This window comes from Tamandua tetradactyla, chromosome 4, assembly GCF_023851605.1.
Source record: "Tamandua tetradactyla isolate mTamTet1 chromosome 4, mTamTet1.pri, whole genome shotgun sequence".
In the NCBI taxonomy this organism is placed as follows: Eukaryota; Metazoa; Chordata; class Mammalia; order Pilosa; family Myrmecophagidae; genus Tamandua; species Tamandua tetradactyla.
The window spans coordinates 145,648,793-145,792,971 of NC_135330.1; the positions used below are offsets into that span (position 1 = coordinate 145,648,793).

The window sequence follows — 144,179 nt, forward strand, 5'->3', positions numbered from 1 at the left end:
CTTGCTTTTTTCCCTAATCCCCTGCATTTCCAGTCTTAATTGCTTGCAAATTACTGAATAAATGGACACCAATTTTAGAGGTGTTTTATGCCAGTTTTGTTCACTGCTGGTATCACCAGCTCCAAGGACGGTGCCTGACACCGAGTATCTTCAAAGAGGCTTTTGTTTAATGAATGTATATATACGTACACAGGAAAAAATACGCAGCTGCTTTATCATGACAAACATCGGTAGTAATAAAACAGTATAAATTTGACTATTTTAGAGTAAACTAAAACGAAAACTTTGCTCTTTGCTCTTTTTCTTTCTCTTATTGTCTTTGATTGCTTCCTCTTTCTCCTCACCGTCCTCTCTCCCACCATTTTGTTTCTATTTTACCAATTAGGGGATTAGCGTCGTTTCAAAGTCTGTTTCACGTGTCTACTTTTCGATTGTTAGGATAACGTTCCCCACACCTCTGGCTTCCGGTAGGTTTCATTAGCTCGCAGCTGGTAACGATGTTGTTGGAAGGGAGCAAACCAGCCCGCGGAAAGTGAACTGCAGTTGAGCAGTGACCTGCGAAGGCTTCTTCCGAACCCCGCCCCTGGCTTTGAGACCCTCGCTCTCTCGGCCGGGGTAGGAAGTACCTGTGGAAGGTTCAGCCCAGGTCTCAGCAGACCTCGGGGATTGGGAAGCCCCGGCGGCTGCCAAGGACCTTAGGACCCCAATCTGCACTTCTTCCCCCCGGGAGGGGTCTCTCTCCCACGCGGGTCCTCCATTTCCTGGCCCCGCCCACCTGGCGCCCGCGCCCCGCCCGGGGGCGGAGGCTAAAACCCGGAGTTGCGGATAAACCCAGGGGACTGGAGGAACGCACTGAGCATGTGCAGAGCAGCTTGGCGGTGGCTGCCTCGGCCGGAGGCTGGGGCTCGGTGCTGATGTGGACAGCCGGCTCTGTCTCAGCCTCAACACAGTCGGTCCCGCGGACCCGGGCGGCAGGAACGGAGCCGTAGCCTTCCGGTGGTCCGAGGAGCCCGCGCAGCAGCGCTCACCCGCCGGCGGCGGCGGCGGCGCCCTCGGGGCCCACGATGATGGCGGAGCAGGTGAAATGCGCCTCAGCGGGGGGCGGTTCCGGAGCAGGCTCCGGGCCGGTGGTGAACGCGGAGCTGGAGGTGAAGAAGCTGCAGGAGCTGGTGCGCAAGCTGGAGAAGCAGAACGAGCAGCTGCGGAGCCGGGCGGCCAGCGCGGTCGCCGCCCCGCACCTGCTGCTGCTACCGCCACCGCCGCCGCCCGCCGCGCCGCCCCCCGCCGGGGCCTGCAGCCCGCTGGGTCCGCGGAGTCCCCCGGCTGCTACGCCCACCGCCGCTGCCTCGGGGGGCCTGGGGCTAGGGCTGGCGCTGGGCGCTGGCAGCGGCGGCAGCGGCGGCGGCAGTTCCAGCCCCGCGTTCTCGGGGACCTACTGCCTGCCTAGCCCGGCGCCCTCTCTGCTGTGCAGCCTGGCGCAGCCCCCCGAGGCGCCCTTCGTCTACTTCAAGCCCGCGGCGGGTTTCTTCAGCGCTGGTGGCGGCGGGCCGGAGCCCGGGGGCGCGGGGACACCACCGGGGGGAGCCGCTGCGCCGCCCTCGCCGACCCCGACGGTCTTGGAAGAGGTGGAGCCGCTGGACCTGGAGAGCGTAGCAGCCTGGCGGGAAGAGGACGACTACACCTGGTATTGCTGAGCTCTGCTCCCTCCTCTAAGACCCTCCCCGCCCAGGCCCCCGGGGACGGCGGTGTTTCGAATAGGGAGGGGGGAAGACCTCGGCGGCCACCGAGTGACTCCCGGAGGCCCCCCAGACAGGGTGGCCTGGCAGGTGCCGAGCGGGGCGCTGAGCTGAGGCTTTTCACGGGGGGCGGAAACCGGTTTTATAATAGGTCAGGCCAACCGGTCCGGAGCCGAGCCTTCTGCCTCGCGTACTGCTCTTTGCTGACTTTGTTGGATCTCAAACTCATTACCGTTAACTGCAAAATAGATGCCATCTTGTTTTGTTGGTTAATCCTGCTTTTTATCCGGTCTTTTTTAGGGGCTGGCGGGAGATGGATAGGGGTTGGCTTCTGCCTGCGACTCTTGGTTTTCTTTCCTTCCAGGCGGACGCAGGGCAGGTTTGCATGCTGTCCCTGCTCGCGCGCGTCCCGAACCGCTTACCTTAGATCTAGGCTCATTCTTGCAGCTTGACTTGTGTCGTCGTATGTTTTCATCCGCTGCATTTTTACTGATCGTTTCTTATTTCGGAGACTAACTTGCTTTTTAAAGTGTGCTAACCTCTCTGGTTTTCCCATCGAGCAATGATGTCTTTAAAAAAAAGTGCCTTTAAGGACATAACGTGAACAGGTTGAATGGCGGAAAGATCAGCGGTGTTGCTTTAAGATTAAACAGATTGGAAACAGGTAAGATTAGAAGAACTTTTAAAATGGATTGTCAGAAAACTCGAGGCTGGCATTTATTTGGTTGAAATCTGGCTAGCCTAGTCAGCTTCCTGTGAAAGTATTTGGGGGGGGGGGCATTGAATTGCTTTATTTTTTTCCCCCTACTATTTTGCTAATGGAACAGTCGTCATTTAGCGACGGATCTCTCCTGACTGGTTGCCTTGTTTTCCTCAGCCACTAGATGTAGTGGAGTAAGGTCAGGTAGAAGTTTCAGATTAGATGGAAACAGAGTTTAAATTCGTGCAGAGAAAATGAACAGCAGTCACCTGGACATAGCAGTGAGGCGGAGAATAGTTGTAGTCTTTCTTTTTTACTTTAGGTCTTTTTTATTTAAGACCCTTTATTTTTCTAAGGTGAATTTCCCTCACATGTTCTGTTGCATGGTTGGAAAGGAGGGAATGGAATGGGAGATAGCGAATCTTACTGGTTTATTGGGAACTAGGCTGTTTTTCTCCTTACCTTTTATGTGAGAATTCTTAACTGTGAAGTATTTTAATTGGTTTCAGTTTGAGATTCAAAACATAGGGAACCACAGTAAGCCTTTTAAAGGCGTGTTCACCGTCCTCCTTAGGACTTCACTTTTTAGCAGGTTTGCACGTGGCTCAAATCGTGTTCCAAAAGAAAACAACAAACTCCTCTCTGGAACTTGAAGCCATTCGTTAGATGCTACACCTTATCTCTCATCTTTTTTTTTTTTTTTTTTCCTTTTCTACCTTTGCTTTTGTAAAGCCCAAGGAATACTGTAATCTCAGGTTCAGCCTGAATATGTACATTATGTAGTCTTATAATGGCTCTTACTTGATCATTAATGTCTGTAAGCTCTGTGCCACTTTCAGATTTTATTGAATTCCTACTTGATCTTCTGTGAAGCTATGTGTTTGAAATTGAGAAGAAACTTGTTTTTATTTTTCATGAGGCGATCCTAGGGATCAATCCCAGGCTTTAAACATATTGGCATGTTTTTTTGTTGTTTTTTTTGCTTAATGTGATACAGTTATTACTATCTTGAGTGTATTAGACTGGTGATAGCGCACACATAGCTAATATAATTTCAGTACTTCCTTTTGAATGGACTTCCACTATATTTAGTTAGCTAACTCTTGCTAGTATTTTAATGTCTAGACTTTCCTTTTGTAGTTTTGTCTCTCTCTCGGTGTGTGTGTGTGAGTGTCCGCACACACACGCACATGTTGCAGGGGTGGTAAATGGCATTGCCCCCAACTTAAATCACCTACGTGGATTAGCATGCTAGTCCTTCATGTGGTTTGAAGCAAATCTAAATTGAAGCAGGTTCTATTAATTTTACTCAAGTAAAGATGAATAAATTAAACCAATGCCTTGATGACTTACAGATATCTTTATAGATGAATGGCACACTGTTTAAGTGAGTCTCTTCTCCTAAGCAAACCCAGGATTAGAATTTCCAGGTAGAAAAACAGGGAACAGCTGTTAATCTTAGTTGGATGGACTTATTTTTTTTAAGATCATCTGAATTATGGAAAGGTTTTACAACATTTTATACATGAAGATATTTTTGCGTTGCAGCATTTTGGCCTATTGATGAAAAAAATAATCAAGGTTTTAATTTTTCAAGTTTAACCCACTTGTTAACCTCAGAGTTCTTTGCAAGCATTCTTTCTTCACAGCGAATTATGTATGTCACTCCTTTGGTCACACAAATAGTATTTTTCAGTTAGGGCCCCTGATAAAGTTTGCAGGGTGTTAATTTATTTATTGTTTCCTGTGTTTATTAGGAAACAGCCCTAGTAGGTGAATGTAGTAACTGATTATTTAAATAAAAGTTTTGTCACTGTAAAAGGAAAAAAAAAACACAGATGGCTATGAAGTCACAAAAGCCCTCACTTTTGTCCCCAAATCAGTACCACTCCTCAGACTTAGATCCTTCAGGACTGTCCCCCTATGCATATAAAAATCAGTTAGAAGCAAAATATATACTTAAATTCATAGGTTAGATTTTTACATGTACCTTCTATTGAACATATTTTGGACATCTCTGAGTGTCTGTACGTGTAATTGCACTTCTTCTTGTAACTTGCCTCATCGTAAGATTGACAGTGTTAAGGACCAAGTTACCGTTAAGTATCACCTACAGTTTCGTGAATTTTTATGATTTCATTCTAATGGGTTGAACAAAATTGATATATGATAACTTATTTTGAATAGTTTTTCTACCAAAATGTCATATCTCAAAGAAAGTTAATAAACATAGATTAATTATTGAACATTTTAGAAGTTCTTTTGTGTAAATCTCTCTTCTAATAAAACTTAGAAAAACTATTCATCTTTTAATCAACTAAACAAAATTTGGTTCAAGAATTGTGTATAAAGAAAATAGTGAGTAGTAGAATCACCATCTGCTGATAGTTTGTCAGTTAGTAAATGATCAGATTTCTTAAATATTCCTGAGTAATTAATCTATAAGTAATTTATAGTAAAATATCGTAGGAAGAGTGCATTCTGCTTTTTATTTTAATTGAAATTCTTATTTCTTCAAATATGTATCTCAGTTGAGTGTCAAGTATTTAATTTTGCTTTAATGAAATTTGGTTTTCTTAGCTCGTTGCTGCTAGAGTTAAATGCCTTAGAAAAGTAAAGTTAATAGTGGTTCTGAAACCTTAATTCCAATTAAATCCAATTATTATGACCCCATAGTGAAACTTCACATCCTGCTATGCTGATTTTTCGATGATCTTTTAACGTGGCAGCTTTAGCTCTTTTGAAGACCACGGACTTGAAAGCTCAGGGGCACAGTGTGAGTACCAAAGCAAATAGAATGCTCGGAAGACAAATATCTTGATGAATATGTGGGTCATAGTGTGACTTGAATGACTTGTCAGTCTCCAGGGAAGGAATGTTATAAAGATCTGTATCTCTTTGTCTCCATGTCACCAGGCTAAGAATCATCAGGCTACAAGTGTAGGAAATCAGATTGATAGGAAGTAGTGATGGGAGTACTATAACTAACTGCACCAGACCTTTCTCTGCCCTTTTTCACTTCTCTCATTTCAGTAGTTGAGGCACTGAAACCCAGAGGTGAAATGATTTACATAATCTCCTCCAGTTAGTTACTGACACAGCTAGGACTAAAACTCAGATTATCTACATAGAAGTGTTTAATCATTACTATATATCTCCTTCTACCTCCGGTCAGGTTCCAGCCTATTAGTGGATTATATATTTGGTAGGCTGGCCAGCATTTTTTTTTTTTGAAAGAAGTGCAGTGTAAAAGAAAATGAGAACGTGTTGTACCTTACAATACAATATTGTCTTGATTAAACTTTTTTCAGTTTTACATGTGTATATATCCTGGGTTGAAATATGAAATACATTTGTGCGTTATTATTAAAGTTAGAAAAACTCCTTATTGTTTGAAAGTAAAATGGACAGATGGAAAAACACAGCTTTCTGGGATTTACAGAGCTTTAGAAGATTGTCTAGCATTAGGGTAAGTCAAGTCTTGCTTACCTCAACCAGGAAGACAATTCTATATTTAGAATAGATCAATATAAAAAAAACAAAACAAAACAAGGGCAGGCCACGGTGGCTCAGCAGTTAGAGTTCTTGCCTGCCATGCCAGAGACCCAGGTTCAATTCCGAGTGCCTGTCCATGTAAAAACAAAACAAAACCAAACCAAAATGACAAGCTGTACAAAATGTAGCCATCGAAGGCATTAATTTTTGTGGAGTGTCAATTAAGGAACATTTGAGACCTACGTACAGGAAGTGACAGGGATTTTAAACTTGCCCAGCTGGCAAGAATGGAAAAATTGTTAGTCATACAGGGTGAAAATGGTGATGTGTACAAATTAAGAATGAGATTTATCTTCACAGTGTAATACAAGATCCTGATCAGCTGTCTAAAATCTTTGCCAGTTCTTCCTCAAAGCTGTTGAGCACCTTGCACTACACATATGGCACAACTAAATTAGAGCACCTGAACTGTTTTTGCATAATTGATTTTTTTTCAGTGAAAAGACCAGGGGGTGCTTCACTTTCTGACAATGCTAATTGAAAATGTGCAATGTCTTCTAGGAGCAAGTGGAGTTGACTGCAGTGTGTACTCTGTGACTTTTAATTAGTAAATTTGGAACACTGAAATGAGATACTGAAATAGAAATTTAGATCTAACTTAAGGGGACTATGACAAGAGTTAGCTTTAGGAAAGTTCAGTAATTAAAATTTGAACTTATCCTTTTATTAGCTTAGTTGAAGGTAGGTTGGTTTGTTTTACAATGGTTTCCTGGTTTGATCCAAGAAAGTGCTGGTGAATGAAAAGCTGAGTAAAGACTGACTGTGCTTATTAGTTTGTTTTGTTTTTCCTTCAAATAAAATCTGTGGTGATTGAAGGCTCTTAGAATTACTTGTCTGAGAATTGCCACATATTTCTTTTATTGACAAGGCTACAATTTTTGCAATATATTTGTTGTGTTATATATGCAGGAGAATGACTTAAGAACCAAATGCTTACTTGAGAAAACGGAATTAGGTTTTCCTAGACAGTTATAACATTTCATTTGAAACATTCAGGGTTATTATAGTGGTTTTTTTTGGTTTTGTTTTTATTTTAAGTTTGACCTCCCATTGTTAGTACATATATATTAGATGGGGAGTCCAGAATATAAAATGTGTGGAAAAAAGAGTCTATGAAAAGGATAATAGTTTCCAAGTTTGTATATTCAGAAGTTACTAAAGAAAATTTGGATGATGCTAAGTTTGAAGAATTTCAGGTTTTAGAGTAAGACCTTTTAGATCTTCTTGATAAATTCTAATACACCATCAATGAACCTACTGAAATTGAAAAAGATATGTAGCGTTAGTAACGGCAAAATAGGATATTGTAAATGTTACTGCCAGTGTAATAATAAATAGGTGAATTTTGTGACTTTATATGGTTAGATCTGCTTAGAAGAAATATGGATTTCATCTTGCTTTACCTAATTTAGGAGACATGCTTTACTCAAGGAATTTAGCTCTGTAATCTCCGTGACTGACTGCCCCTGTTTTTCTTTTTTTTAAAAAATCCATCTCAAGGGCTAGCCATAGAAATACTAGGTTTACAGCTATCCTGGCCACACTGTTGGGAGACTCATTCTAAAAGTGATTTTTGTCCTATTTGCATAGTGTATATGTGTATAAATAAATAAATGACATATAGTTCAATGACTCATCTTCAGCAAGGCTGAAAACAGTGCTCTACTCTTTCCTATCTCCTAAACCTCCGTATCAGCATTACTTTATAGTGTTCTAGCTGTTTATTTTTTTCTTTATTTTCTTATATTTGTACTTTTAGGATCTTAAGACATCTATGGACTTATTATGGGAGATGAAGATTTAGTCCTTTCTCCCCCAGCCTCCAGCCGGCATTTCTCCTTTCCCATATCTTGTCATTATGGTTTTCATATTTTTTTAAAAAAATGTTTAATGCCTGTGTTATGACTATAGCTGTTACTACTAGCTGAGTCCTATTAATTGTTTATTACGTTTATTTTTCTCTCCTTTTTTTTGTTCCTCTAAGAATTAATAATGGCTACTCTTTCCCCCTCTTTGTTTCTTTAATCCCCTATCCCTAATTATTTCCTCAAATAACTCCTTGAAGGTACAAAATTTCTCAATAAGGTCATATTCTAATCGCTCAGATTTGTGTTTTTTATTTTGTTTTTATAATGTGTTTTGTAGCACGATCTCTTCAAGAAGCCTAAGTTCCTTGTTCCTGTCTTGACTGTTTGCCCCTTAGGACTAGATTCACAGTATTGCAGTAGGAATTCCATTGGTTTCTTACTTTGTCAGCTCCCTTGTTTCTTAGATCTGTTATTTCATTCGTACTCTTTGGGGCATAGCCTCCAACAGCTTCCTGAGAAAAGGGGGCATTGCGTGTTAGGTAAACTTTTGAGATCCTGCTTATCTGGAAATGTTTTCGTTCTGCTGTTACAAGATTCATAGTTGAGCTGGATACAAAATTCTCAGTTAATCATTTTCCATCATGTGTGAAGGCATATAGAGCTCTAGCTGTTGAAGTGCCATGCCATCTGGCTATCTAATCCTTTGGATTTTTTTTTCTCTAGCTTTGTTTATCCCATTCTGAAAGAATAGTTTTGGCGTGGGCTTTTTGTTCATTGATTGTACATTGTGGGCTCCTTTTGTTAGTATCCCATGTCCTTTCTTCAACTCTGAAAAATTATCTTGCATTTAAAAAAATTTTTTTGTAAGGATTTTTGACAATCAGATATAGGCCCTACTGGAGCAATCATTTAATTTTCTTATTTGTCTTCTACTTGTCAGTCTTTTAATTTTACTTCTGGAAGATTTCAACTTGATCTTCAAAACTGATTTTTTGATTCTCTTATTTTTGCTATAGTACTTTTATTTTCCAAGTATGCTTTCCTGTCGTCTAAAAAATGACTTTTAAACTATATCCTAATTTTTTTTTTTGCATGTACCATTTTCTCTCAGGTGAATCAATTATAGTTGTCTTGGATTTTTCATTTGTTTCCTGCATTGTTTTTTCCCCCTTTAGTGTTTTTTCAAAACTTTTCCATTATAGTCTTAGTGCTTTCCGTAAAAGTCAATTCTAAATATTTAGTGTTTATCTATTGTCTGTTCATACTCACAGGAGGCATTCAGACTGATCTAAAACTCTTCCTGGTCAAGGCTCTTTGTGTACTTTAATGGTGAGGGCAAGGCTCTTTGTGTACTTTAATGGGGATTTGGGTGGGGAGTCAGTCTAAGTTCCAGAATCTTCAGGCCGGTCTTCTTTTGGATTCATCTGCTACGCTCCTAGAAGTGTAAGGGGAAGAATGGGGCTGAGATTCTAACTAGTCGATATGTAGACTTTCTGTTAGTCTGTTTAAGAAAGGTGCCTCAATTCTCCTTCAGCTACATTTGGCGTGCCTGAAGTCATAACCACCCTGTGTCAGCCTGCCAGAGAGGAAGCCTCTGGTCCGAGTTGTGCAGAAGGCAGTGTGGTGGAACTGTCTCTATGGAGCAGATGAGGGGATCTACATAGACTTTTTTTTCTTTTTTTTTTTTTTTTTACTTTTGTGTGACATATATACAAAGCAAAGAAAGAAAACAGCAGTAGTTTTCAAAGCACTCTTCAACAGGTAGTTACAGGACAGATCCCAGAGATTTTTCCTTCTAGCTGCTGGAGAGTATAGGAGGCTAGAAGGAATAAATATTTTTTATCACAATTGACTTGTTTTTTTTCTTTTGTGAAAAATAACATATATACAAAAACAATACATTTCAAAGCAGAACAGTAAGTTGTAGCACAGATTTCAGAGTTTGGTATGGGTTACAATTCCACAATCTTCGTTTTTTACTTCTAGCTACTCTGAGATACTGTTGACTAAAAGAAATATCAATGTAATGATTCATCAATCATATTGAATGTTAAACCCTACCTTCTCTGTAATAACTCCACCATCACCCTGAACTTTTTATTCCACTGTTTAGGGGCATTTGGGCCATGGTCATTTTAACATTTTCATGTTGGAAGGGGCTGTAAGTAACATAGGGTAGGAAGATGGAACTATGTAAGGTTCTGGAGAGGGTGGGCCCTCTAGGTTTCAGGACTTAATCTGGTCCAGGTACCTGACTGGAGGTTGTAGGTTTCTGGAAAGTTACCCTAGTGCGTAAAACCTTTGTAGAATCTGATATATTGCCCTAGGTGTTCTTTAGGATTGGCTGAAATGGTTTTGGTTGGGGTTTGGCAAGTTATGATGGGTAGGAATGTCTAACGGAAGCTTGTGTAAGAGTGTCGTCCAGAGTAGCCTCTCAACTATTTGAACTCTCTCTGCCACTGATACTTTATAAGTTATACTTTTTTCCCCCTTTTGGTTAGGATGAAATTGTTAATCCCACCATGCCGGGGCTGCATTCATCCCTGGGAGTCATCTTCCATTTCACCAGGAAGACTTTTACCCCTGGATGTCATGTCCCACATAGCAGGGAGGGCAATGATTTCACTTGAAGAGTTGGGCTTAGAGAGAGTGGGTCCACATCAGAGCAACACAAGAGGTCCTCCATAAAAGTAACTCTTAGGTATACCTATAGGTGGGCTAAGCTTCTCAGCTACCTACATAAGCTTCTCAAGAGTAAACCTCAAGATCAAGGGCTTGGCCTATTGATTTGGGTGTCCCTAATGTTTGACATTACCATCAGGGGATTTCCTGACGCTAAAGTTTAATAGTTCCATATTTTTTTCTCCTGTCCCTCAAGGGACTTGGCCAATACTTTTTGATTATCTGCTTACTATATTCTAGGATGTTTCCAGGCATTACATTAAGCTATAAAGGATTAAAGGCCGTCATTTGTTTAGGCTTCCTCCCACACAGACTTTTAAATGAATTTTCTGCTTTTAGTCCCATGATCACTTCCACATTTTCTGAACTGTTGCAGGGTTGGGTGAAACAAAAGTACCCAATGGGGGATGGACAATGAAATGTGAGAGAGAAGTCTTCCAAAGTGAGTATGGCATGGTGGGCAAGTCTCGTCAACTCAACATGCCTGTGTGAAGTAAGCCCTGCTTTTGAATATAATAGGAGATCTGGGTGGTCAGATGAAAGAACTGTATTAAATGAGCCTGAAGAGACTAAGGAAATCATCGGTTGACTTTCTCTTACTAATAAAAAATTAAAAACTTCACTGAAAAAAAAGTCTGGTAGGACAGAAGGGAAATATCTCCCTTCTGAGTATGTGACATCCTGAGGCAGATGGGTTGGTGGTAGAAGCTTTCGAGCTACAGAAGGTATGAACGGTTGTCCCATAGGGTGCTGGAGGGGATGAGGAGATAGTAGCTTCAAATGGTAACAGAGAGGGAATTGAGAACAATCAAGGTTCAGACAGTGGGGTCAGTTTATGTGTGTATTAACCAGTAAGGGAAATTTAACTTGAAGTCTGGAGATGAAATGTTCCTCAGTTGACTTATTTAGTGGCTCATGTAGACTGCAGGGCCTGCTTCCCTCTGATTCTCAGACATGCTAGATGGCAGCTCTGAGCCTCAAATCTTAATTTGAGAACATTGTGGGACAGGAGCAGTTCTTGTCCTATGACCTTTTATTTTTGAAGCTTTTTTGAAGTATAATTGGAATAGCATAAATTGCACACACTTAAGAGGTTTAATTTGATAGGTTTTGGGTTATGCATACCCATAAAACCATCAGCACAATCAAGATAGTGAATTATCCTCACCCAGTAAGCTTCCCTGTTCCTCTTGCTAGTCCCTCCCTCCTTATCCGCCTACCAATAACCCAGGAAAACGTGGTCTGTTTTCTGTCACTATAGAGGAGTTTGCCTTTTGTAGAGTTTTGTGTAAACCATACAGTATATTCTCTCTTGGACTTATTTTCATCTGGCTTCTTTAAATCTGGATAATTATTTTGAAAATTATGTGCGTTGTTGAAAAGCCAGACCAAAACAAAAAGCGGTTTTAGGATAACAGAAAAATTGGGCTGAAACTCCCAAGAAAATTCCTATGATACCCCTCCCACCATTTCCCCTAATATTACATCTTATATTAGTGCCATGCATTTGTTACAATTGATGAGCCAATATTTACACTATCATTTAAGTTATAATTGATATTAGGGTTCACTCTTTTTTGTAGCCCTGTGGGTTTTGAAAAATACCTAATGTCATGTATCCACCATTATGGTTTCATAGAAAATACTTTGATTACCCTAAAAATCTCCTCTGCTCCACCAATTCATTCCTTCTTCCCTTCCTCCTGAACCCTGCCGACCACTGACCCTTTTGTCTCTATAGTTTGTCTATTTCAGAATGTCATATAGCTGGAATCATAAGAGTGTGTAGCTGGGTTCTTTTCATACTGAGATTGTTCACTTAATAATATGTGTAAATTTCCTCCATGTTTTTTTGTAGCTTGATAACTTTTCTTTTTAAGACTGAACAATATTTCATTGTGTGGCTGTACTACAGTTTATCCACTCACCTGTTGAAAGCATTCTGATAGCTTCCAAATTTGGGCAATGATGAATAAACCTGCTATAAACATTTGTGCACAGGCTTTGTGTGGACGTAAGTTTTTACCTCTCTTGGGAACATACCAAGGAACATGATTTCTGGACCATATGGTAAGACACCAGACTGTCTTCCAAATGGGTGTACCATTTGCATTCTCATCAGCAGGGAAATGAGTTTGTCACTCTACATACTTACCGGCATTTGTTGTCAGTGTTTTGGACTTTAGCTATTCTAATAAGTATTGAGTCATATCTTATTTTAACTTGTGGTAATGATGTTGAGCATCTTTTCATCTGCTTGTCATCTGTGTGTCTATGGTGAGGTGTTTATTCAGATGTTTTACCCATTTTTAAAATTAGATTGTTTTCTGCTTGTTCAGCTTTGAGTTCTTGTATATTTGGGATATGTCATTCATTTAAAGTTTTTTCCTTTTATTTCAAGAAACATTATATTGTAAGGACATGTAATTAAAAAAAAACACAATTTATATGTTCACCTTTAAATGAACATTTGAGTTGTTTTCATTTTGGGGGTATTAAAATGAAGTTTCTATGAACATTTGTGTTCAAGTCTTTTTGTGGACATATGCTTTCATTTATCTTGGTTAAATACCTATGAATGGATTTGCTGGATTAGAAAGTAGGTGTTTTTAAGTTTTTAAGGAACTGCCAATATATTCCAATGTGGTTATCCATTTTATTACAATCGGTGTATGATCATTCCAGTTACACTACATTTCAGATATGGGGTATGATCTTTGTGTGAACAATTTCATTCTTTTAGCCATCTTAATGTAGTGTTATCTCATTGTGGTTTTACTTTGCATTTCCCAAATAACTAGTGATGAGCATTTTCATGTTCTTGTTTGCCACCAGAATATCTTTTTTAGTTAAAATTTTTAAAAATGGGTAAAATGTTTGAAAAAATTGGATTGCTTATTGAGTTCTCAGAGCTCTTTATATTTATTCCACATAAAAGTTCTTTATCCAGATATGTGCTTTGCAAATATTATTTCCCTATCCATGGTTTGTCATTTCATTCTCTTAGCAGTTTCTTTCAAATTCTACACTTTTAATTTTGAAGTACAGTTTATCAATTTTTTTTCTTTTATGAATCATGCTTTCTGCTTAAGAAATTGTGTTTAAGAAACTTGCCAACCAAAAGTCACAAAGACTTTTTTCCTTTGGGTTCCTGTACAGTTTCAAGTTTATTTTGGTCTGTGATTAATTTTGAGTTAATATTGAATATGGTGTGAAATAAGGTTCAGAGTTGACATTTTTGCCTGTGGGTATCCATTGTTCCAGCAACTTTTTTTGAAAAAAGTATTCTTCATTGAATTATCTTTGTATTTCTTAAAAATCAGTATTCCATTTATGTGTGGTTGTCTTATGCTATACTTACACTGTCTTCATTGCTGTAGCTTTGTGGTAAATCTAAATTAGCAGTAACTGTCCTTTTTTTTTTTTTCTCTGAGTTGTTTTGGCTATGCTAGGATAGTTGTATTTCCATATCAATTTTAGATTCAGGGTCTGCATTTCTTAAACAAAGCCTGCTGGGATTTTGATTGGGATTGTGGTATATATACATATGGATCGATTTAGGGATAATTGACATCTGTATTTAACCCTCTGACCCATGGACATGGTGTATCATTCCATTTACCTAGGTCTTCTTTAATTTTCATCAGCAGCGTTCTGTAGTTTCTAGTTTACAGATTTTGCTTATCTTTGTCAGATATATCCCTAAGCTCTTCATGGCTTTTTGGTGTTACTGCAAATGGAAACTGAAGCTTTAAAAATACTGATTGCTTGTTATATAGGGAAATGCTGCCAACTTTTGTACATTTGTCTAGTGTCCTGCAGTCTTGCTACTCAATTCTTTTATTTTAGTAGTTGCTTTTGTAGGTTCTGTCAGATTTTCTACATCGATGATGAGGACATGTGGACAAAGACGGATTCTCTTTTCCTTTCAGTCTTCTTTCCTTTCAGTCTTCTTTCCTTCAAGCCTTCTTCTTTCCTTCCAGCCTTCCTTCTGTCCTTCCAGCCTTCCTTCTTTCCTTCCAGCCTTCCTTCAATTTCCTTGGCTGATTATACTTCAATGGAATGTTGAATAGAAGTGCTAGAGAGTGGACATCCTTGTCTTATTCCAAATATCTGGGAAAAACCATTCATTGTTTTGCTGTTTAGTATGATGCTATATGTTTTTGCAAATGCCTTCAATCAAATTGAGAATATTCCCATTTATTCATAATTGAGTTTTTTTTCTTTTTAATCAGGATGATGTCAGATGCTTTTTCTGTCCATTGAGATCATGATAATGACTTTTCTTTTTTAGTTAATAAGGTAAATTACAATGATGTTCGAATATTAAACCAACCTTTAATTCCTGGGCCATACCCTACTTGGTTATGACATGGTATTCTTTTTATATATTGTTGGATTCAATTTGTTAAAATAGTATTTAACTTTTTTATACTTAGGTTCATGAGGATATTAGTCTATAGTTTCTTATGTCTGTGTCTGATTTTGGTATCAGGGTAATGCTCACAGAATTGGTTGGGAAATACCCTCTCCTGAATTTTTCACAAGTTTGTCAAGAAATTAGTGTCTTTTTTTTTTTTTTTCTTTAAATGGTAGAATTCACCAATGAATCATTCTGGGCCTAGGGTTTTATTTCTGGCAAGGAAAGGTTTTAAAGTATAGACTTAATCAATATTAAATCCTCTTATTCTAGACTATCTGCGTTTTCATATCAATTTTAGAATCTGCTCCTACATTTCTATAATAAAGCCTATTTTGATTTTATTTTCAAGTATATAGATCAATTTAGGGAGAATTGACATTTTAATATTTATTCATCTGAACCATGAACATGGTATATCTTCCCATTTGATTACATCTGCTTGCAGATATGGGGTTATTTCTTCAGTGAGCTTAGGTAATTTGTGATTCAAAGAGTTGATCCATTTTATCTTAGTTGGGTTTGGCATCAAGTTGTACATAATATTCGCTTATAATTTTTAAAATAGCTCTGTAATCTGTAATGACATCAACTTTTTCAATTCTGATATTGGTAATTTGTCATTTTTCTGTACATGATCAGTCTGGTTAGAAATTTATCAATTTTATTGATCTTATCAAATAATCCAGTTTTGGTTTTGTTGCCCACACCCCACCAATTGCTTTTGTTTCCTTTTTTACTGATTTCTGTTCTGATCTTTATTTACTTTCTTTTGCTTTTTTGGGTTTCATTGCATCTTTACTAGTTTCTTAAAGGAATTGAAGTCACTGATTTGACACCTTTCTTTTTAATGATGTAGGTATTTAGTGTTATTTTCTGCATAAATAGTTCTGTAAGTTTCCCTATGACTACTGCTTTAGCAAGATCCAGAAACTTTGTATGTTCTGTATTTTTTTCATTTTCATTTGCTTCAAAATATTAATATGCTCTGTTTTATTTTCTTTGACCCATGGATTAAGAAGTATTAGTTTCTAAATCTTTGGTGATTTTTCCAGGGATCTGTTACTGATTTAGTTTATTTCTATTGTGGTCAGAGAATGTAACTTTGTGTGAATTGAGTTTGGTAGTTATTTGGGCTAGAATATGGTCTATTTTGGTATGTGTTGCTTGTGTACTTAAGAATTCTTATTTTGGGTGAAGTGTTCTGTACATATCAGATGAAGTTGGTTGATAGTGTTCAAGTTTCTATATCCTTTATGAACTTTCTGTCTATTCTACCAGTTACTGAGAAAGGGGTATTGAAATCTCCCATTAAAGTTGCTGGATTTTAATAAATCTCTTGCTTTTTATCAGTTTTACCTTTGTGTTTTTTGACGCTGTCTTCTCAGGTATTTAAACTTTAGGATTGTTATAGCTTCTTGATGGATTGGCCTCTTCATCATATGAAATAACCTTATTTAGGCCAGGTTATATTCATTGCTCAAGGCATCTCCTTTTCTGATACTAATACAGCCATCCTAGCTTTTGCTTGATTGATTAACTTGGTATATCTTTTATGTCCTTTTACTTTTAACCTACTTGTGTGTATATATATATATATATAAAGTACATTTCTTGTACTTTGTCAGCATGAATTGGGTCTTTGGGATCTTGAAATGTGAAGAAAAACTTGCCCACAAGCTCAAAAATGAGCCCATTAGATGCCCGTTCATCTCTTATTGGCTAGGATCTATCCTTGTCTGGTGCCTAAACCAATCACCGGTTAAATGAAATAATGAACTTGTTGGTTTAGCCCACTGCATCTCTGAGGTATGAGCCAGACCAGTCTCATGAGTATCACCTGGGAGTTTGTGAGAAATTCACATTCTTTGGCCCAACCTCATCCCTACTGATTTGGAAATTTAGGGGGTGTGGATCAGCAGTTTGTGTTTTAACATGCCCTCTCGGTGATTCTCATGCACCAAAGCTTGAGAACTACTGGCTTAGATTAAGCTTTGCTTGTAGGTCCAGGGAGAGGTAACCAGTATAGGCAAGTTCACGAGTCTGTTAGCAAGGAACGGTGGAAGGAATAGATTTAGATAGGTAGGCAGATTTCTGTCTTAGTGGAACTGAGGCAGGCACCCAGGAAAATGAATTTTTAGTTGATCAGTATACTCCTAGTGGAGATGGGACTGTGAACCACACTCTATGGAAACAATGATATGTTAAAATTGCTATCACGCTGTCAAGGATATATATCTTAGAATTTTCATTCAACAGTAGTGGGAGGCAGTATTCTCTGTCCCACAGGCCAGATTGATCTCACTGCATGTTTAGTATGGCTGGCGAGCTACAAATGGATTTTCCATTTTTAAATGATTGGGGAGGCACAAAAATATTTCCTGACTCGTGAGAATTATGACATTCAACTTTCAATGTCCACAAATAAAGTGGAACACAGACATGATCATTCATTAACGTGTTTTCTATGGCTGCTTTCAAGTTGCAAGGGCAGAGTTGAGTAGTTGATTGAGACACTGTGTGGTCCACAAAGTCTAAACTATTTGCTGTCTGGCATTTACAGAACAAGTTTGCAGATCTCTGATCTATAAGAACAATTTACCAAAGAACAGTATGTTCCCCAGCTGTTTTGGATTATTGATAGCTTATTCTAATGGGTGGAAGTCCCATCTAGAACAGTAAAAGTATGGAAAATTGAACACTTCAAGAATATGTACTAATTAGAATTATGGTAACTTTGTTTGAAAATGTTACTTTAATGTTAAAGATTTGTAATTAGAATACAGCTTAGTGTAGCAAAGTCAATTACTCGAATCAGTGATTGGGAAGAGGTAATGTTTTTTCACTTCCTTTTTAGTCAACTGTTGGTTAATCCTCAAAATACACATCTTTGTCCGATCTTTCTACTGAAATTATTCTTAAATTTACCTTAGTATAGTATATCAATGAGCAGAGTGGTCATTTTGAATATTACTCATTATTGTAATGCTGAAGCTACTGAAAGTGAACTGTTCCTAAAACTTCTCTTAAAGCTGTTTATCTGGATGCAGTGCTATTTATTTGGCTTTAATGAGGGAGAAATGCATACCAGTTGTCTGTATAGTTTTAAGACAGGAGAAATAGCTGATTATTTAAGCATTCAGGGAATCGACGTTTTAATGACTTTCACTTGTGTTTGTGTTTAGACTTATTTTTAAAATTATAGTTAAGATTTTCCTTGTTTTCCATGTCATGTTTACAAATACTGGCCCTAGTTCACATATGCTTCTGTTGCTGAAGAAAAAGAGCAGAATGCTTGCTTCTAGAAATGTGCAGTGAGGTAGTGGAATCAGCTTGGTTGTTCAGGGTTTCAGTAATCAGCCCTTGATCTGATTGTGAAACACAGTTTAGGGGGAAATAGACCTTTCCTTGAAGTCCTTATTGCTTGCTACAGTAAGTTTCATGCTCTGTTTGGAGGTGTTTGCCTGTTAAAAAATGACTTTGGGTATTTCAAAATGAAATGTGGGGTGTTTCCTACAGAAAGGTTTAAAACATGTATTGTTTTCTCCAGAAGATGGTTAATCTCTATATACCTACATGATACTTATCATGTGTATTTCTTTTTTTAAGGTTGTATATTAGCTCCTCAAAAACACTCGCCTCATCAGAAAACTCCATGAGCCCTTTGCAGTGGTGTAGACACATCTTCGATAATCCGACTCCAGAGATGGAAGCAGCAAGACGTTCTCTCTGCTTTAGACTAGAGCAAGGTAATTTTTTTTTTTTTTTTTTTTTTTTTTTTAAAGGAAAGACAGAGAGAAGGAAGGAAGGATAGAAGGAAGGAAGAGAGGAAGAAAGGGAAACATCTTTTTAAACATTTTCTTGTTTTATTGTATTTTGTTTCTCCGTTTTCGTTACATGGGCTGGGGCCGGGAATCGAACCGAGGTCCTCCGGCATAGCAGGCAAGCACTTTGCCCGCTGAGCCACCGCGGCCCGCCCTAGAGCAAGGTAATTTTGATCCTGTACGTTAACATTTTCAAACTCTTGACACTATTAGCTGTTTTTGTTGTTGGTTTCAGAATAAACACTTAAATTGAAGAACCTTACCCTGAGGTGCAGCTTTTGCTTGGAATTCTCTTCCACATGTTTTATAAAACAGGGCTTTGCGATAAATGGTGTATTTAGTTTTGTTTGTTTTCAGTCAATTTTTTTAAGCTTGTTTCAGTTTATTTTAGAAAGTAGGAACACACATTTTCAAACAATTTTTTTACTTTCTGTTTGCAAATGTATCCAAATAAGTAAAATGGTCTAGGGTTTGCAACAAGGCTATGTGGCTGAATGCTCAAGTAGAAATACATATTGTATGAAGCTGAGATTCCACTGGGACCTGGGTACTGACCTTTATGAGCAACTTAAATGTTTATTTGGATGTGTTAATGGAAATCCTAACCTTTACAAACTTGGAAATTGTCTTCCTGTTGTATGTGACATTAATCAAACGGTTGGGTTCTATAAGTGAAAAAAGGAATCGAGGACAGGGTGGTGCAGTGGTGACTCAGTGGCAGAATTCTCACTTGCCATGCCAGAGACCTGGGTTCGATTCCCAGAGCCTGCCCATGCGTCCCCCCCCCCCCCCAAAAAAAAGGAATCTAAGACAGTTGTAGAAGGAAAAATAGAGAAGGTGTAGTACTCAACTCAGTACTATTTCATAAGAACTGAAAACTGTGTTTTATTTAGGCTTCTGTCTTATCTCAGCATCCTAATACCTGTTTCATTATCTAGAAACACTGTTTCTGGTCCATGGACCACCTGCATCCAATCATACAAGTTTGAAAGTGCAGTTTCCTACCTCCTCCAGATTAAAGAACCAGTATCTGGTGGGAAGGGACAGGAATAGTTGCATTGTACAAGTTCAGGGGGTGATTCTTGTGCACCCTGAATATACGCATCCTGCCTGTGAGGCTCTTCAAAGATAATGAAATGTTATGAGATATTTGGACATGGTAAGACAAAGTATATTCTGGGTCAGACAGTTTACTTTGATTCTTGACATTCTTCATTTTAACTCAGTCGTAACTGTAGCGATCTGAGGAAGGAACACTGTTACTTTTAGAGGTATAGAATTATAGTTTAGAGAAGCCCAGTGGATTGCAGTGCTGGGGTACTTGGGCATAGCAAGAGCTTGGTATTATTCATATGGGAAACTCTGTGCTTAACTAGCACTCCATCCTATTGTGTTGGCACAGTCATCTGTAAATAACCAGAGAAATCTGTTTTTAAATATTTGGGGAAGGTTGGACTAAAGAGCATGTTAAAACATGCTTTTAAGTAAAGCTGGAAATAAATGATTTAATCATAGGAAGTTGGTTGATAGAGCAGGAACTGAGGAGTTTTAAGGTCAATACTTTGGTAGCAGATGCTTATCCAATAGAGTAGTTGTTCGAGTTAGGAAACTCTAGTCTTGGTTCTCTTCCCTTTGAGCTGAGTGACCCTAAGCAAACCATTAAATCTGTGGGCTTTTTTCTCTAAGGATTGTATAGGGCATCCCTAAGATTCCTTTGTACTCTGCTTGATTCAAGGATTTTTTAAGTAAAATTTTTAAACTTTTTTAATTGTATGAAATAACGTATATACAAAGCAAAGAAAGAAAACAATAGTTTTCAAAACATTCTTCAACAAGTAGTTACAGGATAGATCCCAGAGTTTCCCATGGGCTACCATACCATCATCTCAGATTTTTTCTTCTAGCTACTCCAGAATTGTAGGATGCTAGAAGGAATAATAAATATTTTTTTATCACATAATCGACTGTTTCTTTTTTTGTGTGAAAAATACCATATAAACAAAAAAGCAATAAATTTCAGAGCACAGGACAACAATTAGTTGTAGAACAGATTTCAGAGTTTGGTATGGGTTACAGTTCCACAATTCTAGGTTTTTATTTCCAGCTGCTCTAAGATACTGAGGACTAAAAGAGATATCAGTTTAATGATTCAGCAGTCATATTCATTTGTTAAATCCTGCCTTCTCTGTATAATTCCACCCTCACCTTTGATCTTTCTATTCCACTCCTTAGGGGTATTTGGGCTATGACCATTCTAGCTTTTTCATGTTGGAAGGAGCTATCAATAACATGGGGTAGGGAGATGGAACTAACTGATGTTCTAGAGAAGCTGGGCGCTGTAGGTTTCAGAACTTATCTGGACCAGGGACCCATGTAGAGTTTATAGGTTTCTGGAAAATTACCCTATGGTAATGGGAGCTTTGTGCATTAAGTGCATGGAAACTTTGTAGAATCTTATATATTGCCCTAGGTGTTCTTTAGGATTGGCTGGAATGGTTTTGGTTGGGGTTTGGCAAGTTATGATAGGTAGCAATGTCTAACTGAAGCTTATAGGTAAAGTTTTATGTATGACAGACTCAATTTCATTTGAAATGAAATCCAGAATTAAAATCCTTTAGCTCGGGAGTTAGCAAACTTTTTCTGAAAGGGCCAGACAGTAAATATTTTTGGCTTTGCAGGCTACATAGTCGCAACTTCCAACTCTGCCTTCACTGGGAGTAACCACAGACTAATGAGCAACGATGTGTTCCAATAATACTTTATTTACGGACACTGAAATTGAATTTTGTGTGTTTCTCATATATCACAAAATATGTTCTTCTATTGATTTTTTTTTCCAGCCATTAAACTGTAACAGCCATTCTTAGATAGTGAACGTTATACAAACAGGCAGCTGATTGGATTTGGCTTTTCCAGGCCATAGTTTGCTGACCCCTGCTTTTAGTGTGTATACTTGGTTGATTTAAAAAGAAAAAAGAAAAAAAAAAAAAAAAAAAGAGAAATTTTGTTAAATTTAATATAAATAATCCTAGCCAGTGGTTTCTCTTAAAGATTTTAGACTAAATGCTTTATCTGATTTTATTTTTCATTTCACTGACAAGGGGCTAGAGTAGAAATATGAGGTCTTGAGGGTATGAATTGACATGCTGTAGTTTTATTCATGATGTAATTTATTTAAACTTCATGTAAAATAGATGAACAAAGAACCAGTCTTTCAAAACCAACATTAGCCTTTTACTAAACTTACTTGTAAATACCAAATCCTTTTTTGCTATGAGACAATGCTTTTGTACCAAAAGATCCATAATCCATAATCCCATAATGAGAGAACATGAAATTGATTAGCATGGATTGTTCTGTGGATGAAAATTCTGTTTTTGAAATTTAACTTCCATTTTATTAAGTAAAATATCTATCTTATGTGGGGATTATTACAAGGAAAAATGGCAAATTCCTTCCCAGTGTTCCCATGTCCTTTTTAGGCCTCAAAGGCAGCTTTTTAACAAAAGCTATATGTTCTGGTTTTGCTAGTTACCTCTTTTTAAATTCCATGTTTATATAATTGTTTTTAATTTTATAGTTTTTAATTTTGTTATCCATTGGCTTTCTACTATAGATAGTGCTTTTTATTTTATTTTTATGATGATGGTTTAATTCTTCAAACACTTCCACCCTTATACTCTTAAGGCTTTAAGTTTAACTGTCAGTCTAGTGTGGTAAGCTTATTGAACGTTCACACTCTGTATCAAAGAATTCTTACTGGTCTCCGGGTAAGGGGATCTTCTGTCAGTGATAGTTTAGTAACACATATCAGAAACTGCAGTTTTAATTTAATCTTTATTCATACTATAGTATAAATGTTTAATTGGAATAATGTGAGAATTCTGTATTTTAGAAATTTCAATAACAAAGCATTTTCTTTTTGTTTAGACTTCATTTCTCTCTAGGCAGTCAGCATTTTCAAATATTATTGTGCAATTTCTTAGACTAGTATTGAGCATTAAGCGCCTTCATGTAACTGTAAATTGCACGGGGACAGGGACTTTTTTTAAAAAAATCTGTCTCCTTAACACCTAGAAGGGAGCTTGACACATAATAAACATTTTTGCTTAGCTAAATGAATTTTTGCTTAATTCTTCATGAATGAAATCTCACAGTGATTACTGTTTTGAATAACTTAAGATGGGTTGGGGTCCTTGCAGTACTTTCCTTACCAGCCATTGCATCATTGCTTTACTTTCAGAAGATACTGGTGTCAGTTTGTATCAGCTTATGGCCCTTATTTTCTCATTCACAAGGATGTTTACTATAAAATAATCAGTTTCTAGTTATTTTATTGCAAATGATTAATTGAAGTAAGTGGTTGTAAATTGCCCCACAGCGCCCACTGGATTTAAGGACCGTTCACTAAGACCATCCACTGGGATGACTGGGCACCTCGAAATTTGAAGAAAGGGTCAAGTCCCTTCTGCCTTCCTTCTCTCCCTCCTCTTCTGTCCTCCTCCTCTCAGCTTTCCTCTGTCCTCCTCCTCTCCTCCCTCCCTTATCAGCAGAGAGGTAAATATTTCTTTAGGGCTTGGGAGCCAGTATGGGAAGGGCATCTTGGTAGAAACCTGGTCTTTTTCTTTAATGTGATTTTATTGAGATAGACTCAAATACCATATAATCATTTAAAACATACAGTTAATGGTTCACAGTATTCATCATGTAGTTGTACATTCATCATCACAATCGATTTTTGAACATTTTCATTACTCAAAAAACAATTAAAATAAAAGTAAAAAAGAACACCCCAAACCACCCATACCTCCTGTCCCCCCGTTATTATTTTTCTTACAATCTGTCCATACGCTGGATAAAGGGAGTGTCAGTCACAAGGTCTTCGCAATCACACCATAAAAGCTATACAGTTATACAAAATCGCCTTCAAGAATCAAGGCTGCAGGATTACAGTTCAGCGGTTTCAGGCTCTTCCCTCTAGCTGTTCCAATACACTAAAACTGAAGAAGGATTTCTATGTAATGCATAAGAATGACCTCTAGAATGACCTCTCAACTCTGTTTGAAATCTCTCAGCCACTGAAACTTTATTTTTTTCTTTTTCTTTGTTCTTTAGTTTTTATTCTTGGAAACTTTATTTCATTTCTCTTACCCCCTTTGGTCATGAAGGCTTTCTCGGTCCCACAGTGCCAGGGCCAGGCTCATACTTGGGAGCCCTGTCCCACATTGCCAGGGGAGAGAGAGTTACACCCCTGGGAGTCAAGTCCCATGTATCCGGGAGGGCTATGAGTTCACCTGCTGAGCTGGCTTAGAGCGAGAGGCCACGTCTGAGCACCAAGAGATTCTCTGGGGTGACTCATAGATGTAATGATAAGTAGTCTTAACTTCTCCTTTGCAGTTTCCTAAGTTTCATAAGGGCAGGCCCCATGATCTAGGGCTCAGCCTATTAAATTGGTGGTCCCTAATGCTTGTGAGAATATCAGGTCTTTCTCTGGTGAGGAAGTTTAATATTTCCACATTTTCCCCCTGTCCCTCAAGGGATCTTTGCAAACACTTTCCCATCTTCTGCCCAGATTACTCGGAGATGTATCAGGGCATCACATCAACATCAACCTGTACAAACCAATAAGAATTCACTCTCTATTCAAGGATCCGTGTAACTATGGTGTTTGAATAGACCTTGCAAGTTAAATTAGATAGCATGGTACCAAAAATATAAATTTTATACCAAATAAACACCCTTCCTTTGGTCTTATCCAAGAAGTTGACATTTTAAAATACTGCTGTCATCCTTTACACTGTATTCTGGTTTACTTTAGCCCTATTCAAATCAACTTCATATCTCTAATTGAAATCTTGTCTCTTTTTCAGCTTTTTAACTGTATAAGGTAATGCTGGCTTTCATAGCTATAGAACTTTGAGTCTCAGGGGTCACGCTAAATCTGGTATCTTTAGCACTTTGCTTGGGGAGAATTTGTTAATGTTAGCCAGGGTCTTTAGGCATGATGCTGCTTGTTAGAGGAAATATTTTAGGTAATAGGTTTGATTTTTGTTTTTTAGTAATTTTTTATAGCATTTATATATTTTAAACAATTTTTATTGTGAAATATAGCATATATTTAAAAAGCAATAAATTCCAAAGTACATTGTAGCAGGTAGTTATAGAACAGATTTCAGAGTGTGCTATGGGTTACTGATCTACAATTTTAAGTTTTTGCTTCCAGCTGTTCTAAGACAATAGAGACTTTTAAAAGAAATAACAATATAATAATTTAGCCCTCATACTCATTTGTTAAATGCTATCTTCTCTGTTACAACTCCTCCTTTGGTCCGTCTCTCATTCTTTAGGGGTATTTGGACTATGCCCATTCTAACTTTTTCATGCCATAAGGTGATGGAAATAGTTGATGTTCTTGGAGAGGCTGGCCCATCTGTGTTTCAGGACTTAATCTGGCCTAGGAACCCATATGGACATTGTAGGTTTCTGGAAAGTAATCTTGGAGATTTTACAAATGTTTCATGTACTGAGCCCTAGGTTCTCTTAAGGATTAACTGGAACAGTTTTGGTTGGGGTTTGGCAAACTTTGTAATTAGCAATATCTAGCTAAACCTTGCATAAGAGTAGCCTCTAGTATAGCTTCTCGACTCTATTTAAACTCTCTTAGCCACTGATACTTTATTTTGTTACATTTCTTTACCCCCTTTTGGTCAGGAAGGTGTTGATCCCATGGTGTCAGGGCCAGGCTCATCCCTGGGAGTCATCTCTCATGTTGCCAGGAAGACTCTTGCCCTTGGCTATCATGTCCCACGTAGTGGGGGGAGGGTAGTGATTTTACTTGCGGAGTTGGGCTTAGTGAGAAGAGAGAAGACATCTGAGCAACAAAATAGGTTTTCTGAAAGTGGCATTTAGGCGTCATTATAGGTAGGCTTAATTATATCACTTATACCTTAAATAGCATATTTAAGACTGATTTTACTTTTCTTTTTCCATTTACTATTCCTTAGCAGATTTATCTAGATTGGTTGTGGAATGAGTTTTATACTATTTTAATTGACTGTCTATTTCAGAGAATCATTCAGGAATAAGAGATATTAAAACTGTTCAAGAATCAAGATTGCATGGAGTATAAGAATAGATGGAAGACTATTATGTGTGACAGTAGCAGTCATACTTCTTGATATTTGGGAAAGAAAACTACCTGTAAATTGAAGATTAATTCCCTATTAGAACCTGTGGCGAGAGGGCTTAGTTATAAGAAGCCAAAGTAAATCAAGTGGGGAGACCTGGTCTTATGTCTTCCTTTCTTATTGCCTCTTGTACTCTAGGTATAAAGTCTGTGATGCTTTCTCGCTGCAAGTTGGTTGTCCCTTTTTGGTTAAGGAATGAGCTTCCCCAGGAAAGCATCTAGTAAGGATGGTTAAGTTTGGTTTCCCTAGGTACATTGGACTGCATTTCTCCAAACATTGTCTCTAATTATACACTTGATGATGAGCTTATTCTGAGTGTAAGTTCTTGAAGGGTCTCTTCTTGTGTTTGCCTTCTTGATTTGGTGGAGTCCTCATATAGCTTTCATGTGATATAGGACAGTTTTGTGATCTTGGATCTAGGTTACAAAACTGAGTAAATTAAATGCAAAGAAAGGTATGAGAAATATCAAAATTTTGTTGTGAAGGTGTGAGAACAGGCTTATTAAAATCCTGCCCTTCTGAAGAAAGGCTTTTTTTTCCCTGAGAAAAATGGGAGAAAAAAAAGGAATGTTTTGTAGCAGTTCATTTTAGATGACATCCACATTATGACTGTCTTAAGATATTGCTAAAAGAAATGCTTTGTCTTCAGTTTGCCACAGCTTTGCAAATGGAGTGAACGTGTGTTTGTTAAGAAGCAATAAGATAACTGTTTTTTGCTTAAGGTATATATGGATGACTAATTTGTCTAGTAGCAAATCTGTCTGAGGTCGATCCTTATTTCATAGGGAATATTAATTGACTTGTATCTAAGTTTTCTGTTTTTTGTATCCCAAAACTTATTTTCCTCTTTTCTAAGCTGTTTTGTATATCTAAATTTTACAATGCATGAAGTCTTATAAATAGTCAGCATAGGTAACTTACTTAAATTTTCTCAGCCTCTTTTGCATTTATATTTATTTTATGGAGTTGTGGTAAGGGATTAAATAAAAATATTCTTGAAACAGCCGTGGTAAAGGCTTAACTAATAAGTCTCTCCCCTAATACATTTGAATAGTACAAACAGCTTTTTCTTTTTTATAATGTTAAAGGTAAAATATCTTACTGTTGAAAGTTAAATCTTCTAGCACTTCTTAATCTGCAGTCTATGGGTACAAAATTATGAAAGCTTTAGAATTAACTTTTTTTTTTTTTTGAAAAACTCTAGACACTGATTTGTGTCAAATTTTAGCAAAGCACAATATTTGGTTGGTCTTTCTCCTTTGAAAAAGGCCCAATCTTATTTTCCAGTTGGAAGCCCCCTGTTTTGTGACCATATTTACTTTTTAATATATGTACCTTCTTCCCAAGTAGATTATGCCCCTGAGGATTGGGAGCTAGATACCTCTTTTTCCTTGGGATTATCAATGTTTAACATATTGTAAACTCTAAATGGTTGTTTTTTTTAGTTGATTAATTTCTGAGTGCATTTAAATTCCTTTCATGGGCAAAGAAAATATACTTTTATTGAACAGTGGTATTGCCAATGGCATTCTACTGGCCAAGTCACTGTAACCCCCCAAAATCATGTGGTGGTTGGTGTTCATAGGATGGGATTTGAATCTGTTTTGTTCACTGCTTTAACATACCAGTGCCTAGAATAAATAACTTCTCTCACATTTGCAGTAGTTGAATGAAAATTGTTAAATGAATGGATGCCGTGTAAAACGTTTTGATCTTGTAATTAGACTTAGTGTCTTGTAAATCCCCTCCGCCCTACTTAATTCTGTGATTGTGAGTGTGTATAACTTGTTTCCAGTCTCTTGCCTAATAAATGGAGACATTTAATAGTTTTCACAGGGTTGTGGGAAAGATTTAAGGAAACGTTGAATGTGAAATTGCTTTAAAAGTTTGAGGTGCTATAGAAATATATGGGGACATTCCTAATATGCGGTTCCTCTTTGTTTAGAAACTGAACCTATAAATACAGGGGATGCTCTTAGTTTGGCTATTAAGGTTTTTTTTTTTTTCTTGAGTCTTTTTTCTACCTATAAATAAAGATACTTGTCAGGTGTCTTAAATGGAAATTTTAAGTATAGTTAATTCAGCAGTGGTAGACAATTCAAGATAATCTCTTCGGTCTGTTCCTTTACTTCTGTTTCTTAGACCTTTATGTATTTTGTTTCTGGCATACCTATCTTTATTCTTCCCTCTCTTCCTCCCAGCTCTTTAAATATACCAAACCTCAATCGAACTTTCAAGGGTAGGATTAACTCATGACATCCGAAATTGTAATAAATCTAATCTAGACTTGGATAAATCCTTATCATGAGGCTAGGATACTAAATAGCCAAATAATGATCAAAAGCTTATCTCAGTGCATGAGCAACAAAAGAAGAAAGATAAATGGAACTTCATCAAAATGAAAAGCTCCGTGCATCATGAAAGTAAAAAGCTTACAGAGAGGGAGAAAATGTTTGGAAACCACATATATGATAAGGTTTTAATAACAAGAATATATAAAGAGCTCCAGCAAATTGACAACAAAAAGACAACCCAACTAAAAAATGGGCAACAGACTTGAGACATTTCTCTAAAGAAGATAACAAATGGCCAATAAGCACATTACAGCATCCTTAGCCATTAGGGAAATGCATATTAAAACCATGAGATACCATTTTCACACTCACTAGAATGGCTATGATTAAAAAACTCAGAAAATAACTAGTGTTGGAGGGGACATGGAGAAATAGCAACACTCATTCATTGTTGGTGAGAATATAAAATGGTGCAGCTGCTGTGGGAAATGAGTTGGCGGTTCCTCAGGAAGTTACATATAAAATTACTGTATGGCTCGGCAATCCCACTTCTGAGTATATCCCCTAAAGAATTGAGAGTAGGGACTTTAACAGACATTTGCACACGTATGTTCATAGTGACATTTGTAACTGCCAAAATGTGGCACCCCAAGTGTCTATCAATAGATGAAATGGATAAAATGTGTTGTATACATTGTGATATTATTTAGACATAATAAGGAATGAGGTTCTAATACATAGGTAGATGAACCTTGAAGACTGTGTGGAGGAGGGAAATAAACCTGGCTGAAAAGGACAAATATCGGGTGTTCTCAGATTTGAAATAATTAGGATAAACTTATCAGTAGAGTCAGAAGTTAGAACACAGGTTTCCAGGGCCTGGGATTGGGGGTAGGGGGTGAGGAGTTAATACCTAATTGTTTCAGAGTTTCTGTTTGAGGTGATAGGAACGTTTTGGTGATTACATAATGATAGTAGCTCAGAATTATAAATGTAATTGACACCACTGAATTATATATTTGAACATGGTTAAAAGGTGAAATTTTAGATTGTATATATGTCTCTAGAATAAAAACCGTAGGATTGTGTAACATAAACATTGAATCCTTATATAAACTCTGGATAATATAATATTGTTTTATCAATTGTAGCAAAGGTACCACATTAATGCAAAATATTAATAATAGAGAAAACTGTGGGGGAGGGTTGGGGGATATGAGAACTCTGTATTTTGTGCATGATTTCTCTTTAAACCCACAGCTTCTCTAATAAAAGAATAATTTAAAAGTAATCTTATCTAAGTAATCTGAAACACAATATGTGGCTCAGTTAATTTGGAGCCAGTTACAAAAGCTTATCTTGCCTTAAGATGCTTGAATAACCCTAACTATTGAATTGGGACAGGTCCTGTTTAGGGGTGTGGATATACTTTTCGCAAGTATAGTCCTGTACAATTACTGTCTTGGGTCATATTTCCCTATGACCATCTTCCGTCTCCTCTGGGATTATATGCTGAGGAAATGTGAATAGATAAGCACCCTTCACCGAGGTTTTTATCTGCATGTGATACCAGTTTCCATTCTTGTCTCTGTTATTATGCAGTGTTTCTAAATTTAGCCAATGACGGAGAAAGATGTATATTGATCCAAAGTTCCAAAGGTGGCCTTTTCGTTTATAAAAGCCACACAGATTGAAGTGAGACATTAAGCTTATCAAGTGTCTGTCTTTTGGAACCTGTCCAGTCTCTCTCTTGCACAGCTCTAGATACTATCTCCATTAGCTCATGTTTCTAGTCTTGGGGTGTTCTGTGAAATTTGGAACACAAAATTAAAACTTAGTGTGGTTCATTTTAGGTAAGCTTTGTAAAGGGCTCCTTTTCTCATTGGGAAACAAATCTGGAATCATATGGAAATTTCTGTTTGTAGACAGGGGTCCTGACATTTGCTGTCATTCCTGTGCATTGGAAATCAGATGCATAGTTGTGGCTATGGGGTTGTATCGTATCATTCATTGCCTTGCCCTTAGCAAAGCTAGGGCTTTTGCCTCAGGATGGTTCCAACCCGTTTACTTCAGTATTGACAATGCTCTTTAGTAACTAACAGATAGTTACGGATTCTTTTATGATAGTTGCAGTTTCCATCAAACACATTCACCAATTTGGATATGTGTTTTCGGGATATCCTTTTTTTTTGCAAGTTGTGCATGTGTTTGTGTGTTTCATTTTTCATTTCTACCTTAATTAGTAAACATCTTAATTAGTAAGATGTTGATTAAAATAACCAATAACTTCTGTGTAATTGTTTATATAATTGTGTTGTAATGAATTTATAGTTGACATCTATTTTGTCTCCCTCTCAGTAATAAAGTCCACAGTATACTCTCCCACGGTAGTTGTCTACTGCTTCTTTATTCCTCTGCTGTTGATTAAATTTGACAGTTAAATTAGTTTTTTTTAGGGCAAGGTGTTCATGCCTGTTTCTTGGAGCTTCGGAGGAATAGACAAGTCAAGTTTATGCAGGACTTTCTAGAATCTCCTTTTTTGAAACACTGGGCCTTGTTTGACTAGGGAGAGAATTGCGATGCTGAATCATGGAACAAACTTATTTTATACCAACTAAGTGCAGGCAGAGTGCTAGGTGCTAGAGTACAGTGACAAACAAGGAGAACTCAGTGTCTTCTCGGGCATGCAGTCTAATGCAAGAAACAGATTGCACAAATAGCAGCACCAGTTCCTTTTTCTTCCTACTATTTAAAGGAAGCATAACGTTTCCATTGGGATCCTAACCTAATTCTGAGGGGTATGGACAGGGAATGCTTTTCACTGACATGTCATCCAAGACTCAGAGTGCTAATAGGAGTTAAGCTGCTAATTCTGCAGGGAAGGGGGGATAGAAGAGTGGCCTAGGACAGAGGAAGTGCTTGTGGAAAGGTCCTGCAGTGGGATCGAGACTTGATAGAGGAACTGGCAGCTGATTGAGGTTTCCTTGTACTGGAGGGAAATGAATGGGGAGAAAATGGGAGTCGGTGACTCATAGAGATGCAGGGTTTTCAGGGCAGGTAAGAATTCTGGACTTTATCTTTTGATGGTTGGGAAGACTTCAAACCTTTTTATTAAGCAAAGGAGTGACATGACCCTCAACAGGAAACCTGCAGCGTGCTGTGTAAGTTGTCTTAGAAGACTGAGCTGGTTTTGAAACCAGGCAAGATAAGGAGAATGAAAACATGTTATTAACAATTCTTTTGAGTGTAGTTAACAGTAGACTTTAGCTTTTTTGATTTTTGAGGATGATTCTTTAACGTAGTCTGCTTTTTTCATCAATATCCTGAACTTGTCATGTGATTTCATAAGAGAAGTTTCAGTTTAAAATGTGGCCAAGGTGTTCATGACATTTAATTTACATTGGAAATATAAGGCTTTGATATGTTTATATTCTCAGTTACTTAATTCTTGGGAATTTTAAACTTTTATATAGGAGAAAGATTTTTTTTTCAGTTGTAGAGCTTTTGTCAATTTATATTTGTGAATTTAATTTTCTTTCTGTTGCCCTAGCTATAAGATTGTATTTCCAGGAAAGGTGTATATGTGTGTGCATATGTGTATAAATGTCAATCTTTTGAAACGCAGACTTGCAGTTACCTTGTGTGTGTGTCTGTATGTACATGCTCAGTCTGTTACATTTTTATAGCATTTTTTGATAAGTGAAGTTCAATTAGTGGGAACAATATTACATCAGGAGGAGTTGCTAAGATGTGAATATGCTAACCATGATGCCTGAAAATGAGGGAGACTTTTGCTCTTCAGGGTAAAATCTGATATCTAGTCTTAAAGAGGATAGAGGGATACAGTTGTGGGATCCCTGTCCCAGATGGAGAAGCAGAAACTTGAAGTAACTTCAGAGTCTCCATTAAACTGCACAGGGAATGGGATGAATGTCAAGATGAAGTCCTAAAGCATTCCAGTGCTAGAACAAACACCTCCTTATCTTTCTGCTTCTGCGTGTGCACACACCTTATGGGACGCCCATCTGTGGACTAATCCATGCACTCACATGGTGCCTGTTGTCAGTTTTCTTAAGGTACCCTATTGAGGTAATCCCTATACTGGTGCAGAAAAACTCGTACTAATTAATGATACAGATAAACTCATTAACTTAATATACCATGTTGTACTCTGATCTTACTTCTTTGTCTCCAGCAGTAGCTGGTCTTTAGAAAGTGGAGTAGGAAGGATGGGGGAAAGCAATAACCATTTTTTATTTATCTCGGTATCTGGTGTTTTGTAACCAGCCATAGTGGGTGACTACGCAAATGTTTATAGGTGACAGAGAAAGAAATCACAACGCGAGGTGGGAGCATAGAGCCAGGCAGACTTCCCAGAATGACTGCAGAGCGGGGAAAATTACTCCATACCACGTGTGTCTGTGGAAGCTATTTTGGGCAGCTGGACTGAAGACTGACTGTTAATGCTTTGTTTTTTAATTATTCATTTATTTTTGGAGTCTTGGTGAAAGTTGAATGAAGAAATGACTCTGGATGTGGCGTGTAAGTGTCCGGACTGCTTTGGAGTGGTTCACGCTCCTCTGGCTGAGAGGTGCAACCGTGTTTGTCTATAAAGGTCTAAAAGCTACTTGTCTAGCTCCTCGAGGCAGGCCTGGACTGAGAGATGATATGAGAATGTCAGTTTGGGTAGCTGAGAAGAAGGCCATGACCAAAGAGGCATAAAACCATGATTTATTTAGAAAGCCATTCTGTGTGGATTTTATTAAAATGGATCTAAAATTTGTTTTTAATCCGTTTTCACCGGAATGACTGAAAAAATGCAGAATGAAAACACGTAAGAGCCTGTTTTAAGCTGATGTGTTCACACTGCCTGCATCCTTCCACCCTTGTGGAGTGATGATGACTGTCGATTATCTGCTTTGCAGGAGAGACAGATAATAAGTAGAATGTGGCAAACTAGAATGAGCCGTAGTCTTACCTGCAAGCTGCAATTGTGCTCTTTAAAGTCTTAGTCTTAGATGAGAAAGGAAAAAGATTGGAGAAGTACAGAAAAGACATGTGTTCGTTTTCTATGGTAATTTTACTCGGATTAGAAATGTGGTCTTGTTGTTAAAAGTCACTCGAAGGAGTACGGGAACCGCCTCAACCCACTGAAGCCAGCTCAGATGCTACTTTATTGACAAGACTTACAGAAGTTCCACTGAACACATAGTTTTGTGAACTTTCTCTTTGATTTTAAAGAAATGGTGTTTCAAGAATTTATGGAGGCTTTGCTGCCTTAATGACGTTTTAACTTCCAGCTGGTATGTTTGGCACAATTTCATTTTAACTGCAGCGCAGTTAAGACGAAGAACTAGATCGTGATAGCCAGTGCCTTCTATTCTTAGAGTTTGATTCATTTTGAGACATTTGCTACTCCAATCACAGGTCCTAACCTGTGATGTTCTATTTATTGTATCATTTAGTATAATAAAATAATTCAGCTGTAAACCAAAAGAGCGACATTCGAAAGTGTCAACTATTTGATAATTATTAGGAAGTATTACAGTCCAGCTAGAGTGCCAGGCTGAAATGTCTTCAAAGATATTATGCTAAATTGCGGTAATTTTAAGTTTTAAAAATCGGGCAGAAGTAATGATTTAGATGTCAAGGTACAAGTGATAGATAGTACGGGTTTGAGGTAAGGAAATATTAACACTTTAACATTTTGACACTTATTATGTGCATACTGTGTGCCCGATGTTGTATTATGTGCATACTGTGGGAAGTGATTACATTTCCGGAATGTATTATAGGGTTGCTCTATTTTTGAACTTTTAGTGTGCTACTAATATTTTGAAGATTATCATTAAGGTTTTAATTGTATCCATTATTTTTTCTTTTATGTGAATTAAGTCATAGCTTTTTTGGGGTGGGGGGCGATACATGGGCCGGGGAATCAAACCCAGGTCTCCCGCATGTCAGTCAGTAACTGTACCACTGAACTACCCTTGCACCCCCATCATAGTTTTCTAAAATTGGATTTTGAGCCTATGTATGGACTTATATATTCAAAGATTTTAATACTCATTATTAGTTATATATTCAAATGATCAAAGCATTCTAGAAATGTCAGTGTTTCTGATAGATTTTATACTTGAAAGAACAATTTGGGGCAAGTGGTAAGGTATCGTTTTCAGTATACGAAATTTAAAAAAAATCAGGTTCTTTCTTGAAACATACTCTGTTGCTTGTCCTTTGTGATTTTCTTGCTATTACGTAGCAAGAATACGTATTCACTGAAACGTATCTTTGGGTCACACTTCTTTTAATGTACAAAGATAATTACATAGTTTCTTGTAATTTTTTAGGGCAGGCAACTTTTGAATATGGACATAAAAAAAGATGTTCTCACATTTTTTGCGGTAAGATGAGGTTATCAGGCAAAAACAGCTTACTATTTTATACTCATTTCCATTGTAAACACTCATTAGACAAGGGAGGCAAAGAAGGAAGTTTAACCAATCAGAGTGTGTTCTTTTTTATGGTAGTCTCAGAAACAGGAGGGTATAAAAAACATGGGAGTGGATAAGTGAAGGAAAGTAGCGAGATGCTGTGGTGTAGCATTAATATTTGTATTTGATGACAAGCCACTGTAATAATCAAAGAGAATAACGCATTTAAAAAAATATATGACCAGTACAACTTTGGTAGTGCTTCTCAAAACAGACTTGCTGGGCCATTCTGTTTCTGTGGCTGGATGTTTGCTGAGGAGTGGGTTTCATTAATCTGGGTTAGAGATGGTGGGTGCCTCAATTAAAGAAGTTGCAATAGGACTGCAGCGTGCATGCCAAAAGAAGTGTTTAGTTAGGCATTGCAGCATAGGGTGTTTGATAAAAAAACCCTTGCCAAGTATAATATATATAATCTGTGCGTCGTTATGTTTGGACTCAACCCTGTGCTACTCCAGGGGTTGATATGAAATGAAGTCTGAGAAGCGCTTTTCTTGTGTATGGAACTTAAGAGTAGGAGTACAGAAAAATTTGTTGTTCACAAGTTTCTCTAGCAGTCATCTTCTTTGTTTAAGAGTATCTTGCTGTTTCCTTGGGTCATTTGATCATCATCGAATCTCTCAGATAACTTAATATCCTTATGTGAAGAAAATCCATCACATTAGGTGGTGGAAAAACTGCCCTTCAAAAAAGTTCTTTTTCAGTTTTTTAAACCCTTTGTAAAAACTCTTCCTGTTAACTCGTTAGGTTCTTTAGCTGCTTAGTAAAGAACAGCTAGGATGCAGTAGCTTCCGCTGCTTGTTCCCTATCCTCCTTCACTGCAAATTTGGGCACTGTTAGGGCAGCGTTGTTTTGTCAGCTTGCCTCTACAATAATTCTCCTCCCTCTTTTGAAAGCTTCAGTGCTGAAGGACAATGTGGAGCATTCTTCCTTGCAATAGATGCTGATTGTGTTCTTAGTTGGATCTTGCTTTCATAGCCACAATAACTGTGTCATTGTGCTTCTCAGGCTCGTTCACTGTAGTTATTGTGCAGAATAATGAAAGCTGTTTCCCTGTGATTCGTTGTTGCCTGCATCTGTGGATGAGAACACGCGGTCGCTGTAATTTGCCTAGCGAATGATCAAGAGTGGTATAAAATAACATCATCTGTTAAGTTAGTGGTCACAAAGAACTATTGAATTTTGGTTTGTTTAATATAGAATTTTTAATAAGAAGCTTTGAATAATACAGATTTAAGATGTGAGAAATTGTGTGTCACACATCAAGCCCAATTTTTAGTGTTTTTGGGGATCAGGTTGACATATCTAGAAATGAGGGAAGTGCGAGGGCCAGCTCAGCAGGTCTGTGCTCTGGCTCAGATTGGGACAGGCTGCTTAACCACAGCAAATCACAACTTGGACAAGTGGTGTGGAACTAGTCTTTCTTGGCAGGGGTCCCTTCATGAAACTTGTGGAGTCTGAAAACATTATCATTATGAATGTCATTTTCTTCCCTGGTTATTTTACCTACATCAGGAAAAGTGTCCCGTCCTGCCCCCATGGAATTGGTGGGATGAGACGGCACTTATCTCAAGGATTCTTGTTAATGTAAAAGGAAACATTTTCTCTTCTAAATAACCTTGACACTAAGAAACCCAGTTTTGGAGCTGATTATTTTTTTGATTAGCTACATCTCATAATTTCTTTTTCTCATTTCACTGCTTACTTTTCAGTAGTCTTCAGCTGTTTGAACTCATTAGCACTGTTCTTTAAAAGTGATCTGCATTTCAGAGTGGTCCTTCTTATACTTGTTTCTTCAGGTTTATCATATTTCCGAAAAAATGTAAGCCAAGCTTTTTACTAAAGTGAAGTTAAACCTAATTTATACTTCTTACTCATTCCTTTCCATGCTATTTAGTCCATGGATAAGTGATTGCTCTCAGGAGAGTGGATTTTGACTCACACAGTGATGGGTCATATCCTGTCATGGGAGAGTAAGTGATGTTAAGTAAGGCTTTCGCAAGTATTTACTCATTATGGTCTTTTTCATGAACCTAAGAACTTAGCAAGGGGGTTGTAATTTTGGAGGGGAACTGTATTATTTAGGGAAATGTAAAAGTTAGTTAATCTGTGCCATTGCAGCTAAAATTATTTTCTGTTTTAATTCAATATTAAAATAGCATTAAATTAATAACATGTCTAATTCTACCTTTTAAAGTCATATAAATGATAGAAAATTTAAAAATACTAAAAGAGAAAAAAATCTAACAGATCATCAATAATCTTTACACCTTGCCATCTAAAATAGCAATTAAGTTTTGATCTATATACTCTTTCAGTATATTGTCCATTTTTCAGTAGATCTTGTTTCGAACAAAAGGCAATTCAGAAATGTAGTAGTCATTTTAAATTTCTTAAATAATCATAGAACAGGTTTCCCATAAGAGATTTTTTTGATCAACATGTTCTAATATTAAATTAGTAGAAAATAAACCTTAGGAAAAAGCAGGAGGGTTGCAAATAGTTAATATTAAGAAAACCTCCCACAATTCCTAAAGATTACCAGTTTGAGTTTTTTCTTTTGAAACCAACCTTTTATGTTATTGCAGAATACTTGCATATCTTTGTTCCGAAATAGAAAATAGAAAACATTTCTAATGTAGAAAATCAAAGTAAACTTTCATTTTCATATAGGCATATTGACTTTAACTAAGGTGAGACTGGTTTATTTCTCTACATGTATGTATAAATTGGACCCTATTTCACAAATTGCCTATTTTTATATTTTTTTTCCTTAAATAAACTAGAAGTTCATCATATACTTATGAAACATTTATCTTTTTTTTTTTTAATCTTTTCCTTTTCTCCCTCCAACAAATCAACAACTGCTTCCATATAGCTAACTGTTGCTGTTTTCTGCTTCTATGACAGCTAGCCGATGGCGGAATCTCTTCTCTTCAACTGTCTCCCTGGCTTTTCCTTATAGTCCTGTTGCAAGACTCAGCCCTTATAGCAATGGCATTAATACTCCCAGCCTCTCTAAAACCTCAAATAAAGCAATACTAACACCTGAAAGAACAGGTAATATTTCAACTTCTTCACTAGTCACGTGCTTTGTAATTCTGGTAGTTAAACATAGCTGAAACGTCTATCTTCCATTGAAAAATTTGAGGATAATATAATAGTTTGTGCTGATCCTGACTTTGGGAATCAAAAGGGCTAGTGTTAGTGTGTACTCAAACACCACTGGTCACTGGTGAACTCAATTGTAAGTGATAGGCAGTCTTCCCTCTTCAGCAAAAGCATACGTATGTAATTGTTTCTAAATACCTAATTGTGCTTTTAAAATTAAATGCCAAAACACAATTCAAGTAGTTTTATTATGATTCAAGATTGTCCGTATTTACTTTATATATGTATATATGTATGTTTATTTTAAGTTTTATTTTTCTAGTGACTTTTATAGATAAGGGCTTTTTTATGAGATAAGGATTTCACTATTTCCTTATTTATATCAGCATTGGTGTGATTCCATCCCTCCGACTTTCTTCCATTTACATTCTTTCTTCCTTGATTCTCCCATCTCAAGCTATTGCCTTTTCCTTTTAATGAGTGGCTACAAGTCTCCCATGTCTACACACTGGTTTAAATTATGAAGGTTTCAGATATGTTTCAGTGTAAGTATGTGTGCCTTTTATGTATGGTGTTCTTACCCATTTATAGTAATACTTTTTGTATCTATTAATGAATGGAATGGATTAAAAATTAATAGTCAATTACTGCCAGCAACAAGGATACCTGAGTATTAATTTAAATTACATATGGATATATATGATAATCCTTTAGAGATATACTTACCCAATGGGATATAGATGCTAGTATTAACAATATTTTTAAATTATGAAAATTGAAATTGAAAAAAAATTGGAACATTGTTTTATATATATATATAACATGTGAAGATGGGTGTATTATGTGACCATTAAATGTTGGTTGTGGTGCTCATTTTTGACATAAAACCTGGGAAAATATTAGTGTTTAATAGTGAACTGTAAAGCATATATTGATATCAGATCTTCAGACTAAATAGTAGGAATATTTGCTTTATCTTTTAGGTTATACTTCCAGGGGCTCTCCTCTCAGTCCCCAGTCTTCTATAGACAGTGAGCTGAGTACTTCAGAATTGGAGGACGATTCCATCTCCATGGGATACAAATTACAGGACCTCACTGATGTTCAGATCATGGCTCGTCTACAAGAAGAAAGTATGTTCTTTTTGAACTAGAAACATGAGGCTTCCACTTGAAATTTAAGAGGGTGGTTCAGACATTTGTCCCGAGGTAATGGGCAAAATAGATTCTTTGTCTCATGCTGTCCTACTTGTGGGTGGAGCAGTTATCTGCTGTCATACTATCATGAGCATCATAAGGTATTAGGACTTACTCTGATTAAAACATCTTGCCATATAGACATTGTTGGCACAGCCACTCTGAAAGTGTCTTAAAAACTAAATGTGCTAATTTCCTATGACCCAGCAAATTGCACACTTGTACATTCATATTTATCCCAGAGAAGTAGAAATGTTATGTTCACACAAAACCTACATATATGGTTCAGGTTCATAGCAGTTTATCAGCCCACATGAACTTTAAAAGGTAAATAGCTAAACAAGCCTTGGTGCACCTATAGTGTGATATATCACTTAGCAATAAAAAGGAGCAGACTATTGATATATGCGATATCTTGGATGACTCTCCAGGAAATTATAATGAATGGAGAAAAGATGGTCCCAAGAGGTTGCATACTACATAATTCCATTTATGTAATATTGTTGATACAATGAAAATTTTAGAAATGGAGACCTCATTAGTGATTGCTAAGCATTGGGGATGGGAAAAGAGGGAGGTGGATGTGTATATAAAAGATTAACACAAGGCATTTATTTATTTATTTATTTGTAAACCATAAGTTACACATTCCCAAAGATAAAATCAAAGTTTTAGAGGAAGAAAACATTCAGATCTAATTATTTTTTCAAAGATTTTAAAAAAGCAGTAACATTTATGCCAAAAGTTTACTCAAGGACATCCAAGAGATTTTTAGTAGGCAGCTAACTATTCAGTTCCTAAGGGAGTGGCCTGGAATAGAGATTTTCCTTTGATTTATAAGTGGAATTTGAAAATACATGGCTGAAATTGCCTTAAGGAGTGTGAAGCTACATATATAGAAGTCCAGATTCACTACCAAATATATTTTGTTGCGCTTATACTATGTTAAAAATAAAATAAACTTAAATGCCTTTGGATGTGACATGTTCCCCGGCTTGCCACAGTCCCTCTACTGCTCCCCGTTATTGTTACTTAGTCTGCAACTCAAGGTTTTTGTGGTGTTTGGAACTGTTCAGTATTCTGACTGGTGGATACATGAACCTACAGGTGATAAAATTGTACAGAACTTAATATCTACATATATGCACATATATCTAGGGAAATCTGAATAAGATGAGTAGATTCTATCTATTTCAGTATCCTGGTTATGATTTTCTATAGTTTTGCAAAATGTCACCATTGGGGGGGAAAGGGCAAATTATACAAAGGATCCTTCTTTCTTATATTTTATAACTGTACTGAGCCTACATCTTTCTTCCTAAAAATGTCATTTAACAGTTAGATCAAGAATGATGCCTTCAAGATGGCAGCGTAAGACATTCCTGGGAATGTTTCTTCTTTAGAAAAAGTTAAATAAAGAGGGAGATAGAACTCACTTGAAACTCTGGGGAACAATAGAAACTGGAGAACTCCACATACTCTGAATCAAAGGCCAAAAAAAAAAAAGCCAGTAAAAAAAGCAAATGAGATTAGGAGAGCAGTGTGGCCCTGACAATTGGACCTAAGCCCACCACCATTCTTAGTTCCTATGTGATTTAAGAGAAACACAAGAGTAATGCTCCACTGGGCACCTCCTGCCATAATTGTTGAACTCAGGAACCATCCACAACAGCTGTTTAGAGTCCCACACACCTTCAGATATGGGAGCCCAAATTGGGACCCCCATGATTAGTGTGTGCAAGCATTCAAAGCGTTCACCCAGAAATCAGAGTTACCTCTTGGCAAACTGTTCACCCTCCCAGCCTGGCCCCTAATTGCTAGTGTACCTAAATGGAAAGAAGCAGGTGAGGCTATCTGACTCTGTCGGTTGGAATCCCTTACACTGAAAGTTACCAGAGGTAGAAAAGCTGCATGAAAAGGAAAAATCGAACCACTGTTGGCAGGATGGACTCAGTGTTTAATGCTGGGGTGAAAAGGCAGCTCCCAGAGCAGGAGAGGGCTTGAACAAATCATAGCTTCTCAGGAGGAAAATTTATATAAAAACAAAGAACAATCCAGGTCTCCTAGAAGAGAAAGGGAGGAAAGAAAATCCTCCCCTGGATGGGAAAGAGTAGCATATAATAGGACAATCTTAAAAGTTACGATGCATGTTCAGGGCAAGAGGCAAGTGCTGAGAGACCTGAGAAAATTCAGACTGATAATCATGGGCTGCTCTAAGGGTTCAGTATAAACTGGACTAAGATCCTTAACTCACAGTCGATCTACACTAAAATCTTAAGCAAAAGGGAGAAACTGACTTCCAGAGTTAGAATAGCAAAACTGTGAAATGCCCAAATATCAATAAAAGGTCACAGAATACAAAGAAACAGGAAGAGATATCTCAGTCAGGGGGAAACATTAAAACTTCAGAGGAAACAGGCAGGGGAGCAACTAATCAACAATATTCAGTCAGCTCTCCTAAATCAACTCAAGAAGCTAGAGGAAAACATGATAGAGATAAACTAAATTTGAATACAGAACTAAAGGACATAAGGAAAATGTGTGAGCAAAAAGAAAAATTATCTCTTTTAAAAGAAAAAAGAACTTATGGGGATGAAAACCTCTATAATAGAGATTAAAAATTCAATAGAGGTATACAACAGCACATTTGAACTAGAAGACAGGATAAGCAGAATCATATACTCAAAAGAGCAGATAGAGAAAAGAACGAAAAAAGTGAGCAGAACCCAAAGGACCTGTGAAACAACATGAAACATACTAACATATACGTTATGGGAGTTCCAAAAACAGAGTAAGAAGAAAAAGAAATAGAAAAAACTTTGGAGGTAGGAACGTCTAAAAATTTCCCAAATACTATGAGAAACACAAATACGTGTCCAGTTAAGTACAACAAATGCCAAACAGGATAAACCTGCTCTAACACATACAATCAAAATGTTGATTGCCGAAAGTCAAGAGAATTCTGAAAGCCCAGACCAAAAGCAATTTGTCACATACAGGGGATCCTCAATAAAACTAGGTCGATTTCTTATCAGAAACTGGACGTGAGAGGGCAGTGGTATGACATGTTTAAGATACTGAAAGAGAAACATGCTAGCCAAAAATTTTTTCCAGTAAAAATGTCCTTCAAACATGAGGGAGAGTTTAAGACGTTCATGGATAAACAGTAAACGTGAGATTTTGTCACCAAGAGACCTGTCTTACAGGAAAGGGTAAGGAGAATTCTTCAGCTTGAAACTATATAGGAGATAGTGGCTTGGAGTATAACCAAGAAGTAAAGATCTCCAGCAGCAGTGATTATGTGGGTAGATGCAAAGCCCAATAGTATGCTATCCTCTTTATGTTGTTCTCTTTATTTTGTGTAAGATTTAAAATACGATTGAATAAGAAATAAAAAGAGACAGTGTTTGACAAAGGCAATGTAAACAGGGGAAACCTGGTAGGGAGGATATAGGAATAGAGACTGCATATGCTATTGAGGTTAAGTTAGAATCTTTTCAAACTAGCAAGTTATAGACTTAGGTTGTTTAATACAAACCTCAGGGTAACCACAAAGAATATATTTAACATATATTCCAAACCATTAATGAGAAAGGTTCTTCAGTTACATCACAAAAGGAGACTGCAATAACGAGAAAGAAACTACAAGGATATTAGATGTGTAAGAACAAAACAGCTGAAGTAAGGACTGGCTTACCTGTAGTTCAACTGAATGTAAATTGATTAAACTTCCCAATCAGAAAACACAGACTGGTGGAATGGTTACAAAAGCATAGAGAAATAGAGAAGCAAATAGGTTGAAACAGTGAAAGGATGGAAAAAATATCCCATGCAAATAGTAACCAAAAGACGGCTGAAGGTGTTATACTAATATCAGACAAAATAGACTTTAAGTCAAAAACTGTTATAAGAAACAAATAATACTGTATATTAATAAAAGGGTCAGTTTGGCAAGAAGAAATAACTATAATTATAAAGATTTATATGCGTAACCACAGTGCCCCAAAATGACAAACATTGGCAAAACTGAAGGAAGAAATAAACACCTCTATAAATAATAGTTGGAGACTTCAGTATACACTTTCATCAATGGATAGAATATTTAGAAGATCCAAAAGGAAATGGAGAACTTGAACAATACTGTAAATGAACTAGAGCTAGCAGGCATATACAGGACATTGTACACAAAATAGAATGTATATTCTTAAGCACACATAGGTTGTTTTCCAAGATAGATCACATTTTAGGTCACAAACAAGTCTCAATATATTTAAAAAGATTGAAATTATTCAAAGTATCTTCTCTGACCACGAATGAAAATCAGTAATAAGAGGGAGAACTGGAAAATCTACAAATATGTACAAGTTAAATAACATACTCTTAAGTAATCAGTTGGTCAAGGAAGAAATTACAGTGGAAACCAGGAATTATCTTGAAATATAGTGTTTTAGTTTGCTAATGCTGCTGGAAATGCAATATACCAGAAATGGGTTGGCTTTTATAAAGGGCATTTATTAAGTTTCAAGTCTGTAGTTCTAAGGCCATAAAAATGTCCAAACTAAGGCATCCCGAGAAAGACATCTTGACTCAAAAAAGGCCGGAAGCATTTTCTTTCTGCATCTGTAGACATCTGTGTCGGCACTGAGCTTTTTCCAAACTGGCTCCCTCTTAAATGACTCTAATAAGTGACCCACCTTAAATTGTGGAGACACAACTCCCTGGAAACCACTTAATCAAAAGATCCCATTCCCAATTGCATGGGTCCCACATGTTCATGGAAACAACTTGATCAAAAAAATTTTCCCACAATTGGTTGTGAGCAACATCTCCATGGAAGCAACCTAGTCAAAATGTCCTACCCTAAACAATATTGAATCAGGATTAAAGGATATGGCTTCTCTGGGGTACACAACAGTTTCAAACCTGCACATACAACATATCAAAACTTATGGGTCACAGGAAAGGCAGTTCTGAGGGAAATTTATAGTGATAAATGCCTATGCTGAGTAGAAGAGTTCGAATCACAAACCTAACCTCACACCTGGGAAAAGTAGAAAAAAAGAAGCAAACTAAGCCCAAAGCAACCAGAAGGTAGGCAATAACAAAGAATGGAGTAGAGATGAAATGAAATAGAAAATTAAAAAGAAAACAGTAGAGGTTGGGCTACGGTGGCTCAGCAAGCAGAGTTCTTGCCTGCCATGCCGGAGACCTGGGTTCAATTCCCAGTGCCTGTGTGCAAAAACAAAACAAAACAAAACAATAGAGTCAATAAAATTGGTGAAACTTTCGTTTGACTGACAAAAAACAAACTGTGAAGACACAGATACTAAAATCAGGTATGACATGGGGGAATCATTACTACCAACCCTGATTATTAGAGGTTAGTTTGAATACTTGAAATGCCAACAAATTAGATAACCTAGATGAAGTGGACAAATTTCTAAAGCATACAAACTGCCTTCACTGACTCAAGAATAAATAGATCTTAACAGATCAATAGCAAGTAAAGAGATTGAATCAATAATAAAAAAAAAAACTCCCAGTAAAGAAAAGCCCAGAAACAGAAGGTTTCACTGATGAATTCTATCAAATGTTCCACAAATTACTGCCAATGCTGCTCAGACTCGTCTGAAAAATTGAAAAGGAGGCAATACTCCCCAACATACTCTGTGAGGCCAGCAATACCCTAATACCAAAGCTAGATAAAGGTATCACAAGAAAGGAAAATTATAGATCAGTATGTTTCATAATGTAGATGCAAAAATCCTTAAGATACTAGCAAATCTAATCCAGCAACATATTAAAAGAATTATACACCATGATAAAGTGAGATTTATCCCAGGTATACAAGGCTGGTTTAACATAAGAATATCCATTAATGTAATATGCCATATTAATAAATTGAAGGGGAAAATTGACGTGGAAAAGATATCTGACAAAATTCATTACCCCTTTCTGATAAAAACACTCAGAAAACGAGGAATAGAAGGAATTTTCTTAACATGGTGAAGTGCATATGTGAAAAACCTGTAGCTAACATCATAATCCGTGGTGGAAGACTGAAAGCTTTACCCTGAAGATCAAGAACCAAACAAGGATGCCCATGTCACGTTGTTATTCGACATTGTGCTGTAGGTTCTACCCAGACCAGTTAGGAAAGAAAAAGCATTCAAACGGGAAAGGAAGAAGTAAAACTTTCCTATTTGTAGATGACATAATCCTGCATACGGAAAATCCTGAAAAATCCAAAACGAAGCTACCAGAGCTAATAAACAAATTCAGTAAAATGGTAGCATGCAAGATAAACGTGCAAAAATCAGTGGTGTTTCTATACACCATTGAAGAACAATCTGAAGAAGAAATTAAGGGAAAAAATCTATTTACAGTAGAAACTAAAAGAATCAAATACCTAGGAATAGTTTTAAGCTGAGAGGTAAAGGACTTGCATATGGAAGACTCTAAAACATTGGTGAAAGAAATGAAAGAAGACCTATACAAATCGGATGTACTGTGTCATGGATTGGAAGAGTAAAATTGGTAATATGCGTGTTCTTCCCAAGGCAGTTGACACATTCAGTGCTATTCCAATCTAAACTTCAGCGGCTTCCTTTGCAGAAATGGAGAAGGCAGTCATCAAAGTATATGGAAAGGTAACCAGCCCCCCAATAGCCAAAACCACCTTGAAAAAGAAGAACAAAGTTATAGGACTCACACGTCCCAGTTTTAAAACTTATTACGAAGCAACCTGGTACCAGCACTAGGACAGACATTTAGAACAATAGAATTGAATTTAAACTTCAGAAACCCTCACTTCTATGGCCAGTTGATTTCTAGAAAAGATGGTAAGTCTGCTCAACAAGGAAAAAATATTCTCTTCAACAAATGGTGCTTGGAAAACTGGATATTTATAAGAGAAGAATGAAGGTAGGCTCCTTATCTCACAGCAGAAGCAAAAATAAACTCAAAATGGATCAGAGACCTAGGCAGAAGAAAAACTATAAAACTCCTGAAAGAAAACATAAGGAAACATTTTCAAGACCTTGTGTTAGGTAGTAGTTTCTTAGACTTTATTTAGACCAGAAGCACGTGCAACAAAATAAAAAGTAGATAAGTGATACTTAATCAAAATTTAAAACTTTTGTATATTAAAGGACTTTATCAAGAAAATAAAAAAGACTGCCTACAAAATGGGATAAAATACTTGGAAACCATTTTTTCTGGTAAGAATTTAACATTCAGAATATAAAGAATTCCTGCATCTCAACAGCAAAAAGACAACCCAACTAAAAAATGGGGAAAAGACTTGAATAGACATTTCTCCAAACAAGATGTACAAATAAATAGCCAATGAGCACATGAAACAATGTTCAGCATCATTAGCCATTAGTGGAATGCATATCAATAATAGGCTATTTCACACCCACTAGAATGGCTGCTACAAAAAATACAACCTAAAAACAAGTGCTGGGGAGAGGATTCAGAGAAACAGGAACACTTGTTAATTATTGGTTGGATTAAAATGGTAGAGTAGCTGTGGAAATAGTTTGGTGGTTCCTTCGAAAGTTAAATTTAGGATTACCATATGACCCAAAAATCCCACTTCTTTGTTTATAACTGAAAGAATTGAATGTAGGACTCAATCAGATATTTTCTACACCACTTTTCAAAGTGCTGTTATTCACAGTTTGGAAGCTATTCCAGTGTCCATCAACAGATGAACAGAAATACAAAATGTTGTGCATGCATACATGGAATGTTATTTGACTGTAAAGTAATGCTATTCTGATGAGTGCTATAACATGAACAAACTTTGGAGGCATAATCTAGAGTGAAATAAGCCAGAAACCAAAGGACAAATATGATTTCACTTGTGTGAAACAAGAAGAATGTGTAAATTCTTAAAGTCAGAAACTAAAATAGAGATTACTAGCGGTGGGTGGGTGAAGGTATGGGGAGTTAATTTTTGTCAGGTACCAAGTTTGGGATAATGGAAAAGTTTTAACAATGGCTGGGGTTGATGGAGAGACACCTTTTCAAATGTAATCAACAACACTGAATTGTATATTTGAAAAGCAATAAAAAAGGAGTTTTTAGATTATATGTAAGTTAACACACATACACATAAACCATAAAACTATACAACACAAAATTGTGAACCATAGTGGAAACCGTGAACTAAAGTAAATAGCATAATTATAATAATGTTGTATCAGTTGTATCAAAAGCGCCACACGAATGCAAAATGTTAATAAGGGGGAAAACTGTATTGTGTATGAGGAAAGACATGGGAACTCGGTATTTTCTGCAAAAAGCTTACAACTGCGCTAATAAAAAAAAAGTACATTGATATATTTCTCAGGGTGAATAATCGTGAAAGAGTAGATAATTGAATGATACTGTTAATCACTGGTTCTTCAGTCAAGTCACAGCATATATAATCTGGGAGTGAACTATTTCAAGGGCATCAGTGTATCAAAAGACAGGTTGAAATGTAAATTGTAGAAATGGGCTAAGCTTGTTTTGGAATGTTCTTTTCAGTTTTCTTTTCATAAGTAGAAACAGCTCAGCATCAGTGCAGCTTTCAGAATTAGTCAAGGTTACTATGAGAAATGATAATAATGCTTATGCAGAATTTAGTAAGATGCATTTTGAGGGAAAAGTCATTATATCATTATTAGTAGCAGGAATATATTTCTAAATATATTGCTGAACAATTGAATGTCCATCTTTAAAGACAGCCACAGATAGACTACTTTTTTTTTAAAAAAAAGTGGTATTATTAATGAGATGAATAACTAGAAACTTTCAGTTTTGACTGTTTTTATACAGTTGCCATTTAGGATGACCCAAAACCATTGAAGATTGAAGTGTTAGCATGCTTTGAACAAGATAATGTTAGTCACACAGACGAACAAAAAGAGAGCTGACCTCGTTAGAAAAATACTTATACCTCAGGTTTTGAGTTTTCCTTTGACTTTTAAAGTTAGGGTGGGGTTTGGGAAGCAGGAGAAGTTCATGCTTGGGCAGAGAGTTGATTATTTTAATTTTTAGCTCATAGTGAACTATTAGTGACAATGAGTAATTTTCCTAAGTAGCTCTCCAGGGATTATTGGGGGAAATTGATAGATTTTTAATTTATGAGCTCTTTTTTTTCTAGTTTTTACCCAGATGTGAGGTTAGTTCTGTAATTTGAGCTCTTTCTTCTTCTTCCTTTTTTGGGGGGGAAAGAGGGTTCTCTCTTCTTTTTTAATATGAGCATGTACTTAATCACCAAAATTAGGGTACTCCATTTGCTAGGCATTTGTTTTTAGTAGCTGCATATGTTTATCTTCCTGGGACATAATAAGCTAAGAACCAAAATAATGAATCTCTGTTTGAATCATTTTTGGGGTACAAATTCTCCTTCAATATTTGATAAGAATCTCACAAAAGAATATTATTTCTTAATTTTTTTATAGGCCTCCGGCAAGATTATGCTTCTACATCAGCATCTGTGTCCAGACACAGTTCCAGCGTGTCACTGAATTCAGCAAAGAAAGGGACGTGTAGTGATCAAGAATATGATCGATACAGCCTGGAGGATGAGGAAGAATTTGATAATTTGCCACCACCTCAACCTCGTCTGCCGAGATGTTCACCTTTCCAAAGAGGAATTCCACACTCACAGACTTTCTCTAGCATTCGAGAGTGTAGGAAGATCCCCAGTTCCCAGTATTTTCCTTCAAATAACTACCAGCACCAACAGTATTATTCACCTCAAGCCCAAACTCCAGATCAGCAACCAAATAGGACAAATGGAGGTAGGTTCTCTGCCTTTTTGGTGTTTGATATGCTTTGATCTCTTATATGTGGTTACACAAAAAAATGTTTTTTTTTTTAAATTTTTAAATTTTTTTTAAGTACCAAAAAACACCAAACACAAACATTCATAACATTCAAAAAAAAAGAAATAAAAAGAAAACAAAAAAAAATTCATACATACCTACCCCCATCCGTCCCCCTCACCAATTGCTGTAAATTTATTTTAACATTTGTTCCCCCTATTATTCATCTTTATTCCATATGTTTTACTCGTCTGTTGATAAGGTGGATAAAAGGAGCATCAGACACAAGGTTTTCACAATCACACAGTGACGTTGTGAAAGCTATATCATTATCCAATAATCTTCAAGAAACATGGTGCTGGAACACAGCTCTACATTTTCAAGCAGTTCCCTCCAGCCTCTCCACTACATCTTGACTAACAAGGTGATCTCTACCTAATGCATAAGAATAACCTCCAGGATAACCTCTCGACTCTGGAATCTCTCAGCCATTGACACTTTATTTTGTCTCATTTCACTCCTCCCCCTTTTGGTCGAGAAAATTTTCTCGATCCCCTGATGCTGAGTCTCAGCTCATTCTAGGATTTCTGTCCCACGTTGCCAGGAAGGTCCACACCCCTGGGAGTCATATCCCACGTGGAAAGGGGGAGGGTGGTGAGTTTGCTTGTTGTGTTGGCTGAAGAGAAAGACCACAGGTTCTCTTGGGAGTGACTCTTAGGCCTAATTTTAAGTAGGCTTGACCTATCCTTTGTGAGGTTAAGTTTCATATGAACAAACCCCAAGATTGGGGGCTTAGCCTATAGCTTTGATTGTCCGTATAAAAGAATTCAACTTGGGGAAGTTGAATTTTTCCCTCTTAGCATTCCCCGAAGGGAACTTTACAAATACTTTTTTATTCACTGTTCAAATCACTCTGGGATTTATCAGGGTATCACTCTGGACAAACCAACAAAATCTCATGTCTTACTCAAGGTTCCATGTACTTATGGTGTTTAATTAAGCTGTCGACATAAGTTATATTAGGAAATGCACTAGTCAAAATATAAATTTTATACCAAATAAACATTTTTTGCTTTAGTCGCACACATAAGGTAAAATTTTAAAATATTAATTACCATCTACAAAAAAATGTTTTTAAGATCAATTTAAATAATTGGTAAATGTTTCCTGGATTTGTTAAATTCACTGTCAGTACCTTATCAGTTTTGTCTAAATTTACGTCTGTAAGTGACCCGCTTCTGAATTACATGCCTAGATTTATAGCTTCAAGAAAACCACTGTGATATAGCAGGCTTAGAATGAGTTATAAATTGTAGCTTTATATTGTTGCTAAGACAACTGTAGGTTGGACAGGGTTGTGCAGTTTGGGGAGTTGATGGTAGAACTCCATGGACAAAAAGGCTCTATGTTGCATCTTCCCTCCCCTTTCAGTCTTTTACAGCCTCTTCCTAGCAGAGAGGGCTAGTAAACGAGGATGACGATGCTCGAAGTGGATGCTGCTGCTGCATGTTCAGATTTAGGGGAAATTGGAAATGTGTCTTCCTTCCCCATTTTCTGATATCTAGTATTAGGATCTGTGTAGCCTTAGGATATGGAGGTTGATATTCATGGTAATGGGAAATTTATTTGCCCTAATGTATATAGTTAACATGGGAAGTTAGAGTATATGACATTCTTTTGTCTTTTTCCGTGTCATTCTTCATCATTTATCTTCCTCTTCCAAGAGGAAGACTTGACTTCCAAGAACCAGAGAAAGAACAGCATTAAATTTTATGTCATGTAACATTCTAAACCTGGATGTATTATTATTTTTCTTTCATAATTAAGATCTTATTGGTGGCTTTGAAGACCAGCACAGATGTTATGAACAATTTGTACATAATTCTGAATGTATGTACCAAAAATCTAAGAAGCTTTATAGTTGTAATTCTTTTCTAAACTTGTTCCAGTGGCTTTCCAGCCGAAAGTTTGGGGCAAATTTTCCTTATGAAGATATCAAGCACCAATATCTTCAAATGTTGATAAACTGTTACATCTTAAGTCTTGGTGATTCAAAATTTAATATAATACACACCACACACATTTCCTTTTTTTTTAACAGCACACAACAAAGTATTAGGAAACTGGACTGCTGTGGCCAAAGATTAAGTTACAGAGTGCACACAGCTCTGACAGGGAGAGCCCAAATCCGGAAATGATTTTCTTTCAGAAACAATTCTGCTAAAAAACAAAGGGAAATAGAAGTAGTTTAAAATGTTTGACGTATGAAATGCATGAATGTGACTCTACATTGCTGTTTTTGTATGTATTGTATATGTCATATTTTATGGGATATTTAAAATATCCTACTATTTTCTGGTTGTAGCAAAAAATGAACAACCAGTAAATTATTTCACCTCTTTAAAAAAAAGCATTTGCACTTTAAAAATGGGATGAGGTGGGATTCTAATCTCTTCTGAAATGTTTGTTCTAGAGCTATTTAAAAAAAAAAAACTTGCATTTACCAAATAGTTGCTAAAAATATTCTCAGGATTGTACAAGAAGGAAGATTCAGAGACCATGGTAAGACATGGTATAAGACAATCAGATTTGGCTTCTTTCCTCCTTCATCAGAGGTTTGACTCCAGAAATTTTAGTTTCTCTCCATTGTTTGTTGGTAAGTTTTTAGTTTCTTGGTTAGCCACTTTGGCCTGTTTTCTTTGCTCCCCTTTCAACTTCTTTTTTTTTTTTTTTTAAGAATTGTTCAATTATAAAGTTTCATTAGAACATAGTCATAACCATTCATTTATTTATTGTTTATGGCTTGCTTCCTCCTACAACCTCAGAGTTGAATAGTTGTGTCAGAGACCATCTCAACCAGAAAGCCTAAAATATTAACTGTCTTGCCTTTTACAGAAAAAGTTTGCCACACCTCACTGTACATAATAATCCCTTAATAGTTTTAAATATGGCAAATATAGTTTCCCATTTTGTCATGTCTCAACTTTGTCCATATGGTCCTTCACTGACCTGAAAAACTTGGTTTTATTATAATCAAATCCATTATTTTTTTTTACCGTGTTATATTTTTTGAAGTTAAAGAAAATTTCTTCCTCACAGTGTCATAAAAATATCTTCCTATATTTTCTTCTATTAAATTCATAATTTTACCGTTCATGTTTAAGTCTTTAACCTTTTTAGAGTTCACCTTTAGATGTGATTTTAGATAGGAATCTAATATTACTTTTCTCCATATTGTGAGCCCATTTTCCAAGCACTGTTTACCAGACAATACATTCATTCTGTGCCAGTTTTTCAATGTATGCCTCACAGCTCCAAACCTGCTGTGTCTTGCCAACTCAGCCAAATGAAGATGATCCCTTTAAATATTTCTTCTTTTGGTGAATGGTGAGAATAGGGAAAAATTCAACCTCCCCAAGTTGAATTCTTGATATCCTCACAAGCACTGTGGACAACCAAAGCTATAGGCTGAGCCCCCAATCTTGGGGTTTGTTCACATGAAACTTAACCCCACAAAGGATAGGTCAAGCCTACTTAAAATTAAGCCTAAGAGTCACCCCAAGAGAACCTCTTTTGTTGCTCAGATGTGGCCTCTGTCTCCAGCCAATGTAACAAGCAGACTCACCACTCTCCCCCTGTCTACGTGGGACATGACTCCCAGGGGTGTGGACCTTCCTGGGCAACCTGGGACAGAAATCCTAGAATGAGCTGAGACCCATCATCAAGGGATTGAGAAAATCTTCTTGACCAAAAGGGGGAAGAGTGAAATGAGACAAAATAAAGTGTCAATGGCTGAGAGATTCCAAACAGAGTCGAGAGGTTATCCTGGAGGTTATTCTTATGCATTAAATATGTATCACCTTGTTAGTCAAGATGTAATGGAGAGGCTGGAGGGAACTGCCTGAAAATGTAGAGCTGTGTTCCAGTAGTCATGTTTCTTGATGATGATTGTATAATGATACAGCTTTCACAGTGTGACTGTGTGATTGTGAAAACCTTGTGTCTGATGCTCCTTTTATCTACCTTGTCAACAGACAAGTAGAACATATGGAATAAAAATAAATAATAGGGGGAGCAAATGTTAAAATAAATTTAGTTTGAAATGCTAGTGGTCAATGAAAGCGAGGGGTAAGGGGTATGGTATGTATAATCTTTTTTTTTCTGTTTTCATTTTATTTCTTTTTCTGTTGTCTTTTTATTTCTTTTTCTGAATTGATGCAAATGTTCTAAGAAATGATCATGATGCTGAATATGCAACTATGTGATGATATTGTGAATTACTAATTATATATGTAGAACGGAATGAGCATATGTTAAGGATGTTTGCGTTTCTTGTAATTTTTTTTAATTAATAAAAAATTATTTAAAAAAAAGAATTCCAAGATTAAAAAAATATATGTATATTTCTTCTTTGTCAGCTGGCATAATGTTAAACTTTGTCAGTAGAAAGTATTGGAGAGACCCTGGAGGAAGAGATTTTTTTCTCTTCTTGGTTTCCTTCTCTGGTTAGGCTGTTGCAATGTGCAGCTTTGGTGAACCGGCTTCTCTGTGTCTGGCTCCTGCAGTGAAGGACTTCTCCAGCACCTGGCTTCTGTATGTGCAGCAGCCAGCCCCTTTCCACTTTTGGTTGCACTTTTTTGTTTGGAGATTTTTCTTTTCCTGCTGCCCTTTTAGGCTTTATTTATACTTTCTCAGAATCAGTTTTGTTGACCACCTCACCTATCTCCTCTGGGGCTCATCTTTCAGCACCCATTTGGCTGAGCTGACTTTCCCTTGGACATCTTGGCAGCAGGGGAGGCACATGCCGGACACTGAGGCCTTCACGAAGCTGGGCTGCTGCTGGCCACTGCCGCCCCTTCTGCACCCAAGCTGTTGGGACCCACGCTGGGGTGGTGGGAGAAGGGCCTGGGTGTATTTTGTACTAATAGTCAGCTAGACTCTCACCCATAAATCCCATAGCGCATGGAGAAACAGCATATTTAAAAATAATTCCCATTTATACAGTTAAGGCTTTTAATTATTATATAGCACCATTTCTCAAAACTGGGCCCAGAGTGATGAGAGTATTTAAAATATTGCAAGGCCGAGTTGTGTTAATGGCTAACTATGTTTATAGTTTTTACTTTCTTTTCTTTTATAGTATCATTCATGCTGATTGAAAGATCATTTGAGAATATTTAATATGATGTATTTGTAATTTCTCTGACTACTTTTTAATACCTTCAGATTAAAATGTGAAAGAAAACAGTGTAACGAGAGAATGTCAGAGTGACTGACACTATTGGTTCATAATTTCAGCACGACAGTGTATTCTACGTGCTAAGTGAAAGCCAAGCTATCCTATTAAAGTTGCAGGGAGGGACTTAGAATTGTTTTTCTAAAGGTTTCTTAGGCAAGTGTTTTGGAATGTCATATTCTTGTCCGCAGATGCTTGCTCTGCATCTTGATTAGAATTGTCAGTGGGATCCTTTCCCTCCACACCAACCTTTGTTGTAAGACATACCTTTGTAAAATGGTTCAATAAACACCATTGTGAAAAGAATTAGGTTACCCTGAAGCCTGCAATGATTTCTACCAGGCAAGGGGACATATACCATAGTTCAGGGACTGATTTGTAGTAGTTTTATTTTTCCTAAAAGGTTTGGTCTCCGCATACAAAGGAAAATGGAATACAAAGGCAATTAAAAAAAACTTATTAGAACAGTTATAGGTTTACGGAAAAATCATGCAAGAAAGTACAGGGTTTCCATAAACCCACCAGTCTCACCATAGTTTCCCTGCTAGCACATTGTGTTGGTGTCCTGCCTTTGTTACAATTGATGAAACGATATTATTATAATTATGCTATTGACTATAGCCCATAGTTTCAATTAAGATTCATTGTTTGTATTGTACAGTCTGGTGGTTTTTTTAAAAAAAAAATGTGTTCTAGTAATGGAGGGACAATCTAAAATTTCCCCCCTTTAACTGCGTGCAGATATAACACCAGTAGTTATTAATTGCACTCGCAATGCCATGCTGCCATCACCACTGCTGGGTACCCAGACTTTTCAGTCACTCCAGAAATTCTGTAACAAGCATTAACGTCTCATTCGCTACCCACACTCCAGCCATTGGTAACCTATGCTATTCTAGTTTCTGGCTCTGAATTTACTTATTTTAATTGTTTCATATAATTAAGATTGTACAGTATTTGTTCTTTTGTGTCTGGCTTATTTCACTCAACATGATATCTTCAAGATTCTTCAGGGTTGTTGCATGTATCAAAACTTCATTCTGGCAAAACTGTAAATTAAAAAAAAAAATAGAATTTCATTCCATAGGTAATTTTTTGAATTGGTGGAGAATAGGGGCTCTAAAGTCCCACAGACCCTGAATTCTAGTCCTTATTTATACTTGGCACAGGCCTCTCAAGTCTCTGACCTTTAATATTCTTAGCTATAAAATATGGATTTAATACGTATCTCTTAGAGAGGTATAATTTCACATCAAACCACATGGTATGTGTTCTCCCGTTTTAGGCTTCTGGTGAGGCACGAATGAAGTAACGAATGGGGTATATGTCCTGAATAAAGATTGCCCACCCCTCTCCCTTTAATTGTATATTAACACATCGCTCAGAAAGCTGAGCTTTTATTTGTTACCATAGAATAGTATTTGAACAAAGTTGTGAAATGAGAATGGTGACTAAAAGCTGACTCTGAAGCTAATGCATAAAACACTTTTCTAAATTACCAAAATAAGAGAAAATATTAATCATTACCTCACTGATCCATTTAAAAATAATTGTAGTAAACTAGAAATGTGTGTTTATGTTTACTGCTTTCGTAGCTTCTATACAGCTTAGGATAAAAAACAGGCTCTTGAAAGATCTTGGAACACTTTGCTTTGCTTCTTCTGTTTCCTGCTTCAGCTCAGACTTTGAAAAATAAATTGTTTCTTGAGAAGACAGAAGCAGAACTTTTCTTTTGGTTCTTTGAACTTTAAGGTATATATGTCTATTAATATTCCCAGTTATTTGGGATGAAAGTGTGGCTCGCCCAGATGATCTGACACAACCCAGAGAAGTGGTGCACCCTAAATATTCACACTTGAAAGGCCTTATTTTAGAAGTATACTTCATACTTAAAGCTTTGTCACATTTTGACTTATATGAGCAAAGATTGGTTTAGAGACGGATGCAGTACTAACATGTTGTTCCATGACTGATCTGATGGCTCTGTGGCTTTACTGCTTAGGCATCTTCTGAGCCAAGCATGCTATTTAGCCTTTCTGAGCTTCCGTTTCCTTTTCTAATGTGTTTAAATTACAATTATTTTTTGCTTTAGAGAAACTAAGTTTGCGTTGTCACTTTCAGTATTAATGGCCTATAGGAGTATGACTAGATATTAGGAAAGTGGCCAGGTATTTAAATAAATAAAAGCAGTTGCAGAGAGGTGTGACGTGTGTACATAACTCTACTTTTCTGAATGATCTGTTTTATGTTTCACGACACAACTTAAATGTGGCCTGCAGTTTGAAGCATTTTTCTGCTTCTGTTCCCAAGGCACAATGAACTCACATGTATCTTCCTTTTGTAGTCAGGAAACTCTGGGTTCGAATCATCGGTGACTAGAATTTCTACAAAGGAGACTTTTTGTCTTTAAACTGTATTTGCGTGTTAAGCACATTGTTTTTATGTACATTCTACGTTATACATCAGTCAGGAAAATTTTAGCCAAATATGTTTTTTATTCACGTTTCATACAGGATTGAGAAAATGTCAGTTGTTTTCGGCAGAGAATATTCTTGTTTGGGGTCCCTTTTGGGGTGGTGGATGGATACTATAGGGAGGGACCGTCAGAATTCCTCCAAGGTGCCCCTGGGCATTGCCAATGGTTCTTTCTCAGTTTTGTTACTGATTAGTTGGTGAATATAACTTGGGCAAGTTATTTAAACTCTCTAAACTTCAGGTTCCTTGCCTGTTTATCTAAGAAATTAAACATTTATAAGATGATGCAAAGGAGCTAACAAAAAAAAATGCTCCCTGCATGATACATGGAAATGTTTAAATTTTTTTTTCTTGTATTGTTGTTGGGAGAGAGACCTTCCCTCCACTCCCTTTCATTAGCCATTAATCCATAGGAATATAACAATCTGGGGTCCCATGGATTTAGAAAGCAGTTAAGTGATTTTAATCTATAAAGAAGAAATGTACAAGGCATAGTGGGAAAAGTTAAATGACACCTTGTGGAAATAATCAGACAAAAATAGAATATGGAGCATTCTGTAAGACATCTGTTCTGGAATCTCAAAGTAGTTTCATTAGAAACTTCCAAGTAGTTTTCATTAGAAAAGGAAAAGGAAAATCTTTTAGATTAAAAGATAATTGAAGAGACAAAACCAAGTGTAATGCTTAAGCATTGGTAAATATTGATTGGATTGTGGGTCAGGGGAGAAAGCTTATGAAAGACATTCTTGAGATGTTTGGAAAACTTTGTATACAGATTGGCTTACAATATGCTATTAGTTTGTTACATGTGATGACATTCTATAGAATCACAAATCTATAAATTCTATACAATTTGCTTATTCTTAGGAGAGGAGATACGTATGTAGGAGATAAGTGTCAAAATGTCTGCAGATTTCAAATGGTTGAATAATAAATTTGTATATATGAAGATGAGTTAGATATGGCAGAATGAAAACACCCATTATCTCTAGGTGAAAACCATATAGGTGTTTTTTGTGATACTATTTTTCAATATTTCTATATAGAACACTTTCATAATAAGTAGTAGGGAAATTTAAAGGACTATAGAAGCTTAATGCAATTTCTAAATAATAGTATATAATTATTTCCCTTTGCCACACTACTGCTTTAAAAATGTATCCAAAGTAATTTTGAGGCTTACTGATAGAAGTTTAGTTTTTCTTTTTGAAAAAGATCTACATGTAAGGCCTAAGACTTTATCCCTTCTCTTTTACTTCCTTACATACCCCGCTGCAGCACACACACACACACATAATATCTGCTGACTGATTAAATGCCTGTTGCTTGAGGCTGGAACTTTAACAGGAATTTGAGAATACGGGACATATGGTTGTTAAAAATAAACCTCGAGGAGATGATGAAGAAAATGGTCAGGAAATCTAATACTCAGTGGCAGTAACCAGTACTATCGTAGGAGTATGTGCAAAGAGTAAGGAAATGTGTGAGGGGTAGATACTTCAGCCAGAAGGTGAATGCAAGAAAGCTTCTCCAAGGAGGGGATAATTGAGTTAATTCTTAAAGAACCAGTGATAATTAGCTAGGTGGACAGAATATTCTTTTTCTGATCTTTTCCCATCATAAAATACACTAAAATTTCTTATTATAATTGTTTTATTTTCTCTCTTTACCCCTAGGGCAACCCAGGGCTCGTCAGGGCTATGGTGAATGGATCTACGTAATGCAGTAGCAGTGCAGGAAGGAAAGGGTGGGGCAGAGAAACACACTTAGTTTTGTGTTTGAACTTGTTTTGTCTTAGTATTCATTTATATCCTTTGTTTTCTTATTTACCTTGAGTGAAAATGACTGTGAGCTTGAGTGGCCTGATATGATGTACTTCAGTCTTGCGGGGAGTGTGTATTAACGAGAAATAGATCTGGTCAAGTTGCAGCCTTGTAGCTCATTTCTAGTCTCTGCAGCATTGAGATCTGTGCGTAACTCTCTGCTGCCCCTTGGTGGCAAAAGGTGTACTTAGCAAGGAGTAAGCGATCAAAGCATTCTCAGTTTCCAGATATTTGGTGGCATACTCATGGCAGTTGGAACTTCCCAGAAGTTAACCTGCTTATCATGTCAAAATAACCACATTATCTCACTACACTTTACAGCATCTCAAGTAGCATTTCTAATAATTTGTTCCATTTCAGTAGCTCAGCAAAAGATTCAATGGTGTTGATTTTGAGTCTACTACTAGTTTTTAAAATTAATACATATCTCAATTTCTCATTTTTTTAAATAAAAGCTAAATGACTATAATATTTCCTACTCTTGCTTTTATATAGTTTTATCCGTTTATTTAATAGGAACAGAAAACTAACTGAATTTTAGGGAGCCTTACTTCTTGTAGAGCACTTATTTTCTTTTGGAGCCCTTTTGGAGTTATTATATGTGTTTGTCAGTGCAGGAGGTTAATTCTCAATTAGTGTGTTACAGTTCGTAAAGCATTTTTTTTCTGGTTATTGGGCAACATATGACTTAGTTCTGATGTACTGTTGAAAGCCAGTGTATGAATTGACATAAAACTTGTGATTTTCAACTTTGTTAAATGTTCTGTTCCAGATAAACTCCGGAGAAGTATGCCTAATCTAGCCCGGATGCCAGGGACAGCCACTGTTAGTAGCAATGTTAGTTCTCCAGTCACCGTGCGAAACAGTCAGAGTTTCGACTCAAGCTTGCATGGAGCTGGAAATGGAATTTCAAGAATACAGTCTTGTAGTAAGTATATCAATTTTTAATTTTATGTAATTTTTTAAATAGTTGTAATACCATTAGAAAAATAGCTCCGTATTCCATTTCTTCTTTTACTTGCAAGAAACTAATAGGAATTTTTCTTTTAATTTACTTTTTATAGTTCACCATTACAGTTAAGTAGTGGAATCACCAGTGCCAATGTTAACCATTAATAATAATAGTAAATTATGTTTAATAATAGTAAATTATGTTTAATAATAGTAAATTATGTTTTATAATAGTAAATTAAAAAGGCACTAAACTGTGATTAATTTACCCTCTATACAGATATAACCTGTTTTTTTCTTGGCAGAGCCTTCTGTTTCTAGCTGTAGAGAGCAGGGCTTCAGTGTGTTGAACACAGTGTTTATGTGTTTCTGCTTTGAGGGTGGAGATGTGGTTGTTGAGGATTTTTTCCCCTTCATTTCTACTCTTGATGTCTGTATGGGTCATTTGGGTAAAAGTCTTAGTTTGACCGCTGGGAGTCAAATTGACAGATTAAAATTTGCATGATTGGAAAGAATCTTAGAGATGATGTTTCAACCAATGAAAGTTTACTCTGTCACAAAGCTAGGTGGGAACAGACCCATGGCCATGCCTTACATAGGCCTTATTTTTCATTAAGTTTTTTAAATGCATATGTATCAGCATTCCCGTGTATAGATTTAACTTAATGTGTACTTGAGCATAACTCATTTTTTACAAGCAGTGTTAAGTTAATAATGCATTGACATATTTGTGTGTATGTGTTTCTCCCCTCCTATTTTTATTTCAAAAGGCATGTCCTATACTTAAGTTCAAAATCATTTCAAGTGGTTCAGAAAACAAGATGTGTTCACTTTGAGCTAAATTTCAAGTAATAGATAGTGAAGGCTAGTGGTTACTTGGTCAATGAGCTGAGTTGTGTGCATTCATTTCTCTTATATTTGCAGTTAATTTTTTTCCTTGGGGTAAAGATTGTATAATGTAAAATGATAGTTCTACATGATAGTTGGTTGTTTTGTTTGCTTGTTTTGTTTTGTTTTTTTATGTGAGATGAAACCCAGTGTTGGGTCAGTAGATTTAGAGAAGTTTTTAAGGGTTCATGCCCAAATAACTCCTTTCATTTTACAGATTTTGCTTTTGTTATTAAACGGTGATAGCTAACACTTGTTGCATGGTTACTACGTTCCAGGCACTGTTCTAAATGTTTTCTTTGGATTCATTTTAATATCCCTAGCAATTCAGTGGGACAGGTCAATGGCTCAAGGAACATCATTTAAAAACTACATCTGTAATAAGTTGTTTGCACTCACAGATGTCACTCCTCTTTGTCTAATTTTCTGTAATTGCAGCTAATAAATTGTTCCCTCATTTTTTCCCTGAAGCCATCCCTAAAGCCACAAATGAAAAATCATTATGTCTTCCAAACAAGCAAGGAAGGATTTTTCTTGTGAGAACGCAGAGATAATCAAATTTGTTAAAGGAAAGCAGGTCATTCTTAGAAGTGGCTTCTAAGTCCATTTAGGGACTCAAAACTGCTGCTGATTGTCAGAATAGGAAATTTAGTAAAGATTAAAATTTTTCAGTATCAAATGCTGTCTGGAAGCTGTATTTGATTTATCTATTTCTATGTATTTATATTCTCAGTTACTCCAGGCATTTCTGAAAAGAGTTTACCTTTACTAAGTTGGATAATAGAGGTTTTCCATCACACACCTGTCATTTTTTTCTTCTAGTTCCATCTCCAGGGCAGCTTCAACACAGAGTCCATAGCGTGGGCCATTTCCCAGTGTCTGTCCGACAGCCTCTTAAGGCCACAGCCTATGTGAGTCCCACCGTTCAAGGCAGCAGTAGCATGCCTTTATCCAACGGTTTACAGTTGTATTCCAACACTGGAATCCCCACACCAAACAAAGCTGCAGCTTCCGGGATCATGGGCCGCAGTGCACTTCCAAGACCTTCATTGGCAATAAATGGGAGTAACCTGCCTCGAAGCAAAATTGCACAGCCCGTTAGAAGGTAAGAATCTTTACTTAACTTCATGTGTGGTTTGAAATTAGAAACCATTCCCAACTATCCTGACTTTTCCTTTGGCTCAGCTTAACCTTAACCTTGGTAAGCCACTCTTCCTGCTTTAGCCTGGCTTCTTTCTTCTTCCTTCTGGAAACTGATGGCCCTGTGGCCAGGTCCCCATCTCTCATTTTCTTCCCTTACCCCTCATCACCTCACTCCAGCTGCACTGTTTGCTTTCCTGTTAATTTACCAGGTAAGCTCCACCACGTTTGTACTTTTCTTCCCCAGGTTATTCCCATGCCCTGTTCTTCCTAGTTCAGGTCTTTGCTCAGGTGTCACCTCTCTCCAAATTGGTGCAAGATTGGCAATTCCTCCTTCCTATTTCCCTTCCCCTGCTCCATTTCCCCCATAAAATTTACTGTCTTCTGACAGATTATAGATTCTGCTTTTTTTCTGACTTTCCCGACCAAAATGTAAGCTCCATGACGTAGACTAGTTTTTTTGATTTACTGGTGTATCCCCATTTAGAAGTAGGATCTCACATATTTGCTGAAGCAGTGATTTTTTTTTTTCAAAGAGAGAAAGAGTTTATTACTAGGTGCGTAGTAGGAGAGCAGACGGCCTAGCGGCCCAAAATCTGTCTCCCCAAACTGAAGCAGTGATTTTTGATTGATGTGGAAAAAAGTGTTAGGGCTGCTGTGCGTGTACATACATACACCTTCCTTGTGCACTCATGTTTTCAGAGCTGCTTAGTGATATACAGCTGGGGCTTTATCAGTTTATGTTGGTAAGTGAGGTGTGGCCCAGATAGTTTTTTTTCCTTGATCTTCAAAATTTCAGATTACTTACAGGGGGCATCTGAGACTAGAATTCAGTCTTGATGTACCCTTCTTGAACTGGATGTCCTGGTGTGTCTTATAGTAAAGAAAATCCAGAAAAATGGCTCACAGAGAGTCTGGAAGATGAGAAAATAGAGATAATAAATACAGATGCATCTTAATAGAAGCCAAGATATGAAGGAGGGAAAGGAGGGAAACTGTTTACAAGCTCGTGGGATATGGGATCAGTTTTTTCCTTCTCTATATGGGCATGTATAGGTTTTTATTTTATTTCCTGAATAGATGCTCAAATTAAAAAAAGTTCATAAACTTTTGAAAAACACTTAAAAAGTAAATAAAGTCTGATCCATAGTCCCACTACCCAGATAGAAATCATTTTGGTGCATGTTTGTTCAACAAATTCTAGTTTATTCTCACTTAGAATGGTGGCATCCTGCCTATGACTGAATAGAATGGTTTGATGTAGATAGGTTTTTATAGAACATCTATAAATATGTCTGCATATTTATACTATGTTTTCTTAAGATGGGTTTTCAGAAGTACAATTTCTAGATCAAAGACTATGTCATTTATCCTTGGACAGGTGACTCCAAACTACCCTCCTGGAAAGATTATCCCTGCTGACCATATGAGGGGGTCTGTTTCTCCAAATACAGGCAAACATTGGGTATTATCATCTTTTTTTTAAACTCTTTGCCAATATCATAGGCAAATCTTTATTTAATAGTAAGATGGAATTTCTTCACTTTAATTTGCCTTCTGTCTTCAAAGAAGCATCATATTTTTAGGCCATTTTTTTTCCTACTGGGGAGTTTATCTTTTTCTGCGTTTAAAATATTTTTTATACACTAAAGACATTGATCATTTGTTATTGATGTTCCAAATCTACTTGCGTACATACCACATGCAACGGTCAATTCTGTGAAGTGGGAAGAGTACTCATATGTGTTTTGTCAAGACCCTGAAGTGTGAAATGAAAATACACCTGGAGAGATTCTAGTAACATGTCATTACTTGAATGGAAGGGCACATGTGGGAGAGTAAATCAAAGTAGGTGGTGGGATTTGTAGAGTTATTAATGATCTGTTCCCTTTTATCACCCCCTTTATAGTTTCCTTCAGTCTCCAAAGCCTCTGTCTTCACTCAGCACTCTGAGGGATGGAAATTGGAGAGATGGTTGCTACTGATGCAGTCATTATGTACCCTTGAAGAATGGGAAAGAAGTGAAAATGAGGGTTGTGTTACCCAGCTGGCTGGGTAGCAATGGATGTTGGGATATTCTTTCCCTTTCGCATTTTAACATATTTACTGTATTGTTTTTTCTATGGACCAATCACCAGAGACTAATTATTGCACTTAAGTATTTGCCTGAGATACTGCAACATTCTCAAATCCACGGTTGCAGTATTGTGACACTTAGATCTAGGAAGTTTTTGTAGAACTGCTGTACCTGAATACTTTTTGAGGAAATTGAGATGTATCAATAATGCTTTGCCATATGAGTTTTTAAAAGTAACTTGTCCAATTTACTTACATGTTCTTAACTTCTTCTTTCCATTACATGTTCTGTATTTTAATACATTGCATATTTACAACTAGGTTCTCTAACTTATGCTTTGAAATTTAATTTTTTATAGTTTACAGGAATTTTATTTTTTTGCACCTATTTCTTTTTACACCTATGTGAACCACTATGGAACAACTTAAATTTTGTGCCATAAAAATATTTTTGTGGTAAGGTACTATTTTTTTAGCTCTATGGATATATCAGCAAAAACACACCATACAGTTTGAGAGACATAATTTTATGTTGAATGAGCACAATGTAATCTGAAGCATTGAAAGGAGATAGCCAGACAGCAGAGTTAAACGGTCTTGTCTTTTTCATTGTTAATTTATTGTCACATATGGGTTTCATATTTCTAATCGCATCACAAGCTCATTGCACTTAAAAACTGCAATGTATGCTATGATACCACAGTTGGTTTTTCAATACTTTATTACGAAGGATGAAACTGTAATGTTTTATTAACAATGCTTCTGGAAATGATGCATTTTAAAGCAAATAACTCTTTTTGATAGACCTTTTACAAAATCCATTTGCACTAATGAATGCTTTCTTATGGTATATGACTTAATATTTGTTACTGTGTATACTGCTGTTTTGGAATGTTCAGAAATAAAGACTATTTCAGCAATATCAGTCCATACATGAATGTACCACATAAACCGTATGAATACCATATATATGTTTCACTGCAATTTTGAAAATGTTTTTCATTGCTATGTTTTTGTCCAGAGTATTTATATATCTAAAGCTGCTAGTCTCAGAGTACTCACATTTTTGAAAATTATTTTTCTCAAAAATACTTCTAAAGAGAAATTTAGTTTTACAGTGAGGTATAACTCTCATAGAATATCCACTAGAAATAAGTAGCCTGTTCCCCAGCAACACATTTTGGGATGAACACTGTCAGTTGAGACTTTGGGGGTTGAATTTGAAATACTTAATTTCAGTAAAATAGACAAATATTATTTTACATTATATTTGATATATGTTGGAGAACTTTTCACTTGAAGGTACTGTGGAAAGTTTAGGTAAACGTTTTTATGTTAGGTTTTAAAATGGAATTCTACCTAAGGTTTTATACATTATTTTTAAAATGTGTGCCTTTGTATATAATTCTATCTGGAACTAAAAGGACTGGCTTTTAAATAACTTGCACTTTAAATAAGACATGGGCTTAAAGGAGATGAGATATGAAAGGGAAAATTAATATTTGTTGAGCACTCTTTTAGTGACAAGAATTTTGCTTGATATTTTGTGTACATTTGTAATTCTGTTCTAACAATCACCTGTTACCACCATTTTAAAGATAAAGGCACTGAGTCTCAGAGAGGTGACATTAAACTTGGGTAAATATTTGGCTAGTGAATACTGAAAGTGACTTTTGAATACAGGTTTATCTGAACTCAAAGTCTGTTTTCTCCCAGTACCATGCTCTTGTACACACAAGTACTTAGTACTTTTTTAAAAAGAGGTTAACTATATCCTACCAAAGAAAGTAAAAGATGCAGTTCATTTTCAGTTCAAATATCTCATTTCCAAAACATCTGCATTTTCCAAACCCTCAAATATCTCATTTCCAAAGTCCTGGGATACATCAGTGGAAAACCAACAAAGATCCTTGTATCTTGGATTTTTACATTCTTATTAGAGAAAGAGAGGGCAAGAAGACCATAGACATAATAAGTAAATCAAAGTCTTTAGAAGGGGACACATGCCATGGGGGAAATAAGAAAAAAAAGGTCAAGGTAATGGGGGTTGAGAAAATGGGTGGAGGGAGATCACACTTTTAAATAGGGTGGTATGTGTTGTTAGTCTTTAGCTTTTCAATCCCTGGGTGGTGTGGTTTTAATTTGCATTTCGTTGGTTACCAATGAGACTTAAAATCTGTTCATATGTTTGGTGAACATTTGGATATCCTTTTCTAAGGATTTTCCAATTCAGATTTTTTGCCCATTTTTCTATTTTTTTACTGATTTGCAGTTATTTATATATTCTACTATAAGTCTTCTATCAATTACATGTTTGTAAATATGTCTTCACACCATGAGCTTGCCTTTTCATTCTCTTAATAGGTTTTTTTGATGAACACAATTAACTTTCATATAGAACAACTTTTCTTAAATTTTTAAGACTTGTCCTTTTGTTTAAGGAATATTTTCCCACCTTGTGATTATGAATATGTTCTCTCGTATTCTAGAAATATTACTTTGTTTTTCACATATAGGTTTGTAACCCATGAAGATTTGTGTATGGTATGAGGTGTGGTTACATTTGTATTTTAATTTTTCCATATGCATATCTAATTGTCCTTATATTATTGAAAACTCTGTCCTTCCCTCTTTGTCCAGCAGTGCTTCCCTTGTCATAAATCAGAAGTCCTCATGTGCATGATGCGAGGCTGTTTGTTCTCGTATCAGAACTACACTGCTTAAGTCACTGTAGCTTTCTTGTAAGTTTTGCTAAAATAACAGTGCAAGTCCTGAAACCAGGTGTTTCTTCAAGAGTGTCTTGTCCCTTTACATTTTCATATACATCTTTTGAATGAATTCAGGTTCCAGAAAAACATCCTGTTGGGTTGGGATTGCATTGGATTTATAATATAATTTGGGGAAATTGAACTTTAAGAAATAGGGGCTTAAAAATCCATGAACATGGGCTCATCTTTTATTGAGGTAGCCTTAGCTTCATTAAAATTGTACAAATTCTCCAGAGAAATTAACCTTTTGCCAGGTTAATTTCTAGGTATTTGGTATTTTTATGCTAATGTAAATTTATATATAGATATAGGTATACATAATGCTATCAGTAGTTTCTTTTGAGTATTTTATTCAGTAACCTTAAACTTACATTAGTTATAACTTATCATTAGTCCTTTGTATTTTCTACATTCAAAGTCAAATGTGTGGATGGCCACATTATAGCTTCCTTTCCTTTCCATATATCTTTTCTGTCTTTTCCTTGCCTTCAGGCCTTCAAAGCAATGTTAAGTATAAACAATGATAGCAGATATCTTTTTCTTTTTGTTAATTTCAAAGGAAAACCTGCTGTAGTTTAGCACTGAGTTTCAAGTTTGTTGGAGTTTTTTACCATCAAAAAATATGTATTTTAACAAACTTTCTGCATCTGTTAAAATGTCTCAGTCTTAATATGCTGAATTTTATGTTTTTTGTAACGTTGACTCAACCTTAAATTATTGAGATAGACTCAACTTGATAATGTTATTTTTTTTAAATATGTGGTTTTGATATACTATTCTCTAGGATTTTTGTCCAATTTTTACTAATAAAATTGGCTCACAATTTTCCTTTTTTAAATTTTCCTATTAGGTTTTGGAATGAAGATAATGTTAGCTTCATAAAATGACTTGGAAATTATTTTGTCTTCTGTCTGCAACAATTGTGTAATACTGGAGTTATTTCTCTCTTAAATATTTGATAGATTTCAGTGGTGAAGCCATCTAAGCCTGGAGCCCCAGACAAGTCTTCTGATATTATTTCTACTTCTTTTATTTCCAAGAGAATTGTGATGGAGCATCCCACTTACAATGGTAGATGTGTCTATTTCTTATTTATAGTTCTGTCAGATTTTGCTTTATCTTTTGAGGCTATATGATTGATATATATATATATTTAGATATGCTTTATTTTTCCTGGCAGGCTGAAAACTACTTTTCATGTTTTTTTGGTGTCTGAAGTCTTATTTTTTCTGACAGCAAATACTTAGATTTCATATATATTTAGATATGCTTTATTTTTCCTGGCAGATTGAAAACTACTTTTCATGTTTTTTTGGTGTCTGAAGTCTTATTTTTTCTGACAGCAAATACTTAGATTTCTTTTAGTTAGTAGTTGTATGACATATTTATATATAAATACACACCTAACCCAAACCCTCACCCTAACCTGAGCCCTAACCAGAACACCAACACTCACCCGAAATCTGACCCAACCCCAACGCCATCACTAAACACAACCCTGGGTTTTGAACAACCCTTCAGCAATTCGCACCCCTAAACGTAACCCTAACACCAACACTATATGTCTAAACCTAACCCTTACCCAAACACTAAACCTGGACCCAACCCTACCACGATCTCAAAAAAAAAAAAAAAAAAAAAATTTAGTATTCTATTAAGTATATAGTTCAGTTGTTCTTTTAAATCTGGTATGACAATCTTTGCCCTTCAATTTGAGCATTTAAGCCACCATTATATAAATAAATTACTGATATATTTAGATTTAAATCTATACCACTTTCTGAGTTTCCTGTTTTTATACCTGTTCCTTTTGTCTCCTTTTTTTTTGCCTGCTTTTTGATTGTTTTATCCTAGTTTTCCTCTCATATTAGTTTGAAAGTTATCTCCTTATCCACTTTTGTTCTTTTAATGGTTATTTATCTAAGAAATGACAATTTTCATCCTTAGCCTATCAAAAAATAAAATTAATCTTTATCTTCCTCCTAGGCAACACAGAGACTTCTTACATCTCATTTGTGTATGTGCAATTCAAGTTTCCGTCAGGGATTGGAGAAGAGATGATACCTGGATTTTTTGATTCTCTGAAATTCAGAACAAACAGATCTAGTCATGGAAACAATGCAGCATCCTATGATAGATGTTAAGGAAAGGTACATGCAGTGGTTGGACAAAGGGAATGATCAACTGGGGTAGGGTCAGCAGATTTTGGTGTAAATGACCTTAAACCAGACCTTGAATTTATTCAGTCCACAAATACTTATTGAGAGCATACTATTGGTTACACTTTGTAGATGCTGAGTATATAACGTGAATTAGTTGGATATGGTCCCTACCGTATGGAAGTTTTAGTTTTAGTTCCGGTGAGAAAGACCCCTTCACATTAAGTAAACATACAAAATGTTATTTCCTTTCTATAAGAATAGTTTACCTAGATAGGGTATTCTGGAAAAGTGGTGTTGATACTTTGGGTGTACTGGAGTTAAACAAGTGAAGAAAAGGGGAAAGGTTATTCCAGGCAGAGGTGGGAAAGAATTTGGGATGTTTGAAAGACCATTTTTCCAAAGTAAATTTTTTTATTAAAATTATATTCATTGATTTTATTGTATTTCTGTAGTTAATAATTGTGTCATTAAAATTTTCTTTTCTTTGAACCTAAGTCTAAACTTTGAACAGTCTACACAGCTTTTCTACATAGTCCAACTTATCAGATAACGTGTAAGTCCCATGTTTCCCCCCTGGAGACATTCCTCCTGGAGCTCTCTTTTCTCCTGCTACTGTCTAGACCTTCTGTGCAGCTGTCATTGAAGTAACGCGCTTGGCCTCACTTCTGTTTTGGGACCCCTATTTCCTAGGTCCAGAATGCCCTCTTTCTTAAATGTACTCCCATGTGTTAGTGGAATGTATTTATTAGTAGCTTCCTGCACAGAAGTTAAACTTTTTTGAAGACTTGTATTCAAAATGCTTTTATTTGAGCTCTGTATGTTATTGCTAATATATAGAATTCCATCTGTGAAAACCATTCCCATTTAGATTTTGAAGTCATTGTTTTAATGTGGGGTCAATAGTGAAGATCCCCCTTCTCGTTTCTGGTTTTATTTATTTGCATCTTCTCTCTCTTTTTTTTTTTTTTTTAACTTTTTTTTTATTGTATAATATTACATATATACAAAACAAAGAAAGAAAAAGCAATAGTTTTCAAAGCACTCGTCAACAAATAGTTACAGGACAGATCCCAGAGTTTGTCATGGGCTACCATACCATTCTCTCTGAGTTTTCCTTCTAGCTGCTCTAGAACTTTGGAGGCTAGAAGGAATATATATATATTTTTTTATTATCTTTTTTTTCTTTTTTTGTGAAAAATAACATATATACAAAAAAGCATTACATTTCAACACTTTAGCACAACAATTAGTTATAGAACAGATTTCAGAGTTCAGTATAGGTTACAATTCCACAATTTTAGGTTTTTAGTTCTAGCTGCTCTAAGATACTGGAGACTAAAAGAAATACCAATTTAATGATTCAGCAGTCATATTCATTTGTGAAACCTGGACTTCTCTGCATAACTCCACCATTACTTTTGATCTTTCTCCCATTCTTTAAGGGTATTTGGGCTATGCCCATTCTAACTTTTTCATGTTGGAAGGGCTGTCTGTAATAAGGGGTAGCGAGATGGAACTAGCTGTGCATCTTCTCTCTTTTTTCCTTTGTCAGTCCAGCTAAATGTTTGTTTTATTGATCTCAAAGAACCAACTTTTGGTTTTGTTTAGTCTATTTCTTTTTTATTCTCATTTTCACTTCTTTCTACTCTAATCTCTTGTTATTTTTTTCCTTCTGCTTGCTTTGGGGTTTGCTGTTGTTTTTCTAGTTCTCCAAGTATACAATTAGGTCTCTGATTTTAGCACTTTCTTCTTTTTTAATGTAGGCATTTAGGGCTATGAATTTCCCTCAACATTACCTTCACTGCAGCCCATAAGTTTTGATATGTTGTCTTCTTGTTTTCATTTGTCCAGATGTAATTACTGATTTCTCTTGGAGTTTCTTCTTTGACCCACTGATTGTTTAACCTCTGTCTATTCATGAATTTTCCAGCTCCCTGCCTGTTACCGATTTCCAGCTTTATTCCATTTTGGTCAGAGAAAGTGCTTTGTATAATTTCAGTCTTTTTAAATTTGTTAAGGTCTGTTTTGTGACCCAACATGTGATCTATCCTAGAGAATGACCCATGAACTCTTGAGAAGAGTGTGTATCCTGCAGTTTCAGGGGCAATGTTCTGATTATGTCTGTTAGGTCTAGTTCATTTATCAAATTATTCAAGTTTGCTGTTTCTTATTCATCCTCTGTCTGAATGTTTTATCTGTTGATGAGAGTGGTATATTGAAGTCTCCAACTTTGTACTGTAGATGCATCTGTTTCTCCCTTAAGTTTTCTCAGTGTTTTTCTCTTGTATTTCGGGGCACCCTGGCTAGGTCCATAAATATTTGATTGTTATTTTTTTCTTGATGAATTGCTCCTTTTGTTAATATATAGTTTCTTCCTTGTTTTTTATAACAGTTTTGCATTTTAAGTCTATTTTGTCTAATATTAATATAGCTGCCCCAGCTCTTTTTTGTTTACTGTTTGTGTGGAGTAATTTTTTCCAACCTCTCACTTTCAACCTATCCTTGGGTCTAAGATGAGTCTCCTTTAGACAGCATTAATGGATCATATTTTTAATCCAATCTGCCAGTCCTGGGGAGTTGAAATCCATTAACTGTATTACTGTAAAGGCAGTACTTCAACCATTTTAATCCTTTGGTTTTTACATATCTTATTTCTGTCTTTCTTTTTACTTTTTGGTTTTCCTTACTGACAATCTTCACTTCTAGACTCTTCTCCAATCCTCTCTTTCCTGTCTTTTCCTTTCAACTTGAAAAACTCCCTTTAGTGTTTCTTGTAGGGTTTACCTCTTGTTGACAAACTCTCAGTTTCTGTGTATCTGTAAAGATTTTAAACTCTCTCATTTTTGAAGGACAGTTTTCCAGATAAAGAATTCTCGGCTTGCAGTTTTTTTGTTTAGTACCTTAAGCATATCATACCACTCACTGCCTTTCTCCCTCCAAGGTGTCTGATGAGAAATTGGAATGTAGTCTTATCGAGCATCCCTGTATATGATGATTCACTTCTTTCTTGCTGCTTTCAGAGTTCTTGCCATATCTTTGACATTTGACATTTTGATTTGTATGTGTCTTGGACTAGGTCTGTTACAATTTATTCTATTTGAAGTACATTGTGCTTCTTGGACACATATATTTAAGACTTTCATGGGAGTTGGAAAATTTGGCGCTGTTTCCTCAGATATTCTTTCTGCCCCTTTTCCTTTCTTTTCTTACTCTTGGCTACTCACGACACATGTTTGTGTGCCTCATACTGTCATTCAGTTACCTGAGACCCTGTTCAGTTTTTTCCGTTCTTTTCTGTTTGTCCTCTCTGTGTGGTTTCAGATGTCCTGTCTTCTAGTTCGCTGATCCTTTCTTCTGCCTGTTTGAATCTGCTGTTCTGTGTCTCTAGTATATTTTTAATCTCTTCTATTGTGCCTTTCATTCCCATAAGTTCTATTATTTTTCTTTGAATGCTTTCAAATTCTTCTTTATGCTTAACCATTGTCTTATTAATATCCTTTAACGCTCTATACGTATTTTCCTTCATCTCCCTGAATTCATTTAGGAGATTTGATTGAATATCTTTGATTGATTGTTCCAAATTCAGTGTCTACTCTGACTTTTTAATTTGTTCCCTTGATTGGGCCATATCTTCCTGTTTCTTAGTTTGGCTTTAAATTTTTTTACTGATGTCTAGACATCTGATTATCTTGATGAGTTTTCTCTGATGGTCAGCTTTTCTCTTGCCTAGGGTCTTATTGTTGATTGGCTTTGAGTTAAAATTCTTTTTTGACACTTGGCTCAACTTATAAATGCCCATGTTTAACTGATCTAAGCAGGGCCTGGGGCCCATGAATGGGGCATAAACAAGTTCCAAATGGTCCTGAGACAGGGTCAGGAAAGACAGCAGAAAGTCTTTTCCGGTCCGCTCCCTGAAGCTGTGCTTTCCTGTCCTCCCCAGCAGGTGGTGCTCTTTGGCAAACTATTCCCCAGAGCCCTAAGGAGGGATAGTACTTTTTTCAACCCACACAGGCTCCACCCCTGGTAGGGATGGTGTTGGTCCATGGAGAAATGTGTTCCAGGCAGGCCAGAACTCAGATTCAGAGCCAGGACCCAGTGTTCCAAACTCATCACCCAGAAGCCACACTTGACCCCCGGCCTTGCCCTCTCCTCCTGCTCCCAGGGAAGGAGGCCTCCACGTCCCTCTGTGTCCACCGCAGCCAGCCACAGAATGTACTGAGGCTGTTTGCCTCGAGGGTCTATAATGGGCACCGGCCACTGCTACAGTGCAGTTAACTCACAGTTCCTTTGCCACAGCTTCTCAGTCTCACTGTCCCACTCTTTCCTGGATACTGTATAGCCCTCGCTTGTCCTCCAGAGCCCCAGAACCATTGTCCAAGAAAGTTTCTGCCTGTCCACTAGCTGCTTTTGGAGCAGGATTGTGTCCTGCGGCTCCCTCCTCTGCCATGTTCCATGGGAGTTCTCCCCTCTCTTTATTCTTTTATTTTGGGAGGGTCTCATGGGCAGACTCCAGGAATTGAGCCCAGGGGTCTCTGGGTCTCTGGCATGGCAGGTGAGAATTCTGCCACTGAGCCACCTTTGCACCACCCCCTCTCCTTTGTTCTTAACCTAAAATTATGATAAACATATTATCTTAGAATAATTATAAGATACACTTAGTTTTTCAGTGTAAATCAATAATTAAAGGGCAATAATTCTCATCTTTGGGAAAACCAAGTTTAATTCAGTAATTGTGTTAAGATTTTTAAGAGTAAAATGGATTTTACATAAATATTCTTTATTTTTTGGATTCCTGTTCTGGAAAGTAATGATTGAAAATTTAAGACTAAGAAATGACATATATATAACATTTATTTAATGGTCTTCATAATAATATTCTCATGAGTATGTTGCAACAATGCTGAGAGTAGTAGCTAGAACAGTAATTATAAGTCTTGGCTGACATAGCACAAACTCTTTTGCAGTCACTGTACAAGTTATTTTTCTCTTGTTATTTCAGATTTTATTCATTAAGAATATTGAAAACATCACCAAATATGCCCATTTGGTTATGCAAATATTTTGCTTTGCAGCTTAAAAAATGTGTATCTCATTTTGAGTCCTGATATTTTGCTTTCCTTGTGATAACCAAATCCAGTATGTGGTTTCGTATGGTTTTAAGTTCTGAATTTTAAAAAGGGCAGTGTTCACAAAGTCTCCTATAATAAAATAAACACATTTCTCTGGTTTGTAATATATCATAACAATCAGAACAATTTCTTTAGGCACTAATAGCAGTATGTAAAAGAATGATTCCAAATGGCATTATAAATCGCCTGTGACTTTAATAATTCTAATATGGTTCCTGATTATATTTGCTCATCTATCAGAATTTGCGTACAATTCCTCAGATGAGTATTGTTGGTCAGTCAACATTAAACTGACTCCATAAATATATGGAAGTCCAGTTGACTATATATATAAATATAAGAGTTCAATCACCAGTTGCAAAGACTACAGTAACTCATTCCAATTCAATTGGGACTGTCAGTAGCTGGTCCAGACTCTGCAGGTGAAGGGCGAGCCTCTACGAGACTAACTTGTGGGTATCCTTCGTAAACAGGGCCCAGCTCCCCGCACGTCTGAACAACTGCCATCAACTCCGGAGGTTCCCACCACCTCCACACATTTGATAACTGGCCAGAATGACTCAGGGAACTCACTGAAAGCACTGTCCTTAGGATTATAGCTTTATCATCATAAGAGACTACAAATATGCCCAAAGAAGAGACACAGGGTGAGATCGGGGAGATTCTCAGTGCCAAGCTTCTGTGTCTGTCCTGCGTATCCACCTTCTGGCACAGTGTTGTAGTTTGCTAGCTGCCAGAATGCAACACACCAGAGATGGATTGGCTTTTAATAAAAGGGGGTTTATTTCATTAGTTCTTCAGAGGAAAGGCTGCTAACTTCCAACTGAGGTTCTTTCTTACGTGGGCAGGCACAGGATGGTCTCTGTTGGCCCTCTCTCCAGGTCTCTGGGTTCCAACAACTTTCCCCAGGGTGATTTCTTTCTGCATCTCCAAAGGCCTGGGCTGAGCTGAGTGCTGAGATGAGGTATGCTGAGCTACTTGGGCTGTGCTACATTGAGTCTCTCATTTAAGCACCAGCCAATTAAATCAAACATCACTCACTGCAGCAGGCACGTCTCCTAGCTGACTGCAGATATAATCAGCAACAGATGAGGTTCACATACCATTGGCTCATGTCCACAGCAACAGAACTAGGTACCTTCACCTGGCCAAGTTGACAACTGAATCTAACTACCACACACAGCAGTGTATCTTTTCAATCATGGACTTTCCCCAGGCGTCAGGTGTCTAGGGTGCTTGTGGGGTTACGTTACGTCCAGCCCCCATCCTCTCCCAGAGCCCTAGAAAGCGGGCTGATGGGACTTATTCAGGCTCCACCCCTCAATCGCATGGTTGGCCTTTCTGGTGTGCACAGCCTCCCACTCTGAGGTCAGGTGCCTGTCCCCATCCTTCACCTCCCTACCATATAGACATCACATACCATACCTAGAAACATGCGGTCCTGGGTCTACCATAAGAAATAGAAGATCCTCTCCTGGGGAGTTTCAAAGGTAAAGAGGTTACCTCCCAAAAACCTGGGGACAAAGATCAGTCAATTTTTTCATTATGCTGACTGTATGATTTCATATGCACTGTATGATTTAGGTAATACACCAAATTCTCCACAAAGAATCTTGCGATGTGTATCTGATAGAAACTAAAATTTTTATACACTTCTGGTTGGAAAATCCAGACCAAACTATTTGCGGTGTAGTAAGTTTTGATTCTGAATGTTACACAATTGAGCAATTATTGAGGTATTTTGCTATCCATGAGAGGTATGGTTTTTCACCATTAGCTTATTTAGCATGAAAAGTCATAGGCAACATATCTGAAGATTTTCATTTTGCCAGCTGGGTGAGTCGTTTCCTTCTTTGCTACACAACAGTTCTATACAAACTAGGTTTTCTAATTAATAGCTGTAGAATGGCTGAGATAAAATGCCAATAACATTTTTTCTTTAATACTATCCAAGGAATTTATTAATAAGCTCAACTTTTGTATTTGCAGATAACTCATTTTGAAATATTTAAGCTTTAAGTTTTCAGAATATTCCCCAAATAATACACTCTTGTCTATCATTTTCATTGCACAATTAATAGAATAGATATTCAATATTATAAAATTCTTCACTTCTTTTAAGAGTAAGCCTCAAATAAAATTAAAAAATTGCTAGAATCAACGTTTTTCTCAATATTATGCAATATTTACACTTTTAGATGCAGCCGTTATAAGCAAACCTGATCATGACTCTGTATTTTCCTTTTGTTTTCTAATAACAAAGTTGTCAATTCAAAGGTCAATTGACTACTATAGTGAGAAGATTACAGTTGTCAAGAATTCAGGAAATATGATAAGCACCCTGAAATGATAGTGAATGTTGGCAACCCAAACTTTGTGGAAAGTCTCCACATTTTCACAGACAAGAGTATAAAATTATTCTGCATTTTACTTCACAATTATTTGCAAAATGTATTAAATTGTGTCCCATTAGCTGTATTAGTTTTCTATTGCTATGTAACAAATCCTAATCTTAGGGGCCTAAAACAGCACAGATTATCCTCACGCGGTTTCTGTAGGTCACAAGTCTGCATGTTGCTGAACTGGATCCTCTTCTCAGGGTCTCACCAGCCTGAAGTCAAGGTCATCAGTGCTCAGGGTCCCATCAGCTTGAAGTCAAGGTTATCAGTGCTCAGGGTTCCACCAGCTTAAAGTCAAGGTCATCAGTGCTCAGGGTCCCACCAGCTTGAAGTCAAAGTCATCAGTGGGCTTCATTCTGTTCTGGAGCTCAGTTCCTCATCCAAGCCCACGTGGCTGGTGGCAGAACTCATTTCATTGTGGTTGCAGAGCTGAGACCTTGTTCTTTTGTTGGCTGTCAGTCAGGGCAGCTCTCCACTGTGGGTCCTAGAGGCCACCCACAGTTCCTGCCACGAGGTCTCCTCCATGCTTGAGTCTCTTTTTCAAGGGCTGATCTGCTTGGGTCTGGTGGAGCCAGATAGCCTCCTTTTCGATAAACTCTAAAGCTAACTGGTTAGTACACCTAATTGTAGGAGTGATGCCATGTCATCGTCAGATTCTGCCTGCCTTCCGGTTGTGGGAATAATACAGAGCATGTCCATTAAGGGGCAGGAATTGTGGGGGCCATTTTAGAATGCTCCCCACCATGCTGCCCATTTTGTTGGTGGCAAAATTGACTTGTATGCCAGAAGATCAAATGAGATGCCTTCCCAGTGAAAACATGTGTTCACCACATCATTCCACTGAGTCTTAGACCACTTATACTTCACAATAACCACAGTATTTCTTAGTGCGCAAGGGTTTTGCTAAGGCTCTGTGCAGTCCTGCCTAATATTTTTGATGTTTTATTTATCTGTTCTAATCTTATATATATATATATTTCATATATATATATATTAAAGTTGATTATGACTCATGAAATGGATTTCATGACCCATGGTTGCAAAAAGTCTTTTTAAACACATTTTATCATAATTAGTAACCTGAACATTATCCCTTATAGAAATAAATATTTAATGATATAATGATATTTATTCAAAAATAACTTTCTGATTATTAATGTGGGCCAAATAATATGTGCAGATGGGTACATTTATGTGGTAATCTTAAAAACATTATTTTAAATTATTGCAAGACAACTAGCAATACAATTACTGCCCTCACGAGGGCAGCATCTGCTCTGGATGTGTTTTAGGCTTAACTTAAACTCTTAGAAGTTTCTGTGGAGTAGGAATTTTGGCAAGTAAGTTATTTATAGTGTACCTGAAAGTGACTTACCCTTGGCATTTCAGAATCAGCCCTGTCAGTACCAAAAGGACTACTATTTATTTTTTGCTGAACCAATAGAATGAGTGAATTCATCTTTTATGCTTTCTTTCCACCTTGCATTTCTCTTACTCCATTTTCTTTTTCCCTGCTCTTTTCTTTTTGTCCTCTCTGTTTATCTGTGGCTTGTGTCCTTGCCTAGGTGGTTTAGATAAGGCATAATAGACCTAGGCCTTGAGCATGTGGAATCATAAATTTCTCACGGTGACTCAGATTCCCTGCAAAGCCCACCTCTTAGTTTGAACAAGGAACTTAGCCTCTACCCCATCACTGGCCTCATAAGCCGATCAGTGGCTCTTGTACCACTTTTGTGAGCTGATATGACTGCCTTGTCTAGTGTGTGAGGGAACTCCTGCCCCTTAAATCAGCATGTTCTCTTATCTTCAGATTTCAAGGTGCTTAGGAGAAGCTTTCTTAATCCACAAATACAACAAAATTATACAGTATAATAAAACTTGCTTTAACAGTCGCCAAATACTTTTGGTACTGCTAGGACTTTTGAGGCTTAAGTTTAATTATGAATATGGAAGGAAATGTATTAATCCTTCTTCTCACCTTGACTCTGGACACCCTATGGCCTCACCTTAAAATCATGGTCTGAGTTCAAACAACTTTGTGAGTTAATTCATAGACTAGAGGCAGGAGGGCGCACATATCTAGTTAGATATGGAACAGATTCCTGGAACTTTCTCTCACTTAGCCTCCTACTGACACAGGTTATGGCACTGACCCTAACTATGTATTTGTTTCAAATGTTTCTATTTTGGGAGGTGTTAGGCTGACCACATTATGTTTCTACATTTTTAAGGGGCTTGAAGGGCGCAAACTGCAGCTTCTTATGTGAATTTCTGACTTTATCTTCTCACCAGTGTATCATTTAGAAGGTTTTGCATTTATCTTTTCACCAGTGTATCATTTAGAAGGTTTTGCATTTGACTTACTTTCTCTTGCTTATTGATCCCTTGTTTTCCTGCTTAAAATACTGTTCTTGGGCGGTGCAACAGTGGCTCAGTAGCAGAATTCTCACCTGCCATTCCAGAGACTTGGGTTCGATTGCTGGTGTCTGCCCATCAATATATACATATATATTGCTGTCTCACAATCCTTTGCTTATTGTCTGTCCTGTGTTTGAGCACTCACTTCTGGGAAGCCTTCCTGGAGCTGGTGTGTCTTATGGTTCCTTATCATATGGCATCATAGATGCCTATGTACTTCTCTGACTCCCTCAACAGACTGTGTACCCTTCGAGACCAGACTGAAGGCTTTTCCTAGAACTTCTCATTTGAGGTTCCTGGCTCTTACACAGGCATACAACTAAACTTTTTGTAAGAACTAAATGATAACTAACTGCTGATGCTATTGTTAATGTTGATTGGTAGACAAGTGTTTGGTTGACAGATTGATGAAAGGTAAGATTTTCTATTAGAAGGGAGCTAGCTAGCACAGTAGAGGTGATTAGATGTGTTAGGACGGAGGAAGTATTCACCAGAGGGTGAAATGAGGTCAGGAAATTGGAGAGTGGGAAATTTAAGTTGATGATGCATGCATCAAGAGTTCAAAGATTTGAGCAGTGTGGGTTGCAAAGACAGCTGGATGCTCCAGTTCTAGAAAGGAGAAACAAAGGGAGATAAGTTGCCATTGAGATACGACAGACCTCCAGCTTGGCATTCTTCCTTGGGTACCAGGCCAACAGGAAAACACAGTGAGCCTGCCAGTCACTTGGAAGGAGAGGAGCTGTGGATTCGGAAAGTTGGTGCTGGAAGAGCAGAGAGGACTCACCCTGTACCATGGGTGCTTGACCAGGGCCTGGAGTGGAAATTAGAGAAGAGCCCCCTATTCTGGAGGAGGGGTACAGGCGCACACTGACCGGTAGAAAAAACTCAAAACTGGAAGTTTGTGAGAGCTTTGTGTTCCTAATTTTAGCATTACTCCAAAATATATGCTCCTTTTCTTCTTTTGAAAGTCTCATTATGAAACTCTAAATCTCTCACTTAAAAGTGTTATAATTAACTATTTAGCATTGCCTCTCTCCCTTCACACACTATTTCCTAGGTCCCTTAACCTTATAAGGCAACTCCAAAGACTCATCCCACCCAGCGGGTTCAGGGACTGGCTTCTAGGAACAGCCCAGCTGGGCCTGAACGCATCTCCACACTCAGCCAGTGCGGCTGGGGTTACTGTCAGAGCAACCCAGCAGGAAGACTGGTTTTACAGTGCCTGAAACGGAAGTAGGCCTTTGTTCAAAGGAAAGCAGTCCAGGCACCTCCCAGGCTGTGCCGCATGGAATGGCATACGTTTCCATACACAGGGATCCCTAAGTCAACCGTTTTCATCTCTACCACAGTTTGAAGATGACTTGAACAAAACTCTTAATACGGAAAACCAGAAATGAACCACATTCTGGAATTTGGGCAGTTTTTCTCCTGTGAATGCAGACATTCTTCCTTTGATCATGGAATATCAAACCCTCAGAAAATAACAACCTTCAGAAAGTTAAAAGATGAAAGCTGAGCGGCATTGCTACTGTTCCACAGGGCACTTCAGTTTATGAACATAAAACACGTTTTTCTAAATTCAGAACAAGTTCATTAACGTTATATAAGTGGGCATTAGGATGGGTGGTCAGTCGCACAGCTCTCTTTTAAATTTGTTTAAGCGCTGATTTCCAAAACCGTACCTAGGAGGAAGGAGCTGCTAAAATATCTAAAAAGCAAGGTATATGTGTGGTATATGAAAGGATCCAAGTACAGAAATTCTCAGTGAGGTATTTTTTATAATAGTGGAAAATAGGAAAAAATCTAAATGTACATTAATAGGAGTATGAGTAAAGGAGCAGTGGTACACAGAGGAAGGTTGTGTAGTAGTTAAATGGAATGAGCTAAATTGCATGGAACATGGAAGGATTTTTAAAACATAATTTTTAATGAAGAAAGCAAGTGGCATATGATACATACAAAAGACAGTATTTTTGTAAATGTCAAAGTATTCGAAATGTTATAAATTGTAATGTGTTTTTTTTTTCACATGGGCAGGCACCAGGAATGGAACCCAGGTCTCCGGCATGACAGGCGAGAACTCTGCCTGCTGAGCCACCGTGGCCCGCCTGGGTTTTGGCACTTACAGTAAAACCATAAATTATTTGTAGGAAAGGATGAATCCCAAGTTTAGGGTACTGATTTTCCCGGAGGTGAGAGGTGAAGGAGGTACAGATTTGGAATGGTAACTGAAACTATAATGCCACATTTCCTTAGAGAAAGTTCTGAGATCAATATGGCAAAGTGTTAGCATTTATTAAATTTTTATGATAGATAGACAGATGTTTATTATATTATTTCTTGGCCTTTTTGGGTAGTTTTGAGATATAAAAATAAGATTAAAAACATGAATTTAAACATGGAAATTAAGCCCCAGAAGGCCTGAAAGTTTATCACAAGACGCAGGTTATCGATTCTTAGGCTTTTCAAACAGAAACCCCATATCATTAAATGGTTCTTACACAAAGCTGTGTCTCTATGAAATCAGTGGGAGAAAGGACACACTGTGAGAGGGAAAAGAAGTGTAACTATGTACAAATGTTTGGTTATCGTGTGGTTTTTCTTTACCCCCTAAATGGATGGTCTTTGAAGGCAAGGACAGCCTTTGATCTTCCTATACCAATATGGCATATGCAGCCAAGTAATAGGAACCCAAAAGCAGTTACCTACATCAACAAGATTTTCATTTGTGCTTCCGAACAGCTCAGAGCAGGTTGACACAGATTACCCCGTGTCGCCTCCCTGGGGTCCTAGGACTCAGATTCAGATCACAGTTATCGGCTCCACACTGCTTAAATGTAACAGGCTTGCTCTTTTCAATGTGGAACTAGGAAGGCTCTCTTCTAGAAGGATGACCTGGGAAATCCCGTGGAGATAGGTTAGTCTGGATTGCATTTGGATCTTTGTAGGATTGATAAACATCTAGAACAGTGACAGTATGCATCTCTGTGGGCTTTTTATCGAAAGGAACGTGAATTTTACACTGCTGACTGTGACAAAGCCTTAACATATTTTCTCTTAGCACCTCAGATGACATCAACAAGGGTTTCTACCTAGAAGCCAGTATTTTGAGGGTTCCCTGTGTGACACATGTACTTGCTGAGAGGTGGGGCAAGGTGATTCAGGAAAAGTAGAAGGGATTTTTACCTCCATTCTTATCAGTGATGATCAGACCCAAGGTTTTCATTCTTCCTAGGCAGAAGAAGACAGAAATAGGAACTGCATGTTTAGTATTGTTCAATCAGAGCCAATTATCGATATCACGGATCACTCACTAAAGGAGAGAGCCAGAGATCGCCAGCATGCTGCTTTGTTTACTCTGCAGAGATCTTTCTGCCATTAACACCCTAATTTCTGGTAACTGTCTTTTGAGTCACAGCAAATGGTTGATTGCTTTCAAAGGGCAAAGAAAACACCCTGGATATTAGACTTCTCTAGGCTGTGAGTGGTGATCAAGTGGATATGTGGGGTCCACTTTAGCAGCTAGCTCACCAAGAAAACAATTCTAAATGATGCAGAGAAATTTAAGTCACCAAACCAATCAATGAAACTCTTCTGTGTTGATTGTAGGTAGCACATCACAATGTTGGGAATCATCTCCATGGGGACCGAGGTGCTGGCTAAGGAGATAGATAAGGGGATTGGAATCCCAGAGCCCTTATGGTGGAAACATCATACCCTCTGTGGTTTCCACCTTAGGGCATGGGGATCTGGCAGCAGGGTGGGCAGTGAGGGGGGAGGAGGAGGAGTGATGATTTGAGGAAAAAAGATGGGAAAGTTCTACCGTTGCTCATAGCAATGGACTTGACATTTGATTTTGGTGAAAGGAAGGAGGAGACAGTTTTGAGCCCTTACAATATTCCAGACACTGCATTGAGTATTATCAAATAGATTTTAAATCCACATGCCAAATGTGTAAATCGTTTATTATGAAGATCATTTTTATACAGGAGAAAACCTTAGAGACATTTACTTCCCCTAGGTGGCTATACCTAGTAAATGGGGGAGGTGGCATTTAAATCTAGGTTTGTGCTTGACTTCACAGACATTCTTATTCTCCTATTCCACATTTGGATCATGAAGCAGATTATAGTGCAAATGAGAACATCCATGTGCACAGATACAACACATATTCACTCCTCACATGCTTTTACTGTATTTATACAAGTGATTTCCAAGCTATGGTGCCTGTTCTCCAGAGAGTACACAGTGAGAAGTTGGGAGTATGGGAAGAATATATTAGAATGTTTATTTATATTTTCATCTCAGCTTTTAAAAATGTCTGTTTTGTGTACATGTTCCTGGCCAGATGGAGAGACACCTAAAGGGATGTCAAACCACTGCAATACAGGTGCCAAAAGAAGCATGGCTCTCACACAACACAAGATGGAATAATGTTTTACTCACACAGAGAAGAGACAGAGTAAGGTCCGCTTTCCTCACAGACATCATTTCCTCGTAGCCAGAAGGTCTCAATAGGTGGCAACACAGGGAGATTTTCTATGCACAGCACTCCTCTTTTGTATTCGTGTGCCATAATGGAGGAACTCTGCTCCCTCCCTGCCAGGGACAGATATACTACCCTGGGAGGGTGAGCTGGATGTCATAAAACATACCCACCAGAATCAGACTCTCTGCAGTAAAAATGTTCATATGTTTGGGATAGTAGAGGAAGGAATTTACCAGCCATCCCTGTGTCTACTAGAGGATTGTGTTTTAATCCACCAGGCTCACACGTCTGGTCCTGAGCACAGGACGTATTTGTGGGACACATGTTTAATGTAGGATACATATATATATATATATATATATATATTATATACCTACGATGCATGATCAAAAAGTCTGGAGAGTGCTGATATAGACCAAAAGTCAGCAAATTATAGCCTGCAGACCAAATCCAGCCTACCACATCATTTTATAAATAAAGGGTTATTGGAGCACAACCATGTTCATTTACTTATGTATTGTCTATAGCTTAGTTGAGTAGTTGGGACAGAGATTGGATGACCCATGAATCCCCAAATATTTATTACATGAGCCTTTACAGAAAAGGTTTGCCAACCCTGATTTAGACCATAAAGTAGAAGTAGATAATGCAGGTTTTGAAGCAAAAGCTTTGACTTTAAGCATAAGTTGAAATTTAATCACTATTTGACTTAGAAGAAGAGTAAAATCTGATAGAAATGGATAGAGCAATCAATAGTCCAATGTCTCCTCCCAATGATCATAAATCAACTTTTAATTTAGTACTTTGTATCTCCTTACCAAAACACACACCCTATCAATCAGTTCTGTGTAAAATAGGTCATCATAACCAGGCAAGTGTTTTTATTGCAGATAAATTCAAGGGAAATATGCAATAATGAACAAAAAGGGATACTTTCCATAAAAGCCAGCATTGCTCTACTGGCTAGGCTGTGGCTCCAAGGTGTCTCTCTTCCAGCCTTATTCAGGTGCAGGACCTAAAGAATTTTGGCTAGAGGCCCAGCCTTGTTTGGCTTCAGTCAATCTTGACTACCTTAAGCCTCAACCCCACCAGCATGTGGTGTCTGGAGTAATTCTAGGGTTTATAGGCCTGGGGTCCCTATTTGCTTTCTTTTTCCTGTCCCAGAATAAAGACCCAACCACAATCTACATAATCATATTCTAATCCTTCTCACCCTTATACCTGCTAATATGCTACTCCAGTTGAATGGATTTTCCTTCCTTCTCCAGCTAAAGCAGTCCAGGACCATGATTAGACTTTACCAGTTAAAGCAGCTTGGACCACATTGCATTTGTTACTTGCCATCAGCTATTGTACTGTGGGCTGCTGGCCATACCAACAAGGCCCAGCTCCACAGCTGGGTGAGTGTCTCAAGTTCTAGTGCGGTTTTCTGCAGATCTGAGCTCATTTCCCTTTCTCTGACAGCCTATTTTTGTGGCCCCAGTTTGCCTTGCAAGTGAGGATATAAAGGTTTTGTCTGAGGTCTTCCTAAGCTATAAAATACAAGCTTCAGATATTTGAAATAAACAGGGTAGCAGAACAAGCCAGTGACTAGATAAATCAGTCACAACTAAGATATTTCCTAAATGATTAAACATCTTGACTATGAGCCCAGTTTCTCATGTGGGTTCCTGACAGCTTTCTCAATCCCCTTCAGGAAAGAGGAATTTATAAGTGGTCTGAACCCTCCTATCATATAGAGGTCAAAGATGAATAACTCCCTCCAGTAGTGACTGTCACTCACTGGAGACTGTGGCCTTGCAATGCCGCTCCAGTCCTCCAGGCCCTCACCAGGGTCCCTGGTCCTGCCATGCTCATTGGACGGCCCGCTTACACTTCTCGGTCAATTCAGAAAACACACAGAACTGATGCCCTATTACCCAGTGTGACATAAGCATGGGGCTGATCCAGCAACCATTATTTAGTAGTTAAGGGTTACTGCAGTTTCTAACCTTTCTTTTTGTTCAGCCAACCCAGAGGAAAAAGCTACCATTCCCCAATTCATGAGGATCTTGCCCCTTACAGTTCTTGTAAAGGTTTACTACATCCTGAGGGAGGCTTCAAGCAGATGGCTGATTGTGTACGTGGCCTCACTTCCACTCTTGTCCTTTGATAGTTAGCCCATTCTTCAAAGTTGGACTGATCTTTCAATGCATAAATTGGATTAAATTTCTTTCCTGATTAAAATCTCTCATAATTTTCTGTAGCATTTATTATGGTTCTTAAGACCCTGTATGATCTGGTCTGTGCCTGCCTCTCAGTACTCGAACCTTGCAATATTCTAATTCCATCTGATTTCCAAGCTCCTTTCCACCTCAGCGCCTTTACAGTTGCTGGTCCATTGCCTGGATTACTTTTCCCCAAGACCTTTGGGTGTCCTGCTCAATCTTATCAGACATGTCTTGGCACAACTGTCACCTCCTCAGAGGAGTCTTCTCTGATTACCCTAGATAGAACAGACATGCACATAAGCCAATCACTTTCCATCACATTATCCTGTTTTATTGTCTTTGTAGCATTTATTGCTTTTTCGATTTACATTATTTATATTAGTTATATCACTTAATTAATTTGTTTGTTTATTTGTCTATGTATTCATTAACTTATTCATGTCCACATCCCATCTAGAGTAACTCCATGAAGGCAAAGTCTTGTTTGTCTTATTCACTATTTTGTAGTCTGAATAGATTTGTGGACAGATGATCAGATGAATAAATGAAAGAAACATTAGTTTTCTTCATTACTACTTGCATTGCTCATTAATATTCCAGGAAGTATTTCATCTCTCTGAGCTTGTTAAGCACATCCTTTCATTCAGGGCCCACATTTCATATCTGGCTTCCAGAAAATCCCTAAGTTGTTTTTAAAGTCAAGGAATGCCATGTCTCTGTAGACAAACAGGAAAATGAACTGAACAACCCTACTATTATAAAGTGCTAATAAAATAGTTGTTCTAACTTCTGTTCATTTAGCTTACCCACAATTGTGAAACCCAGAATTTCTGCTAAGTGCTTACATATTCTTGCACATTTATCAGATTCAATAATGGAGGTGAGCAGGCTATACAAAGTTAAAAATATTGTGCAAAATTAATTGAATGTACATATCAGTCATATGTGAGGCGTATTGAGAAACACATATTCTTAAATGAGACTATTCAGATGTAGAATGGTAGCCAACTACAACTTTGAAATGTCGAAGTCATACAATTTTTAACTGATCACAGGACAATTAATCATGAAGGAATATCAGAAAGGGTTCAATGAGAGAAGTAGAACCATACCGAGTACTATAAGGGATTTATTATAGGGATTTGACTTGATGCGATCATATAAGCCGTTAGGCAATTGTGTAAGTCTATTTACTCCTGTTCATAGTGCCAGGCTGTGGGTTGGGTGGGCTGAAAGTCAGGAAGTGAAGAAAGACAGGAAGTGAAGATCAAGGAAAAACTGGAATCCATGAGCATGAGCTGTCTGTCTCTCACTAGAACTCATGGCAGTTTCTGACTGTTTCCAAACTTCCTACTTTGATGATGTGGGTGGCTATAAAAGAGCTGGTACATTTTGTCACAGACGAGCTGAAGAAGGAGTTCTGGCAGGAGCCAGAAGAACTGAGGACCCCATGACAACGAGGTGAGCCAGCAGATCTGTGACGAAGTGCTTTTCGTGAGCCAAAACAGTGCCTGACTCTCAGCAGATCTTCCCAGACTAAACAGGGCTGCTGCTTGTCTGCCACTAAAACTCACAAAGATTCTCTTGTGGCCAATCCTAACCTCAAACAACCATACAGGGAAGGAAGTTCTGGGAAACATAAGTCCCAGCTTAGCTGATTTGACCCTGTTTAAAACCACCATAGTTGGTAGACTGTTTTACTAAGGTCTACAATCCCTAGAGCCAAAAATGTTGATTTTTGTTGAGATTCATTGATTTCAGGAGTTGGTAGATCCAGGTTCTAGTCTAGAGTTCACCACCCACCAGCAGCAATTTGCCTTTAGAAGTCACTTAAACACCTTGACCTTCGGGTATTGTATTTATTAAGACATTTATCTCTAAATGGCTTTCCAACACAATTATGTTGTGACATTCTAAGATTTACCTTTTTATATTTTTTATTTAAAACAAATGGGTATACAAAATTCAACCAATAAATATGACCTTTGATAAATGCACATATCTATGTGCTGGTATTAAAACTATTGAATTTAAAATAGTTAATGTTTGAGAGACATATGCTGAACCATTTGTAGGTGAAATGATATGATGTTTGGGATTTATTTCAGAATAATAAGGAAAAGAGAAGAGCTGAGGAAGGATGGGGGTAAGTATGAAACACAATAGGCCATAAGTTAATAATTGTTGATGATAATAATTACTGAATGTGAATAACGGGTATATAAGGACTCATCATACAATTCTCTCTACTTTTGTATATGTTTGAAATTCTCCATATTAAGTGTTTTAAAATTGTTGCTCTGAAGTTTTGCTTGTTATATTTCACTTTTTCTTGTTTTCTTTTATTGACTAGGAAAAATGGATATAACTGCTCCGTTGTAAAATCAGTAGGAAGACAAATCTCTCTGCCCATGTTATAATTCATACTTATTGGTCTCTATAAATCAATCTCTCCCTGAACACCCCCTGCCCCCAAATAAACTGGGAATTTTTGTTCACACACAGTAGACAAAAACATTCAAAATGCAAAACGCGGTTCCATCACCCTTTTTGCAGTGAGGTGCTTCAACCATCCTCTGGCAGTAATGGCTGCCCAAGTTGAAAGTCTCTGGTTCAACTTTTCCAGGGAATAAACTTCCTGTCTCACGTCCCTGTGTTAGAGGGGATAGTCATCCAGCTGCATAGGATCAGGAAGTGGGTGGGTTTGAAAGTCTAATCGTTTCTTATAAAACCCTGAATGAGGCTTTTTATCAGCCCAATCGCACATCTCAGTCAGTCTGACTTGCCGGGGAACCAAGGTGGGAATTTACATGAAGGCAGGTAGGAGTCTACTTTCTCTGTTCTGTTAAGCCAATTGTAACTCATCTTGTGAATTTTCATCATTGAAAATGTTACTGACATGTTGTTTCATATTATCTCATCTACAGTTGTTTTCGTCCTTAATACTAGATAGAGTTTTTGCTCCTTCATTCTAAATTTTGGCACTGATTGGGAAGGCAAGTACTGATAGAATGCATTTGTTTAATCCAGTCCCTTTAGCTAGAAATCCCTGCTTGAGTACATTAACCCAGAAACTTGTAACCCTTGTTTTCATAGGTCTGATTTCAGGTGTCTTACGTGGATCTTCAAGTCTCCCTTTCTTCCTCATGTATTAACTGGCCCTATATCTTGCAGCATGGTCACCTGGGCTTGCTGTATCTGCCAGGTTCTACTGCTGAACCAGATTCCTATTTTAGAATCTTTTCATCAGTCCTGCCTCCCCTGGCATGTGTAATGCTTCATTGGCTAGAAGTATTATTTTGGCTTAGCCAAATCACTCAAAGTGATTATTAGCATCCAAAGCATCCAGACCGATTATAGAAGAGTGTATTTATCTGTATTTAAAAGCAGAAGCCAGGGTGGGCCACGGTGGCTCAGCAGGCAAGAATGATTGCCTGCCATGCCAAAGGACCCGGGTTCAATTCCCGGTGCCTGCCCATGTTAAAAAAAAAAAAAAAAAAAAAAGCCAGACTAATTCTACCTTCTGTAAGGTAGAAACTTCTTAAATAACACGGGCAGCTACAGTGATTTCAGTTGTGTCCATTTGCAGGTGAGAAAGGGGATTTTCCTTTTCTTACAGGGGTCAAAATTTCCTTCTGGTCATTTTCTAAGTAGCATGGAAAGCATTTTGTGAGTGAGTGACAAGCTTCCTGTCTGCTTCCCAGAACTTTGGTGGACAGTGCAGTCCAGGAGCAGGAGGAGCCAGGCAATCTGTAGGGAACCTGGGAAGTTTTACAGAACCCAGAGACATGGGCTTACTTTTCCACCTCTGAGCTCTTGTCTACTCTCCATGCGCTGACCTGTATTCAAACTCGGTTCAGATCTGTGAGGGATTGTGATCTGTGCCAGTTTGCAAAGCTGTGCTTGAAATGTGTACATTAAAATCTCTGCTTTAATTTAAAGGGCTGTCTTTACTATAGAGTGGTTTTGATTTAGGAATTAATGTTAAATACTTAAATGAAAAAAAAACCTAATTTTGTGTTTCTTTTTATGTTGCAAGATCAGAGATAAGGTCTCTGATTAGAACACTTTATTTTGTTTCTGCCTCCTTCTCTCCTTCTCCTTTTTTATTATTATCTAACATTCATTGAATCTTTTTACATTCAATGAAAAAAATAACTAGTAAGATATAGTTCCTGTCTTCAAGGAGCTTACAGTCAATAAAACGTCTAACCCAATGAATTGTACACAAAGAAATGAATTTCTAACCAATGAATCGTGGTTTAGTTGAGAAGAAAAAAACAATCATTCAGGAAGAAACAGATTTTCATTTTCTTATTCATTTGAAATTTCATCTCCGCTCAGCTCCACATTGCGTCTGTGTAGAAATCATGTCATCATCAAATATGAGTCTTCAAGATTCATCACTTTTTGTAACCCACAGGCCACCCACCTTTGTCTCACTCCCTTGTTTTTCAAAGAGGACTGTGCCAAACTTTGGTTTGGGTTTGTTAGCTATTAATTAGGAAGTCTACCTCAACCCACCCATCCTTTCCATCCAGGAGGTGTTACACTTCCTTTCCCTGAAATATACGTGACTGCAAATGAACTTCTCATCTGTATTATATTTCTTTGGAGTACGATTCATTGGGTTAGAACGTGTTTCTTCTATTATCTTAATTGAATCCAGCTTCTATGTGTAAATGTTTTTTAAGGAAAATATGAGCTGGCAAAGACCTTGAGTTTGAAGCCTCATTTTACCATTCATTGCCTGGGCATCCCAAGATACTCAGACATTTTTTTTACCCTCGGTTTCCCATGGCAGGTATTTGCCTCCAGAATAATGTCTCTGTTTGTTTAGTGATGCTGCAGATGGGAAAAGGGTGACATAAATACACATGGAACGTTGCCATGGTTATTTGGACAACTTTTGAGATTGTGTAATATCACAAAATACGGCTTCCCACAGCTGTGATAACGCAAGAACATGTGATGTTTTATGTTTCTTATAGTCTCATTCATAGTTTGTTTTGAATTTATTAATCAGCTACATGCTTTTATTATTATTCTGGAAAGGGGGAGTTTATATTGCTCTGAGGAGATAAAATAACCTTAAATGAATCCAGCTTGTGGGGATAATTTCCTTTGGCCTTTTCATACTATGTTTTTTGCTCCTGTGCCAATACACTATTTCTCATCTGTTGGAGGAAAAAGTAACTTGAAAAAAAGAAAAACCGATGAAGTTAGGTTTATCTGCCTATTCAAACAAACAAAAAGATATAGGTTCATGATTTTGCAGGGGAAGAAAATGAGGGATAACTCTTCTGTACTAAGATTTTTTTCTTTTAAATCTACTTGGTTCATAGATAGCTGGAATTATATTACTTGCTATTCCATCTTAAGGGAAAATTCTATCCTGCTAAAATAGACAGTGGTTCCATAGCCCACGTACTCTTTATTTTATAAAATTGAGGCTCATTGTAATTAAGAATATAACTTAAGAATATGACTCTTTTTCCAAAATCTGATTTGCACACAGGTTCTCAAGAAATTGCATGAATCAGGTGTATTATTCTCTAAAAAGCAAAACAGAGTCATCTTTAAAAAGAATGTGTGATGTCTTTCCCTTTTTTAGCTCCTACATAGGATTCCCATTGTATTTAGAATAGAATCCAAATCAGTTGCCTCCGCCTGCAGCCCACCTCTGCAATGTTATCTCTTGTCAGTTTCCTTTTGCTTACATTCATTTACATTTACTCTCACTCTCTTCTCTCTTTCCTGGTCTCTCTTTCTTGCTTTCCTCCCTCTCTGTCTCTAATTTCCCTCTCTTTCCTTTTTATCTTTCTCTTAAGCCCCCTCATGCATCTCTCTTTTCTTCTTTCTTCCTGATTTTTACTTCCTTCTACTTTCTGATTTTACAAGTAGTATGTTTATTTTAGGAGAAATGGGGGACGGTTTTAATTCTTAAAGAGATGTTTTGAACTGATCAATGAGTGTCAGATAATTTTTTCCTTGCTAGTTTCTCTTCAGGTTACCATACAACTCACCTTTGACTGCTCCTACTTCCAGCTAGTTGGGGGCAGGGAGAAATCATTCCCCTTCTTAGCAGATAGTGAATCAACATAATAAAAGACCTCTGTGGAAACTTATATGGATCTTAACTTTGTGATCTCTTTCAAATTACCTCCTGTTTCCCCACTACTTTTTTTCTTTCTGCCTTGTATCTTCTTGGCTGGGGGCATTTGAGTCCTCAGCAACTTCTGAGCTGCTGAGTTCCTACTTTTCTTGCCCAATTAAGTAGGGCGCACTTTAGATCTGATGCACGGAGACACTTCCCAGCAGCCGGCACTGCTGCCAAGCACAGTTGTGCCACTTCAATGCTCAGGAGGTAGAAGAACTTCTGTCCCTAGTGATAAATGATGACATTTAGGAAGCTGATTCCTGGAGCACTTGTGGAAGTGATTACTCTCCTGCGAGGGTTGTGGTTTGGGCTGCAACTCTTGTGTTTATCGTTTCGTGGAGGCAAACGAATCTGTTGAGACAAGCTGTGTTCCAGGACTTCCCTCCATCAAGGGTACAACCCATGTTGTTGCCTGAGTTGTGCTAGTCACACTCAGCTGCTCTCTGCGAAAAAGCAAGGAGTCAGACTTTGTTTAGGGCTGACTGAGTGATGCAAAAGGAAATGAGATCTACACGTTGAATTGGAGCGGGGCATTTGCCTATCTCCTAGAGCCGGGTGGGTTTTCTGTGTGTGTGCAACCCTAGGGAGCCTTCCAGTGCTTACAAGAACTCCACAGGCACCTGCGATTTGCATTTTGAATCCTGCCCAAGTTTGTGCAGCAGAGTTTTGGTTTAGTCTGTGCAGGAGATTTGGAGCTGACCATGAGAAGGCTGCTTGAAAACCTCCTGATGTAAGCAATTTTGCAATTGCTCTGAGTTGTTTTCAAGTAGAGGGAATATGAAGTTCTAGAAACATGTGCTCAGAGCCGGTGTTGAAGATCTCGGCAGCAGAGCAAATTGGGATGGAGAGAACTTGTGAGTTCTAAAAAGTCTTATCAACCCACATTTCATTTTTCATTAATGTTTCAGAAAGAAGTACCTGTCTTTTTTAGCCATGGAAGCCCATCAATGTTATTAGATCCTGGAGCTCACATCAGGATGAACTGCGGGGGGGAAATCCACATGATAAATGCTGGAGCTCATGATTTCAATTAAGTTCTTTTAGAAAGACTCCCTTTTACAAAGTGAATTGTGTGTTTGCAGGAAATCTTTTTTTTTTTATTCCCAGAGTAAAATTATAACAAAAGGAAATGTTTCGAATTTTTAAAAAGTCTCAGCCTTTTACAAGCACAAACCTTGTGTTAGCTTGAGTGTTAGCTTCTTTACATTTTATAAAAGAACCAAACAAATGTATTTATTGTTCTAGTTTTGGTCTTTTTTTTTAAGGTAGTGTCAACAACTTTAGATAAGCAAATTTAGTGTCAATAACATTAGATAAGCAAATATAACTGTTTATAGAATGCTAATCAACAAAGGTTTGGTTGTTTCCTAAACGCCTTGATAAATAGACTTTTATCTTCCATGTGAAAGTTACAAGGTTTTAGAGGAGGGTGTTAAAAGCAGGCCACCCTAGCTACTAGTTTTTCTACATAAAATGAACCAAAGAACAACAAAATCCCAAACCTAAGCTGCCAGGTGGCTCTTATAAAAGCTCAGTAGATATCAAGAAGGCTCCATGGCAGATAGGCCTGTTGGGTTTTTGTCCCATGTCCTGTCTCCGTTACTTCCTATCTTATCTATAAACTTTCCCGAGAGGGGCAAATAAATAAGATCCTTCCTTCCACATTAAATCTGTTCTCAGAATTGAGAGAAATCCTGCCATCTGTTCTCATGAGACTGGGATGTGATGGCTCATGAACAGAACTCAGTTGCAGAACATCACATTCTACTAAATACCAGCAACAAATGCTTATTTTGGCCTCCAGAATATTGTTGAGTGAGGAGTGCCGCCATTGTACTCTGCTCTGAGATCCCTGAAGGTCTCAAGGGAGATTAAAAAAAACCTCTGTGGCCTGAAGTATAAACTTGCATGAGCAGTGACACTCAAATTGTTGCTTCTTTTTCTCTGGGTTGACACAGAAGTCCGCTAACAGAGAACATAGTCACCAGTAGGAAAACCCATCCTGAAGATGGCAGATCTGCTTATTGATGCCAGAAAGGAAAAATCCTACCAATTCCAGTGCCTGTGACAGTTCAGTCACACAGATTTGGCTGCTAGACTTATCTCATTTAAAAAAACTTAAGAGTTTGAGGATATTCAAGATGCTACCTGTTGTTTATATGTTTAAAAATTAACACAAGGCTTCTTGTTTTCCCAAAGCTCCTTATAATTGTCTTAATGTAATAAATAAACTATTGTTTTTCTAAAGGACTGATGTACACAGAATGTTCCAGATGTCTTTCCCTCCTATAGCCCCAAAGTAAGAGCAGTTGTCAGATATGTCATATGTAGCATATTCAGCTTTCGCAGAAGGTAGTAAACATTTCTTTTGCCTTGTAGACATTTTTCATTGTTTCTTAACCATAGGTTTCGCCTTCCTAAGTAGTTATCAAGGGCTGGAAAGCAAGGACTAAGTGATAGTTCTCTTTTATGACCTTTACAGAAGAGGAAATGGAGTTCAGTTGACTCCATGAGGCCAAATAAGTTACTACTGAGCAAGTAGGACTGAGGATGGACCCACCTCAGGTCTCTGTCCTAGTTTTGCACCCTTATGAAGAGTCTGTCTCCAAACCTCAGGGCTCTGTAGCGCGCCCAGGAGTTGTTTACATGACGTCTTTGGGCACTGATCCCGCATCTCCTAGTACCTCTTGCAAGGCAACACAGCCCCACTTTATCCATCATCTTTTTTGCTTTCTGTTTCATATCTTGGATCATGGCAGAACTAAGAGGTGTTTCCCGTTCCCTGCCCCCTCCCCAAGAGTGGAAAAAATAACTTTAAACAATCTCTGTTTTCCAATCTTTGCTTTAAAAAGTGGTGCAGCACAACAACTGACATCCGCTGGGTATAAAGGCTTACTGTATGTCAAGCATGGAGCAAATTCATCTTCAACTTCCTTCCATCTCTACCCCTCTGTTCTTAACTCTGCTCAGCTACAACGACTTTATTTCTGTTCTTTGATGGCAACAATTGTGTTTCCACTTCAGAGGCTTTGAATTTTCTGATGGTTTTGTTTGAACCACTTTGAAATGCTCCTCTCTCTGCTTCTTATAATTTATGCTGCCTATCACTCAGTTCTCAGATAAATATCATCTTCTCAAGAAGGGTATTATGACCAACTTCTCTATCATAGCATTCATAGCATTTCGAATGATTTGGAATTATCGTGTTTATTCATTGGCTTACTTGTTTATTTGCTGTCTCCCCCTATGAAAATATAACTTCTGAAGGACAGGAATTTTGCCTGTCTTGTTTTTTGCTGTATCCCTGGCACACAGTTTCTTACATACAGTAGCTACTGTCCTGGCTGAATAAATTAATGAGCTATCTCATCTAATATCCACAACAACATGAGATATTTTATTTCCTGTTAACAAAAAAAAGAGGAAACAGAAAAATTAAATAATTTCCTTGGTGCCAGAAAATAGAAGAGTTTTGTATGTCATTGACCTTGTCAGGGCTTAATAATTATCCATTTCTGTATCTTCACCCTCATCCTCATCCTTGTCATTACCATCACAAAAATAAACTTGGAGTATGAATGACAGAGGTGATTAATCATAGCACATTATTTTAATCAATTATTTAGATGCTGACATGTCTGAAGAGATTTCAGGTGACTCAGAAATACATCCTCTGAAACAAGATAATATTCATGGTCAAATAAGTGGAAGAACAGTCCAAGAGTAGGTGAAATTAAAATGTAGGATGAAGCCAAGAATGAATTCAGTAAACAAAATGCCCATCAGTAAGTCTGTTGCATTTCTAGGGGTGTCCATAAAACAAAAGTAACCCAGTGGTTCAAAAGCAGAACACTTTTGAGATGCCAGGGAATTATCATCGGCTTTTCTGGCAGAGTGGAGCAATATTCCCCATCCATATGGTAAATATAGCCACTATTTTTTTTTCTGGTCCCCCCCCCCCCTTATAATATGAAAGCACACCAAAGCCAAGTAAGTGAAAAAACAATTTTATGAGGAATCTAAAAGCCAATTATCAGAGGACTAAAACATGATGCCGAACAGCTCAGTGCTGGGCTGGCTTAACCAAAAGGATACATGTTAGAGCATTTGGAAGGATCACATTTATATCAGGTCAAAAATATTATTCTCTCTATACAGGCTGATCGGTATTGATCAGTATTTGATGCAAGGGAGTGGGATACAAACACACACACGCCCATATATTACCACTGGCGGTTACCTGGAGTGCAGAGTCTGATATTTCTTGGCTGTGGGACAATGAGCTTTGACAGCTAATGAAGCTTGGAATAGGCTAGTAGACCTGATGTAGGTCATTAGATGTGGAGCAGGATCTCTTCGGGGACTGTACTTGAATTCCAAGAACAGAGTATCCATGTTAATGTATTATTAACTTGTTGTGGAAGATTGAATCACATACTCCGATGAAAGGCATGCTCTTAATATTCATCTGCATTCCTGTGGGTGTGAGCCTACTTGTAAACAGGACTTCTTTAAGATGTCATTAGAGTTAAGATGTGGACACATTGAATCAGGCAGGACTTAACTGTGCTTCTGGAGCTCTCTTAGAAGCTCCTGGAGCACATAAGAATTGTGCTCTCTTCTTATGAAGAGGGGAAACTCAGGTGCAGTCAGAGAAGCCAAAAGATGTAAAAACCAGAAGTCAGAGAGCCACAGAAAGAGACCAAGGACCTTCCATGGGACAGGGGTTTGCCCTCAGCATAAAACTGCTGACTCCGGGTGAAAGCATGCCCTTGCCAACACCTTGGTGGGGTCTTCTAGCCTTTAAAACTGAGACAATAAATTCTCGTTGTTTAGGAGAACCCACTGCATGCTGTCTATCTTAGTGGATTTGGCAGACTAAATTCTTGAACAAAGAGGAGAGTTTTAGGTATGGTGAATTTCTGTGTCATACACCTCCTGGTGGGTCTGAGACCACAGATGTGGCCCTCCATTTATGAATGATTATTTCTGCTGCAGTTCACAGAAAGTGGAACATTTAATTGTGCACTTGGATTGGCACTACATTCCCATCTCATGTAAGTTGTGATTTAATTTTTTAAATTTATTGAATCACCTCTATGACTCAAAGTATTAAATGCTTTCCCCACACAAGCAAGTCACAACAGTGGATTGATTATACAAGAAGGAGAATCTTTGGCGTGTCCGGAATATTTACAGTTGCTGGGAAATAAGTCAAGAAACACTAATCAGTTCATTTAAGAACTAACAACGTCTCCCCCGAGGCTATAGAGCCATTTAGACTGGACTTCCTCTGTGAGGGGCACATGGTCCCTCTGAAATGGTAGTTGAGTGGATTTCATCAGATAAGCTGTCAAATGCTTCATAGAACATGCCTTAGAGAATTAAGCTTCCACTGTTCATACAATTTTATCAGACACTAGCAAAGTAGATTTTCCAGTAAAACAGGAAATTGCCCTAAGGCCATGCTTTTGAACATTTATTCAAGATGTACTTTAAATACTGTTTCAGCTGTCATTTTTTGCTATCGGCAGAATGTCTTTGCTTTTGTTGCAGATGAACAGTCCTTTTTAATCACAAAAAATCAACTAAAGCACAGGGAAAACAAGAGGTGTAAAATTAGAGTGCATGCAAGGAGGGTAAAAGTAGGTAGTTTTGACACAAAAGCAATTTGAGCTAATTTTGAATGATGACTGAAGTATTGAGTTGGCAACAAAGAAATTATATTTTTTTTTCTTTAATAAAGGTATGTTAAATAAGATATATTATAATGTATATGGAGGTGGCATAACATAGCTGTTAAAAGTGTAGACTCTGGAGCCAGACTGCCTAGTTTCAAATCCCAGTTCCAAAACTTCCTAGTTTTGTGACTTTGAACAAGTTACTTAACTGCTTTGTGCCTCAGTTTCCTTATGTGTGAGGAGTTACCTAACCCATAGGTTATTGAGAAGATTAAGTAGATCACTTAGTAGGCATTGCCTAATTATTTGCTGTTATGACTACAACTTCCTATAAAAGCAATAAGGGATCATATGAAAAACAATACAGACAATTGATTCTATATAGTAATTTAAATATCAAAATGAAATACGTTCTGAAAGATATAACATAAAGTTTTTAGTACTAATATACAATTTCCAACTCTGTTTTGGAGGTATGGGCTGTGTATCCAGATATACGGAATAAATATGCAGCAAATGAAGCATTCACTCTCCAGTTAGCAGCATGCAAAACCAATATATCCCTCACACCTTTCAATAGAAAATAATCTCCTGGAAGATGGTAAGTACAAACAAAATATTTTATTACACAAATATCCTTATGATAGTTAAGAAATGCAATCATTTCCCATTTTGTTATCTATGAATCTAAGCCAGAGACTCAGGAAATGACTAGTTGGTCTCATGTGGTATTTATTCATGTGGCCCTCTGCTTTCTTCTAATCTGAAGATAGAAGAGCCATTAATGTCTTTTGCCTCAAGTCTTTTTTTTGAAGAACATCAGTTCATTTCCTTGGTATAGTAAAGGAAAATGAAGTTGTGTCCTTGACACTGTTTTAAAAGGCAAATTTAATACTAAGTTATAGACCAAATCTGTATTTCTTTTTTGCTGCTAAAAAAGAGGATGCTTCAGGGAATTTCAATGGCCAGTGTGGATACGCAAGTATCATGGACCGCTAAATGTCCAGCTGTTGCATGAAACAATTGGTGTTAAAAATTTACATTAAGAAGAGGGCAGTGGCTCAGCAGGCATAGTTTCTGCCTGTCATGCCGGAGTACCGGCTTTGATTTCGGTGCCTGCCCAAGAAAAAAAAAATTATGTTAAGAAGAAATTTATTTTCTTTGGAAATAGAGACCCTTTCCAAAGTGGTGTCAGAGATATCTTAGGAAGCACTTTCTCTTCTATTATTGATGCATAATTTGAAGGTAGTCACTAATGCAATTATAACTCAATTGTGTTACAAATTTAAAAATAGTTTCTTATCTATTTTGAAAAAAAAATCTTATCTATTTCTTATCTTAGCTGCTAAAATCTTTTAATGTTTTCAGTAATTATTTCCCAGCATTATAAAATTATATCAGAGGACTAAGGAGGGAACCAATGAATAGCTGATTTTAATTGAAGTTGGACTTTTAATTATTGTAATCTCAGTAGCCCCATGAACTTCATACACTGCTTACAAAATAAGGAATCAGAAATGGATGCAGATGATTCTACAAAGTATGGGGATAGCTAATGTTCTCTGGAAGTATGGAATAAAAATATGCACAATGGATGGTGAGATATGCACCAATCTCATTTGCACTTGTTGGGTCCTCAAGAAGACTGTATTTCAGCTATGTGATGATATTGTGAGTTACTGATTATATATGTAGTATGGAATGATCATATGTTAAGAATGTTTGCGTTTCTTTCTTGTCATATTTTTTAAAAAATTAAGAAAAAAAAAGAAAAAAGAAGAAGACTGCATTTCCCAGCCACTGTTGTAGCTAGGTTGGGATCATGTATCTGTGTTGTAGCCATTAATGTGTTGGTAGAAATGATATGTGTTATTCTCTGGGCCTTTTCATAATCCTCCCTTCTCCTCTATGTTCCTCTTTTCTCTTCTTGTGGTGACTATAGAGACTATGTGTCTAAAATTTAAGGTTCTTTGAGTGATTGCTGGAAGGAAAGCAGCACAGGAAAGGTGCCTGAACAGTGTTGGGCTATGTATTAAGTCATTAGATTTCAAGGTTTGTCTGTTACTTCAGCATAATTTACAATATCCTGAGTGGCATATTGAACATTTATTTAAATAGAGATTCAAAGAAAATACTTTCATAGATACAGTACAGGACTCAGAACTTTTCTCATGTTGGGAGAATGTTCCAGAAGGAAGTGAAATATGGTTTTAGTGCTGGCCCAGACATTTCCTTTCAAGAAAATATTCCACAAAGCACTGGATTGTAACTCACTAGTAAGTTTGCATGATGATATTAAAATATGATATTCATTTTGGAATCATGGAATATTTTACTGTATGACCTCAGAATTTATCTGGTCAATCCACACTCCAGCACAGTAGACAAGTCTTGCTAGCATTCATCAGCTCCCTTAATGTGAATTATTGTTTTCATTAGTGACCCATTCAGTTTTCACGCTAATTATGAGAAAGCTGTCAACATGTAGTGAACACCATTCTGCCTCCTGGTACCCCTTGTCCTGGTTCTGCCTTCTGAAGCTTTACTGAATAAAATTAAATCCATATTCTACTTCCACACATTTGAAAATGACTATTATATCCATCATGAATTTTTCTTTACTACGTAGACCTCACTTCTTTTAGCACTTATGATCTATATGGTTTTAAAAATAGTGTTTTATCTTTGTCTTTCTTTAATATTTTCTTTAAAAACCTTACCCAGGAACAAAGCAGATGCTTAATAATTATTGAGTGAATGAATAAGTTAACGAATCAGTGAGTGAATAAATATACAGTAATAATCAGGAGAGATTTTATTAGTATTTTTATCATCTTTGTTCTGAAAGAGGAATGTAGTAAGAAAAGCTAATACTTCTTTAGATAGCCTTTAGCTAATGATAAGTTTCAAATTAGCTCCATCAACTGTTTGTGGAGTTGAGCGCCATGATCTGTATGCCACATATAGTCAGTTCTTCTATAATGAGGCATATACACACATAAAAATTACTGTGCTGTGCAAAATTATGCAATGAAAGGCATAGGGCTTAGAGGAAAAATGGGGTTAAGTGTACAACAGTCAAAACCTTTTTCAGTGACTCATAAAAGCAAGATAGAAACCCAATTAAAAGTTTTACTTGTGAAATGGGTAAACACACAAATGTACTACAATAAACACGGCACTTTCCCTTGTAAGAGACCTGAAATTTGCTTGTGGAACTGGATGTCTGGAAAGCTTGCAGCTTGTGCATCATGTGAAGTGGTAGATGAGGGTTATTGAAGTCAGAGAGAAAACTGTAAGAGTTGATGTTAGATGAGTGGGGCTCATAATGTACACGGTGACCCAAGGTTCACAGTGAACTGTGTGGGTGCATTTTGTCTATTCCTATGCTGCTGGGTTTGGCTGGGTGTAGTTTTCTCTGCATACTTAATGTTTCTAGGGGTGAAACTGCAAATGTGAAATTCACATAACACTCATGTTTTTCCCTAATCATCAAATGCATTGGAAAAATTTCCATTTTGAAGTGTTATAGCAGAACTAACTTACAATCTTATATATAAAGTGTGAAATAATATTGAGTTAGATTTGAAAAGAGGCAGAAAAAAATATGTCTTGATGCCTTATATCAAGGCATATTCTTTAAAATGTTCAAATAAAGACAGCTGAAACAAAATGATTTCAGTATGCAATTAAGAGCCAAAAGTAAGGGTTATGATCTCCTCGTGTGATGTCAGCAAATCATAGGCTTACAGTCTTCTTCCACATTCTCTAAAATGGATTTAATATGATGTCGCCTTACCAGACTGATGGAACGTGAAGACTGGAAAATATTCCAGGTTCCTGAAGATGAAAGACATTCTGATAAACTCTGAAGAATGAGCTTTTATAAACTTCATAACAAAATTATGTTCTTAGTACATCAGAGTTGAAGCTTTGTCAACAAATGTGGTTTTTTTTGTTTTTGTTTTATTTTTTTTGCATGGGCAGGCCTCAGCAATCCAACCCGGTCTCCGATGTGGCAGGCAAGAACTCTGCCACTGAGCCGCCGTGGTCCGCTCAACAAATGTGTTTTTAAATGTCTATAATAAGCTAGAAGTTGAGTGAAAGTCAACATTTCTATAAAGTACAACTGTCCAGTGGTTCATTGTTAAGAAAAATCACTGTTCGAGTAAAACAATTCCCAACTCACACACATAGTCTTCATGGAAAAAAATGGGAGAAAAAGTGGTATTATATGTCACTGACAATAAGTTTTTGTAACAGCTTCTTTGGTCTTCAGTTTCTACTGCTTTTAACACCATTTGTAGAAGGATATTAAAAATTATTATGCTTAACAGAATCATATGAAAGGTGATTTAAAGTTGAACTAAAAACATTGATTAAGCACATCTCTCTCTAGAGCATATCTGCACTCAACTCTCAAGCGTGTATTTATTTTCTCTTCAATAAACTTTTGTCACTTGCTTATAAAAAATTGATTAGAGAGAGATACAAAATCTAATATTGAAAATATCTTGGCAAGCTAATAAGTAAATGAACTGAATTGAACATCAGATAGGACTTCTATTCTCCGCCTGCTTCTCTATGCTGAAACCTGGCTCAGTCCATGCCAGGCCCTGTAGCCCCTGGTGCCCCATCCCATAGGACGTGGATGACAAAAAGATATTCTTCACTCTCCAGTGGGTTTCTAAACCGCTATTCCTTCTACCTTATATAAACATCCCTGCCCCTTTGAGACCAGTAAGACTCAGTGATACTAATCTCTTTCCTTCTTTATCCCTGTCATCCACTGGCCCTCCTGACACTAATCCCAATTTAATTCAAGACCACTGTGCCTGACTCAACATATTCCCCTGTAGCACAGCTTTTCCATTGTCCTGGGGAACTTCAATGAGCAAGTGGACAATCCATTCTATTCTATAGCCTCAGAGCCTGACCATGTTCAATTTCAGTGAAAGTCAACCTCATTTCCGCCCTCAGTTCCTAGACCCAGAGCTGTACCACTTCTGCAGTAGTAAGCTCCAATACCCTACTTTCTGACCACCACCTTCTACAACTTGAGCTCTCTCAGACTACAACCAGCATCACTAGTATCTTTTATTGTCTTATTCTCCATGATTTCTTATTTGATCTCTTCCTTATTTATCCAAAATAGATCCCACTGTCTTCATTTCAGCTCATTAATTTAATTCCATGTCTCCTTTCTTCTGCTTCATTTATCCAACAAAACTAACCCTAGAGAGAACCAATTTAACTCCAGATTCAGGAGAAAAATCATACAATAAGGCATAACTGCACCTATGAATCAATGTGTTAAACTCAACTGTACTCTAAAAGTTGCCTGGAATTCTTTCTATGGTATTCCTAGCCAGCTCCTAACAAATTCTCTCAATTTCTTGCTCCATCCCCATTAAAAGTGTTTCTATATTAGAGTTTGCTCTTTCTCCTCTAAATTACAGTAGATGTTATACCTCCTTCCACCTCATCAGGTCTCACTCTTTCTAACTCATCAGAATTTCCATCCATTAACTGTTCTCTGTATTCTTGTACCTTCAGCCTCTCCTTTGGAGCATTCTTTTCTTTTGTATACAAATATGCTCTCCTCCTTATTCCCTTGACCTAAATCTCCTTCTAACTACAAATGTACTTCTTCACTATTCATAATCAAGGATCATTAAAAGTATTGTATTCTTCTCATCTCCATTCACTTATCCATAGTTGGTTCTCATTCTCCTACAATTTGATATCCACTGCTACCACTCCATTGAAACTGTCTTGCCATATTCACTAAGGAGCTCCCCATTTCTAAACCTATTTTTAGTCCTTTTAATAATCAATATGCTTTATATCATATTATATTAATAATCACTCTCTTCTTGATATCTTCCTTTCTTCCATGGGCATTACTTGATTTTATTCCTAGTTCCATTAGCCACTCAGAATTCTTCATGATCTTTTTTTCTCCCCTTCTTAAATATATGTGTCGGTCGCTAGATTCTGAACTGCATCTTCATTGGGTCTTGCTTTAAGTGAGAAATTTTATCTAGCAAATCTGTTGACTCTCATACCACACCTATATTTTATATTGAGTCTTTTATTTAAATTCAGTATCTTCTCATACAAGTGTCATCTGAAAATTTCCATCTAGATCTTCTATAACCATCTCAAACTCTTTATATCCCCAATTCAATTCATCATTTTCCTATGCACATACACACACACACCAAATACCCCCAAATTCTGACTCTTCCTCTTAACTTCCTATCTCAGTGACCTGTCATGCCCATTCACTCCAATCCCCAAGCTGGAATCCAGAAATCACTTCACATGATTCCCTCACTAAGCTGCATATTTAAAAGTCTCAAGGTGTGTCACCTTGACATCTTATATCAAATCCATCCCTTTCTCTTCTTACAGTGCATTTTATTTTGCTAAGGCTTCTGGAATGCAATACAGCAGAGATGGATTGGCTTTTATAAAGGGGATTTATTTAGTTACAAATTTACAGTTCTTTGGAGGAAAGGCACATGGTGATGTTGGCTGGCCTTCCCTCTTGGCTTCTGGCTTCAAACAGCTTTCCCCAGGACATGTCCTTTCTGGGATCTCCAAATGTCTGGTCTGAGATGCCTCTGAGTTCTTCCTTTTAAGTCTCACTCATTGCAGAAGGTACCCTCCTTAGCTGATGGCAGATGTAATCAGCCATAGATGAAATTCACATGCTGATGATTAAAGTCCACAGCACCAGAACAACTGGGCACCATCACCTGGCCAAGTTGACACTTGAACCTAACTATGTATCCCAGTGTAATGCTGGGATATAAAATGAATCAGGTCTGGCCCCTGCCTTCCAGGATGTCATGGTGTGAAGGAAGCAGTCACACACTTAAATATCTCTAGTGCTAAGTCATACTCTGCTCATCAGTGAAAAGTTAACAATGGTAAGGTGGAGGGAGAGAATAATTCCATCCCAGAGAATCAGGTAGAATCAGGTAGGGTATTTATAACCTTGGAGATGCTGGAAATGAAGAAATGCCCTCACTGAGCTAAGGCCAGTGCCAGAGAAGCAGTATTTTACATTAATGGATTGGTAGCCATGGCATCCAGAAGAGGTTGTAAAGGAAAACTCAAAGTGGAAGAAGCAAAGTTGTTCAGGACAATGGAGTGAGCAAAGTACAGTGTTTGGAGCTTACTTTTGTTGGGTGTTAAGTAGGCGCAATTTGGGTCTTAGAGGTGATAGCCCCAGTTGTCAGTGGAGAGGGAGGTGTCCAAAAGATAATAATATGATATTTCCCTTGAATGACAATATTATAATGTCCATTATTAGAAATAAGGAAGACAGATACAAGTACAGGTTTTTGGTTGGTGGTGGTTGTGTGTATATTTTGGGGTAGGAATGAGTGGGGAATGATATGGAAGAGATTAGACAGAGGGAGAAATGACATTTGTTTTTTGTATGTGTTGAGTTTGAAATGCTGATGGTGCATCTAATGGAGGTGTTGGGAAAACAAGGTAAGATGTAAAAGCGTTGTTCTGGATTTTAGAAGATCCTTGAAATATGATGGCAGATATTTTCATCCAAGTCCTTAGTTGGCCAGTGTTTCAGTTTACTAAAGTTGCCAGAATGCAATATACAAGAAAGGAGTTTGCTTTTACAATGGGGATTTATTAGTTTACAAATTCAAACTTCTAAGGCCATGAAAATGTTCCAATTGAGGCATCAATGGGATGATACCTTCTGTGATGAAAGGCCCCTTGGATCCAGGGTTCCTCTGTCAGATAGCAAGGCACAAGGCTGGCATCTGCTGGTCCTTCACTCCTAGATTTCATTACTTTCACCTCCTGGTTCCATTGGCCTCCTCTCTGAGCATCCGTGAGTCCTCTCATAGAATCTCCAGGGCTTCTCTCTTTCTCTTACTATTGCTCTGTATTTTTCTGCCTTTTATCCTCTCATAAAGGACTCTAGTAAAAGGATTAAGACCCTCTTTGAACTGTGGCATTCTGGAGCTAGCTACCAGCAATCCTTGGTCCTTGGCTTTTCTGTTATATGACAGTGCACATGGCAGCCTCTCCTGGCCCCTCCCTACTCTTCCAGGTTCCATTGACTTTCAGCTTCTGGCTGTTCCCTCTGGCCTTCTCTCTCTTTCTGTGACCTGACCTTCCCCATAAGGCCTTCAGCAATAAGATTAAGACCTGATTCAGCTGAGCCATAACTTAACTGAAGTAACCTCACCAAAAATTCTTATTTATAAGCATTCACACTCTTAGAAATGGATATTTCTTAATATTATTAATAATTTTCAATTGATACCTGGACATTTTGGATATTTTGGACATTTTGGATATTATAAGACTGTATCCTATTTAAAGCTTCTGTTTTAGTAAGCCTCCTCTGGCACTGCTAAAAGTAGGGATGATGGTACCACCTTATTACTTTCAATTGGCATTGGAAGCCCAGTTTTGCCGTTGGACCTCTATTGACTCATGAACTGAGGAGGTATTCTTTGATACTGAGCAGGAGTGTCTCATTATGGCTACCTAGGTGACCTCCACTGACACTGTTAGGGTAGTGGCCTCATTACTGCTGGGCAATGGTGAAAGTCCTGACTCTTCTGTAGGCCTCCATTGGAATCACACCAGTGGGGGGAGGGTGTATTTCATCATCTCTGGTAACATTGGAAGTCCAGTCTCCTTGTGTGATCTAACCTGAAACTAGGTGGGGGGAGGGAGAGTTGCATTACTGCCCAACAGGGGTGAAACTCCTTTCTCCTAATTTGATGTTCTCTGACACCTCCTCATTGGGGATGGGTGTTGGGAGCCTCATTGCAGCCTGGTGAGGATGGAAATCTAGGCTTTCCACTCAGTTTTTGTGGTGGGGGGCTGCAATTTTTTCTATTGTCTTTGCCTAGAGCAGGGCTGTGCCAGTTTGAATCTGTTGGGTACCCAGAAAAGCCATGTCCTTTAATCCTCACTGAATTTTGCTGGGTGGGATCTTTTTTATTGTTCCCATGGAAATGTAACCCACTCAATTGTGGGTGGTAACTTTTGATTAGATGGTCTCCATGGAGATGCATCTCCACCTATTCAAGGTGGGGTTGCTTACTGGAGCCCTTTAAGAAGGAACCATTTGGGAAAAAGCCCAGAGAGACATGAGAGCCACTACAACCAACATAGCCAACAAAATGGACAGAGCCCTGGGAAAGTTGTTGAAGAGAAAGTTTGTGGATCTTGCTGTATGCATTTCCAGCTGAGAGAAGAACCCTGAATATCATTGGCCTTCTTGAACCAAGGTATCTTTCCCTGGATGCTTTAGATTGGACATTTTTATAGCCTTGCTGGAATTTGGACATTTTCATGGCTTTAGAACTGTAAACTTGCCTTAATAAATTTCCCTTTTTAAAAGCTGTTCCATTTCTGGTATATTGCATTCTGACAGCTTACTAACTAAAACAAGGGTTGTTAGGCATGGACACATTAAGGATTCCACACAAGACAGAGAGTTAAAGATTCATAGAATTATCGAAGGAATAAAGCAGGGAGGATGTAGGTGGGAGAACAAAAGGGAGGACACAGGTAGGAGCCTGAAATTGGCTCCTGCCTAGGGAGCCAACAGAAAGAAAGAAAATTGCTCTGGATCTTTATTCAGGGAGCTGTGTTTTAAAGGGACAGTGATGCCAGGAGGGAAAGGTGCCCACTAGGTGGTATGTGGTTCCCTGATTGAATGGAGGCTTGTAACAGGTTTATATCCGGATCCTTGCACCTGCCAAGGATGCTGAGGAGGGGGGCTGAGGGGGACTCTACATCGAGTTGCTTTTACTCTTAGAATTTTCTTTCTGAGACCTAACAAAGGGCAATTATGGTCTAAAAGTCTTTTGTCTTGCTAAGATTTCCTGGTCTTTTCACTGGAGAAAGCAGGCTTGTTTTGAACCTTTTTTTTTTTTTTTTTTTGTCTGCCTATTGGTGTTTCTGTGCTGCTCACTTCTTCAGTCTAGGATATATGAGGCAAAAAAGAAAACCCAAAGAATTCACATTCCAAGGTCTCTCTAGTTGGCCTGCTTTCTTTCCACCTTTCAGAGTCTTGTACTTGTTTTATATACAATGTCCAGGGTTTTTAGCTTTACTTAGCAAACAAATAGAGAAAAGTATTTCATCTTTTCGACAACATCCTTGCATTTGACACCAAAAGGACACATCGGGGTATGTCAATTATAGCCCAGAGGTTTGTGGCATACATAGGGCATTTGTAACCAGTTAAAACTAAGTATCAAGAGGAGTATCTTCTGATTCCTAGAGTTGACCTGCTGAGTTGGAAGGTGGAAACTACCAGGCTGTGGGCTTCATGTGACTTTGATGGAACCAACATTTTAAGTTGGTGAAACATCAGCATTTTGTTGTATATTGCAAATTTGAAAATGGAAGATAGATGTGACTGAGAATATATACTAAAAGAATAAAATTATTCATTTTGATCTTTGTTTCAAGAATGTATGAGAACCACTGGAGAACTGGATTCAGAATTTTGTTTTATTCAGTAGAGTACTATTGATATGCTATCAAATTCATTTTAATTTAATATATCAAATTAAATGATAATTTAATACATGCTACCATAGAGAACAAACAAGAGTCAAAATAATTGGGATTTAGAACAAGTCATGTCATCATTTAAGTCTGTTTCCTGATTTATATATTTTAAAAATGTAATAACTGGGTGGGCCACGGTGGCTCAGCAGGTAAGAATGCTTGCCTGCCATGCCTGAGGACCCAGGTTCGATTTCCGGTGCCTGCCCATGGAAAAAAAAAAATGGAAAAAAAAATGTAATAACTACTTGAGAGTGATTAGAATTAGGTAGATAATGAATGCAACAGTGATTTGTAAGTTATCAAATGCTATAAAACTATTAGGTATTATTGATATGATCATTTATATGAACTGTCCATCATGTGTATCTTATGATGGTATAGTTTAATGAAAGTGATTTTGAATTTAAAAAACAAGATCCTCTTTGAATGAAGTTGGTCACATCTCATTGAAATAACCTAATCAAAAGGTCCCACCCACAATAGGTCTGCACCTACAGGAATAAATTAAATGAACATGGCATTTTCTAGGGTATATGACAGCTCCAAACCAGCACACTCCACCCTCTGGACCCCCAAAAATCCATGTCCTTTCCATATGCAAAAGGCATTCTTTCCATCACAATATCACAAAAGCCCTAAATCATTTCAGTAACAATATTAAGTACAAAGTCTTATCAAAATCAGTTACAGGCATGGTCTGTTCTAAGGCAAAATGCCCCTCTGGCTGAGAACCTGTGAAACTTAGAACAAGATTCTGCTTCTAATATAAAAAGGAGGGACAGATATAGAGTGAACACTTTCATTGCTATAGGGAGAAATCGGAAGGAAAACAGGGGTCATGAGAATCAAACAATTCCAAAAATCTGCAAGGCATACTTCATTAGATTCCAAAATCTGAGAATCATCTATATAATGATGTTTTGTATTCAGAGCTTGAGAGATTGGCAGTACCACCCTTTCCAAGGGCTTGTGCAGCAACTTTGCTCTCTCCAAATACTGAGGTGAGGGCTCCAACATCTCCAAACATTGGGGATTCAACCATATTCTCAGCCCCACCCTTCTCAAGCACTGGGGTGGCAGTCAGTCTTCCTGCCATCTCTGGGTACAGGATCAACCTCCTCAGAACAGTAAGATGGTGGCCAGGCTCACCCCTTTCCCAAAGGAATGTGCTTCATGCTTTTTGAAGTGTGGGGCAACAGGATTCTTCTTGAACAATGGGGCAGAAGGCCTGCCTTTGCAACTCTGGGACGAACTCACCTTTTCTATGTGCATGAGTTGGTCCACTCTCTTGACCTGAGGTTTCTTGGTTCCAAAACTTGGCTTCCATGTTCTACCTTTGAATTCATTTTCCCTTAAATCCGTTCTTTTTCTATCCCTTTTAGTCCAAGTTGGTAATCGTCCCCTTCATACAGACCTCAGAAAAAACTGGCTTCACATGCAGCACACAGGGGTCCCAACCATTAGACAATAGGAGTTTCTACAAATCCTTTCTAGATAGCTGCATTTCCAATCTTGACTTGTACTGAAATGACTGATTGGTTCTAGGTTTGGTTAAATCATCACATGGGGTAGTATTCTCTGGGGACTCGTTTTCCAAAAGCTCAGAATTTTCCAGCTGGTTTCTTTGTACCCAAGAGTTCATTTCTCAGCTTGTCCCTTTTCTCTAAGCTTTTACCGTAAGCTGCAAGGTGAAGCCAGGCCACAGTTTCTATATTTCATTTGAAAGTATCTTTGGCTAAGTATCCAAGCTTGTCACTTTCACATTTCCCCTTCTAGCCAATATCTGGACTCAATTTTGCCAAATTCTCTGCCACTTTAAAACAAGGATCAGCTTTATTCCAGTTTGCAATGATACATTCATCATTTCTGCCTAAGGCCTCATCACAAGTAGCTTTAGCATCCATGTTTGTATCAACAGTCTCTTCAACACTATCTAGGCCTTTTCTATTGAGCACCTCACAATTCTTCCAGAATCTGCCCCTTTTCCATTTATAAAGCTTTTCCAGCATTTTTGGTATTTGCAAATCGCAGCACCCACTCCTGGTACCAAAATCTATTTTGGTTTGCTAAAGCTGCCAGGATGCAATATACCAGAAATAGATTGGCTTTTACAATGGAGATTTATTAGTTTACAAATTTAAAGTTCTAAGGCCATGGAAATGTCCCAATTAAGGCATAAACAGGGCAATACACTCTCTCAAGAAAGGCTGCTGGCATTCAGGGTTCCTCTGTCAGATAACAAGGAACATGGCTGGAGTCTGCTGGTTATTTGCTTCTGGGTTTCATTGCTTTCATCTCCTAGTTTCAGTGGCCTCCTCTCTGAGCTTCTGTGGGTCCTCTCTTAGAATTTCTGGGGCATCTCTCTCTCTCTCTTATATTTTTCTGCCTTTTATCCTCTCATAACGGACCCCAGTAAAGGGATTAAGAACCATCTTGAATAGGATGGATCACATCTCAATTGAAATAACCTAGCCAAAAGGTCTCAACCACCATAGGTCTACACCTGCAGGGATGGATTAAAAGAACAGAATTTTCTGGGGTACATAACAGCTTCAAACCAGCACAGCCAGTGTTTTTGGAAAGTCTGGGCTCCATGGTCAGGTACCAGTGCACTAGATTTATTGACTATTCCTGCTGGTTCTGGTCAACATCTTCATGTACTTTCCTGTCAATGCTTGTGACTGTTTTCTCAGCACATGTAGGCCAGAGCCATTTGAAAGTCTTCATGAACTTTATAGTGAAAACTGACGTGGTATACTGCTCTCTCAGGAACATATTTTAAAAATTACTGGGTATGTGGAGAAGAAAAACTTAGCTTAGATAGATGAAAAGTTTCTGGGAGACTATATGCTGTGGTTTGCCTTCTCTTGTTTTTTTTTTTTTTCTGTTTGATGGTTATGCCTTTTTGCCTTCCCTCTAGTTCATTCTCTTCTATACCATGCTTTGTGCCTCAGTATGGTGATCCCTGAAGACTGCTCCCTTGCTGGATTAATTATTTCAGCCAATGGGAAATAATGGCAGGAGGTGAGCTAAGTCAAGGTTATGCATCTCGGCTCCCTCTCTTCCTTGGTACCTTGTCTTTGGCAGTAACTAAAATACAGCTCCTGCCTGGCACACCCTTCTCCATGGCCCCAGATTTCATTTTCTCTCTAAAAACCCTTCTGCTTTCCCTTGCTTCTTTAATAAAAATGGTAGTAATGGTGTCCTGTTGATAGTACTTGGATATCCCAGCATCCCTTGTTTCTTCATTAACCCTGCCCTCACCTCATTCCCCTTATTAAAGTCTTCATCTGAACAATATGGGAGTAATCCTTGCTTCTTGACAAGAACCTGACTAATACAGTTGTTCTGAGTAAGAATATTAGTTCCATTTTCTTTTAGCTCCAAGTGAGAGCTCATAGCCTATAGAAGCCCAGGATTGGAACTGAAGACCACTTGCTACCACCAGGGTTTGGGTGAGAACCCACCAGGGTTCTCAAAATTTGAGAACTTAGAACTCATATTCACCTTTATATTTCCTACTTGTAAGCTAAAAGTATCCCTGAGTATTCCATTGTTTTCCAAGATAAATGTTAATTATATTATTTATAGTTTTAATAGTCGATATAACCATTTTATAGACAGCAGATAGGATGATTAAGGATCTGAAAGATCTTTTCAGCGGCATATTTTAAAGTGACCTGGATATGGAAGAATAATTAGTACATTTACTATTAGTGATACACTAGCATTGTGTTTGAACTAAAGTCCTAGGTTTCACACCAGGCGTGAGCCTAACCAATGTCTTTCCATAATGGTTATTGCAAACAACGTTTTTATTTTACTGAATATGATAAAATGACAGCCTCCCACTATAATATTATCAACAGAAGTCTAATTTATGGATGTACTGTATCCTTCATTTCCAGATTGGTACTTATTTTGGGACTTTACCAAAACACAATTTAACTCAATGAGTCAATCAATTTATAATTATGGCACACAAGACCTAAGATTTTATTTTTCTGCTATGAAAATGTTTTGTTCCACATTTAGAGTTGTGTGGGAAACTTAAGTTTTAAATAAATATATAAAAATTATTAAAATGTTGGAAGTAGGATAAGTTCCTAGGAATTCTTAAAGCAACTAGGATAGTGTTAAAGGAAAATAAGGAGATTGAAGTATCACTTAGTATACATACCAGAGCTCCTTTCCCATCCATTGACTGGAATTTCTCACTTCCAAGGCATCTTTGTTCTCTGTCTCAACAGCTTTCCTGGGTCAGCCATGCCTGCAGGGTAAGGCAGGGTTGATTCTCAGGGACAAATTTGGTGGATAATCTGAGACATCAATCAATAGGGGCTGGTAGAGAAGCCAAATATAGTTAACAGGCGACAGGAAAGACACTGGGGTTCTACATTAGGGCAAAAGAGTTCATTCCTGGGGTGGAGGTGGCAAATGGGGGAAGGAGGAACTTTTTTCAGCTGGTTGTGGCTAACATCCTATATTTTCTCTGCTTCTAACATTTCATGGAGGATTTATTGAGTTAAAATTATATCTTTACACTAATGCCCCACAGGGTGTTTGGTACTTATATTGTCGACAACGGACGCATAATCGAGTCAAGGTTAAACAATAGACTACTAATGCTGAAATAAATCAATGAAATCCTGACCTTTTTTGAGCATAAATCATCTTCCATATTAGATGATTAAGGAGAATATTACTTGCTTTAGGATGAGGGTTAAATTAGATTATCCAGTAAGATTTCTTCTGGTTCTTATATCAGACAAACTCAGATTCACCACTCGATGCATTCAATGACCAATTCTGAGACATTGTTTTGACACGAAAATCGATTATTTGTTTTCCCATATGCATAGTCAACCAAGGTTACTGGTGGGAGAAGGCAAGAGTGAAATCTTCTCCAGAGGAGCCCCAGGGCCTCTTCATTCCAAGTCCCTGTCTTGCTCAATGTCTCACTGGGACATCTAGAATTTGTGTCACCCTCTTTCCCTGTGAGTCTTCCCCTGAGAGAAATTAGGCAATCCCTCTTCCAAGGTCCATTTTCTTTGCAATTGCACATTGGTCAGTCTCCAGGTTTCCAGGGATTTATTTGGTTCTATAAGGTGGCCCTGGAGGTCTCATCTTTCTGTAGTTCAAAGCAATGATCAACTCCAATAAAGGCTGCTTCTCTTTCCATGCACTGGTCCTCTGCTGCCAATCATTTCTTGAGGTAATTGTCCTCATTGGTTTGATCCTTGTTATTAAAAATCTTAAAAGCAATTCCCACCAGTCTAGATAGAGGTAATCCTAATTCCCCATTTGATTTTTGTGATTTCTTCCTTATATCAGGAAAACTTTAAGAAATAAAAGTCATATATTTATTTCTAACATTTTCCAGGGTTTCTAGATCTACATCAAAGTATTGTCTGTAAGTATTATAAATTCTTTCTAGGAAAGCTGAAGGGTTTTCTGTAAGCCTTTGTATTACTTGTTGAACTTTTTACAAATTTCTAGGTCTAGACCTCCTTTTCATGTGCTCACTTTTTTTCTTTTTTTATTGATTTTTAAATTTAAAAAAATATATAACAAATACAAACATTCTTAACTTATGATCATTCTGTTCTACATATATAATCAGTAATTCACAATATCATCACATAGTTGCATATTCATCATCATGATCATTTCTTAGAACATTTGCATCAATTCAGAAAAAGAAATAAAAAGACGACAGAAAGAAACTCATGCATAACATATCCCTTACTCCTCCCTTTCATTGATCACTAGCATTTCAATCTAAATTTATTTTAACATTTGTTCCCCCTATTATTTATTTTTATTCCATCATATGCCCACTTTAATGCAGTCTTTATGATATTGCAATTTGGCTCAGTCTCCACTATCATTTGGGTCCCACCCTGGGTTTGTTACTGGTTCAGCTAACTGTTCCTAGTGTTTACTGCATTACTGGGTGTTTTAGTTTGCTAGCTACCAGAATGCAATATATGAGAAATGAATGGCTTTTTTAAAAGAGGAATTTAATAAGTTACACGTTTACAATTCTAAGGCCATGAAAATGTCCTAATTAAAGCAAGTCTATAGAAATATCCAATCTAAGGCATCCAGGGAAAAATACTTTGGTTCAAGAAGGCCAATGAAGTTCAGGATTTCTCTCTCAAGTGGAAAGGCACATCACGGACATGGTCAGGATTGCTCTCTCATCTAGAAGGCACATGGTGAATGTGGAGTTGTCTGCTAGCTTCCTCTCCAGGCCTCATGAAGCTCCCCCAGACGTCTCATCTCAAAAGGCTGGTGAGCTCTGCTGCATGGCTTTTGTCATTCTGCCACCCTTCTTTGCACTCTTAGAATCTCCAAAGGTCACTGGCTGGCAGACTCTGTGATTCTCTCAGCCTCATAGCTCTGCTCAGCTCTGCTGTGGCTTTCTTGTCGTTCTTAAAAGGCATTCTCTCCAAAAACATCTCCCCTTTTATAGGATCCCAGGAAACTAATCAAGACTCATGCACAATGGATAGAGACACGTCTCCATCTGATCAAGTTTAATACCCACAATTGATTGAGTCACATCTCTGTGGAGACAACCTACCTAATCAAGTTTCCAACCTATAGTACTGAATTAGAAGAAACTATTGCTCTCACAAGATTGATTAGGATTAAAACGTGGATTTTCTAGGGTACACAGATCCTTTCAAACCAGCACACTGGGTGATTCACCTTGTGTTCTATCTGCTTCCAGTTTTGCTTTCTTTATTACCATCCTCTTTTCTTCTCCTGTTAATAGAGTATTTAATGCAATTTGCATATCTCCCCAACTAGGATTGTAATTACAAATATGAAAGAGACTAAACTTTCCATTCTCCTGGGAGATTTCTATAAAGAGGGGTGTTATTTTTCCTTTAGTACAAATCTGAGGTTTAAAGGGGGATGTTTACATATACAAATCCCCTCGTCTCCCGTTTTCATCTATTCCTGTCAGTATAGGCAGGAATAGATGTCCAAGGATGTCCAAGGGAAAGACATTTTTTTTGGTGGCTGTGCTGCTGGGTTCTGAGACCTGCCTGAGGTCTCTGCTGGTCTGAGAGACCTACCCAGGCCAAATTGAGTACATTGCCGGTTCGTGAGGGAGACACTTTCTATTTTTAGCTCTGATTTCTTTAATTCGGCAGTAGGTGATACAAATTTGCAGGACAAGGTATGGGGGAAAGAAGTGGCAAAGGAAGGGACAGAGAAGTGGAAGCAAAGGAGGAGAAAGAGGTAGACGGGAAGATGGAGATGAGAGGGAAGAAAGACACGTTTCCTTTCCCTCCCAGTTCGCCAGCTCCTTGGTAATAAGGTGGAGGCAGAGGAGCAGATGGGATATAGAACCAATACAAGGTGTATTGGTTCCTCTGAATTAGAATCAGGAGAGCAGGTTTTACTTCTGTTTGGATTTTACTGACATCACAGGTAGGATAGTACCTATCTTAATTGCACAGCTTGTTGGAAGGGCAAATGAGTCAACATACATTAATTTGCTCCATTTCTTCCTTCCTTTACAGAAAAGCTATAAATATAGTAAAGTATCTTTATCCATTGTTCTATTTTCAGGCCATTGTCTTTGCCTCTAAAGCATAACCAGGCCAAGCAGTGTTATGGTAATGAACCATTCACTGCTTTTTCATAGCTGCTTAAGCAAATTCATCCCAATTCTTTAGAAAGCAGCCTAACATGGGTTATGTTCAGGAAAAGTATTAGTATTCCCCAAGTCAATTAATGAAAGCTTATTAATACAATTAATACTATCAATGACTACCAATTTCTACATTAATCAATCATGTATCAGTAACCACATACATATATAAATACAGACAGACAGACATATATACATACATACCTATAAGGTGCACTTACAGGTTCAGGGACTCAAACCTTTAATTTTTAGGGGCTTCAATACCCCATTTGAGGGACTCAACCGTCTTTTAAAGTGGTTAGAGCAAGGGGAGCCATATGCAGGTGGGACCTTGGGCCTGAAACTGGGTCCAAGGGACTTTAACCCTGTTTCTTTCCTCCCTGTTTGCTTCAACCTTGAAAGCCTACTCACCCAGCTTGACATCTGGTCTTGAAACTGTTTCTCCTCTTGAAATGTTGAAAGTGCTGGTGAGCCTGGACCACTGGCTGGGTGGGACAAACTCAGCTGCCAAGTCTGTAGACTAACCCATCCAGGTGGCTACAAAGGCTCGACTGCTGTGCTCACCTGTCCAGCTGGGCTCTGGAACTTCGTGCAGTCAGGCTCCTTTTGGCCCGCTGATCCCCTTGTGGTCGCAAATTGATACTGGACAAACTTGGAATTGCCACCCCATGTGTTCGGTGACTGATTCTAAGACACTGGGATTTCAAAGAGAGAAAGGGCTTTGATTGTGGCACAGCATAAGGAAAACAGGGGGTTCAAACCTCAGATCTGTCTCTCCGATCTGCAGAAACCTGGATAGTTTTATAGTATTCAGACAAAGGCAGGTAGGCTTAGGGTAATGAGCGAGATGGTTAATTCAGGCCAACTTATGTTACTTTAAAAAAAATTATTAGGGGGCTGTATGAAGGGATACCTTCAGGGTTGTAAAATAAGATAAGAAGGTCCCGTCACTGTCCAGTTACATAAATTGAGATAGGGAATCTTGTTTGAAATAATCATGAGTTACAATGTGAGATGTCACTGTCTAAACATTCAGGTATCTGGCTTACAATTAAGTGCTTTATAATGGTTGCAAGTATTTACTGTTTCAAAGGTTAATAGACACTAAGACAAGATAAGAATTTGCTAAGTTTCCTGGCAGAGCCAGTCAGGAGTTTCTAAGAAATTTTACACTCTTCAAAAAACTTATATTTACAGACCATGTTTACATATCTTCTTAATAAAGCATTATTATTGAAGCATCCTGGCATCTGGGCTGCAGCCCAGGGCCTTACAGTGGATATAGGCTTTTGCTTCTAGCTGTTTTTAAAAGTTACAGACTATACATTGTTCAGTGAGGCTTTTTTCTGTTTTTAAGTGTTTGCCTTCTGGCTACATCAAAGGTTAGTATACTTTTAGGTTACAGTACATTTTAAGTTTTGACTCTTCTACTATATCTATATGTATGCACATATACATATACACACATATATATATCAAGAATATAATAGGAATAAAAGCTAATTTTATAAAGCAATTCAGTTGCTCATAAAAAGTGATACATGATTGTGGGTTTGCAAGTTTCGGTTCTAGTATTCCAGAATCATGTGACAGTGAAGTCTCCTAATACTGACTGCCAAAGAGCTGATGACTCTGATTTATGAATTATGTAATAAGTGTTTAAGTATGAAGGCTACTGTCCTAACTGAACTTGGATCCTCGATCCAGGTCTAGCCAGTCATTCTTTTCCCAGAAGTCCCCTGAGTAGTTTACACATGTTGTATTGGATGAGCTTGGGCTTTCTAATGGGAACAAGACTAAAAGTAAAGTCTTCTTTCCTACTGTTCATGAAAAGATCTTCAGGGTTCACAGCAATAAGCAGGCTATAGAGTTGATGAGGGGCTGGTTGAAAAGCCCCATTAGAGGTGAATGGGGTCCTCTCCCTCTTACTCATTTGCACAGCTGGTAGAGTTAATGTTTTGAGTCTGAAGGACACTATGACTGTTATCAGTTTTATTGGACAAGTGAATATAAAGGTAATTAAAGAGACCATGCCTAATAACCTAACTCTTACAATTTAAAAGTAAGAAAGAGGCCTGATAGGGTACCAGGGATATACCTATCATCCTAATTAAGTGCTAACAAGACAGTTGTCCTCACTTTGGTAACTTCAGTGTATTCCCTATATTAACTGTCTCCATCCAGTGGTCTCATCTACAATTCTTAATTCTTCTCCATGGTTACTGCTCTTCATTCTCCACAAGACCAATGTTCCTATGGGTTTCAGTGTTTAGCCGATGGTCTCCCCAAAACACTCACCCCAAATTGCCCATCCAGTTTATTCATTCATCCACCTTTTCCTCCTTTCTCTACACAGTTCAGATTTGGCCAAATTGCTACACAGTTTGAACTTGTCATTTCTCCTATCATTTCTACTTTATTAAGCAAGCACACCTCATAAATGAAAACAAGAGGAGATGTGTGTTAAGCCCATTCCCTTTTTATTTAAATTAAAAAATCACAGAGCTAACTTGCACTGCTTCAGGGAAGTGGGTAGAGATAAATCAAATATTTAAATGAACCAGGTGAGGATGGACAAATGAATATGCACCATCAAATGGCAATTGTCTAAGACAGAGAGGAGCCTCTGGCTCTACCTCTAGTCAGACTCCTCGACATTTTGACTAAATGTGCCTACAGGCAGGAAACACTATAGTAACTATAGAACCATGGTTTCTGACACGTTTTGTGTGCAGGTTGAAGGAAACCCTTGTTCCATAGTTACCTGAAAGCATTTTTTTTCCATTTTTAATTATAAGGAGTTTTAATTCATAGGAATGGCTCTCATTGACATTGTTTGCGAGAGGTAGGAGAAGAAGGTGAAACCCGGAGAGTGTGATCCGTGTGTCAATATTTGCTGAATGTTAATTCTGAGAAGAAATGGACTAGACATTTCTGTATAGCCACAGTCCCAGTATGTGCATGTCCTATCTTAACAGAGAATTCACTGGGAAATTATGACCCTATTCCTGGTGCTAATTTACAAAGAGTAATTTCCTTTAAGCATAATAACTATTACTGTGTGATGATTACATTTTGAACACATGATTATTCTCTATCCATATGAATCTCATTGAAGCTTTATTGTATTTTTTTCTTCTCCACACATCTTTTTCCTTGAGTTTTATTTCTCAGTTTCTTAATTTCTTTCTTGTAAGCTCTTCAAAAGCAATTCCTTTCTGTACAGATCTGGTCACTTGACACCTGATGATGGCCCAGTATTGGCATCATAGAAGCTGGCTATTAGTACAATTGGTCTTTTTACATAGTACATCAGGTAATGTAGAGGGAAGAAGTAATTAAGCATGCACAAAAAGCAAACTAATGACATTTCTTTAATAAGGTTGAAATGAACAGTTTGAGATTCTCATTAGAAATATCAGTGACTGAAAATAAGCTGCCAAATTTGGCAAAACCCTTCACCTTTTGTTTTCAAAACACTCAGTAAAATGGAAAAGAATAGCTACTTCCTTAAAATGGTGAAGTGTATGTGCCAAAATCAGCCTATTCTCTAATAAGGAAATATTAGAGGCTTTCCCACTGAAGTTAGAAATAAGACAAGGTTGTCCACTTATTATTTAGCCTTGTGTTGGTGGTATTAGCCACACAGCTTAGAAAAGCCAAAGAAATTAGAAGCAAACGGAAGAGGTCCAATCACCTCTATTTTGTAGGTAACATGATTTTTTTTTCAATCTACTAAATTTATTGTAACATTTGTTCCCCCATTATTTATCTATTTATTTATATATTTTTTATTCAACATAACAATATACAAACACAAACATTCTTACCATATGATCATTCCATTTTTGATATATAATCAATAACTCATAATATCATCACATAGTTGTATATTCATCATCATGATTACTTCTTGGAACATTTGCATCAATTCAGAAAAAGAAATAAAAAGACAACAGAAAAAATTTCATACATACCATACCCCTTACCCCTCCCTTTCATTGATCACTTTCATTTCAATCTACTAAATTTATTTTAACATTTATTCCCCCTATTATTTATTTATTTTTAATCCATATGTTTTACTCGTCTGTCAATAAGGTAGATAAAAGGAGCATCAGACACAAGGTTTTCACAATCATACAGTCACATTGCAAAAGCTGTATCATTATACAATCTGCATTTTTAGGCAGTTCCCTCTAGCCTCTCCATACACCTTAACTAAAAAGGTGATATCTATTTAATGCATAAGAATAACCTCCAGGATAACCTCTCAACTCTGTTTGGAATCTTTCAGCCATTGACGCTTTATTTTGTCTCATTTTGCTCTTCCCCCTTTTGGTTGAGAAGGTTTTCTCAATCTCTTGATGCTGAGTCCCAGCTTGTGCTGATTTGAAAGAAAGTATGCCCCCTAGAAAAGCCCTGTTTTGATCAAAATCCCATTTCATAAAGGTGTAGTAGTCCCTATTCACTACTGTATGTTTGAAACTAATCAGATCATCTCCCTGGATGATGTGATTTGGTCAAGAGTGACTGTTAAACTGGATTAGGTAACAACATGTCTCCACCCATTTGGTTGGGTCTTGATTGGTTTATTGGAGTCCTATAAAAGAGGAAACATTTTGGAGAATGGGAGATTCAGAGAGAGCAGAGAATGCTGCAGCACCACAAAGCAGAGAGTCTATCAGCCAGTGCTTTGGAGATGAAGAAGGAAAATGCCTCCCGGGGAGCTTCACGAAACAGGAAGCCAGGAGAAGAAGCTAGCACATGACAATGTGTTCGCCATGTACCCTTCCAGATGAGAGAGGAACCCTGACCATGTTCATCATGTGCCTTTCCAGATGAGAGAGAAACTCTGACTGTGTTCGCCATGTACCTTCTCACTTGAGAGAAACACTGAACTTCATTGGTCTTCTTGAACCAAGGTATCTTTCCCTGGATGCTTTAGATTGGACATTTCTATAGACTTGTTTAATTGGGACATTTTCTTGGCCTTAGAACTGTAAACTAGTAATTTATTAAATTCCCCTTTTTAAAAGCCATTCCATTTCTGGTATATTGCATTCCAGCAGCTAGAAAACTAGAACACAGCTCATTCTAGGATTTCTGTTCCATATTGCCAAGAAGGTCCACACCCCTGGGAGTCATGTCCTATGTACAGAGGGGTAGGGCAGTAAGTGTTGTCTGAGAGAGAGGGGCCACATTTGAGCAACAAAAGAGGTTCTCTTGGAGGTGACTCTTAGGCCCAATTTTAAGTAGGCTTAGCCTATCCTTTGTGAGGTTAAGTTTCATATGAACAAACCCCAAGATTGGGGGCTTGACCTATTGCTTTGGTTGTCCTTACTGCTTGTGAGAATATCAAGAATTCTCCACTTGGGGAGGTTGAATTTTCCCCCTTTCTCACCACTCCCCCAAGGGGACTTTGCAAATACTTTTTTATTCACTGTTCAAATCACACTGGGATTTATCGAGGTATCACTCTGGACAAACCTACAAAATCTCATGCCCTACTCAAGGTTCCATGTTTTATGGTGTTCAGTTAAGCTGTCCACATAAATTGTATTAGGAACTGCACTAGTCAAAAACTAAATTTTGTACTAAATAAACATTTTTTGCTTTAGTCTCACACATAGGTTGACGTTTTAAAATATGAATTACCATCTATTTTCAACACCCTTCAGTATTGATATTCCTTTGCTCTTCCTCATGCAAAAACATTTTTAAATTTGTACATTTAGTCACTATCATTATACACTCTAGGCATTCCTAGATTATACCATCTCAGTCTTTGTCATTTATCTTTCCTTCTGATTTCAATTTGTGCCCCCAGGCCTCCTCCCTCTATCATTCTCCCATTCAGCTTCATTCAGTGTTCTAGCATTGTTGTATTACAGTTAGGTAGTATTGTGCTATCCATTTCTGAATTTTCACAATCAGTTCTGTTGCACAATCTATATCCCTTCAGCTCCAATTACCCTATTTCTATCTCCTGATGGTCTCTGTTACCAACTGAAATTCTTCAAGTTCATTCACTAATGTCAGCTCATATCAGTGAGACCCTACAGTATTTGAGGTGACATGATTTTAATGGTCATGGAAAATTTCTTTTAATGGAAAAAGTTCCAACAGATAGTATTAGCCTTCATATATAAAAACAAAACCATGCCATAAGGATGGAAGTGTCAACTTGTATAGGCCCCGAATAACCAAAGATGGGAAATTTTGAGCACCAATAAAAATAATAAATACAACAAATTGAAACATATCAAATATGTTTAAATTCATGAGTTCATAATCATGGCAAAATTTTAAAATTCCTAATTGGTCACCATTGAAGAATACTAGACAATCAATTCTTTTCTAAAACTGATAAACTGGCAAATAAAAGGCAATGACCAAGCATTTATTCAGCCTTTCTTATATGTAATATCACCAAACAGGATATGAGGGGAAGTTTCTCTTTATAGAAATATTCCAACTAATAAACAAAATAGGAATTATAGAATTAGAATGTCACCATTTTATAATTACCAAGGAATTAATATATCTAGCCATTAATTATCAACTGCTGCTAATATCACAAAAAAGAGAGACAATCAGAAATTATGGGTCTCTTGATTGAAGATCACAATACCGTTCAGAAAGCAGTTTTGCCATAAAAAAATTAAGCATGAAATGACTTGATCTTCTAACCCTCGGCTGGTTTATAGGAATTGGAATAGACAGCAGAGCACCATAAACTATACCACAGGGACACAATCAGCAAAATCTAGACAGAAAGAAACTCAACTTCACAAAACAGTATTCAACTTAAATTGTAAGAAAATTAAGAGACAGAGGATGATCTGATAGATTAAAAGAGCGTTAAAACATGTTAACTAACTGCAATGGATGGATTGCATTTGCATCCTGTTTAGAAAAAGAAAATAAACAAGCTCTCTATAAAAATCCTGATACATTTGAATACTGACTAGGTATTTGATTATGTTAATACATTATTATTCATACTGTGTTAACAGTATTGTGGTTATAATAAAAAGCGAATCCTTATATTATTATATATTAGTGATATATACAAAAATATTTATGGATGATATGATAATACGGAGGAAACAAGTGGAAATTGTTAGAGACATGTGGATTCATTATAACATTTTGTACATTTTTTCTGTATATCAAAAGTTTCCATAATAAAAAAAGGGTTGCAAGGGGGGATCAGTGGAAGAATGCTCACCTTTCATGGAGGACACCCGGGTTTGATTCCCAGACCGCGTATGCCCCCCACCAAAAGGTTTCCATAATAAAAAAAGAAAAGAAGTAGCCAATAAAGGAGCATTAATTGAAGTTGTTATTTACAAACAACAGATTCATCCTATCTGGTCTCAGTGGATGAGGCATTTATAAAAGGATATGAGAAATGGTGCAGCAGTGGTGCAGTGGCAGAGCTCTCGCCTGCCATGCCTGGGACCCGGGTTCGTTTCCTGGTGCCTGCCCATGTATAAAAAAACTATGCAATCAGGAAAAGCATCCAAACCACACCTGAGGGTGATCCTGCCAACATGCCACTTTGCCCACTGTGCTGGTGTGAAATTGTTATGAACCCCAGAAAAGCTATGGTTTCTTCCCTAATCCAATCTTGTGGGGGCAGACCTATTGTTTAGGGTTTAAACTTTGATTGGATTGTTTCCCTGGAGAAGTGACACATCCAACTGTGGGTGTGACCTTTTGATTCGTTGGAGATGTGACTCCCCCATTCAGAATAGGTCTTGATTAGTTTACTAGAGCACTTTAAAAGAGGAAACATTTTGGAGAAACCTCGATGCAGATGCTTGGAGAACAGTTGCTTCAGAACTGACAGAGACATGGATGCCTGGAGATGTTTGGAGTGTCCACAGAGAGAGCAGAGGCCTAGACACAGGCAGAGCCTAGCGGACATCGCCATGGACCTTCCCATGAGATGCTAAGCAAGCCAGAACCCAGAGTTGCGTCCCGGAGAAAGTAAGTGAAGGTCCACAGACACTTAGAGAGGAAACTACTAACATTAGAAGCTGGAAGCAATGAACTGGGAACAATACCAGCAGAAGTCAGCCACATGCCTTCCCATATCAGCCTTCCTTAAGCCAAGGTATCTTTCTCTTTATGCCTTAATTTGGACATATTTATGTCCTTAGAACTGTAAACATGTAACTTATAAATTCCCTCTTTAGAAACTGTTCCATTTCTGGTATGATGCATTCCAGCAGTTTTAGCTAACCAAGAAACCTAACATTCAAAAAAGGCATTCAAATTGGCAGGGTATTAGATGCCAGAACTTACTTCCCTCACCACTATACCTTTCTAGAAACACACCCTGCATTGCTTGCAGCCTCACATTGCTCTTTCCTGAATGAACATCTTGAGAGGTTTGGCTAAGCTCAAGTCACATGCCTGGATTTTAGCTACAGAAGACAAGGAATATGACTATCTCATAATGTGAGAATCAAAGGCCTTATAATGTGGGAAATTCTCCAATATGTGAGGTGTTCAAAACACTGGACAACCAGAGATGCAATAAAATTTGGCTCTGAACGTCTTTTATTTTCTTTTAAAATAAGCTGATTAGATATGTGTAACCATTAAAAACATCACGGTTTAAATTTCTTAAATTTCTGTCAGTCGCTCAGAGCTCTGATTAGGTTCAGCCATGACTAAAATGGATCAAAGATGAGTGAATGTAATACCGATTCTAACTTATTGTATTATTTCTTTAAATATTGATCCTTATTATATATTTTAAAATATAATAAATGGGTGTTAAGATTTTTGCCTAAGTATTTCAATAAAGTAATTTTTTATTGTTTTTTTGTTTAAATTAGTTTTAACTTTTGTCAAAATAATGCATTCTTATTATTAATATTAAAAATCTTATAACACAGAACAGCAAAAACCTTATAACACAAATGCCCAGCCACTGCTCTGCTAAACTTTTGGCAGTTTATTCTAGTGTTTCTGTTCATTTTCAAAATCATATACATATACTGATCTCTCTTGGTTCTTTAACTTAAGCATGAACTGTCCATTGATTTCCAGTTACACAGATTTAGTCTATTAGTCTCCTTTCCCAATCCCATTCAATACTTGCAATGTAGTTGTATCACAGCGTTTGGTTAACTTTTTTCTTTTATTATTTTTTAATTGGGATGAAGTTCACAGAACATAAAATTAACCATTTTAAAATGTTCAATTCAGTGGCATTTAGTATATTGACATTATTGTACAATTACAACCTCTGTCTAGTTTCAAAACATTTTTATCATCCCCAAAGAAAGCCCATACTCTTTTAGCAAACTCCTTATCACCCCCTTCTCCTGGGCCCTGGCAACTTCCAATCTGCTCTCTGACTCCATGGCCTGTTCTGTATATTTTATATAAATGGAATCATAATATATGTGACCTTTTTGTCTGACTTCTTTCAAGTAGCCTAATGTTTTAGAGGTTTATCCATATTGTAGCATGTATTAGAACTTCTTCCCTTTCTATGGCTCAATATTTACCCTATGATATGGCTACACTACATTTTGTTTAGCCATTCATCTTTTGATGGACATTTGAGGTGTTTTTATTGTTTGGTTACTGTGAATAGTGTTGCTATAAACATTCAAGTATTTATTTGAGATTATAGTATTTTCATTGAATACCTAGAAGTGGAATTGCTAGGTCTTAGGATAATTACATGCTTCACTTTCTGAGGAACTGATGAACTATTTCCACAATAACTGCACCACTTTACATTCCTACCACAAGGTAAGAGTGTTCCTACTTATCTGCACCCTTGTCAACACTTGCTATTTTCTGATTTTAAATAATAGCCATCCTATTGAATTTGAAGTGGTATCTCATTGTGGTTTTGATCGGCATTTCCCTAATGACTAATGGTGTTGACCATCTTTCCATGTGCTTATTGTCCATTTGCATATCTTTGGAGAAATGAATATTTATATCCTTTGCTCATATTTTAATTGATTTGCTTCTCATTTTGTTGTTGAATTGTGAGAGTTTTATACATTCTGGATGCTAAACCCTTATAAGATATATGATTTCCACATATTTTATCCCATTTTGTAGCTTGACTTTTCACTTTCTTGGTAATGTCCTTTGTTGCATAAAACTTTTTATTTTTTTTTCTTTTGTTGCTCATGCTTTTGGTGTCATGTCTAAGAATTCATTGCCAAACCCAAGGTCATGAAAATTTACCTATATATTTTCTGCTAGTAGTTTTGTTTTTTCTTATTTTTAGGTGTTTGATCCATTTTGGATTAATTTTGGTATACGGTATGAGGGAGTGATCAAATGTTATGGTTTTGATTATGGATATCCAGTCATTTCAGCACCATTTATTGAAGAGACTATTTTTCTCACATTGAATGGTCTTGACACCTTTGCCAAAAATCAATTGGCCAGAAATAAACATGAAAAGATGCTCAACTTCATTAGCCATTAGGGAAATGTAAATCAAAACTACAATGAGATACCATTTTATACACTTCATAAATAAGAGGCATTTAATAAGGATGTCGCTTATTAAAAATATGGAAAATAACAAGTGTTGGAGAGGATTCCAGGAAATTAGAACTCTAGTGAATTATGGGTAGGAATGTAAAATGGTGTAGCCACAGTGGAAAGCAATTTGGTTCCTTAAAAAGTTAAATATAGATTTGCTGTATGATCTATCAATTCCACTTCTAGGCATATATACAAAAAGAGTGAAAGCAGGGTCTCCAGTAGATAATTTTACACCAATGTTTATAGCACCATTATTTGCAATAGCTAAAAGGTAGAAACAGTCCAAATGTTCATTAACAGGTGAGTGGTTAAGCAAAATGCAGAATATAAATAACGGAGTATTGTTCACCCTTGAGAAAGAATGAAGCTCTGAGATATGCAGCAACATGGAAGAACCTTGAAAACATTATGCTCAGTGAAATATGCAAGGCTCATAAGGACAAAAATTTTATGATATAACATGTAAGAGATTACTAGGAATAGCAAATGTGCAGAGATAGAAAACAGATGTTGGGAGGTGGGTAGTAGGAAGGAGAGTTAGAAAATTAATTGGCCATAGATGTATGAGTTTATTTCTGGACTGTTAATTCTAGTCCATTTGTCTATATATCTATCCTTAAATCAGGAACACACTATTTTTGGTTACTGTAACCCTGTAGTAAGTTTTGAAATTGAGAAATGTGTGTCCTCAAACTTTATTCTTTATCAGAATGGTTTTAGCTAGTCAGGGACCCTTATGATTTCATCTGAATTTGAGGATCAGCTCTTCCATTTCTGCAAAAAAAAAAAATCCATTGGAATTTTGAAAGGGATTTCATTGACTTTATAGATCACTTTGAGTAATATTGATATCTTAACAATATTTAGTTTTCCAATTCATGAACAAGGGATGTCTTTCCATTTATTTAGATCTTTAATAATTAATATTCCAGCAATGGTTTGTAGTTTTCAGTGTATAAGTTTATCACCTCCTTAAAATCATTCCTAGGTATTTATTATTTTAGATGTTATTATAAATTGAATTATTTACTTAATTTCCTTTTTGGATTTACATTGCTGTTGTACAGAAATATAACTGATTTTTATGTGTGGATCTTATACCCTGCAACTTTACATATTCATTTGTTAGCTCTAATAGTTTTTGTAGATTCTTTGAAATTTTCTCTATGTAAGATCAAATCAACTTTTGGTTTTCTGTTTATTTTGTAATTATATTTATTAATAATCCATGTAATAATCAAGAAATATATTTCCTTCATTTTATATCTTTCTTCTTTTTCTGGAGTTTAAGCTTGCTTTTTAAAAAAACAAATATTTTTAAAAATATAAATCCTGCAACAACTCAGTTAAATGCATCTCAATTCAATTTTGCAGAAGGTCATAACTGTCCTATAATCTAACCTTTGAAGCTATTTCTGAATAGATTCCTTCTGGAGGGTCTCACTCCTCTACTCCAATCTGAAGTGACTATTTTTCCGGCCTGCTGTGTAGCTCTCATCCTAGTACAATGTCATAACTGTTAATAATAAAAATACCAAAAAGTTAATCAAAGAAAGCGTTTATATTACTTTGCTTGGTCCTAACAAGTTTCATTCATTCAACAAATGTCTACTAGCATTTACTAACTGCTACATGTTAAGTTATAGAAATGATATATAATGTTGAGTAAAACAGATGAAATCTGTGGCCATGTGCCATGTACTGTGTAGGGGGGCTGGTGGATATAAAGCATACGTTGTGATAAAGGCACACGGAAAGGGTAGATCAGGCCTAGCCAGGGGAATCATGAAGGCTTCTGTGAGAAACTGTCATTTCAGATGCTATCTGAAGGATTTGATTGAAATAACTCAGGCAAAGTAGGTGATGATGGGAAGGGAAGTGGGAGAGAATAATCCAGAGAATGGCAGCACATGCACAGGTCCCCTGGCAGGGCTGAGAGTTCCACATCTGAAGCCCTGGAGTGTGAGGGATAGAGAGACAAAAGGTACCGCTGGAGTGATAGATCTGGCCAGAGCAGCCAAGGCCTTGGGCACCGTGTTGAGGATTTAATTGACATCTATTTCTGGCTTCTGCAATTTGACAACCTCTTTGGGTTTGTTGGAAATCAGCTTCCCTCCTCTGTGTTTGGCTTTTTGGCTTACTTTCTCCAATGTTTTGTACACTTGAAGTTCTTAGGAGAGTAATTCCCTGTTCCAACCTTAACCTTGAGAAACTGGCCAGCTGACCAGCCCAGTTGACTGGTGAAGGTAGGATTTAGAAACAGAGCTCAAATCTGAGGTCTAGAAATAATCTAGCACCCACCCTCTCTGCACATGAGATCTGTATTTAACCAGTATCCCAACAGCATCCTTTTGGGAGATATTTCACAGTATAATGCACTCTGTGTCTTCCTGATAGCTCTCTGAGGAGTGGCTTGGGAAATGTGCTAGACACAGAAAGAACTATGCTATTAAACTGCTCATCATGGTATATTTTCTTGGATAACAAATTCTTTGAGAATAAATGGCCTAGACCGATCACAACTTCATACTCAGAATGCGTGGTTAGCAAATTTTCAGGAAAGAAAATCAAGCAAATCTAACTTGTTGGCACCACAAAACGAAGAGATTAGAAGCATTTGAACTGTTCAAACTAAAAAAAGAAAAAGTACATAAAACAAATTCTTGTTGGTAGAACATTATCTTAATTATAATACTATTTCATAAGGCTTGGATCTACATGGATCTTTCCACTCTTTTTGTACAGCCATCTGTCACCGTCCCATTTATAGATAGAAAACATTTGGGGAAATTAACTAGCTTGATAAATATTTTAACTATTAAAATAATGGATTTATGCTATAAAAGACATCAGTTTTTTTTTTTATTTATATGTTTTTTTTACATGGGCAGGCACCAGGAATCAAACCTGGGTCCTCTGGCATGGCAGGCAAGCATTCTTGCCTGCTGAGCTACCGTGGCCCGCCAAAAGACATCAGTTTTGAATTAATCTTTCCTTAATTGTATGAGTAATTTTGATTCCTATTAATAACCATATTTCTTTTGTTTTTCTGTGCATCATATTTGGGGATGAGCAACTCCGTTTCACCTAGTGAATGGGGAATGTGCTCCTGTAACACGTGGCTGGTAGCTATTTACAGGAATGGCCCATTCTGTAGGAAGTCATTTCCCTCACATTCTTCCTGGTGATGAGCAGTCTGTATTTGCTTCAAAATATGCTCTTTGCAGTTTCAATCAAAACGTATGTTGTTTTAACCTGGAAATGATGTTTGGTAAAGTTCTTTAACTTAGGGAGAAAATATTTGTGTGATGTCAAACTTAATAATAATTCCCATATGCTCCAGCCATGTTGATAATTTTCAGGGATTTTTCGAAGAGTATTGTTTCTGGCCATAGAAACAGGATGAAGAAGAGTCAGTAACAGTCAGTAACATGATGAAGGATGACGAAAGACTCTTACGCCTTTTTCTGCCACCTGGATGACTAAATAATATTCAAACAGGAGAGGGAAAATATTCTACCTGAGTTTCCATCATGGTTTTGCTTGTTCCCTAGCATCTTTGTTGTATTTTACCTTCTCCATGATTGTTATGTCTGTGTCTGCATTGACTGCCTCAGAGGATAACTGCTTGAAAGTAGAAACCTAGTTGATGTTATTCATTGTACAGACTCAAAGACAATGAAACACTTGTTGAAGGCCATTGGATGGGATGTCCATAATTCCCAATCTCGAGCTACCATTTAAGAGGCTTATGGCAGCCTGAGCAGAAAGTGCAGGGATTGTTCCTTGACAGGGGTACCAGAGTTTAGACCTTTAGACCCCAAACCAAGATTTGCCTGATTTCAGAGGTGATTTTTGTCTGGTTTACACCAACTAATCTCAGATGACACTCGTTAATGAGTCATAATAGCAACTTAATAATGGAAAAATATGTATTTACTTTCCCCTTCAAATTGTTGGGTTGTGTGCTTCTGAACATGACTGATTCAATAACATAATGTGTTCAAACAATATTGTAATTATTTCCAGTTTTACAGATACTGTGAACACTCAACATTTATAAAGTATCGAATATACTCATTATGGCAGCCATTCACTCATTTATCCATCCACATTAACAAGTTCCTAGGCACCATTCTGTGCACAATGATGTACAAACATTTTCTCAAGAAACTCATAGTCTATGATACATCCAAATGCAATACCGTGCAGACAGTTACAACATGATAAGAGCCATAGAAGAAGGCTGAGTGCTTCTCAAAATTGTTGTATTTACTTCAGCCTTTTATTGGCTTGATTTCATTTAACCTCTGATTATATCCTCTACAGGAAAAGAATTATCATGATATATTTTTGACATCAATATAACATTAAAGATTGATAGGAATATGATCACAATAGCAGAGATATTGAGTGCCTACTACTATGTGTCAGGCATTCTTCCAAGCATTTGCATGCAACTAAATCTTCAAAAACCCAAAGGGGTTGATGTTATTATTCTCTTTTAGGAAAGAGAGCACATAGGCAAATGACGCACAGAAAAAGTAGTTTACTTGTCCAAGTTTCTTGATTGTGGCCTAGTAAATGGTGGCCCAAGAATTTGATTAGGCTCCCTGGCTCCAATACCCTCAATCTTTACACCCCACTGCCACTCAGTTATGACATGCACTTGCTGTGAAGATATTTCATTCCACCACTGTGACACCTGTAGCATTTTAAAAATTAAAAGAAATGTAATTGATATTATTATGCCTCTAAAAAGAATGTCAAGATATATCTTGAGGAAATGAAATATGCCCAGGATGCTGAAAGGCTGGAGTGAAGATACTCATTATCAAGAACATGCCTGGAAAGTTTCTACATTAATGGTCCTCCTCTAGGGTCTGTCATCTACTTTTAAGCTCCAAGACCTTTGGTCTTCCAAATCTTGAGCCATAGGGTAAGCATATTATGGTCCCAAGACTCTTGAACTCTCCTTTCACAATCCTTGAGTTCTGAAAAAGTTTCCATCCATGATTGCCCAAATGGAGTGGATTGAGGGATGGAGTGCATGCTTTTCCATTTCGCGTTATCTCAGGAAATGCAGTTAGAGTCCAATTAAATTCAGCAACCATTATTGACTCTTCAAGGAGACCTTAGACTAGTGAAGGATATAATCTCCTGGATTTATAATTTCAATATAATAAGTGATAAAAAAGAGTTATATACTCAATGGCAAAACTCTGTCTGTTGCCAATCTTTAAGGCATTCCTACCTCCCACTTCTTTCTCAACAACCATAATCCTAATTTCATTTGGTTGGTAATCTCAAGCATCAAACTGTTCCTGTCCTATTTCAATCATTGATGTATCATTAAACATATGACTCAGTTCTAGCAAAAGAAGCAAAGCATAAAGCCTTCCACAGCCTTTTGGGAAAATGTTTTTTCTAATATATTAACAGAAACATATATGAGAAAAATGTTTTCTTCCTCTATTTTCCTCTGTTGCTTCCTGCTTTGGATGTTGTATGAGGATGTGAGGCCTGGTAACCATCTTGTGATCCTGAGTATAAATATAACTAACAAACCAAGATGAAAGAGGAAAAAGATCAACGGTGTCTGCATGCTTGATTATATCTCCAAGCCATCAAACCAACAATTTGGTTGCCATATTTTGACTTCTCATTAATTAAACAAAAATACCCTACAGTTTAAGGCACCGTTTATGAGGTTTGATACTAGATGGGGAGGGCTACAGTAAAAGACTCCAAACAGTGAAGTTGGCTGACAGGAGAAGATGGGTAGGATTCAATTGTACTTGGCTAGGAAGTTTGTTTCCTTTGTGAAGTGGTAGCAAACCATTTGCTTGAAGTGTCAACTGTTGTACTGTTGTACTATGAGGAGCAGATTCATGGGGCCATGGATATATTAAAGGAAAATGGTAGATAAAATTCAGAAAGTTCATAATCTTAGATAGTTTTTAAAATTTTCCATTAGGCCACCATACAGAGAGAATCTAGGCTTGAGATGGTCCATTTGAAAGAAGAGAGGCACTCTTTTCTGTAATCTGTAATCAAGGTTGATTTGAAGCCCCAGATTTTGGAATTAGTCAGTATGAGAAAATCACCAAGTTGATGTTAGCAACATTAGAAACAGGAAGGCAGGGTCTAATAAGAAATAAAATGTGGGATTGGGGACCCTATGGCTTTCTTGAACACCATGTTTTCAGCTTGATCTCTCAGAAGAAATGGATGAGTCTATGGCAAAGAGAGTGTTAAAAGTGCAGCGTTTCCCTTGAAGCTATTATTTTAAATCATCTTAGAGCTGCATCTATAAGACAAGTAGAAATGGGACTGGCAGGACATAAAGACTTGAAGGTAGGCAACAGAAATTCTCCAGCTTAAAAACAATGTCTGAATAATTTATTCAAATGTGCTTGCCAGGCATGAAATTGACAGTAATTAATTGATTAATTATTTGTCAAAGAAACCACAAGTGTTTCTCAATAGCTTGAACACGTAAGCAGACTGTGGACCGAAAGGAAGTTTGGGTCTTAAATATATAGATTGTTATCAAGGGCATAATTATCAGTTACCATCTCACATATGACCACGGAGAGTAATGGGCAAAAAAAGATGTTCCAAGGGGAAAATACAGAAGTGCCAGATTGGCTGACCAAGGAACTGTCATCACTAATAGGATGAAGGTCCTTAAGCAGAGGGTTCTTGCTATTCCAATCCAGCAATTTGTGTGCCAAGAGCCAGCAATTCCTGATCAATTCCCATTATCCCACTTCTCAAATAAGAATTCTTACTGATGTCATCCTGCTTGTTCTTCATTGCAGCGTATTGGGCATGTTGGAGGCAGAGATCTTTTCAAAACTACAGCTCACCTGAGCACAGAGACCCACATGTGAACCTGGTGGAGAAGAATACACAACATGCAGAGATACTACATTTAGATCTGTAATCTGTGACTGGGTGAGCCTTTGGGGTTATCTGTCTTGAGATGTAGTTGATGTAAATTGTCTTTAAGGTATCTTATATTAGGATCCCCTAGGAGCAGACATACACCAGGATTTGAGTACAAGTGGTTTCTTTGAGAGCTGATTCCAGGAAGCACAGAAGAAGAGTGGTAAAGAGAAAGAGGAAAGAGTTAAGAAGTCACTATAGAGTGTGATAATGATCAGGTTATTGCTGTAGGAAATGGGCTCAGTCTCACTGGGAAGCTTTGGGGGATGATGTAGAACACACCTCATCATGTCGAATCCTAGAGGAAAAGTTTCTCCTGGGAACATTACCTCTCTGGCATTTCTGGCCTGCCCTAAGCATGGCTGAGCCTGTTTCTGTAGTAGAGGAGATCTTCAGGAGAGAACATCAGTGTTAGCAGTTAAAAGTCAGCATATAGGGGAGCAGGGAGTACAGAGGAGAGATGGACAGGGCACAGACAATTTCTGTTGTTGGATAAAGAGTATAAATATATATCTTGTTAACCAAATTGGTTGTGTGTCTGGCAGACTGTGATAGTTTCCAATAGTGTAGTTATTTTCTTCTTCTTCTACAATAACAGAAACCCAATTTTGTTTTGACAGTAATCTTCCCAACCCCAAGAGAAGAATTATACTTTGTCTGAACCCAGTCATGATAATCCCTTTCTCCTTTGTTCCTTACTGGTAAACATGTTGTTATCGGACCTAGTTCTAGCCACTGATACATAAGTCAAATTTACTGAGGATTATGAAACAGGACTTCTTCCCTTATACAAGAAGAGCATGATAAAGGAAATAATAGTTGGTGTTGTTTATTAGTTTACTTTTTCCCCTCTCTTTTTATTTTGATACTCCCTTGGGCTTCTTTTGCATAAAGATGAGAAACTTGGAGCTGCGGCAGCTAAATTGTGACTATGAGAAGAGACATTGCTGATACACTGAACATGGCAGAGCCAAGGACCCTGGATCTTAATGACATTTTTGAGCTACTGAACACCATTTTGGAACTGCCTATCTGCAGACTTCTTGATAAGACAACAAAAAGTTATATTTATCATTTATACCATTGTAAGTCAAGTTTTCTATAACTAGCAGCTAAAAGTATTCCTAACTGACATATCAACCCTTATGGGAATGCAGAAGAGACATGCTTTGCTTAAACATGCTATATACAAATGTTGAAAAATTACATTGGAAATGGTTTTGCATTGTTTATACTTTTGCTTGGCCCATTAACTCAAGTTTCAGGCTAAAAGAAAAAAGTTCCAAGTAGGAAAGTTTTCTCTAACATCTGAAAAGATTTTTGGATTTGAGGTGTCTCTGCTCTAGAATGTGCTATTTCATTAGGAAGTCCTCTTCCTGTATCTGAATGACCATCTGTCGTGGATGCTACTGAAAGGATGTCTGTGCTGGCTGGGAGGTTTGATTAGATGACCTCTTCTACATTTTAATGCCTGTGGATTTCTAAGTCTTAAGACCATGGGAGTGGCCTTTTGATGACATAGGATCTTCACTGGGTAGGGCTTGGACAAATGACCTAGGTCCAGGCTTTGTTTTTTTCCTCCAGTTTGTTTCCTGACTTTGAGAAAGTAGTTTCCCAAAATTTCCATTTTCTCTTCTATAAAATGAGGGCTTTTTAATTTTTTTTATTAGCAGAACACTCCCTTTTAAAAAATCATTTATTATGTGGAAGTCTATATTTAATCCCATTAAAAACGAACTGTTTTGGTCTCCTAGAGGCCAGCATGGGGGCTTGAGACTTTGGCTTCCCTCTTGTCTCACTCTTCCTCTGCCAGCCTCTGTGGAACCAAATAGTCTCTAGAACAGTTTGAAAACCTCTCCTTTAGATGTTGCCAAGTCCCTTCTTACTGGAATCTTCCATGATTCTACTGGAGGGTGATGGAAGTATCAGAGCAGGAAGGAGAACACAGAATTCACAGCCACCATGAGAAGGCAAACTGACCTGTTTCTTTGTCTTTTCCATTGTTGAGTTAATACTGCCTGAAGCCATTGTACCCACTGACCCACAAAAATAAACAGTTTTTATCAAAGAGGGGAAGTCATTTTGTTTACTTCCTAGGCCTTATTCAAATTTGTATATGTGGTTGCTTTGAATGTCAGTTTTCAGACTGTTCTGCTAAACTATTGATCTCTCTTTACAAATGTTTTAACACAGAAGTGTCCGCCTACTTCTCACATAATAAGGTTTTTTAGGCCTGATACAAATGATGCTATTCTTACACTGGGGCAAAACAACCTCTCACATCTCTTCTTTGTGTCTGACCTAGCATTTGCCGTATTCCTGAATGTGTGCCTTGAAGTAAATGCGTAAAATAAAACTAAGAATGCCATTCCTTAAGAGATTTCTTTATGCTTGTTTTATATCAGCTTCTGCTTGCAAGTTAAAGTCATAAAATGAATAGACATGGCCTTTATTAAGCTTTGAAGATCTGGTGTGCCTCTATGTGAATATCATTTCATCTCCAGCTTTTGAATTGGGAAAATCCTTTGTGTAATTTCAACAACCTTTTGTCCAGCTAGTTAAATGCACTGACAGAGCTTTTTGACAGAGCCACAGAAAGTTCTCTGCTGAATACTTAATCAGTTTCTAAGTTGGCTTGCTTCCACTTTTTCTTTCTTCAGTACTATGTTACTAGAGTTTTAATTTGCAACTCACAGTTTAAGACTAATTTTATGCTCTATCGTATTACTATTATCACACACATTCAATAATTGCATGCACACATACTTTGGAGTATGTTGAAATTTTGTTTACTTTTGGGAAATGGATTCATATTTTTACTAATGCATTCCCTTCCTTTAGATAACTTAATGACAATGATATATTTCTATATTAACAAAGAAATCTAAAATACATGGGATCCTGTTTCTATAGATCAAATGGAACAAGACTTTTAAGCCATGAAGAATTTATCAAGTATTGCTATCAGACATACTGAATAAAGAGTGATGGAGGAAATCAAGTGACTTTCAAAATTCTCCTTTTTATGGTACATCACAGCAGGAACTGTTTCTGGCAGATTTTCTGAGCCAATGAAAGGCAATAATCTTCTGTTGTGACTCTTTATCATTGGGTTCCCAGAGTGAGAAGAGTAGAGCTCAACCTGGTTGACAGAGTCGTTCTCTACTTCTAAGATAATCAAACCAACGAGATGCTTTGTCATTGCAGTTTACATAGAAATAATCTTCCCTTGACAACCTATGGGTCTTTTGAAAAAGGGTCAAATCTTGCCAAAGTTCCTTTCTTACCATTATGGGAAATGCTGGTGACCATTATAACACTCCCAACTATACTTTGAATCCTAATTTTAATGCGGAGAGTGAACATCATTTTTGTTTAAGCAAGGATTGAATTTTGGTGAAACATTGTTTTGAGAGGCAAACATACATTAAGACATTATAATGTATTCATCCAGATGTCTGCAGGATGGAAAATTAATGTCTAAGAAAGCTATGTGAATGGCTTTACTTTTAAAGAAAAAAAAAAACAGAAAAGAAAAGCCAAACATGGGTCAGACATTTCCTTTTGGCATCACATTGTTCCAAATCATATGGATCCCTTATGTTAGTAATTTGTAAATTATGACACATACCCCCGTCCCCCGCACATGCATAGTAAACTCAGGGATCACTGTAATCTTGGTCTTAGATCACAGTCTTGCTCTATTTGTCTATCTCTTTTAAATTATATGGCTACATGTAAATGCAGCATCCAGGGCTCCCCAGGTATCTGTTAGTGCAATTGTTAGTATATGGTGAGAAATTATTATTCTTTGTCACTCACAGCAGTGGTAATATGGATGTGCATTTATTCTCTTGGGATGCTGGTCCATATAATTGAGAATACCTGTACTTGGCAATTCTGAGCAATATTGGAATCATTTGAATTAATTTATCTTTATTTTTTTGCAGGGTTAGCTATCCCATACTTAGTATGTCTATTACTATTCATTTTGAGCGACCACAGTGTAGATTATAGTTTCTCAGTAACATAGGGATGGTGGGGTTCCTCAGGGATGCCCTTACCTGAAGATATGGGATCAGAGCACTTTTCAGGAAAGAGAAGGACAATCCCAGGTGGGGAAACTGATCATGGATTTACTGTCATTTCACTCTATTTTTAACAACCTAACCACTTCTCTGGTGACTGCTGCCCAGCACAGCCTCTGGCATATGATAGGTGCCCAATGCATAATTGCTGAATGAAAGAATGAATTGAACTCTCCAGGGCTCCATTTCATTTTCTCTGCAGCTACACCATCGGCATGACAACAGCCCAATCAGTACATTATTTTCTAATTTTTTTCCTTGTTTTTCTTATGCCAGTTTTCATAAACCAGTGGTCTCTGTACATTTTTTAGTCATGGGCTTAATCATTTTAAGATATTCTTGTTTCTGTTAATCAGAAAGTTTTGTTCATGCTCTCCTAATAGAAGTGTAATTATGAATAAAATATCTATTCTATACTGTATTGTAAAATATACTTAATGAGTAAATAAATTTGTTTAAATAAGTTAATAGAAGTTCTAATATTTCATTTCCACATTCCAGTAGATTGTCTTGTTCACCTCCCTATGCACAGCCCATTCTGAAGACTTTTGGCTCTCAGGGGTAAAAAAAAAATAAGATGCAGTTCCTATCCTGGAGAGCATATGGCTCATCTGGTAGATCAGGTGAACACAATGAAGGACAATTACAGAGAAGCTATTTTGTGGCATGGTGCAGTAAAAAGGAGCTCTGATAAAGAATTTTGCTAAAAATTCAAAAATTTAAATGTATTTCACTATCTGTAATCTTTGATTTATGGTAATATATTTCTTACAGTGAGGTGCATACACATGTTATGTTGCAGTCAAACATACTCAGAACTTTCAATGGATATGCTCTATTTTCTTGGAATCATCCAAAGTTAGTATTAAAGGCAATTTTTGTGAAATTTAAGGTTTCCCTTTTACTTCTACCCTGCAAATCCTCTCCACTTAAAATAAGCCTTCTAATCCCTTGGCCCAGTAAATTTTAGTTTTTGATGGATTTGAATTTTTCACCTAAATTTTGACCCTGAGAAAGGCATGGCATATGGGGCAGGTGTTTTGTAAATACATTTGGAAGTTCATTTAACTTACGCATGCAGGATGATGTAGCAATGTGTTTATGGATCAAAGACATAAGCACAGTGATTCTGTAAATAATCCAGTGGGTTCAATTTTCTTGGCCAGTGACCTAGATGCTACATGTCTAGATGCTGACATCATGGGAAATATCCTGCTAAGTTCATGTATACATCTCTCTTCAGGGCTCTTCAATTCTTATTATCTAACTGTTTAACCCTCTGTTTTCATTCCCACTTTTTTCCCTTCTGTGACCTTAGATCAACATGTATCTCTTTTCAGTACAGTTGAGATGTCCCCCCAAATGGGGGAAAAGGTCAAGCTGTGAGAGTGAAATTTATAAATATCCATATAAAAAAGATTAATGTAATCATTTTGAAGTAGTTCACCTCAAAAAATGGTTTGAAAATAAGTTGCTTCCAAGTCTCTACTAAACGAGTATGGAATATTTGATGTGAAATTTATCTTCTCATTTGTTATAGCACAAACTCAACTATCCAATGTGATTATTACGTTAACATAAAGGTTGTGGTCTGCATAGAATTTAGGAGAAAAAGGAGACTTCACAAGCTAGGGTTGGTTAATACATCTGCAAGACTAGTTGTTAGGTCTCAGAAAGAAAATTCTAAGAGCCAGAGGAACTCTTAATGCAGATGCCCACTCAGCTCCCCTCCTCAGCATCCTTGGCAGGTGCAAGAATACGGATATAAACCTGTTACAAGCCCCCATCCAATCAGGAAACAACACACCTGGTGGGCACCTTCCCTCCCAGCATCACTGCCCCTTTAAAGCACAGCTCCCAGAATAAGGAGCCAGAGCCATTTTCTCTTTCTTCCTGCTGGCTCTCCAGGCAGGAGCCAATTTCAGGCTCCCACCTGCTTCTTCCCTGCTTTGTTCCTCCAATAAATCTGTTAATCTTTCACTCACTGTCTTGTGTGGCCTAATGACTCCAACCTAACACTAGTTAACTCGAGTTATCTGAGTATGTCATATTAGGTATATTTGTCTAGTAAATTCACACATTGGTATTCAGGTTTATAAATTCATCTCCTATGAGTTTAATTAATGTGAGTTAGGTCCCCAGAGCAAAATCAACTTTGACTCACAACACAGGGCCAGAAACTGTATCATGAGTCCACTAAGAAATAAACTCCTGCCTGAGGTACCAGCTGACCTCCAGCTTTGACATTGTTTTTTAGCTTTGACAGTTCACGCTGATTTCTAGTAGTAAGGCCAATTCTCTGTCTGCAATGATTTCAATAGTTAGTATATTGTATAATTATCTTGTTTTATAGATCAACATTTCTCTTTTAGTAATTACAGCTTATCTACGTGTCTGAGTTATGTTAATGCTAATTGCTGCAAGGCACATGTCCCAAGATTTTAGTGGTTTAACAAGATAAACTGTTTCTTTTGACTCATGTAACAGTCCAGTGCAGATGTTCCTGGACGTGTGATGTGCTCCATCCCATGTAATTATACAAGAGTCCAGGTGGATGGAGGGTCTGCCATCTTTATCATGTGGCTTCTCAGGCCACTTTAGGAGTTGACATCTAACAAGGAAAGGGCGAGGATGGAAAAGCCATGCCACTTCTTAACCATCCTAGCAGGAAAGTGACATACATCACTCAGGGCTGCTCACATTCAAGGGGAGTCAGTCAGTCACCTGTCCATCTGTAGGTGAAAGGGGGTGGGATTACGAAATGCAATCTCTGGTAAAGCAGCTACTTCTCGGCAACACTCACTAAGGAAGGAGAGTGAAGCCTTGGAGAACAGCTGGTTCTTTCTGGTTTGCCGTAATATTGTGTAATGTTTCTAAGAACACATACCAAAAATGTTAATGTAACCATAAACGTCCTTCACTTTGCAAAGTAAACCCTGGATGCAGTGTTTTATCCTTAAGAATAAGGCATACATCTTATGGTAAAAGTGAAAGTTTGAATTATGAAGCCCAGTGTTTAATTTGCTTTCAGTATACAAAGTGATGGAAAGATTTGAGAATTATTTGCTGAATTTCGTGAGTGTAGAGAACTGATTCATATAGATCTGACATGGATTTTTAATCAAAATTATCTAACTTGGTTTGTAATAATCTGAAATAGGCAAATAAACTCTTCTTTTGTTTTATATTATATAAGTAAAAAATGAGTGTGCTTTTTCTTCCTCCCCAAATTGTTTGTTAATTAGAGGGAGGAATAAAAACTTGATTTTTTTTTCTGGATGTGTAAGAGAGTAGGAAAAAACCCAAATATTTATTTTACTGTTTTGAGATCTGTTAATGGAAATATTCGGTGATGTGGAAAGCAATTCTATGTGATATATCAAATTACAGAAAATATCACCCAAAGATAAATATATATTCCTTAGCACCTAGTATTTTAGAAACACAGAAATATTTAATGGGCAAAAGATAGACCAAAGTAAATATTGAAGCCAGTTTTCCATAAAAGGATTTGAATTCTGTTTTTAATATGCATTCCAAAGTGTGCCCAGTCTTCTTGTTAATGCAATTTTTCCTTGAGCATTCTTTGACTCTATTAATTCTGTGTTCAGTGAAACAAAAAAGCGAATACAACGCCAAACAAAATATTTTAGAAATCAACTTTTGATCATTATTATTTTATTTATTTATTATTATAATTTTTAAACAACTTCTATTCTTCTAATAAACTGAATTCCTGTTAGTTGTGCAAGTAGATCTGATGGTTAAAGCATTGGGCTGTGACGTGGTCCGTTTGGTCAGGGAGGGGGTGCCTCTCACTCTTCTGCCTAATCTAACAAGGAGGTTAAATGTTGTGTTAACGTAATAAGTAAGGTTGAATATGAGAGATCTAGCTGGATGCTGTAGTAATTTATTATATTACTGTTTACAAAGGGCATAAGTCTAGCCTAGGATGGTGAGCCCACGTGTGTTAAAGCGAATGGGGAAGATTCTGTGTCTGCTACGTCCTCTCCAATGCTGCATGCATTGAACAGCTGGAATTCCTAAGGGAGTACTATGGGTGACAGTTACAGGATGGTGAAGCAGCGATACCAAGCACCTACTTTGTGCTAGGCACTGAATCAGAGGCTTGAAATATGCTCCCACTAAATTTCAGGGAACTCTACAAGAGAGGTTTTCTTAACCCCATTTTGCAGATGAGGACCCTGAAGTTCCACGACATTGAGTGATTAGCTCAACACCACCTAATTATTTGCAGGAGAGGCAGGAATCCACCCACCTTGGTGTGACCCCAAAGACCGCATCCTTTGCACTAGACTAATCCTCCTCTCTCAATAAGTTATCTGCAACAAACTTTTTGGATCCTTAGACAAGTTTCTCACTGCACTTTTGCAGGCTTAGTTCTTCCCCTTGAAGAACTCTGACGTTAGTGACTGCCCCAAGCACTAACATTTCCCTGCACACCACAGCAATTATTTATGACTTGGAGATTTGCAGCCTGGGGCTGGTTTGCTGGGACTGTTTGGAACAAAAGTAAAAAGAATGCTTTTTTCAGTTGCTCCAGGATTCTCTGATTCTTTGATCCAAAGGAACTGTCTTCTATAGAAGCTGTGGAGGAGTACACATGGGAGAAGGGCCGATTCCTGACCAGTGGCCTTGCTTGTTTCATATGAGTCTAAGTTTCATACTAAATCTCATCAACTTCAGCGATTTCCTTATGTTTACTTAAATCTCCCTGTGAATATTGGGGCGGGGTGGGGGTTGAGGCATGGGATACTCAAGCAGGGAATGGGATGGACTCTAGGCTTTGGCAGGTAAAATATGTACTATCTTCTAAATGAATTTATGTTAAATCTTGGTTGCTGGCATGTCAAGAGACATGAGCACTGGACTCACACACATACACCCTGCCAACCCCAGCCCCCTTCTTGCTTTTTTGAATGACACTTCCTCTAAGACTCAGCTAATTCTTTAACTTCTCCAGGGACATTTTTTCTGACCTTTACATGCCTAGGGCTAGAGGGCTCAACTCTATGCTCCCATGGCACCTTATTATTGCATTTACCACATTAGTTCACAATAAATATTTGTCTGATGCTAATTTAAAACATAGGGCCGGGGCTATCTTATTTTAGTATTTCCAGTGCCGAGTACATTTTGGGCACCTGAAAATTTGCAGTGTGTGTTCAAGGTCTAAATAAATTTCATTCATTTATTCAGTGACTATTTAACAAACACCTACCTTGTGGAGATATAACGAAGAAGAAAATCACACTCTCTGTCTGTCCATCAATTAATGAAAGGACAATGACTTAAAGGGAAAGCCAAGTGGCAGGTTTTTAACCAAGGGAAAAAGCATCATTCTAATAACAATCCTCTAGGAACCAACATAAGCAGATAACTATTCTACTCCAATTTTTGCACACTAGATCAAACCAATTTTTACATGCTGGATTAAAATTTTGCACAGGGATTTGACACCTGAGTCCATTTAGACTTGTCTCTAGAGCTGGTTTCTTTCCCTCAATCAAAGACTCATATAGCTATCCCAAGGGTGGTGTGGTGGTTAAATTCATTCATGTGTTACTTGGCTATGTTACACAAAATCAAGTATGTAAGTGAGCACTGGCCTTGTTGTTACTATGAAGGCATTCTATGGATTTAACAATAATAATATTAATTGCTAATATATATTGAGTGCTTATTGTACAACAGACATTGCATTAAGTAATTTGTATTTATCATAATTTTTAAGCCTGTCAAAAACTTGTAAGCTTCCAGAAAGTTCCTCTTCATTATTCTTCTTTTAAAAATTGTCCTTAGATTGAGAGGGGTTGTACAGACCTATGGGTCCCACTGATTAACACTACAAATACAAATAATAATTGCATGAACTACTTCAAAGGTAAAAAAAAAAATGTCTTTAGCTAGTCCTGCCATTCAGGATTATAATTTTTTCCTTGGAGTTTTTTTCAATTGATATTTTAACAAATATTGTCAAAATTTCCTCCTAGATGAGTAAAGCAGGGCTGGCTAAGGCTGGGTTAGTGGGAACTGGGTTGGCACCAGGGCATAGGAGGGGCTTCCCTCAAACTAGAAAGCAGAGAGAAGAAAGGCTTGCATACCAAAACTTTTATATGGGACATATATATTGGCATAGAGCAGTGCTCTCCAATATAAATATATGAGCCATGTATATACCTATGAAATTTCTACTAGCAATGCTACAAAAATAAACAGATGAAATTAACTTTTAGTAATATATTTTATTTAACCCAATCTAACACAAATAATATCATTTCAATAAGTTACCGATACAGAAATCATTAATGAGGTATTTTACACTCTTTTATTCACGCCAAGGCTTCAAAATTGGATATGTGCTTTACTTTTTACAGCACATCTCAATCTGGACTAGCCACATGTCGAGTTCTCAATAGCCGCATGTGTCCAGCAGTACACTACAGGGCAGGCAGGTCTAGGGCAAACATCCAATCTCAGAAGGAGGACAGGCTAGACGAAGAAACAAATCTGCAAGGTAAAGCCAGCTCTCCTGAGGCATAAATAGATTCCCTGAAGGGAGGAAATGTAAAATTAATCTCTCTGTTTTAAAGAGACTGCCTCTTGGGGTAGAGGTGAGAAGTGATGCTAACAAGGTTATTTATTGATCCTGTTTGGGCAACAATAGCTAATCTTTCTTCATATTGTATAATTTTAGTGTAAAAGAATAGCAGATAAATGCAGCTATGTAAAAACAAGCTCATATTCTTAAAGTGGACTTTTTAAATTTTGTGTAGACTTTAAGTGTCTGGGGAAATATCATGGGACTATGGAAAGTTTGAATTGTTTGTTCCAAAATTGTGAGGGTATTGAGTGAAAAAAACATATCTTCTTTTGTTTATTTAGGAAAGGATTTTGAACTGTCTATCAATAATAGAACACAGGACAGTGCTTCTCTATGTGTCGATGGAGGAGCATAACAAAATAGTAGGTGTGCTTACTTACTGTGGATGTGGAAGTTCAGAAAAAAAGCAGATCCAGGAATAAGAGAATAAATGTGTAGCTTTATGCTTATAAGTTAATATCTAATGTTTTCAAGGCACTGTGGTGATCAAATAACATGTCCCCAACAGTGAAGATCCTTAACATTGGGGTCTTTGCCACTGTCTGGGTCTCAGTCACCATCTGATTCTCTTGAAAAGGATGAAAGAGACAAAAGCAAATGGCTTCAGCAATGCTAATGAAGAAATCTGAAAAGAGAAGCCGTCAAGACATGAAAAATAGCTGGGCATGTAGGCAGAAATGTTGTGGGTGATAGTTTTGAATAGATTGAACCATGTGTGGTCTTTGTGTAAAAGCATCACAACTTTATGAATTGGTAGTAACAGGAAAGTAAAACATGACTCTGTGCATGGGATAGCTTTAGAGTCTAAAATAGCATCTACCTTACTATGGCCTCTTGTTTCACTAATTCTTATTTAACACAGTTATTTTAGATTGAACCATATGAAA

At 37.4% G+C, this 144,179-nt stretch overlaps 1 protein-coding gene across 3 annotated transcripts; it reads left to right on the forward strand.

Annotated features, from left to right (window-relative positions):
* The first annotated feature begins 823 nt into the window (after nucleotides 1-823).
* On the forward strand, nucleotides 824-65,863 carry SLAIN1 (SLAIN motif family member 1). Of its 3 annotated transcripts, none has more exons than XM_077158487.1 (8): nucleotides 824-1,684; nucleotides 18,511-18,650; nucleotides 37,608-37,757; nucleotides 38,792-38,941; nucleotides 48,463-48,804; nucleotides 59,135-59,290; nucleotides 61,024-61,306; nucleotides 63,251-65,863. In XM_077158487.1, the coding sequence occupies exons 1-8, from the start codon at nucleotides 1,065-1,067 to the stop codon at nucleotides 63,324-63,326; spliced, it is 1,917 nt and encodes a 638-aa protein (XP_077014602.1). In that variant the 5' UTR covers nucleotides 824-1,064; the 3' UTR covers nucleotides 63,327-65,863. The 3 variants fall into 3 exon arrangements, with proteins under 3 accessions (XP_077014602.1, XP_077014603.1, XP_077014604.1); XM_077158489.1 differs by lacking the exon at nucleotides 824-1,684 and adding an exon at nucleotides 5,040-5,212 and having other exon boundaries at nucleotides 63,251-65,858; XM_077158488.1 differs by lacking the exon at nucleotides 37,608-37,757 and having other exon boundaries at nucleotides 826-1,684; nucleotides 63,251-65,861.
* The last annotated feature ends 78,316 nt before the right edge of the window (nucleotides 65,864-144,179 follow it).

Excerpts from the sequence above, each read along its gene's own strand:
- SLAIN1 (XM_077158487.1), top strand. The coding sequence starts at position 1,065 with ATGATGGCGGAGCAGGTGAAATGCGCCTCAGCGGGGGGCGGTTCCGGA. Across the intron at positions 38,942-48,462 it reads GGCTCGTCTACAAGAAGAAA|GCCTCCGGCAAGATTATGCT; the intron begins GTATGTTCTTTT and ends ATTTTTTTATAG. Across the intron at positions 48,805-59,134 it reads ACCAAATAGGACAAATGGAG|ATAAACTCCGGAGAAGTATG; the intron begins GTAGGTTCTCTG and ends GTTCTGTTCCAG.